This window comes from Asterias rubens, chromosome 10, assembly GCF_902459465.1.
Source record: "Asterias rubens chromosome 10, eAstRub1.3, whole genome shotgun sequence".
In the NCBI taxonomy this organism is placed as follows: domain Eukaryota; kingdom Metazoa; phylum Echinodermata; class Asteroidea; order Forcipulatida; family Asteriidae; genus Asterias; species Asterias rubens.
The window spans coordinates 18,736,798-18,880,976 of record NC_047071.1 but is presented as its reverse complement, the minus strand read 5'-3'; the positions used below and the strand labels follow the sequence as shown (position 1 = coordinate 18,880,976).

Sequence of the window (144,179 nt, the reverse complement as noted above, 5' to 3'; positions counted from 1 at the left end):
TTAAAGTGAGAGCAACATTTAAAATATGTATAAAGCACAAGGTTTATACCTTTAAGTTTCCACCCTTCCAATTGTTCTCAATCAAACATGACCGTCTGTCTTAGGGGGGGGGGGGGGGGTCTGCACGGTGGTGTGGATTCACCCCTAATGACATGCAACATAATTATTCTTAGTGAGTTTAACTTCGGTAGATTCCCTTGACGGGGTCGACTGACATAAGTCACTTATCGTCGGTTGGACTTGTCTCTTAACGCATTGGTGATGTAATGACATAGATGATAGGCCATGATATCTGATTAAAGAGACGTGTAACCTGACGCCTTATTGGCCAATGAGATCGACGGCCATGAAGCCAAGATTGTTCGCTTGAAGCCAGAAGTATCAAAGAAACTGGCTTGTGGCACCTTTTGTAATTGTCAAAGAGCAATATTCCCACTTGGTGTATGCATAACATAACACGCCTGTGAAAATTTGGACCCAATTGGTCATCACAGTAGCAAGAAAAAAAAACCATCCTTGCTGCACACAATGTGTGTGCTTTCATATGCACAATAAAATGCTTTCATACACAATAAAATGCTATCAAGCGGGCACTGTGTTTTCATTCATGCATCTACTTTAATAAGCAATTTATTTCTCAACGCATGGGTCACTTCGTGACAATTTCTATAATGAGTTTTGCCCGCTTAGAGCGCTTGCACACACCGGTACAATTTGAGACATATCGAGATAGGTCACTTTGTGAAAACATTTCTCTCCCATAGGTATGTCACTTCGTAAAAAGCAAATGTTACACACAACCCTGACCGGCGCGTTGTAGAGCTTTAATCATTGTTAAAGTGATGAACAGGGCCCAATTTCATGAGCTGCTTAAGCACAACATTTTGCTTAAGCGACAAAATCCTTGCTTAGTAAAATCATAATACGGCCTATAGACGATGTGACCTCTGACGTCACACGAAAACCATAACATGATTCGCGCGCATACCGCCGGGCAAAACCTTCTTTGTGTTTTGGCAGCCAGCTAGAAAGTGTACGTAATCTTACTATGACTACGCAACTCAGTGCCCGGCGAAACATGACGTAGTGTTTTGTCAACAGAGGGCGGTTTGAATGTAAACATAGGTCACATCGTCTATACGGCCTATACTCAACTCAGTTGTTATGCTAAGTAAACCACAACTAACTACCAGTCACAAGCATAATGTAAATGGCATGAAATTTTGGCCAGTAACATGCGTAAAATAAGCGAGCTATTTTCGTGAGCAGCTCTATGAAATTGGCCCCTGATCAGTTCGCGGGAATTCAAAACGGGAAATACACCTTGTATACTTAATAGTGAAATTACGAACCAATAACGTAGTGTACTGAAACTTGTTAAAATTGTTAATGATTATAATTATTTGTAAATGCTTTGTGGCTTTGGACTGATGGGTCACTTCCTGGTTACGCGACGAATTAAACAAAGCAATGCCACGATAACTCAATAAATCGCCTAGAATATCAATCTTTAGAACAATGTACTTTCTTGACCTTTACACAATTAAGTCAATGCATCACAATGTGATAAATGAGTGTTTTGTTTAGTTTATGATCAGTGGTGGCACCTTGAAATGAAAAATCCCCATGGAGAAGTTGAGAAGAGTGCACATCCGTGTTAAATATTCCTACTCCAGTGTTGTTTTACATGCTGTTTGTTGAATAATATAACCACCATTTCAACCGAAGTTCGTTCACTTTCAATTCGTATGTGCATTTTGATGATAGAAAAACAGCATTGGGTATTGCGTTACGTTATTAGTGAAGCAACTATCGAAATCCGGCCACAGGGGGGTAAGCCTTGGTCTGGTTGAGGCATAACCGTAAAATCATAGCCAGTCCAATCACGGCTTGTGTCTCTTGGCTTGTTTTTTACCCTTCGCACAGTGTAAACAGCGATGGAGAATATTTTGTCCTCAATTCCTTGGCGACCATGGGCTGGGTTATGTTTCACGACCCAGCGGACCTGCAGTAGCAAACTAACATCGAACTACGAGGAGAGATTGGTCGATAGTCACTGGTACCTCCTGCCGTACTGTTATCGTATTTACATCGAACTTGTTGTAAGAATTAGAAACTATGACGAGAGTTGAAGGGAATTGAAGAGTTCAAGAGTTCCGTAGCACTCTTAATGAGAGCAATCTCGACCTAACAACATCCCCCATTACGGTGCACACCTGCTTCGCCAAATTAGTTTTTTTTTGTTATCAAACGTATACTTGCATGACACGCGAACTTAATATTCTGCATGATGGCTGTTACGGTGGGAAATTACCGAGGATGATATAGTGTAGCAATTTGTTTTTACCCATAATATACACTTGCAATACTCAATACCTTCCCGAGTTCTGTGGAAAAAATCACAGGTTACTCGGTTAGGATTCGAACCCACGAATCATTTCTTTCAGCATATGGGATTATCTAAAACGAGAATAGGACGATGCCAATCTGACTCATGGGTTGTGATTTGATACTACCCAATAACAATTATACCCTACACGAGAAGGATTGTTGTTAAATTACGCTCGAACGGAAACTTAGTTTAGTAGCTAAAATGAATGCAACCAACTTAACATGATATTTATGGACGTAAGCATACATTATTTGGCACTCTACACAATCTGTAAATAAATAACAATTTTGTAGTTTTTCTTTACTGCCATACATTATTATAATGCCCTTATTCATTTACTGTTTGTATTCATGAATTTCAAGTGAAAACACTATTTAACCACAAGGGAAACTGACTGTTTGGTAAACTTTGAAATGATTTTTGGGGTTGAACAAAGAATTGACAATAGTGGGATTCGATCCAACGACCTCCGGCGCTCTACCAACTGAGCTATCTAGCCCTATATTGGCGGTGTCCCTATTTTGTCAATATCTTTGTTCAGGGTGCCAGTCAGAAGCCATACAACCGTTAACTGCCGTGTAGCCAGGGATCACACCCAAATAACGATACAACCTGGGAAGCGGCAGCCAGGGGATCACCTTAAAGGGGATGCGCTTTTTGTTTCAGATATCAATATAAACCACAAGGGAAATTGACTGGGTAAATTTTGAAATGATTTTGGGGGTTGAACAAAGAATTGACTAGAGTGGGATTCGAACCAACTACCTCCGGATTAACGTGCCGGCGCTCTACCAACTGAGCTATCTAGTTTTATTTTTTTGTTAAACAAGTTCTGTATTCAAAAGAAATGAAGTTTGCATCGGGATAAAGAACATACATTTTGGTTAAACCCATAACTTTGCTCTGTTGAAACAATTATAATTGCCTGTGATTTTTTGTTCACAAAAAAGGAAAGTATTGAGTATAACACATTGTTTTTTTATGTACAACCAAAACCGATAAATTATACTACTAATAAAGACTTGTTATGTAATGTCCTGATTGTACTATATTGCAATTTTTCTGTCGCTCAACTACGACTGTAAACTGAGGTGTTTAAGGACTTTTTTTGCTTTTCTTGGTTTCTGATCTGGAAAGTCAAAACACCCGTAGGAACCTGAGGGAAAAACAATCAGTGTCGGCTAATTAACTTATTTTATTCCGGTTCGGGGAAAAGATGGAGCTGCCCAAGGCTCGATGTTTTTTTTTGTAAGCTGCCTGGTTGCCGTGACTGTGTTGTGGATTTAAAAAGCCCCCGATTATTTTAATAAGTCGATGAGTCATGCTTTAGCATTGGTGTTGAAGAGTAAACAACTTCAGTAAAAAAAAAAATACGGAAAAGTTGCCGTGTCCAGGATCTACATGTCAAGAACACGTTGTATATTGCGCAAGTTTGCCAGACAATATAAATTAGCTATTTGAATGATTGTCTTCATTCAGAATAGTACATTGTATCACGTGGATGTTTAATTAGCGTATAACTGAGTCCTGGTATTAAGTTCATACAATGAACAACAGTCATGTTTGGATGCTCCACCATGATGTATAATCAAATATGACCCCCCCCCCCCTCCAAAGAAAAGAATATAAAACAATAATAATCTCAGGGCGTCATTTTCATTCGAACTCAAAATAAGGCTCAAGACCAAGAAGGAATACGATGACGTGCAGATGCATAGGCTATATATATATATATAAATATTGTTTTTCTTCAGCCAAGCCAAAAATTGACACGTCGAATCGTTAATGTACTGACCCTCGCATGATTTGATTCATCTCAATCTCGCAGTAAAGGATGTAATATTGCATTTTCATCTAGGTCACTACGCATGCTACTGACATTGTCTAAGAGAAAATCAACAGGGCACCGTGTCCTACCGGCCTCTCGTTTGTTTACACACATCGCGAATTGATGTTGATGATCTACTAAAAATCAGCATTTCTGTGGGGATTTCCAAAGCCGATTTCCACCTCAAACTTCGATCTGACCCTTGTTTCCGCTTCGAGATACTGAAATAATAATATTCCAAACAAGAATCCAGACAATGCGAACGGCGCACTGACTAAAACCTAATATTTATCCATGACCTATAATATCCGTAGTTTGGTGTCCGCATAGTAACCGATACGTCGACAATGATCGGTTTTGTTAATGCAGTATCGATGCGTGTGTGATGGTGAGAGTGAGTCTCACGCTATCAAATTACCCTAAGTATTGTGGTAAAGGGGACAGACTTGTGTACCTTCTCGTGTAAATTTAACGCAAATCTTCTTATCTGTGTATGCATTATCTACAGTTACCCTGTAAGAAGGTATTAATAAGAAAAGTAAGTGCTCTTTGGTCAACCTCTTGCAGGTTTGTGCCGTGTTTTACTTGGATCTTAAAATAGCGTACACGCATCTTGCACTTAAAGAATTGGTTATTTAATGGGAACAGTGTATTAACTCAAGGCTGTGATAATTCATTTTCATTTGAAAGGACTTGATGGTATCGTTTTCTGTTTCTCTAAACCAGACATGTTGGAACTGTTCACACCGTGCACGAGTTATACAACAAGTAGTAAGCGAAACTAAGTTGGATTTGAAACTTTGCATAGTGGTATTGGTTCCGAAATGGAAAGGTGGTTAAAGGCAGTGGACACTATTGGTACTTACTCAAAATAATTATTGGCATAAAACCTTTTTGGTGACGAGTAATGGAGAGAGGCTGATGGTATAAAACATTGTGAGAAACGACTACCTCTGAAGTGCCATAGTTTTCGAGAAAGAAGTAATTTTCCACAAATTTGATATCGATACCTCAGATTTAGAACTTGAGGTCTCGAAATCAACCATCTTAACGCACACAACTTCGTGAGACAAGGGTTATTTTTTTTTCATTATTATCTCGCATCTTCGATGACCGATTGAGCTCAAATTTTCACAGGTTTGTTATGTTATGCATATGTTGAGATACACCAACTGTAAAGGCTAGTCTTTGACAATGCCCCTTATTTTTGACCGCGCGGGGGCGCTATAAATAGTATTTTGATCACTTCCGGGGGTACACGCGATTCGCCCTGCACAAATTAATAGGCGTTCTGTCACTTTTGTTGCGCCGTAGTTTCAATTTGCTTTAGAGGTGGATTATAACGGCTCCTTTTAAAGTCTTATTGTCTGTGATGGATTAGATGTCTGTGGTTATAATGTGTTCCAATCTTTAAAAACTGTTTTGCGTATGAATGAATATACCCCCGGAAGTGATTGAGAGCGCCCTCACGCGGTCAAAAATATGGCCCATTACCAATAGTGTCCACTGCCTTTAACGACTCAACGTTTCGATCAGTATGCTCTGATCGTCTTCAGGAGAACCACTGGCTCTTTTCAGAACCAAAACTACCCAGCAGAGATAATCACATGGTGTAACTACATACCTGAATATAATAATATAGGCTTGCACTTGAGCCCAGAATATAAAACCAATCAGTAATACATTATTCAAGTTTTGTACACATACACCGAGGTGTGTTAAACACCCCCATACTATATCCTTGAAGCAAATATTTTATGCAGTCCATTACCTGTCAAAGCTGTGAAGTTTTATGACGATGGTATCGTAAAAAAAGTGCCACAAAAATAAATAAATAAATAACCGTCCCTTTACGTCAAACATGTCCCTCTCGAAAACTAAAATAGATGTATCCATTACATCGGCATAGATGCTGGGACTCTTCGTGAAGTGTAAAGGCAGGGGGCTATTATGTCCAGCGAGTTGTGCTTTTATACATCTCTTCAATCATCTAAGCCAGTTACTTCAGACTGACTTGAGGTGTTCACGCCCTTTTGATTGCTTCTCACAACGCTGTAATTACAGCCAGAGTCTCGCAGGTGAAAAGGGTGGCCACATTAAGCCTGGAGTCTTTGATCTCTTGCCGTGTCTAGCATTGGCCAGGTGGGAGAACAAACAAAGCCGAGTGTCCTCTAAAATTATGGGAACAGGTGTTGTTTAAGTGTTTCATTTATTGTGATGAGGCTTTTCGTTCTTGATATTTTCGCTGGTTTGATTTCACTGTATATGCTAGATGCATTTATTTAACTGGATATATGCTAGAGCCATTTAACGCTCTGCCTTCTTTGGGTCAAGTCAACCTGAAGCCTGTAAAGTTTATTCAACCTGAAATAATTGCGGTATAAAGGCAAGATATCATATTTATTTTATCCAGTTAAATTAATAACAATGTTTATTCGATTACGATACAAACCTTGGATTAAGGTTGTTTATTGAATGTCAATCTTTTTTTTTTTTCTCGATGGGTTTGAATTAATGAATCAGTTCCAATAGTGTCTTGTACAACAGGTGAACTATTAGTATTAGTTTAATCTTCATGTATCTCTAATGAGTTAAACATATTGTGCAATACGCAGCATTTCTATACATAATGACACAGACCACAATTACCCATTTTCTTAGAATAGTCTTGGCCTAATGGTCTTAATCAAATAAAGTTCATCGAACTGTGCATGTTCTGGTTGGCGGGATTAACGGAGTGTGTGTTCAAACCGGGGTCTTGACTCAGTGTCTTTGAGCATGACACCTAACTACAGCTGCTTCTCATCATAATTATACATTATTAATTAGAGTATAATAAGGCCGAACAACAACGTGCTCTTGAAAATAATAAACGTTGTCACTTATGGGCTCTCGTATGCTAATGGTATTTTAAAACCATAGGATAAATATAGTGTTTCGTTTTTTCTGAAAAAAGAAACGACGAAACAAAAAAGGTGAAACTCCTTTAATCTATCCCCAGACCAGCCCGACTGACGTCTATGCACCTTTAGACAGTATGACCTTTTATATTGGAATGTCCAGAAACAAATAACTGTCTACTATGCTTGTAAACATAAACTAACTCACATTAAAACAAACTCTAAATTGATATTTTTTTTAATCAAACTGTGTCTTCAGCATCTGGTAACGTAATTAGCTTTGCACACAATATTAAAGACCTGCTTGAACGAAAATGTCAAGTCGTAAACTTTGCTGAAATTCACTTAAAATGTTTTCAAAGAATAGGGAAATCGAGTCATATGACTATAAAAAGATTTCAATTGTGTAAAAAAACAATCATTTTGAATGCCCTTATCCAGCGCTTGTCCTTTGACGCGCGCTCTCAACGGCAGAAGTGTTTTTAGTTTTTCCAAAACCTTTAGGTTGGGGCCTGATTTTGTAATCGATAATTACGAAAAATTCAGAAGTGTGCACATATCAAAATTACATTGAAATGGTGAACAAGTGCATTATAAACAAGTTACAATACCATTTCCGTTGAAAACATTCCGCTCAGGTAGCTGTTTAACTGAACGTTACACATGAGTTATCCATCTTTCCCGTCAGTCTACTGGCTGAAGACCGGTAGGGTAAACTTGTCAGCCAAACATTGGTGGGCATCGCAGCGTCATATTAGTGCACCCCAAACGTCCCAAAAGGTCCTCACATTTCCACGGACTAAGATCACTCAAATGCTCCATTTATTGACACACTTTCCAGAACACCAGACTGCGCCAAGACTTGATGATATCGCATCTCTTGAACTTGCTCCCCGATATGCCTCATGCCATTTAATGACACTACGGGGTATACTTTATATTATTCCCATCATCATTGGCAATGGGCGATATACACAACCAAAACGGATGATTTGAAGTGGATTCAGGTTATTAACGTTTAGTGATTCATACAATTATTCATTGAGTCAATGAAAGTCCAGACCTTTATTTTTATACAGTTAAAAATACCATAGTTTAGTCATAATATCCATAAGTGAATACATTATCCGTCTGCATTATTATAGTGATGCCATCTTGTCATAACATATAGGCCTACTTTAGTATTTTAGTATCAAGTACCTTTTTTTAATGAAATGACAACAGACACTCGGATCCTTGACCATTTATAAGTTGATTAAATAGGACACATCAGCCCCTGTTTAATATTCAGTGCCCGTTGGCTGGGTTGTATTTAAGTGTACGGTTTTGACTCACATCAAAAGAGATAAGTGTAAAGCATTGGAAACGATATCCGTCTGATTGCTGATGTAAATCTAACAAGTGTTATTCGGGATGGAGGGATGGCCTGCAGATCCCCGAATTATCATTTTGTAAGTGGAATGTTTATTTTGTGTTGAAGAACGTAAACCGGACACGGGCACAGTGCCATTTCTGGGTATTTGCGTCACAAGTTGAATACTAACAAAGTTGCAGGTGTAAACATGAACAGGGGTGCTTGGGGAGCTAATAAAACATGTAGCTCTTAAAGTCACCTGGAAGTGTTATTTTGTCAAAATAAAGCTTTTGTCACTAAAATATGTGTTTTGATGAGTGGAATATGAATAAACAACTAACTAAGGTTTACATAAATTAGTTTCCATGTTATTTACAAATTGGAAAAAAAGCCCGACCAGAGAGGGCGCTGTTCGTGACGTCAATCGAGGCGCGATGAATCGCATACTGTGCCAACACAGCATAGTGACGCTTGGCGCAAGCTAAAAACATGCCCTCAAAGTTGAAACAATACCTGATTTTTTTCACGTTTAGGCAAATGCTCCTTTAGGTTCGGTACGTCTTTCAGGTACCTTCTTCGACTTCCCCACTAGCTGGAAAAATTATTGGGATGGCGTCATGTTTTAGAAAAGAACTTTTCTCTTCATGTCAAAATGTGTAGTATAGTCCGGATTCTCGAAGCACGACGGCTTGAAGTGTTTGCCGCACAGCGCTGGAAAAGACGTCGGACTGGACAACTTGGCAAACTGACACCATCTTTAGTTAATTTGCTGCATCCAACAGCAATACACCTGGTTGACATTGCCGGAAAAATGCAAGAAAAAAACGTTTTTCAAACGTACCAACTCACGTCCAGGACTTGAACGTACTTGCACGTACGTGTGTTCGATGTTCGATCGAGGCAAAGTCTTCCTCGATAGACGTCACAAAAGGGGTAGGCGGAGTCACCCCACACAACTTTATTTAATTTGTTGAGCATATAAATCGTCAAAAACAATTACTCAAAAAATTATTTTATTGTTCAGGAACATATACTCTAATGTTTGAAGGAAAACAAAAATCTGATTCCAGGTGCCTTTAAGTTAGTTTTGACGTCAACAGTGGTCATGAACTTTCTTCACTGCGGAGGGAAGCCAACACTCCGTTTTGGTTCTCCAACATTAATCTTTGGCGGTCTAAACATAACTATCTCGGTTGTGGATTTGTCTATTTTGCCCGCAGTGAGGAGAAAATGGGGTTGATAGGTAAACAAAATGTTCGTAAACTCCACATTATATTTGTCTAGACGATAGAGTTTTGCTTAGTTTTTTCTCTCTCTCTTTTTCTTCTGCAATTTATTAGACTGCATGACGACAACATGACATACAATGGGGGATTTTGGAGGTGCTAGGTGGCAGCAGACCTACCGGGTAAACACGTATTGTTCTCGGTAATGTTCGCGCTGTTTATAGAACAAGGTCAACAATGAAAATGTACCTGAGTCTGCAGCCTGCCACCTATAGCGTTCAAAAAATATCAAATTGCCATGTGGGCCTATACAACAACCTATGATCGAAATTGTTAGGCCTGTAAATTTGCATTCAACGCCAATGACACAAAATGCTTGTGATTTTCCAAAAGTAACTATTTTTGTTAACGATAGTTGCAGTTAGATTCAAATTTGTCAATTTATTGGACTGCACGAAGACACAAGGAAATGCAAATTGTGGACTTCTGGGACGCTAGGTGCCACCAGACTTACCAGGTTGTTCCAATGTTGTCAGAAATGTGCACGTGCTCAGAACAATGTAAACAATGGCAACGTCCTTGACAGTCTGCTGCCACCTAGCGTTCCAAGTCTTCTAGCGTTCAAAGTCCCCTATTGCCACGAAGGCCTTTACATTAACCTATAATTTGATCCATAAGGCAAACCACGCATTCAACGCATTCAAGTTATGTCCTTTAAATTACCAGAACCAGCACAAACACTTCAGTAAATGGCTATATCGAATGTCTTAATAAGCAGAGTAGCCTGCGGGGTGTTTTACAGTTCAAGTACTATTCTAAATCTAATTTAAATGTCCTAATGACTTATGTGAGTCAATATTGAGCCGCATGTTCAAACTTGAACATTATTATAGTGACAAATGAAGTTTTCACAGCCGTCTCCAGAATGAGCTTATAACATCAGCGTCAGTTGCAGGTATTCAAGTCTAGGGTTAGGTTTTAAAGTATCGATTCTTCAGCCAAGTTCTGGAGATAATTGTGCTCGTTTCCCACACAGGTATCGACCCGACACAAATTTAAATAACCAAAAAGGTGTAATCGTGTTTCTTTAGACACGGCTGCTTCGAATAACAACAGCACCAACCGATCTGGCAGGCTACTCCCAAACGCCTTCCCCATTCAGTAGGAATGTTCGGCTTTGTGCGGTTTCACGATTTGGAACCTTTCTTGTTCACGAAGCTCTTTGGAAGGAAGCTGTTTTATATAACGTAATAATTTTCCTCCGTTTTCCCTTTCATCATTTGTAGTTGGCGGTGAATGTGATGCGCCCGGAGCCTACTTCAAGGGCGAGATGGTAAGAATCTTATTTGGTTCAGATTGTAGTTATTATCACAGGATCATCCTCAGCTAAATTTCATTTTTGATGTGGTGAGATGAAAGAACTAGGCTGGATTCATTGTGCAATTATAATGCAAATGCGATACGAATTTTGACGTCACAAATTCGCAACAGATAGTTCGCAAAGTTGAGATAAGTTTGAGTCCTGCAAAAAGTCACTGCCAGAACAGCCATGTGACCTCAAAATTCGCTATACGCATTCCCATTCGCTGTCTTTATTCGTAAACTGCAGAAAAACAGTTATGTCCGACGTAGACGAAATGCCAGAGCCGATTTTGGGTCAGTTACAACACTCTGTTGAACACATGGTTTGTCGGACATAACTGGTTGAACACTATTGTTTCGTAGGACACAGGTGGTCAGACACTGGTCCATTGTGGAGCCATATGAAAGTCAAAGTCGGTCGTTATGGTTTTTGGAAGACATAATTAATCAAACTAACTTAGAACTACGAACATTTAGCTTAGGATAACATAGTATTTATATAATAAAATACTAGGTAAAAACTAGGTACTTCTTGATTTGTATCAATGCACTTAAAGACACTAGACACTATTGGTAATTGTCAAATACCAGTCTTCTCACTTAGTGTATCTCAATATATGCATAAAATAACAAACCTGTGAAAATTTGAGCTCGATTGGTCGCCGGAGATACGAGATAACTATGAAAGAAAAAAAACCCACAATTTTTACACAAAGTTGTGTGCTTTTAGATGCTCGATTTCGAGATCTCAAGTTCTAAACTTGTGGTCTCGAAATCAAATTCGTGGAAAACTACTTCTTTCTCGAACACTATGTAACTTCAGAGGGAGCCGTTTCTCACAATGTGTTCTACCATCGACCTCTTCCCATTACTCGTTACCAAATGAGGTTTTATGCTAATAATTATTTTGAGTAATTACCAATAGTGTCCACTGCCTTTAAGTGCGAACAATGATGATTCCAAGTAGGATGCTACAACAAATGTCGTCCCTTGAGCCGAATGCTATTTTCAAAGTATTCCAAACAAAATCCTAATTGTTACTGATAATACTGTTAATATGGATTTATTTTTAAGTCTAGCTTGGGTAGCTTCCTTGGTTTTCAAGGAAAACGCTTCACACAAACGTCTGGTGTAACTGTCACCAAAGAAAATTAAATCGTCTAAAGGAGAAACAAAATACTGCGGTACGATGAAAAGAACAAAACAAAGGTCACACAAATATTCATTCCATTAGATGGAAAATGACGCACAGATGGAATAAAGTAAAGAGATGGAGCACGAGAGAGAGAAAACACACACAAAATAAAACGAACCTGTCCCCCTTGAAGGTTTTAAATGTTACAGAGAAATAAGGGATTAGAGAAAAGGTTATCAAAATTGCATCAGTGGACAGGAGCATTACTGCCACAATTGCCTCGCCCCATCAATATAGATTGCATCACAAATTCTACACCTCAAGGCTAGACGAAATTTCACTGTTCTGTGAGGAGTTGTTCAAAATTAATTTAAGGCACTCGTGGAAAAGGGTAAACACTCCATAAGTTTCTACCTTACTACTAGCATAACCTTTCTACATGCTTTTATAGTAAGTAGTCAACACATTATACTAAATAGGCGAGAGCGAATTTAAAATAAGTAGACCCATTGGAGATATTGATTCAATTTAGTTTTTAATTCTACAAGTTATACGACTCAAATTGAGCAAATGAAACTTCAATATAATCAACTTATTTTAGCAAAAATTCAAGGGTACCAAGTGATCATCATATTAATCGGCAACACCCAAAGTCCATTTGAAATATTTACACGTGGAATCGATGGCCACAGTTTAATTCTCAAACTCAAAAAATAAGTCACTGCTTAACCGACTTTCTGTATAAACATTCTAACTTGAGCATTGTAAAACTTTATGATCAAACTCAACTGCACTTACCAGTAAAAAGGGGGTGAAAACAAGGTAAAATATCATTTATTTTGGGTACTGTTTGATGGGTTCCCTTTTTTATTATTTTTTTCGCAGAAAAAGAAATCCGGTGAACGTGTCAATTTCTGCGTCAGCCTCTTCGCGAAATGTGTTCACTTCACTCGCAATATTTTCTGAGCAGAATCTTGTCTTTGAACATAGATTCGCGTATCCCACACGTAGCTAAAAACAGCAATGACTACCCGTGCATGAAATGGCTTTAATTTCACGGTAAATTGCCCTTCCAAATCGATGTTTGATCAGTACATGTGAACCCCCCCCCCCCCCCCCCCCCCTGTGACACGGGGCTCAGTGAAAATAACGGCACACCCGAGATGGTTCGACCGGCTAAATGGAACCAACTCTGAAATCGTGTCATTCTGAATAGATCGAGTGTTTGTTCGAACAGTTCTCTCACAGGCGGTGATTTAGTGCTTGGATTTCCGGCAAATCCAACCCGACCGGGTTGAAACGATGCGCTCGAAATAGAAAGAGGTTAAGGATCACGCGTAAGAACTCCCTTACTATGGTGAGATCGTGAACTTGTTTAGGAAGGTGATTACCTCCGAAATGTCAAAACAGCGACTATTACAGTATGTAGGCTGATTCATTTAGATAAACATATTTTTTTGGTCAGATTCTTTGACTCCCAACTGAATTTTGAATCGGGATTTGTTTTTTGTTACGTTGACGTGAGATTAAAGTGCAGCTAACTCGCTGTAAATATTTTCATGGATGTACCCGTAATGTCAACATGTAATCGACGATACATTTTCCTAGCTGTATTTATTGAACTCAAGTGCACGTTTTTTTAAACTCATTGTGATAAGCAGAAGAAAACCCACTTAAATTCCTTTGTCACTTTACACTTATATATCCAGTTCAAGTTTATTATTGGGTAGGTAGAAAAGTTTCAGTTTAAATTACGAAGCCCCCCCCCCCACAGCAACTATCGGAAGCAAATTCAATGCGGTTATAAAGCCATCACCTATAGTCATTTAGACTTACTCGTGAGTCTTTCTGCTCAAAACAATGCTTGCTCAAGTTGAGTGTCTCCTTAAATAGTTTGTTTTTGACATTAGCGATAAATGTCATATTCACGATTGATTTGTATAGCTTGCTATAATACTTGTTGTTGAGAGTCAACAATGGACTTATACAGATATTAGTAAGAAAACATGACCATAACAAAAAAAAACACAAATAAGCAAATTCCTCCTAGCTATACTGTGTCAGTGATGGCTTTTGTAAATAAACCTCACCCTGGATTATCGAGCTTCCAGTGTTGACTTGCCCCAAAGACTCGCCTCATTCGTGACGTTCAACCTTTCCAATTATACTTGTTTCCACTTGAAGTGTGTACCATTTGCCGCCAGCTTTAGAGACAATGTGATGTGTATTAAAGCTGACTTCATCGATCAAACTACTGCTACTTGACCGTTGAATGAAAACAACAATATTTTAAATCCAAACCGGTTGTTTTCTGTATGGGTGAAGTTTTTTTTCAAGCGCAGAGAGCACTTCCTTTTGAATCTCAATACTTCGTTTTACTGTTTGTTTAGGATATGGAAATAGTTGCTATTCAATTGTTGTAAGCCTGCCATTTACAAACATATCTTAAAACACATCCCCTCCATTTAGTTCCATTTGATTTAGTGTCCGAAGAGAATGTAACACAATCCACTAGTTTTTGCTATACAAAACTCAACAAGGGTCCTGCTTCTCAAGTTAACTCATGTAATTAGGTCCAGTGTGCGGTAGCACTAACTAGGTATACATCTCTGTCTTCCGAAGACAAAAATAACAGTGGCTTCTCATATAACGCGCATATTCGTCACTCAGTGGCGCTCATGGCGCTGTATTTCCTGCAAGATATATGTGACTACGCTTAGGAGTTATGACTCCTACTCCTTTTACCTAGCACCATATTATTGTTTACAATGTGCTGTGGCGCAATTTGGTGCCAATCTAACCAGGAACACCTGGGCAAACCCCTTCTTTTTTGATAAGTTCACTTGGTTATTTTATGTGCGTTACATAACACACGGGACCAACGGCTTTACGTCCCATCCGAATGGCAAAGAGCAGTGATTGAAACGTTGACTTGTCAACCACCTGTTATTTTTTAAATACGACAACGCAAAGTGTCAAATCCTACTTTAACCGAAGTAGACAATGTTCCTACACTCCACAAGTTCTGTGACCGACACAAGTGGAAACTGACAGCCTTTAAGACGTGTTGACATTTTGATCTAAAGCCTTGTATGTTTACATTGACAGATGAATTCGAATTGAATACTAATAAGAACGAGTACAAATATCTGCCTTTCATGAATAACACAATACGTTTTATGTTTTTTAATGAACGGATTTCGTTGTCAAAGGAACCTCTACTTTTTGAGACACTGTTTTTTTTTTATAAGTCTACATTGCTTTCCGACTTAAAAAAAAAAAAAAATCAAAATGCAAACTCAAATTCAATTCCACAGACGTTCTTAATGCCCACTGGATTGACGTCAAGGGGCAGACCGAAGTGTTATTAAATCACCAAGCCCCAATGATGAAATGATGTAACTTAATCATTACATGACTATATACCACACATGACTACATGATAAAGTGCATATTATCTGAGGTTCATTTAGGTTCAGAATTGCTAACGAAGTTTGACATTTACTTCTGGCAAGGTGTTCATACCATTGCTTGCATCATTATACAAATCAAATGTACTCATCAGTCGAAGACATTCTCAGAAACTTTCCGTGTTGAGACTGAATGTGGTCAAATGTAATTTCAGCATCCACTACAAGACATAATAGTGCTCCCAACCAACCGTTAAAGTGCGTTTGAGCCAAATGTTCGAGAAACGCAAAATTAACAACAATCCGTTTATCTATTTAAACAGCCAATAAAGGATGATCTCAAATATATAGATGTTACAGTTTTCTTACAGCTGCAGTCCATCCAGGAAACATAACAAATATAACGAGTCTCTTACCTCACGTTAAACATGGTAAAAATGGCTTTTTCTCCTGAACGCTCCATGCCAAATTTCTGAAAAACGTGGGGTCAAACCCCACCCCGCGCGACAAAGGAATCGTGACTTCAGTGGCGGCCATTTGGTGTGGAAATGCCAAAGTGTTCGAAACCAATGGGGGAAATTCGTCACTGGCGTCCAGGGTCATTATTATACATAAGCCGTTTTTGACTCTCGGCTGAAAAAGCCGCACGGCCGGGTACATTTTTGACTCGAGTTATTTATTACTAAATGCAAAATTTGAGAGTGAAATGGTTATTAACCGGTATCTACGATGTCTATTTGGCCATAAAAGGTAATAGTTGACATATTCAGATAATCCTTTATTGGCTCTTTAATTTTGGATACTGCTATCAATTTCGTCATGATTTGATGAACATACACTTAAGCAGGTTACGATAAGATAAAGGGTTCATCACGGTGATGCAAAATATTAACTGTTTAGTCACAAAAAATGGGCAGTTGTGAAAGAAATCTACAATTTGAATCAAAAGTGCTATTCAAAACATTTCTGTTTTAAGTAATTGTTAGAACACTCATCACCGATGTTAATATTTTAACAGCAGACAGAGATTACGTACGAATAATAGTCCATGGCCAATGAATGCATAAATAGCACCACAACCTATCTTTAATTCATTTCTTTTTTCTAAAAGGTTATTGTCCATTTTTTGTTTATCTTACCCGCATTCACAAAACCGATCTAATGAACGTATATAGTTTGCGGATAATTCTCGACAGAATGTGATTAGAGAATTGCCATGTGCCATTGCGCTGCCAAGTCTGGTACCCCGAGGCCGCAACGACATTCACCATTTGAGTTTCATTGAACTTCGTATCAACGTCTCTTGGGTGTACTTGTTGTCTTCGGTTTATACTAAAACGACTGTACATTATTTAGAAATTGTTGATACACCTTTAAAAACAATGTCTGCTGCAGGCGTCCCCAGCGAGTGAAATGCAGCGGGTTTGGTTTATATTCTTTATAGAATACGAGATTAGGAGTTGTTTTCGATCGAATTGCAGTTTTTTTTTCCTTTGGCTTGTAGAGATGTATACATTTCAACGCCAGTCCAATGGCGAGGTATAATTTAACGTCATATTGAGCTGATCAAGGTTTTCATGCGTCTCAGTTGAAATTTTGAAAATAAAATTGTTAACTTCATTTTTGCAGCTCTGCGTCAACACCTATGGTTTTGATAACCCTACATTAAATCAGCATTCATTCATATTTGTACTGACCGTAGTAACTTGAAATGTTTTTGGTCAAACTATTCGAGCACTAAATGTACGGCATACACTCTAAAAACGCCCGGGTCAGAATTGACCCGGATCTGGGTCCCAGGGGGCCAGACCCATTTCTGGGTCAGTTTGACCCGGAATCCGTGTCAATGTGTCCCGGGATCCGAGTCAAAATCACCGCTTTTAATAAAATTTCTGGTCACAATGACATAGATTTCGGGTCACATTGACAGGATTCCGGGTCAAAACAGACATAGAAGTTCCCCGGAGTATTTTTTATTTTTAGAGTGTAGCACGTATCTAGTTACCCAAATAATACGTACAAAATGCCGCCCTGTAATAGGCGTCGGTATAGCTGCAAGAAAACAAAACGAAACCAGTTTGTGAACATTGAACATATCATCCCACCTTTGCACATGTTGCATGAACAAAATAAAGTTCTTTAGCTTGTCGTGCCTCGCAGAAAAGGTGAACGATTTTCGTTGCGAGTGTTCGGTATAAATATAAGAATGTCCCCAATCATGCGTTCTACACAGTCTTTCACATTTTGCACGTTCAAGTAGCATAGCAATATATATACAATGTATTAACAATCTGTACAATCGATTTTTAGCTTCGACTTTGCCATCAGCTCAAGTTTAAACATAGTCGCAAAATGACCAGTATGTACTGTTTACAGAAACTATAATAAGGTTTACATTAAAGTCGATAGTTTAGTATTGCAAGGGTAGTACATGTGTATTTTGTTTGTACAATTTAACTCAATCGTCGCGACAGTCTCGGGATGTACATGTTTTCTAATTAGACATAATGATGTTCATTATCCAAGGATAGCAAAATCAACACACAAGAACGACATTGTAATGAACACTTTGATTGACCACTCTATGTCAATGCACGTGCGGGATCGTGTGTCTCCTTGTTAACCCATCTGGCAACATACAAATACGTGTATTTTTGGCGGGAAAGGGGAATCAAATCCGTTTTTTTTCTAACCCTAGACCAGTTAAGAGGAGGCTAGTACCAGCCATTCATATAGGACGGATCTTTTCACATGACGTCATTTGAGTAGGGCGCCCTCGTCTGAAGGGAAGAGTCAATGCTCGGTTGCTCCTGGCTGTGAACTTTACATATATTTGTGTTTCTATTGTTTCGTCATCGTTTTACCTCAAATATGGCTGTGTGATGACGTCATGGCATAATGTTTACAAACAATAAGCCATCAGTAGTTTTTTTTATTTACGCAAGTCGCCTGACACACAAGGCCTGATGGCCACTTCAAGGTGTGGGCTACAATTTTTTTGGTACAGAGGCCGTTGCCACCTACTCCTAGGGCTGAAACAGGGTTACCCCTTTCACAGTCCATACGAATGTAGGCTTGGGTATCATCAACAACGTGTTTAGAGTTTCTTCATACTTGACGACATACCGCAGTATGGCGTACACACAATTCACATTTTGAAATGATCTTTGTCACAAAACTATTCTGTACATGTGTTTAGTTGTGTCAAAGCGTTACCAATGACACATTGAGGTAGAACTAGTTTGGTATCCTGTTCTCTTATCCGTAATATATGAAGTAGTCAACAACTGCATCCGATTTATGACGTCATGTTACATAGATGTGAATGAAGTTTGGCATCCTGTCTTATTGTAATCAACAACGTCGCCCAGTACATGGATGTAGAGATAGTCTGGTATTCTGTCTTGTAATCCGTAATAGCCGCAGTAATCAACAACTGCACCCGATTCTATTACGTAAATGGTGGAAACAGTTTGGTGTCATGTCTTATAAACAATGTTGTAATCAACATGTGCCCAATTACATTACTTGGAAACTTGGAGGCAGAGACATGTTGATTTACTGTCTTACAATAGGTGGGATAGTCAACAACATTGCCAGATTCTATTACGTCATGGGACATGGAGCTAAACACAGTCTGGTATCCTGTTTTTTCGTTTTTCTTATTGTCGTAGAATACATTAATAACTGTACCCCATTCTAATGGGTACAATGCATCAGGTTGACCATGTTACGATTATCGCTTTGTTATATGGCTTTTTACGGATAAGTTAATTGAGTGTGGAATCAATTCAAATTGTCTGTGGCCTTTAACACTTTAAAATGGACGGTGGTGGGGTTCAAGACGGGGTTGGTGTGACGCGCCATATCATGTGATAACAATCTACATTGGGAAGGATAACAATCTAGCTTTTATCCCTGCGTGATGCTTTTGACGGCAACCATCTCTCTTTTTCCACTGGCTATATATGACAATTATGCAAACACCCTCATCGCTTGGTTTCCCTTGTGGTTGTCACTGGTCTGTAAGCCTGCATGTTGTCCCCACTCGACGAGGCAAAAACATTCTATATCTCACAAACTCGACAATCTTATTAGGATTCAAATAATTCAATTTCCTGTGCAGGGAAATGCAACCGTGTGAAGACATTTAAATACCAAAGTGGGGTTATGTTTTGTTAGGGAACTTGCCACACACAAATTGCATCAACGGCGCTATCCACAGCGGTAGCATCGGTCGGATGCTGTATACGATCCAGTGTGAAAGCGTACTCTACAACATTATCTCCGGTTTGCTTTATTTTGGTTTTATCTCAACCCGCATCCCTGAACGTCGAGTGGCTGAATTTATCTTGGCTTTCTTTACCATTCTTCTCGTAAGTTGCAACAGGGAGTGGAATTTCAGTCCTTATTATACATTGGTATACTCAAACCGAGTATGCTGGCCAAACTGAGTCACAGTGCAAGTTGTTAGCCAGTTTTATGGTCAGCTTGACCCATTGATCAGAAAGATTAAAGGCACTGGACACTATTGGTAATACTCAACACAATTTTTAACATGAAAACGTACTTGGTAAAAAAAAATAACTAAATTGAGAGCTGTTGATATAAATATGTAAGAAACGGTTCCCTCTAAGGTAACATAGATTTTTAAAAAGCTGTTATCCTCAGGCCCTCAGCCCCTTTTAGGCATCTGAAAGCAAACCTATTTGTGCAATAAATTTGTTTCTCCAGTCATTGTTCTCTTACAACTTTGATGACAATTGAGACCAATTGTTTTTTAGCATTATGTTGGGATACACCAACTGAGGATACTGATATTAAACAGTACAACATTGGCTTTATAATAAACTGTTTCAAGATCCACATACTGGACATCTACAAAGCCGGAAAGGCGACGAGAAATCCCGTCACGAAAAAAGCTGACTATTCAATTTGCGAGCATTTTAGGCATCGCATGGTTGTCAATTGTTTTAGGCGCTAAAGACGGCCAAAGTTCAATGCTGGAGATGTTACTGCCATAAGTAAGATTGAGCTTGTATAACGTGGCACTGTGCATTTCAATCACCATCATTATTTATACTGGCTATAATTGGTTTAGGATTGGGACAGGACCCGTGTCGAGAATTTCAATTTAACTAGATTGTGTCTTGAAACCGTTTGCGCACAGAGAAAGGGCCTTTCGCTATGGTGTGTGTTTGTGTGTTTCATGGAGATACCGAACTATGCAGCCATGTTAAGACATACCACTTTCAACCAGAAGAATTTGAGTTCCTTCCACTCAACAGTCGGGAACATTTTAAGTACTTATTTCGGTGGCATGGTTGGCTTGTGCGTAAAGCGTTTGCCTCTCACCAAGGTGACCCCGGTTCGGTTCCCGGCCGGGGCCATGTGGGTTGATGTGGCTGGCAGCCAAAGGCGCCCTTGAACGCCAGCTTCTCGAACACGTGTAGCCGCGTCCTTGGCAATTCAGCTCTTAGCCCCCAAAGTATTATTATTATTGTTATACAAGGGCAAATGATCGTTTTTTATCAATAATAATTGATAAGTGTTTTTGTCTATGAGTAGTGACCACCCAGTTATAATTCACAAAGCTCCCTACAGTAAAAGCTAACATAACTTGCAGTAAATACATACTATCTTAGTTGTTTGAAGTGTTTTTTTTTTGTATAATTCTTCAAAATTTGACATCTCTCGCACGGTGTCCTTTATACATTGTTCCAATATTGTATTGTTTTAACAGATGTTTATTTTGCATCGGGGATAACAAGTTACAAGTTGTTTTTACCGTTGCACTGACGTGTGTTAAACATTGTATATTTAATCAATCCCAAGTTCCATCAGTAAAGTACTGATGTCTACATTGCTGGTGTAAGCGGGTACAAATCAAACTACGTTATACTGTTGCACTTGATTTAAACTTATAACGAACATGACCTATTTGTGTAATCCACAAAAAGAACTGTAAAGATTAAGGCGAGGAAAGCTTCTCCTGTAAAATGACTGTACTTCATCAACCTTGTAGTGACGTACACAGCTATATCTCCTCCGACATTATCAAGTGATATGTGATGAAATGGTTAACATGCTATGAATTGATTAACATGCTATTTCGGTTAACACATCACTCGGCGAGTGAGGTTGCCACACATGGCCGATTGAGGCATATACATGCAGATGTTTTGCAAATACTTGAGTGCATGTGTTTCACTGAAAAAAAACTTCTCCTTTGTAATTTTTGTTTTAATCCAATGAACAAATATGTGGCATTTGATGCGATCCTGTAATCACATCACTTGCTTTCAACATGCGTATGTGTGTGTGAGGCGTGGATGTAGGCTATATGTACATAACATCAAACGCGGACCTGAGCCTTTTCTGCATGATGTACCACTGATACCTTAGATGGCTCAGCCTAGCAAAAACATATCATACACAAACTGTGTTCTGACACTACTATATCAATCTGTTTTCTGTCGAGGCACAGTCACGGTAGAGCAATGAAGAATGTTTTAATATTCGTAAATGACCCATATATCACGGTAATAACACCCTGTGAATTGATTGACAAAAGTGCAACCTGTAATCGTAAGCAAGGGTAGTCTGAATTAGGACTTGGGGCGAACTGTGGTTCCTTTGGCACGAGCGTGTAATTACTGTGACCTGAACTTCAAATGAATCTAATGATTACAACCTCAAAAGGTACCTGTGGGATTTATCAGTAATCAATCCATTATCAAAACAAATGAAGAGAGAAAACACGAGTCTTAAAGGGATGATGTTGTAAGTTATATTTTTCGAATGCACGGCCGATTACCACACTCTCGTGTGTTTGCACTATCAATGTCCTAATGAGTTATCGAGATAAAAAGGTGTTTCAATAAATCCCCCTGGGGATAAGAGTGATAACAGTTTGAGCCCTCTCTCTCAAAGTGGTAATTCGTTGTTGGAAATTAAATAAATATAAACGCAGTAGTGACAATTATATAAAATCTGTTTAACCTTGGAAACAATCAAGAAGTTTTACTTATTTCGACCCGGGACCACTGTTTTACCTGAGTGCGAAGGTCGGAAACTATACCACACAGTTGATGGATGAAACATTGCTGGTACACGGATGATACAAACCAGTTGACAGCTTCCAAGGGAAAACATAATGATGTGTACAACAAACAAATTGTACTAAATCCGTATCCTGTGAACTTAGTTGAAATCTTACAGGTGAGAGAAGGCTGACGGCGGGACGCAAAAGGGCTTATAACGACCGTCTTCGTTGGTGTGAAATAAGGGAGAAAAATGGTTGCATGGCTGTAAGTTGAAAAAAAAAATCCCCGGGGGGGGGGGGGGGCACGGACATAAAATGGGGATGGGGAAATGCCCTTGTATGAAGTTAACGATGCATGCTTCAATAATACACAGTTGTACCCAACTCATCCTTTAAACCAGTTACGGTGTGATTAAAGGAACACGTTGCCTTGGAACGGACGAGTTGGTCAAAACAAAAGCGTCTGTAACCGTTTTTTGTATAATGCATATGGTTGGAAAGATGTTTTAAAAGTAGAATACAATGATCCACACAAGTTTGCCTCGAAATTGCGTGGTTTTTCTTCTACTGTGCGAACTAACACGGTAAGCCATTTATGGGAGTCAAAATTTTGACCCCCATAAATGGCCGACGTGTTAGTCGTCGAGGTAAAAGGAAAACCATGCAATTTCGAGGCATGTTTGTGTGGATCATTGTATTCTACTTTTACAACATCTTTCTACCCATATGCATTTTATAAAAAACGGTTACAAACGCTTTTGAAAGACCAACTCGACCGATCTAAGGCAATGTTTCCCTTTAAGACGTCTAGAAGTAAACTTGCTGTCAGATACAGCCACAACTGTTACCCTAGCGTGATCGTTGGTTGCTGAATCCTGTCAGTATACAATCCGTATCATCAGTAATGCCAAGCACACTTTTGTGATTAATGATCGACCTTTATCACTAATGACTCTCTACTGCTAACAGGAGTATTCATCAATTATGTATAGAAAAGGTGTTTTGTCCCCAGTGGAGTAAGACAATCATTATTGCGTATTATTAAACAGTGCGTAGCAAATATTGAATTGCTGTCCCGGGGAAATGCATGGTCAGTAGTGGTGTTTTAAAGGGGCTGATGTCTTTCAGGCATGTAACTTTTCCTCGGATTAGCTGATTTCCTCTTTTTTTTATCCAAGTTTTATCATTCAAAACTTGAAAATACTATACAAAATCATTGACATTTTGCTTTTTCTTTTTGTTAGTAAAGTTACAGGTGCATGCCTGGTCTTTGGCCCACCTCTCTGTGAAGGGTTGGAGATAGGAAGCTGGGTGCGCTTGACAGTTGTTGACCATATTGGGAGGGGGGGGGGGCGGTATGAAGCAAGAAGGAAAAACAAATGAATGTGATTGTAAAACATACACTGCAAATCCTTGGGTGTTAATATTGACACCAGTGAAGTTGTCACATTAAAAATACCGAAGGGAAAATCAAAACTAACATCACGTGATGTTAAAATAACACAAATGTAATTGTTTCGGCAGTCATGAGTGTTATTTTGACACCCTGTGGTGTTAATTATGAGTCCCCTTCGGTATCTATAGCTGACAACACCCATTGTGTCAATTGAATTACTTCGGTTTTGAAGTGTACAATGGAATACTAGAAGCAAACTGAAAATCAAACACGACAGTTTAAAACATTTTTTTAACAACGGAAATGGAATGTTGTATCTCAACCAAGTTTAAGAATTGAAAATGGCTAACGACAGGGTGACTCACAAATTAATGAATACTTAATTTTAATGTGAGTTCAGGAGACAGGGTATATTGCCATTACTGAATGCAGTATATCATTCATCACTTTGTGTCGTATAATTATCGCAAGGCTTTCAACGTTGAACGAGTCAATCATGTGCTTACAGCGTTGCCTTTATTCTTTTTGACGGACTAACATTGATGAGAGCTCAGAAACTAATGAACCGTTACATAATTTGGCTAGTCTGTTTATCTGACTTCACAAAGGCTACACACAAAAAGATGGGATAACCACCTCAAAATAATTTTTTTATTTTGCAAGTAAAAACAAACCGAAATTATAAAAGCTGAAACGACCGGTACGAAAAGGTACGACCGAACTTTAGGAATAAACGAAAACAATAATTATAAGGAAAAACAAAACCCCAGAAGTTGTTATTTAAAGCATCTAAAAGTAACTGACGCACACATAGACACAAACGCACAACAAATTTAATACAACACATCCCCAAGAAATAAAATGAATACCAAAAATTAAATAAGACGTACACAATTAACATTATTTATTTATAACACAGCTTTGACATGCTTGACTTATGAGTCAGAAAGAATAATGCCCACCAATCTTGTAGTAGTTAATTGGTTTCAATACGTTGTGCTTGATTTATTTTCTCAAAACTATCAGCAAAGAGTCACGGCTGAAACTTGTTTCAAGGATAAGTGTAGTTTTAATCCCTCCTTTTATCCCCTTAGTTGTGCTGCCTTTAATATTCCCTCAACCTTAATGGAATAAACTAGCATCAACAACACACGTGTCGTCTAACTCGACACCATTGTGACTCAAATTAACCAAATGTGACACTAAATGATGAATTACGGCACTATCTCAGACTAAAATGTACAAACACCATCTCAGTCTATGTGTTGTGAGACACACGAACCCAAAAGAGAACATAATCATGTATTCTTTAGCTTGATAAAAGGTGAATCGTTCATTGTATCAACCAGTCAGTCAATCAGTCAGTCGGTATGTTTTTAAATCAAGCCTCCATATGCAATTCGAGGTATTCAGTTTGCGTCTTTACCCTCCAGCATGTTTTGTTTACACTAAAAAACCTGGCGTGGAAATATAGTGCTCAAGTTATTTCCCGCACGACCGTAGTGGAAACATTTTAACGGGCGTTTTCAACACCTTCGAATGTACGCTTTATTATTGGATATTGATTATCAAAAACATATCACTATGTGGCTGATGAATAAAGACCTGGTGTAGAGAGATATGTTGAAAAGCATAGCGACTACTAGCAGCTGCACAAATGCGTCAACAGACAAAACCGAGGTATGCAGTGATTGTTTGCCTTCATAGTACCAAAGTCAGTTAGCCGGCCGACTCAGCTATTGGATTGAGGGCAGCCATTAGTGGGTGCGGCAGTTGGATGTAAGCTCACTTCGTCCAGCATCAGTTTTCGTTGCAGTTAATCCTGGATATATTCCCGCAAGTTGAGATGGACCTACATTTCCCTTGGTAGTTGTTTCAAATAAGAAAAGTAAATGCTTGCAATGTTTTGTGTGTATGTGATGCTTCAACAGAGGGGGCACGCCCCCAGGATCTTTAGTACAGTAGGCTTGGATACAAGTGTGCGAGCTTAACACATTACTTGAGAGAGCGAGATATATATAGAGAGAACAAATAACACAACCCGAGGTGGTGAGGTTCACTGACAGACCATCTCCAAACAGACGAGGAACAGACGCTGTTCGGGCAAACTTTGAAGCATCTGTCTTTGAACCGCACTCTACGAATTCTCAAGTGTGTCGAACACTGTCGACGTTTTGCGTTTCGGGGGAATTTCAACTTTTGTTTGGAGGTTGTGATTTGTTGGCACTTGGAGGAGCCCATTAGGTCAGCACTCAAAAGGTATGTAAGCATAATTCTTTCTTTCTCTCTCTTCATAAACTGTGGAACCTAGAATTGGCATGACCCATGTCGCTGGATTGATCATGACACTGCTAATGATGATTATTTTCATGTTTCAATTTTACGGTCAGATACATTCTGATCGCTTTGAATGTATTATTCGTTGTGAGTGTAGAACGAACAAGTAAATCTGTACGATTTTTTTTTTAAATTTAATACACTTGGCAATGTCCAGATTTGTTTTGATAGATATCTATTATCCGTTGCACTCGACATTCTGATGGTCAGTGTTCTATATGCAGTAATAACAACAGTCGCTTTGACACGTTTGTTTAACTGCTCAAGTATTTAGTTAAGTAAACCCCTCCCCTCTGATTTTACTAAGCAAGGATTTTTTGCTTAAGCAAATTTTTGTGCTTGAGCATCTCTATGACATTGGGCCCTGATGTCTATTTGAAACATGACTTTTTCTTGAAGGTTACAATTTTTTATTGGAAACCCGAATGACTTGTCACGATGTAAGAACATTTTATCATCTGAGATAATGTAACGGCTAAATTTGGAAGCCCACTTACTATGCCAAATTTGTTAGAATGTACATGTTACAAAGTTAAAGGAACCAGAAAAACACGTTACGAAACACAAATCTTATAATGAAATCGTCTGAGACAATTCGGTATTTAGACGTTGTGTTTGTTCTTTTCCTAATCCCCCTTTTGATCCCTAAAAATACTTCCTCTTATAAAGATGCTTTAATGGGCGTCATGTGACAAATTCCAGCGTATAGTGGAATTTATTTCATGGCAGAAGAAGAAACTGTAATTAAGTTATGTCCCAGTCCAGGTTTCAAAGCTTTTAAGGGTTTTACTATAATAACCTAAGCTATATACATTCTTGTACTTCAACGTTGTCACTAACAAACGGCCGGCTCATCGAAGCGGAACCACGGCGTCTGAAACAAATTAAGTGCTTTGATGGAGGCGCGCCACCTAAGCATGTTTTCACCTGACTCAAACATTAATCCTTATACCGCCATTCCCATGGCACAGACAGATTTATCAAGCACTAATTACGATCATTATATTAATGGAGAATATAATCGTTACAAAATATTTAAAACAATGTGGCTTTGTGATGATCAGTTAAAACAAATAAAAATAAAATAAAAACCAAAAGTGCTCTCTAACCAAACAATGGATACGAAAACAGGAAACAATGTTCTTCCAGAAATGGTAAGTATAATAATGAAAATTAATTATGACAATGAACGAGCGAATTGAAGTTTATAATTTGTATGAGAATCGCGTTGTTGGAGATTCTGCTACAATTTTCCATATCGACTGGTATCTGCAGAAAAATAGTGACAAAGGTCAAGACGATCTAAAGAGGTAAGATGCAAGCTCACTTTATTCACATTATTTGTGTTATAATTTGTAGTTGTAAACATCCGATCCAATCAAAATACAAGCATAAGGAACCAGTTGCCACATGAAAAAAAGGGGAAAAAAAAAAAAAAAAAAACTTCCTAGGTTACTATAACAATATTATACAAAACGTGTATCATAAGGGGAGTTATGAAATTTCATAGGCTTTTCTTTAACGTGTGAAGTTTATTCTCTGGCCAACGGCATACCGGGTCTACCCCCAAAGCGCACCCCTTGGGGTGCAGGGCTGACTGACTGATATTTGAATACTTGACCTATGATTTAAGAATACATTATTTAACATCACCATGGAAACGAATCAACCAAAACACGGCGCCACATGTTAATACTGCAATTTCAGCCGTTGAATACAACACAATACACCCTAAATTACAGCGATGGCATTGCAAAATTAGCGAATATTCATACCACTCAATGTGTCTGCATGGATCTAGTGGATAGTCATAAACCAAACAGGTGTATTTTATCGCTCGGCTCGGGATGTGCATCTTGCGCAAAATAAAACAAATTATTCTCATCCATTCCACAGCTTTGGTAAATGAAAGCCGGTTATATTTAATCAAATTGTGTTTATTTAAGCTGATAATCCGATGATTGACAGCCTTGCGTGGCAACATTATAAGTACATGATATCTTCCATATTTAAAACACCCATCATGAACCAAGGACATGTTTTGGAGTAAAATCACCTGGTTTTCTTTACACACTGTTGAGTAGTTGTTTTTATAGCTAGCCAGGGGAAGATGTATAATGCTTAAAACAATGGCAATGGCCGAGTCAATACATGTCAAAACAGCATAAAACAAAGGGCTGGTTGACAAATCAAACCAATTTGAATCAGCTTGTTTTTGTTCTGAATCAAAGGTTTTGGATATGATTTGGTAAAAGGTTCTCAACATTTGCTGGACGTTGGTTAAATATCTGGGTGTGCGAGTTGTTTCCTAACAATTCTATTTTTTATGTACTTGTGACATATAAAACAGGGTGTCCACAATTGCAACAGGACACGAATACATCCTTCGGGCTAAAACACATTATACTGTATCTTGTCGGAACATTTTTGTTGGTGTAATTTACGGTTTGTAATCTAAAGGCCATGTGATTGGAGTATGACGAAACCGATTCAGATTCAGTTAATTGGCAACTTGACATTAAACCATATTCCCTTCTAAAAAACGATGGTTACATTTGCAAGTTAAAGGTAGTTTGCATGTAAAAATTACCAGAAACCAACTTCGAACCTCTTTATAAATGATACACATCCGTTGTCAACGATGTTTAAAATTGAGTTACTCGCCATCGTAGCATTTAAACAACATCCCCTATATCATGAGTGTTTCATTCAAAAGCTTGATATGTAAAAAGATGTTTAATTTATTTAGGAGCCTTGAAAGTTTGCATTTATACATTGTCCAAAACCAATTTCCAACCTTCCTAAATGACATACATCTGGTTTGAACATAATAACTAAATAACTGATGACAAGTACGAGTGCAGACCAAAAGCGTCTGTGCCATTCTTAAGCTACTTGCTCGAAGCCACGCCGGATAGATAGACCTATACATTATATATGCACACCTCATCAGCAAGAGGTTGCATTCGATCTAGGAGCAGATCAAAAGCGACTACTGTATGTGGCTTTTAGGCCCACCACGGGAATTGAGTGAAGGGGCCTAAGGCCACAAGTGTTCATTCTAAGATAGATTTTCACGGACTTTAGCGTGTACCAGGAATCACTTTCATTTAATACCTTTCTGTTTAGCAAGTTCGAGATCGTGGTCTGTTCTAGATAGACAAAATAATGAGAATACAATGTCATTGTTTAAGAGAATGAGAGAGAGACAGGGGATGGGAAAGGGAGGGGTTTTTAATTAGTGTTACACTTTATGACCATGTTTGTTGTGACTGCATAAGACATACTGCGATTGTCTCAACAGTAAATATAATTTCGCAAGAAGAGAAGTACATTTCAAATATAGCCTACATTTATACGCATCCCAAACACAAATATTGACAAAATAGGGAAAACCAAACCAAAGGGCTAGATAAATAGATCAGCTGGTAAAGCACTGGTACGTTCATATGTGGGTCGTTGGTTCTAATTTAGTCCTACATTAGTCAATTTTTCTCCGTTTAACCCAAAATTACAAAACAAAACTACTTTTTTTAAATGATTTTTATTTAAACTGTTTATGCTTTATTCATGAGTTATTTCACAAGTTGCCAAACTATTCAGTTTTAGAGACAACCATCGTGCTACAACCTTAGCATAACTGAGCGTACAGTTGGCCGAAATGGGAGCCTCTCTCACGTCTTAACAGATTCTCAAGATACGAGGCCTCCACATAATAATGAAATAAGACGCTATTTGTACACCTTTTAGAGTGGGAGGGCTTCCATATGTGCATAGCTGTGATGGGGAAAAACCACTTAATAAACAAAACATCATCAAAACAGGAAGATAAAACCACAAGAAAACATTGCAAACCACAAAATGCGACAGTGAATCAATTTGTGTCAGAAAGTAGTTAAGCGATTCTGCGTAATAAGGGCAGAGAGTTAACAGTATGAGGATTTACACAAAGAACAAGAAAGCAAAAATATTGACTCGATTTGTATTGATTTAAAATGGTTTATTAACAACAAAGACCATCGCAGCCAAATGCAGAGTTGCAGTCAAATTATGATAAAACTTTGTTTTTCTTTCTTAAGAAATAAAGCTTTCCCCACTGGTTTTTCCCGATGATACCCGGTATAAATGTGACAATTACTGCTTTGCGAAAATACCTTCTGAACAGCATCTACACAGCAGGGACATAATTATTTTTTCATTACTCTGACTCCTCAATAAGGACTCATGTGGCACGTCTATATTTCTTAACTACCCCGTCCAATGATTTCAATTTTGTATTAGTGGATGTGCCTGTAGATGCCAAGTTCAAGGCCAAAGTGCGTGTACTTTTATTGCCTTACTGCTGCCTTCATAACGAACATAATTATGTTCATTGCATTGCTATTTTATTTTTTAATCTCCAACTTGAGAAGCGGCGAGGGTTTTATTTGTATTTCCTCAACCGTGTCCTCCTTCACTGACGAATGCAATTAAAACACATCGCAAGTTAGACATTCATTTCGAGAGGAATACTTAATAATTGTCAACTGTAGGACTGTTTAAAAATATTCCCCTGGGTTGTGACGTCATGTTTTGTAAATGGTGCACGGAATGCTGTTAGCGGACCGATTTCGTGGTACGGTGAATAGTGCCTGAAAGTGGTACATGCATGACTACAAATTGGTGTAATGATATGGAGACAAACTGACTGCAGTCTTGAAAAGAAGACTATCAACCCTCCCCGTTTTCAAATCATACTATTGCAAGACGGTTTGTCCAGACCAAGTCTAGAACAATACAGTTTTAAGGTTTATTGTACAAAGCTTGTTGCTGTAATTGCATTTTTCTCGCCCTGGATGTGAAGACGTACGTCCTTTCTCTCAGTATTTTAATTATATTTTAAAACACAATTTATAAATACTAATTATCCCAAGTCTTATAACGCCCACATTCTCTTTGTTCATTATACCCAGTCTGAGATCCCTTGCGCTTTATCAAGCAAGCGTCGTCTTTGGCCTCGGCATTTCAGTCTGTTTATAGCAATTTTGTCATTCTCTTTGTTGTTAATGTCAAACAAGGTAAATCGAGTTTAACTAATTGTAGCACAGACTACACTAATCTTCCCATCTCGTGTCCTTGCCCGTCTGTTTTAATGTTTACGTAGACCATGCAGAACCATTTTCATACATCTTAATTGGCTTTTGTTTGCGATTTCCACTCGAGCCCATGTTTTCATCTTCTTCTTTTTCGTCGGTGATGGATAGAGATGGAAATCTGATGTTTTTCAAGGGGTTTGTGTCTGTACTTATCTTACAACTATATACATGCAGTTTACTCACTAACTTCGTTTGTCGTTCACACTCGATTACATACAATCTCATACGTCTCTTGTTATTAACGAGAGGTTACACAAGTTATAGAGAAAACCATTTCATCTTCTTCGGTTTATTCTAACGATGCTTCAGCTCGATCATCAATAACGTAGATACCATTTCACCTCATGATTGTTTAGCAAGCTTGTCTCCTAGTCCTGCTTTGATTATTTTCCCTCCTCGTGACATCATTATCTTTCGGAGCCAGGAGCAATCAGTTGAATTTGAAGATGTCAAATCATGACTGGTTTCAATTTAAGCACGAAGGGCTGAGTTTCAGCTCCTAACGCGTGTGACACTGAGAGAAAGTGAAGGATTAGCAATATAGGGCCTTTTTTAATGTAGTGTCCTAAACCTTATAGGCGCGTCATCACGATTAATATATCGTTGACCATCATTATGTTTTTTTTTTGTCTTCTTTGTTTGACCGCCAAAGCTATCGGGGTAGCCGTATCATCGGTCACGTACGATTGGAAGGTCATCTCAATTTAAAATTGTAAATTTAGAGGACCCTTAATGGGGAGAAAATGAAGAAGTGAGCTGCAGGTCTATTTGTGGTTTTTATAGTAGTTTGCAATGATGTCCAACGAATGTATTGACCCAATGGTTTTGCATGTGTCTACCTTTTAGTGTCACTATTGTTTACTCTATAGTGGAAAATGTGACTTATAATATCAGCCTTGTTTCACACAGTACTATTCCGTTTTATCCACACCCAAATTGAATGGTAACAAATAAAAATTAATGGGTAAACAAGATTACACAAGATTTATGTAAAAACAAATGTTGCATAAAGAGTGCGCTGAAACATGTATTTTCCCAGGAAATGGCTTCTCGTGTCTTAATTTGTGAACTCTATCAACTTAAAACCATTTCGTAATATCATTCTGGCGTCCAAGAAATTGGCATTTAGTTATTATGTTTCGGAAGATGAAGTTCGAGGCCAGTTCATTAAGTGAGAAATGGATTAATCGGTAGAAAGGGTTTCAAATTTCATCCTTCATCATTGTCTCTCTCGATTGGATGAACTTGAGAATTAGCTCTGACTTGAGTTATTACTCAAGAGTGGATGTCATATTTCAAGAACTATCATTTTTTGGGGTCTGTTCTATTAAACCAAAACTCTGCATCGAACATTTGGTTGCAGTTCATTTTGATTGGATGCCTTTTGATTGGTTGCCCAACATTGTCAGGGGAATTTAAAGGGTCTTTAAACATTCATAAATTGCTTCTCATTTTGAATTAAAACATAAGACCGATAATATAAAAGCCAAAAGTGTACATCCTTTAAACCATTTATCGTTTACGCTTGATTTGTCGCTTCAGGTGGCATACAGAGACCTTTTGGAAAATAAGTTGTGAAAATCATGAAAAAAAAACGCTAAAAGTGAAAAACAAACCTGAGGCAAAATAAGTATAACTTAAGTTATCAAACGAAGGTTGTCAACGCAGAGATCTGTACAGCAACTAATATTCCTTCAATCAGGAACACACTTTGGCGCGTACTTTGATGAAATTGCTCCCAGGGAACTGTCTGCCGATAAGCACACGTTTCACGCCAAACATACTGATATTAGGCGCCTTCGTAGGCTTGAATCTGACAGGCGCATTAAAGAAACGTAACGCGCTTTGTGAAGTTCAGAGTCTGGCAAATTATCAAAATTTAATGCGTATCTGGATTGGTGTGAAAGTTATACATTAATATACCCGGGCGAATTTCCTACTTCAGTTATTCCGGAAATAATTTAGTCAACTAGGAATAACAGTACATTCAATATGTATAAAACCTCCAAAGTGTAATCCTTTGGGCTTTCTAAATAATTTATTTGAGTTACGTTGACAAATGATGTCATATATTTACAAATAACTACGTGTTGTGTCCCCATTTCGATTTGAGGTTAGCATGTGGAGTTCGTTGTTTAGAAAACAACTGCTTGCGTTTTTTTTTTTTTTTACTATTGGTCTATGCTTGCTTGCAACGTCTTTAATCTTAGGATGAATCTTGTACCTTCTTCTGTGTGGGTTAATCATGAGGAAATTTCCAAGGGGAATTACTTGGAGTTACCCCTGTAATGGAAGATAAGTTTTGAGCTAGATGAGCCGTGGCGACGTGAATCGTGCTCCTGGTAACAAAACGCGCTCTGAATGGTTGTTGACGTACCTATAGACTGACAACTTCTTCTCTTGGGAGCTCCCACTGTTCACGCGTTCACCAGAATTCAAGCGTTTTTCAAAATGATTTGCGCAAAACTTACACAGGAAACTTATACTTTGCAGAATGTTGACCCCGATAACATCTTACGCAGACAGCCATCGTCATTTACACATTCAAGACTAGACTGCACCTTATTATTATAACTGCCTTTTGGTAACCCAACTCTCTGTATTTGAAGAACTATTAAATGCCCAATGAGGTAAGAAGTGTGAATCCGATATGAAAATAATTACTTAACACAAAAACAGGAACAAGCCTCCATGAGTGATTGTCTAGGGGGTTAAGGTGATGTGTTTGTCCTCTGACGGCCAATGCGACTATCAAATAAGAGGAACTAGAGGGCACTGGAACGGTTCAAGTGTCACTTCAGTCAAGTCTTCCTAGCCGACATGCCTCTTGGATGCGAGCCGCTGACGACACAAGTATACCCCTATCGTATTAGTACATCTTCTCTGATATACCGTACCCCCTGCGTGTTAAGAATGTGCCGTCTCCCTCAGTCTCTGATGACGCTCGGCCTGGTTTGGCGACTGTATTGGCAACTCGCTGAACATTAAAGGCACTGGACACTATTGGTCATTTCTCAAAACAAGTGTTGGCATAACAACTTACTTGCTAACGAGCAATGGAGAGTATAAACATTAACAGGTGTTTGAAGCGTTGCATGGTGTGGAGAATAAGAGTAAATATAAATGTACAACCACGAGTAAAATCTCTTTTGAAGGAGCCACCACTCCTTCAAATGAAATGTTACTCGTGGTTGTACCCGCAAGTTTACTAATCACATTTACTCTTAGTATAAACGTTGTGAGAAACGGCTCCCTCTGAAGAAAGAGGTGATTACTTCATCTGATTATTGTACATCTGAAAGCACACAAAGTGTTGCAACGGGGGTGTTTATTCTCTTCCAAACTCGTTTTTCACAGTTAGCTTATTTTACGTTGAGATACACCAAGTAAGGAAATTGGTCTTTGGAATTTACCGCATGTGTCCGGTGCCTTTAATGGAATTCTCCCAGGGAGGCAGAGAACTTCAAGTATGAAAACAAAAAAGAGGTCTGCGTTGAGTCGGGGGTACCGCAACCTCGTCCCCAGGGTGTGTCGAGCGGTTACAAGGTTGACCGCTCTCTCACCCTGGTGTTGGATCATTTGCATATCCAACATTGTTGTATACGTATGCACATTGAAATAGTCTGGCTACTTTTCGGAATCCACATTTTCGTCATAATCTCGTAGTACGGCACCAGATTTAATAGCTTGTTTGTACATTGTTGGTTGCCGGCGGCTGGCTGTACCTTATGGATATGTAACATCATTTCTAATATTGTAAAGTCGTTGTCCAATCAGGGTCCAAGTAAGGAGTTTCCATCCCAGGGTTTCGTATTGTAAACATGTTTGAAAATAAATTGGGGACGAGGTTGGGGTTACCGAGGTGGTGATCAGTGGATAGAGTGGTTAAAAAACAAACAAATTAGGGCGTCGTTCAAACCACTATTGATCCGGCAGTATGGAGATAACTCAAACATGAACGATAATGCAACCGGTACCGGGTTTTGTACTGTGAATACTGCATGGAGAGAGATCCTTAATGGGTTTTTATCTCTACTTTGCGTTTCCTAACATTGAATAAATTCGGGCCTTTTCTGGGGCAAGTGTTTCAAGCAGAGTGCTAATGGTTATACGCGGTATCATAATGGTTTTTATTAGCATATCGCCTTCATTATCACTGCGACACTATCGTCAAAATAGTACATTGCGATGGTGATGCTCTTATATACTTTCAGTTACTTTGCAGCTCTGAACTGTAACTTACCTTTTTTTATTTTGAACATCAGCTTTTTAACTACTAACCCTTTTCCCCCTGAGAAAATACAATAAGCTGTTGAAAATTGCTTACTAACCAAAACGACATATGGCAAAATGCAAGACACAGTTAGTGACCCTTAGGTTTCGACCCTAGACTTTGAGAAAGACTTGTCTATTCTTATCATACATTTCTGTGACATCAAAGTTGAAATTTTCCAAAAAACTATCCTGGCTCAGAAAGACTCCACTCATCTGGTTCTCAGTTGTAATTCCGAATCAATTGTTTTATTTTAAAGTACAATAAATGAATTCACTTTGAGCCCCAATAAGAAAATGTATACGAACGTGTACATAATAGAGTGATCTAAACACGTAAAGTAAACAAACACCCCTACACACCACAAACAAACTATTCGACACCGAATTCGAATACCTTTACATATCTAAATACAGACTATATAAAAGTAAGTGATGACTAGCTGTCGTTTTCATTCCAGCCATATGTCGGATTTCACCGACACGTGTCTGCAATTGATCTAACTCGACCATAAGGCCAATACACCCATCCTGTCATCATGAGAAGATATCAACTGTTCGGCACCAACCTATATTTGGCCGAGGTCGAGGTGGGGTGGGGGTGGGGGTGGGGGTGGTCTAAACTTGCATCCTTGTACGGGCAAATATGTCAATCTAGTCCCTGAACTTGTCTTCAAAGATTGTCTGACGCTACTTTATTACCATTTCACAAGATCCTCCTCATATTGACATTTCGTTTGATGCGCGAAGGTTTTTGACGTCCCTATCATTATACTCGTGTCGTTATGAATCGATATGACATTAGTTGAACGTGTAATTGTTGACACCTTTAGTCACACGTGTTGTTTCGCGTACGGGTTGGGCACAGGTTGACAGCTCATTTGCATAAAGGTGTCAGTGAACGTTCAGTGTCTGTTTATGATGCATGTAATAGTTCAACTTAGCAGGGGCCTTAAAGGTAGAGTTGATTATTTTGCCTATTTATTAAGGTAATGCCGATACAGGCATATTTTAAACAAAGTATACAATACAAGTCGCATGCGAATATTTCAGCTGGAACTACTTGTTGAAAGACCAGCAACAAGCAACATTAAAGGCACTGCATGCATGGCAATTACTCAAAATAATTTTTTTGCATATAAAATCACTCCCTCTGAAGTAACGTTGTTTCGGGAAAAAAATTATTTTCCTCGAATTTGATATCAAGACCTCATAATTTTATTTTGAGGTCCCGAAATCAAGCATTTGAAAGCACACCACTTGACAGGACACAACTTGACGTGTGACAAGAGTGAAGGTTTTTTTCTTCCATTATTATATCGCAACTTCGACGACCGATTGAGCTCAAATTTTCATAGGTTTGTTATTTTATGCGTATGTTGAGATACACTAAGCGAGAAGACCGGTTTTTGACAATAAATATTACCAATAGTGTCCAGTTTCTTAAAGGTTTACACAATCCATCCATGTTAACTTAGCGAGGTGACTGGGTACCAAGAACTGCATCTCTGAATGTACACAGATCCCTTGAATCGAGAACCAAAACGAATCATGCATGAACCGAGAAGTTCGGAGCGGGGATGGGTGAAACTCTACAAACCATGTATATTACTCTGATGTGTATCCTTTCTTGAATAGTTTATACTGTCAACAGCTGCAGTGCTTCATATTAAGTGAGTTTTTTTGGTCATCAAATTGGTTGAATATTTTCTAATCTATGAACCTACCTTTCAAGAGGATTCTTATGAAAACCTTGCTTCATTCAGTCTTCCCCTCTACGAACTGTTGGGAGCGCATCTTTGTGCATCCGACTAAGCTCGGAACACTTCAACCAACTGAAGAAAAACAGTCTTTCTCGAAAGCCATCAGTAATATTAAGGAAAAGGGATAATCTTACTTTATGGATAGGAACACACAATCACTAAATTTTGAATAACCAAAACCTGAAAGGTACACAAACTATTCATAAAATCTGTCTATAATCATTTGGATGTGAATTATTTCAATAGGACATTGTCCTATCATAAAAGTTGCCCATGTTTGCAAATTTCATATAGCTTACCAACAAGGCTACCCAGTTATTTTTAAGTAGTCATTTATCTGTAAATTCGAAAAGAAATGGGGGGGGGGGTTGATGAACGTGAGTTTGTGTAGCCATATATACAAATCATACACTGCAATAGTTAACGACAATGTAACAATAATTCGACCTAGCACTTTTACCTTTTCACTTCACTGTACTTCCAGTCGCTCAAAATTGTCTGTTCTGCTGATGTTTATATTCTAGTAGGATCAATGACTTGTGCAACATTGTGTGAACAGTGAATAGAGAATAGTGATTAGTTCCAGCGGGTGACAGCTGGTTTTTCTTTGAACTGTTTGGTAAATTATGGCTCCACCTTGATGAAATGTTCAACGAACTGATAAGTGTCGCAATATACAATGTTTTATCTTGACGTGATGAAACAGTTGTGATAAAAACGATCGATCGAAGAATTGTCTTCTCACGTGGTAACATTTCGAGCAAAATTTATGATATATTTTTCAGAAACACAACATATGCGAGCTGTCCTCTCGTTTTTACTTTGTAGCAGAGTCTTTCTCAAAGGCATAATTATTTATTTAAAGTACAGACATACCTCAAGTACCCAAGCATTATCGTATTGTGACTTCAATTAGTGAACTTGAGTTGTAATTACATAAATCGTTTACTTCCTGAACAACCACAATATAATCAATTGGTCATTCGTACACAAACTTCACAAATTAATTTTCTCGTTATTGTCTAATCGATAAGATCATAAATGCAGTAGACTGGGGTAGAATGCATTAACCTGGCAAACAAAGTAAAAAGCTCAATACTACAATGCTGCAACGGATTATTCATTTCAAAGAAGTGTATTTCTCTCAGTGCTTGATGACCTTGACATTCAAACAAGTATTGTTTGACAGGTAATGACTCTGAACTTTGATAAGAAGTACCGCTGCAGCTTTGTATTGTTTAAAGCCACTGGACACTTTCGGTAAACAGTATTGTCCAAAGGCCCACACTTCGTGTATCACAACTTATGTATATAATAACAAACCTGTGAAAATTTAGGCTCAATCGATCATCGGAGTCGGGAGAAAATAACCGAAAAAAAAAAAACCACCCTTGTTTCCGCACGTTTCGCCGTGTCATGACATGTGTTTACATAAAACCGTAATTCTCGTTGTCGAGAATTGATAATAATAAAAATAAAAATAATAATAATAATAATAATACTAATAATTTGTTTTTAATATAGCGTCTTACATAACAAATCTCAAAACGCTGTACAGTGTTTTACAAACATTAGGCAAAAAAGAGTATAGCAAAATACAGCAAAATTACCTTGGACACTTTCGGAAACAGTGTTGTCCATAATATATAAAACAACAAGGAAAAACCCACCCTTGTTTCTGCAAGTCTTGCCGTGTCATGACATGTGTTAAAAATAAATCCGTAATTCTCGACAACGAGAATTGATAATTGTTTTAATATTTTCTCGAAAAGTAAAGCATTCCAGGAATAATATTTCAAGAGAAGTCTTTCACCATTACCTTCTGTAAAGTTATTTGTAAAACTGTGAACTTTTTTTTCTCTGTGCCGAAAGTGTATTATGGCTTTAAATGTTAACATAATCCGCTTATGCGTATGAAGAGAATTATTTTATTACATTTACAGAAACAAAAGTCACAGAATTACGCTAACAGATGGGAGGCCATATATGACGACACCAGTAATCCACTTAAGTTATTATGAGTTAGTGATGACAATTTGAGGTATCGAATGTTGACATGGATATGCCTTATGTGGAACATCATCTACTGTGTATAAGAGCACGAATTCCAACCACTAATTCATTGCTATGTGTTTGTAAACCCTTTCATTTCTAATACCTTTCATTTTTACGCGGAAAACTAAAAGAAAAATGCAAAATAAAATGTCATGTCGGATTATACATGCATTATGCAAGCTACTCACAAGCAATTGTGTGTCTTCTTTGAAATCATCTCTTCAAAGTAAAGCCGACAAACCTTGCTAAAGTTTCACCCTCCGGATCCCACACGTCACAGACGATAAACATGTAGTTATGTTTATAATCCCTTCTTCTTCTTCTTAAATCTCAAGTTATCTTTTTACAAGCCCGGGTCTATTGTCCAGAGTACGGGAGAAGGGTTTTCAAGGAAGGAATCTTGAATGGATTTTGGCGCCCTTTGAGTGATGCTCTGACCATACCCTAACATCCCTAGAGATGAACTCGACACCTTATCGCCCGGTTCCAGACAGATTGACAATACCATAATTTTATTTGAACACCGTGAACGCTTGAAGCGATTTCTACTTCAGAATTTATTCACATGAATCGAGTCGTACTCGAAGTTAGGACCGCATTTATTATTATTTAAAGGTGCAGCTTATTTTTGTTTTTAGAAATCTGACATGAACTGAATGAATGTCATGCGTTCAATTGCTAATTACCTGGCATCATATAATTCAGTCGTTGGAATAGTGATCTATATAAATTAAATCTGCAAAATTGAGAAATACATATGGAAAAACAACACAATTGTGATACAATTCAAACTAAATTAATAATAAAACAATCATCCGCGCAATGAGCAGTTATATGGTAAAACTTGTCACTCAAAATTTGACAAATTTAAAGATACAATTGGAGTTCAAGTTGCGAATTCTCGACTCACAAATAGTTGTGCCCAACCTGTTGGTTGAATACACCATTTATTGTTTAAAAACGCAAATTAGCACTCTTTCAACAACATATAAGTTGGTAAGTTTCAGTGCTGTCAACTACACCGACTTTCTAAGCACATAAACAATAACAGTTGCATATAATGAGCACAATTTAGCTAATAATATGGACAAGTTGCAAGTAGAACTTGCATAATAGTTTTTCTCTGACTGATTCTTTAATTCATGTTTGGTTAGCAAATATTCTGTATACAGCATATAGCAATTAGTCCAACAAGCAACCGCCACAAGTTATTATCTAAGTTCAAGTACATCGCATTGAAAGTGTACCGTATGCCCAACACATACGTTTTTCCTTAGTTACTCAATCCTCAAAATTAATGTAAATTCAAACCCTTTCGTTGTGGTTCAGTAAAGGTTCAATGTAATTGTTGACAATGACAAATCTGCCGCCTCATTCTTTAGATTTCGTGGATGATTCCATAGCAAAGCATCAGGCGACGTATTCAATTATCCTAAGCCTGTGCGATTTCTTAGAAATTTAAAATGAACATAATTAAAGTTGCCTGTGCTTATTATTTATAAATGTGCCATTAGACGGTCAGTAATTATCACTCGAGAATTGTTGAGAGTGAGGTGATGTTAATTGACATTATCGACATTTGGGTACAACTGTAATTTTGCTCGTTTCTTCTTGTTTATTTCTTGTTTATTTTTTGTTTTACCTTAAAGGCACTGGACACTATTGGCAAAAACTCAACATAAATTTTAGCATAAAAACGTACTTGGTAACGAGCAATTGAGAACTGTTGATAGTATAACACATTGCGAGAAATGGCTCTCTCTGAAGTAACATAGTTTTAAGAAAGGGGTAATTTCTCTCTCATAATAATAAACCACTTTAGCTGAAGCCTTTTACTATGCATCTGGAAGCACAAGTTGAGCAACATAACGTTTTTGTCTTTCCTCTTTCAAATTAGTCGACCAAATGAGCCCACATTTTCACAGGTTTGTTACTTTAGGCATACATGTGTGTTGGGCTACACCAAGTGAGACTACTGGTCTCATTGGAAATTACCAAACGTGTCCAGGGCCTTGAATTTGTAGCGACATCAGGCAGCCTGTGCATACACGAGTCACGGGGTGGATTTGTAAATTGTATCTTGTCATGACGTCAACAAGTGAACTCAAAATTGGAAGCATACATTTGCGCGACGAGAAAAAGGCATGGTTTAATGTTGTATTCTTGTAATGTTCTCCCGACTTCTTCTTGTGTAAAATGTGGCAATATAATTATTGCAAGACACATGTGTGCGACAACCTTTCTGCAATGTGTTTTTTGTTACATAAACACTATCTGTTTATGCGCCCCAAACATACATCCTGAAAAACAGTACTTTGTTTCCCCTTGAGTGACGCCATTCCATTATGATTTCCCCGATAATTTCCCTTTGCCTGATCGCAGATTTTCATCAGCCATTCCCTTTGTCCTTTTATCGAATTCGTTCTAGATTCGTCACGAAATTGTTATTTTAATCATAATAACTCATGTCGGGGTGTTTCGCTGCGGGCAATGTTCAGGAGTGAGGAATATTTTCGTGGACTCGTCAACTGTATAAAACCACATGCTCAATCGCTTGATCGATTTGTTCCAATGACCTGTTATGCTGTGGTGGTCTGCCTTGAAAGTAACCTTGACTCTGACAATGGTATATTAAAGGGAATGTAGAAGGTTTTAGGAACCCTTGGAAATATCACTTAAAGGTGGTCGCGTTTTTGAGATATCGCCGAAGATCTGGAGCGATTATGTCCACGCTGGAAGAATACTTAACTTCCACACCAAATGAGAACATTTTTAAAGGATTTCAGCAACAATAAATCGCTACGGTTTTCGTTGAAGTAAATTTATATCGCTAATAAATGTAAGAAAAGGGAACGCCCCTCCATACCCCAACCCCCCCCCCCAAAAAAAAAAAAAAAAAAAAAAAAAAAAAAAATTGCTTCTACACATATTATTCAGAACCAATAGTCCGTACGTTCCCTCAGGCAGCTTCAGGACCCTTTCGATTTGTTTTTCCCTTTTTTTCTTCTTCTATTCCACACAAAATTTAATTTCTCGTTAAAACAACAACAGAGAAACGATTAACACAAACCTGATAAAGCAAGCCAGATTCACACTTCTGAAAACGGCAACATGTGCAGTTATAACACACATATGTTTCCTTTATCGAAAAATTATACTTTTGTAAAAAAACTCTCAACATAGACACACCTGTTGAAGTGTATATAATTTTATTTTATGAAGGTCTGCGAAATAATATTATTTGACATAAACTGCGCCAATAAAGTATCTAAACACTTACAAATGGTCAGATATATCGGAACCTGAAACAGTATGCCAACAAATAATTATTCATTTCGAGTCACCGTTAATTTCTGCACATTTTGACACATCTTGTGTTGCGCTACGATGTTGTTTGGTGGATTTACGGGCACTTGAGTGGCTTAAGGTCGAATTTCAAAAGTTGCAAAAGCCCCTATTCAAGTTAAATCGTTGTATTGTGACGAGTAAGATCTGAGTTTTTTTTGCTCGCCTTTTATAAAATAATGATTTTTTTTGGTCGCGTTTTGGATAAATCGGTTGCGATGAACATACTCACCAATAATTGTCAGGAACCAAGCAAAGGGGTCAAAGATGGGAGGCATACAACAATGGTAAGACAGGGAAAGGTGTTTCAAGATAACCGGAAAGATGGCTCAAACGAACAAACAGAAAAGAGGACGGATCGTTGGTTTGATAGAAGCCGGTACGTCGATGTGAGCTGCAGCTCATCAGGTAAAAACGTCACCAGCGACGGTCAGTAAATGGTGGAATCGCTACCAAGCTCAGGGAAATGTGGACGACCTGCCAAGGAGTGGCCGTCTGGGGGTGACTTCTGCAGCAGAAGAAGAAAGTGAACAAGTCCATAAAGCCTGACACCACTCTCGAGGGGTTTGCGACGCATCCTGATCAGGAAATGGCAGGGGATTGACCAGGGACAGATCAGAGGTCTCATTGAGAGTATGAGAAGACGACCCCTTGCCGTTCAGGACAATGATGGAGGACAGGATAACAGCAGTTTTAGAGTTAAAGATACGGCAATTAATTTCATGGTCATGTAAACGAAACGAGTTTGTGTCTTTTGTCTTGATTTTGTCTGAGTGTGATGCTTATGTGAGTTCCCTTTTGGAATTGGGGTGAATAGGGGCTTTTGCAACTTTTGAAATTCGACCTTAAGCCACTCAAGTGTCCATAAATCCACCAAACAACATCGTAGCGCAACACAAGATGTGTCAAAACGTGCAGAAATTAACGGTGAATAGAAACGAACAATTAAATTTTTGTATACTATTTCAGGTTCCGATAAATCTGACCATGTGTAAGTGTTTAGATACTTTATTGGCGCAGTTTAGTTAATATGCGAAGAACAGACATCCCAGAGTGCCATTCACACAAAAAACAACCATTCCAGATGTTGAAAATTTTCGAATGTAAATTGAAGCTTTCTGTAAATTAATTTGATTCCCCTCTCTGTTCCGCTCTGTCTACCCGACAATAACTGTAGACAAACAAATAAATGCATTAACACATTGACATATGTTTTGTAGTGCTGTTCAATTAACACATCGCTGAAAACGATATGCTGAAAAGCGACACACACAGCAAAAAACAATAACAAATAAATAAACAAACAAAAAACATGTTTTCCGCATATAAACACAACCAAGACGAATAAACAATCTAAACGAAATAGACAGCTAATTTAACTTGACATTTAGCAGGTATCATTTGCTTGATACCACAATATGTATCTTTTTAACATTCGTTGGGATAGCATATAGGTCAGGTTAACTGCACTCTAACAACAGTAAAGTAAGTTATTGGCTATAGTGGTTTCAATACATTTGACTAATTGAAATTGGTTAAGGAGTCATCCTGGCCTTAATAGGGTATCAAAAGCCTACAACAGAAAATTAAATTGTAAAGAAAGTTTTTTTTAATAAAATTTGTTAGTTTGGACGTACTTGAAACGTAGTTTACTGTACCTTTACTTAATTGAATAGGCCCAGATAGGTAACTAAGATTTAATGGGATACGCGTGACACAATTAAAAAAGGCACTTTGCAACCAAGAATGCACCACTGATTATGTGCAGGGTACAACTGATAGGACAGCGATGTGTAGAATTAGGCCTAGTGTTAGTTTCGTAAAACGGTTGCAGCTGGCTATTTTTGTTTTTAATAACATCAACCTTTTTTAATTGTATTGTGTCGTATTCAGTAATTTACATTCATATTATCAATATTTATGTTATTGTCATTCCGTCTGTTTGAAGTTTCGAACCCATTATATATTGATGATACTTTGCTTGTAAGCGCTTATATAATAGCATAAATTCCTTTACAACTTCAGTTTTCATTAAATAAATGAATGTTACATACATCATAACTAATCATGAACTTTACTTTCTTGTTCAAGGCCATTAGGTGTCTGTAGCTGTTGATCAACCTTTGTCTTCATTTCGAGAACGAGAGAAAACGTGTTCTCATTGCTTTTCAACGGTATGAAAACACCAGTAGAATAATGTGAAGCTCACATGAAAGGACACTGTACTGTGTCATCATGATGTCAACTGCAGATCACCAACTCGGCCTATTACACCAGATCCAGATCAGTAACTTATCAACGAGCATCATGGAAGACTTTGAAGTCGAAAATTATTACGACTCAAACAATACGAGCGACTATGTGTTCGACATCTCAGTCAGTATATTCAACGCCACCAGCAGAATTCTGGTACCTACGACATTCTTCCTGCTTGCCTTGATGGGACTTGTCGGTAACTGTTCGGTGATGTTTATTATCTGTCGACACACCGATATGCAGACGGTTACGAACTATTTCATCGCTAATCTGGCAATCACAGATGTAGCAACAGTGTTGTTCTGCATACTGCCTACAGCCTTACAGAATTCAGGTATTATACCTATGAGCACTGGTGTATGCAAAGGAGTCAACTACATTCAGTTTGTAAGTAAAACAGGTTTAGATAATTCCCACACTATTACACAAGATAAACATGATCTAAAAGTAATATCGAACGAAAATACGACCCTTTTCAAAATAATTACTCGGATAAAACAAACAAGGCAGAACTTGATGTTATAGGTCAGTTTGTGATTGTCGGACGCTGTAGAGTGTGTGATTTGGGGCATGGGTTTGGACAAGGTTTATTCAGATCGTTGTCTTACTTTTTGAAGACAGAAGTCACAATCGGCAAACAGCATTTTAACCAGAGCTTTTAGATTGTGCGCCCCTTTTCCTTGTGAGTGCTATGTATCTTGGTCAGCAAAGTCGGTCACAATCCGCAGAATCAACTTTACTTCAGGTAAAAGGAAGTCACACCTCTTCGCAGTGCTGTATTTACCGGGTAAAAGAAACACTGGAGCTGCCATAGGCTATATGCAGTAAAAAGCCACTTGAATCTCAATGGGTCTGAAACGTGGCACTGTCTGAAAAGAGAAAAAACGGTCAAGTTCAATCGTCAAGATTGATTTTGTTTATCTATATGGCCTGTTTACCGAACGAAATGATTTGATTTGAATATGCTTCCTTTAGGGAAGGAGTTGCGAATTCCTTCTTGGTGTTCTTTGGACGTGTCATCGACCGACTTTAATGGTATGGGTACACCCTGAAACAAACTCAATACCGAACGAGTGGACGGTAAACACCATGCTGGCTGTTTGCTGTTTGGAAAGTCGCTCCTCAGAAATAGCATGACTAGATAAAAAAAGGACAGACAAAGAAACTAACAAACACTTTGGAAACGCTGACAAGTAAAACAATGCTAAGGCTAATAAAGTGAACTGGACAAACGTGTTTATAAATACACATGTTGTTTTAGATTTGCTGTGCACTTTGTATTTAAAGGGTGAGGGTACTTCTTGGTCGACACCAAACAAAATGGCAACAATTTAAACTTACACGGTTTAAAGACAATAATGTTAGAACGATTCCCTAAAAGTATTTCTTGCTGAGGTGCTGTAGTTTTTGAGAAATGGGTAATGTCGCAAAAATTAGTGTCGTCTCGGGAGACGACATACTGGTATTTACACGACTCCCCTGAAAACATCGTTCCTGATTTTCACATGTGTTTCTCATAAGCTTGGCAACTATTGAAGCTGAAACTTTCACATGGTAACTAGGTTACATACATCTTCATTAACAGTGAGTAGAGATCCGGGTCATGGCCAAATATTGACCTACAAAAGTTACCAAAAAACAATTTAACCCACCATATGACCACGGCCACATATGCAGCCAATAGCTATGGGTGTGCTATTACTTAATTGTATTCATTAATCTATGTCCTGATTCGTGACGCACGGACCTTTAAAAATAAATAAGTTTCGATTCAGCGGCCAGTTGAAACGCACTCGTCAGCGGGTTTAATATTGGTTTGGAAGGAATACTTTTTGTTGATGTTGTCTCCCGCCCTTGAACAGATAATACAAAACACAGACAAACAAATTTTACTATTTTCTTCCAAAACACCGCCATCTGTCTGAAAGTCAACCGAGTCTAAGTAATCGGCCGGCATGAGTAGCACCTACATAATTATATATATATTTCCAAACCACAATAATAAGTTATTGATGCCTATTTTGATAATTATATGCGATACAATTGTTTTATTTTGGACAAAACGCCGCTTTGCCTCATAATTTCAATATTATTCCGTTCCTTTAAATAGACCACGTTCACATTGCAGCCCTTTCATCTGTCGAAGAGCTGCGTGGTGGAACCGAGGCATTTAAATACAGAACAAAACCTTCAAAGGAACACGAAATGATGGCCCATTTTTGTATTGATTACCAATACGATAATCCCAGGTACGGGCGCACAGGGAATTTAATCCAGAAAATAACAACTATTATTAAGGTCTACAGGGCCTAGTTCTGTTTTCCAAAATAAACATCAAACACACTCCAGGGAATGCTCATAGTTGAAAGAAAAAAGAAAAATAATATCTTGAGGAACACTTTATTTTTAATACTGGCCAAAATGTACGTATTCGCAACACAATCCAAACCACAAAGCTACACATAAGAGCTACAGTGCACAAACTGGGGTGTTCAAATTTACACCATGGTCGTTTTTATATTAAAGTGGACACTATTGGTAACTACTCAAAAATAATTGTTATTTTGCAACCTTACTTGGTAACGAGTAATTGGTAGAGGTTGACAGTATAAAACATTGTGAGAAACGGCTCTCTTTGAAGTGACGTAGTTTTCGAGAAAGAAGTAATTTTACGCGAATTTGATTTCGAAACCTCAGATTTAGACAATGAGGTCTCGAAATCAAGCTTTTGAAAGCACACAACTTCATGTGACAAGGTGTTTTTCTTTCATTATTTTCTCGCAACTTCGACGAACAATTGAGCTCAAATTTTCACAGGTTTGTCATTTTATGCATATGTTGAGATGCACCAAGTGAGAAGACTGGTCTTTGACAAATACTAATAGTGTCCAGTGTCTTTAACACCAACAAGAAGAAGCAACATTTATTATACACATAGAGCGTAAACAAACACAAATTTCTGCCAACACAATAATATGTTGGTGTTATTTTAACACCCTATGGTGTTAATTTTGATTCTCTCTTGGATATCTTTAGTAATGGCGTAGATTTTAACACCCAAGTTTGTGCGTTGTAACTGTTCGCAAACCAACCGAAAGGACCTATGGTACCATCCCCAAGAAAATAGTAAAAATTCCCAACGTTTCGACCCTAAGCAGCGTCTTTCCCAAAGGCTAAATGACAACACTACAAACATGTAGTTTCAATTTAATAATAGTAAATAGTTAATAAGCAGGACTGTTCTTTTACAGAACGGAGAAGTCTCCCGAACACCCGACAAAATCTACTCCGCGGTAGTATAATTAAGCAAGACAGTTCTCTAAGAACAGACTTGGCAAGTAGATACACACATGGTGTTACCGCAAATCATATTGATACCTCATCATGCAATGCCTCAAATCCAATTCTACAAACATAAACATGTATACTGGTGTAACAAAAGCAGTCAAATAGAATTATATGATAGCGATAAAAGCACACAGAGAAAGCAGGTGATGGACGAAGAGAAAGGTAACACAAGGGGAAGGTCTGAGGTGGGGAACACATAAGTCAAAATTATTGGTAGGAAAAGAGATGAATGATTTTAAAGGGTCATTATTTAGTCTTATGATTTTGCCTTGTTTCAGGTCACTGTGCAGGCTACGTGTTGTACCCTTACTGCAATGTCGATTGACAGGTACTTTCTGATTGTTCACGCTGTACGTTCTAGAAGGAGCCGTACTACAAACAAGGTCCTGATTATAAACGTCACGATCTGGGCAGGTAAAGCTAATGGCAAACATGTTAATAACTAAGAGAGGTTTGCGGTAACAAGTTGTAAATATCTCTTTTTAAGTAGTGTTGGTTCTGAAATTGTTGAATGAAATCCTTCATGGTTCGTAAAAGAGCCAGCAGGTTAGGACCAAAACTCCCCAACAAAAGATATTCGCATGGTGTTAACGTAAACCTCTTTTGGTTTTACTTCCACCGTGCACAGTTTAAAATCCTACTCAATAAGTTAATGCACAAACATTCAAGTTAGACGTCACAAATTTGCAACGTTTGAACTGTTTCAACTTTTGCGAAACATTCGCTTAAGGGCAGCCATGTGACGTCAAAATTCGCTTTGCATTAGCACTTGCAGGAGGTATGAACCGGGCCTAACACACAGCTCTGCTCCGCGAACGAGTGTAGCGCCCCCTTTCGTGATATTGTGTGGTACATTTATTTTGCAGTTCTCGATAGTTGCATTGAAATATAACCATACATTACGATGTTGATCGGGAGCATAGCCCCCCCCCCCCCCGTCCCTCTTGATTTTTTTCAGAAATTATCCAAAGTAATTACTCGTTGAAATTGTGGAAAATTAAGACAGTTTTGCGTGTTTAACTGCATATCATTCTGCACAATACAAACGATACCATACTGGGCTTAATGAACGATGAAATCGTGAACCACTGCTGATTTGAACATTATAACTGGTAGACCTTTTTTATGACGTTGGTCACTTGCCTTTCACGCGTGCCGCGGGTACAAATATTATGTGCGTTTTCCCTTGTTGCATCAATCGGTTTACTTTTAAAATGCCGGCTGTATGACGTCTATTCACCAGGGCACAATTTTATGAAGTTGTTTAACAGAAAATACTGCTTGACAAATTGGTCTGCTAAGCACAACATGAGCGGGGCACCAGTCGCAACAGTGTAAACTTTATGGAATGTTGGCTGGGAACCTGTTTTTGCCAAACAAGGTTTTCCATTGCTTAGTAGCTTGTTGAGGCTTTTTAATATAGCCTTTCGCATAGAGCTGCTAAGCTCCCAAATTTGCTTAACATGACATTTTTGTCTTGATAAAAAAAGGATTACCAACCAAATTATCACGTGTTTTTCAGGATAAAGCATACAACAGCTGAATACCATTAACAAGCAATCTGCAACAAATATAAATTTGGTTTGTAGTTCTGTTTTAATCAAGGAAGAAATGTCATGCTAAGCAACATTTTTGTGCTTAGCAGCTCTATGAAATTGGGCCCAGATGACTGTATATAATAATAACTACATGAATGTTTGTTTACTCTTATAAACAGTTTCATTCATGATGCACTCTCCAGTGGCAGTCGTATCCAAAGTAACCAGCTACAACTACTGCGAAACAGTTTTTGGGACTGTTCGTGGGGAGAGAGTGTTTCAAACTTTCGCAACGCTCTCGATGTACGTGGTGCCACTGATTATAAACCTGGTGTGTTACATCAGTATACTGCTACAAGTGTGGACGAGAACAGCACGAGGGACGGAGAGTGCGCAGGCCCAGGAAAGAGCCGTTCGACGCAAACGGAAAATCACGCGCATGGTGTTTGTCGTGGTGTTACTGTTTGCTGTTTGTTGGGCTCCTAAGCACTTCTTTAGAATGTGGATTGCTTTTGACTATGTGGAGTTTCATATGACGAGTAATAGACACTATGTACTAATGGGCTCGTTGCAGTTTGTCGCCCTCTGTCTTGCTTATGGCAATAGCTGTGTCAATCCATTTGTCTACGCATTCACCACAACTAGTTTCAAGAAGTACTTCAAGAAGGTTTTCAAACCGTGCTGTAGATTTGAAGATAGGCAGGCCAGAACGAGTGTGAATCAGTCGAGGGTTTCAAAAGTTATAACTGGCGAAGAGTCACTGGTTTGACCATTATAGATGGCGGTTCGCATGACAGAAAAGTCATAAAACTACCAACTGGATTACAGTTTGAAATACAAGAAATTAAAGCCTGCACTTTCTTGCACATTTCCACAAGTAAATGACTTTCACATGCAATCGTCTGTGGGCACGGCAGTATGGGTCTTTTGGACGGTTATTGTGGTGTTTTATAGGAAGACATGAAAATAGACATTACAGTAGGATTAATTCAACCTAGATAACAATCACGTTATACTTAGATAATACGATAATTTTACAGAAAAACATTACATTTTTACCGACCAAACCATCTGACTCCAACCCTCTCCCTTATTTCTCGTTTCACTCAAAACCGTTGGATCACCTTCAATACACTATTCCCAAAACAAGTTGAATGACTTAACTGTTTTGCCAGTGTTGAGAAACTACCCCTTTTAAACCCGGAAGGTGGAGGCGTTGTATACACAAATCAAATTCTGACGTGGTTTCCACAACTTAGGTTTATATTTTATATTTTCCTTGTTTTGTTACAACATACGTCTCTGCAGACTACTCTCCAAACATATGATTGCTCTGAAAGTGCGTATATGATACGCATTCAGTCGTTCTTGACTGTAAATCCTTTGGTAATTGCAATGCACAGATCAAATAATACGGTTTCATTAAAACCACCCCGATTTAGATGGGGTTTTTTTTCCCCGCATAGTGGCTACGCTTACACCAGTTAAAGCCCATGCAAAACCCCGGAGGAAGAGGGAATACAACAAATATAAAAAAAAAAGAAAAAAAATAAAAAATAAAATAACAAGTCCTATGTCAACGTTACAAGTAGCCCATGCTTGAATGCAATCTATGGCCATTCTAAGATTTGTGAGTTATTTTTTTTGCTAGGGCCCCATGGCTTCAATAGGGGACTGTAAAGCCAACACCGGTAGGCCTATTGGAAAGATCAGAGTTTAAGAACGATGAAATGGCTTTGAGTGGAAGGGTAAACCCTCTGGGATTTGTTTTCTAGGGCCGTTCCAATCTTCTGATGATCCCAAACGTGAAATATCAAATGAAACACTTGCTTTCGGACAAAAACAACACCGGATGCTCTGGGAATCCAGAGCGAATAGATGGATATATCGTGCCTGAGACCTTTGCAGAACTCAAGCCCGAAGGACAGCCTCAGTAAATACATTCTGTGAATCTATACATCGAGTATCCTCGGTATCTATTACATATTGTAGATTATCGATAGTCGATACTAAAATCGATCCCGAACCTTCACACCGTCGAATCGGATCAGAGTCATGAGTAACAACTGCTGGCTTTGCGTCCAAGAAAAAGGCAACTGCCTATAAAACGAAAACATATTAAATAAATAAGAACTGTAAATCAATAAAAATAAATGTTGTCAAATTGTCAAGGTAAATTATACGAAGCCAGCAAATACGATTTATAAACCAATATAAGTTCCCGAACATTTAATGCCAGTTATCATATACTTTGCAAATCTGCATTTTGACTGCATTGAATTAATTAACGAGCATCTTAATTGGAAGCAAAAAGTTAATGATTCGTTACTTATACTGGATCTACCACAACCTGACCCTCCCGGGTCAAACCTGATCCGGATTCAGGTCATATCAGAGGGCTTGGTCAAAATTACTTAGAGGCTCGCTGAGAATGCTGCGCTTTTCTCTAACTCGTTGTCACAAAATACCAGCTGTAACACAGTTGGGACTGATCACAAATAGTTACGATTCTAAAGTTTAGACTGGACAAAGTTATTTGTCTTCCCTATTCACAGGAGTCATACTTCCACAGTCTAGAATAGAAAGTCTTACCATGGATTTTGTTTTCTCTATATGTCAATAGAACATTTCACCCTGAAGGTATTCATCTAACTCAAATAAGCTAAAGTTTAACGGATTTTGGTTTATTGGTTGAAGAGTTAATATTCTGTGTCAAAAAGAAATAAGTATAACAGGCAGGTCTGGAGAGTGGCTTTGCAACTAACACATCTAGAGGTTGTCTCTTTCTGTATTGCCGGAGGCGAAACCGTCATTCAAACTTGGGACAAGAAGGAAATAACAGTGTCGTGTTCTTTTGATGTTTTATTTATATGATTTTGGTTTCTTTCCATCGAAGAACAAAAAAACACCCTTATATAAAAAAAGAAAAAAAAAAAAAAAAAAAGTTTTTTTTTCTTTTTACACATGATTTCAGGGGTTTACATTTTGTTTTTACCTTCCAATTTTTTGCTGGCTGTTTTTTCCCCTCTCTTTCTGTTATTCCCCCCTGGAAAATGATTCCTGATTTAGATAATATGTTAACAGGGCCGATAATGTTTTGTCGTTTTGTCGTTTGTTTGTGTTTGATTGAAGCAACACTAATGTGTGTCACGCTTTGAAGTGTTGAGCAACACGTGATAATGCGTTAGGTCGAATGATGCATAAAGGAATTGTAATTATCATTACACGTTTCAAGTGAATAAGTAAATTGTGTTGAACAAAAGTTAAGTTATACACAACAGCTTAATTTATAAAACATGATTCTGTCCAATGTTTTATTTAACGATTGAACATTGTCGTATAGTTATTTATTATAACTTACTAATGTATTGTTATTTGTAACTTGTTATTTCTGAACATTTTAAAGACGGGTTTGAAGTTTAGGTATACGTCGATTCGTGGACAATGACAGACAGACAATTGTTATAACGATATAAAATAAGAGGGAAAACAACAAGGAAAGTAAAACAAGAACAACAACAGACTGACATAACGACATGTTACAAACAGAAGTACTTCAAGTCAAACTGACAGACGGACAGACATAAGTGTGAGCGCTGGACTGCTTAAATTTACTACTACACTTGGCGGGTAAGATAAATGCATACATTAGTCTACTTCAAAATTCCAACTCTCCTCTCAGTGTCTTGCAATGCCTCTGCAGAAAGAAAGTTCGGTTTTAACTGCACTTTGAGCGACATGTATGTAGATGTTACTTGAAAGGCAGTGGACGCTATTGGTAATTACTCAAAATAATTATTAACATTTAACCTTACCTGGTAACGAGTATACAATTTTTGAGACAACATGTATTTTCTCAATCCAATATTAAAAGCCCTCTTTTAGGCATCTGAAAGCCCGAACATCCTGTGCAATAAGGGTGTTTTCCTTAAAAATTTCGTTTAAGTTAACTTCCATGACCAATCGAGCCAAAATATTCACAGATATTTTTAGATTGTGTGCATGTGTTGAAATGCACCTAGTGAGAATCCTGGTGTTTGGCAATTACCAAACGTGTTCAGTGTTTTCAACCAAGTAAACACGGTTTTGGGGTAGAGTGGTGCACAGACAATGTACCGTTGGTATCGATTAAGATGTGTCTGGATACCATACTAAAACACGACAACACATTCTAAAAATTCGCGAGGGGATTCTTTTCTCAGCTCATCGTTGAGACATTATTTGCAGCTACGATCGTCATACCCGATTGGGGTATAATTAAACCAATTACACAGAATACTATTTTGAGAGAGAAATAAGGCCCTGAAGAACAACCGATCGTAGGAGAAAGCTTTATTTTTGACATACTCAATAATCGTACATTGACCTTTTAAAGAACAGGTTAATCACGAAATTACCCACGAGACCACACACTGTTCCCACACATTCGTTTTTGAATCAATACTCAACTCCCAACATATTGTGTTGAATGCTACTTGTGAGGTATATGACTGAATTTCTTATTTGGCTACATTTGCTGTTTTTTTTCCTTGCTGGTTTTGACTATATTATGTTTCACATATTTCGAAAAAAAAAAAAAAAAAACTCTGCCCCACCCCCAATGTTTCATACAAACTTTCATTTAAACGTCATTAAGGAGTTTACACAAACAAAACGCCAGTACTCTTGCCATTTTCCCCTGTGATTTCCTATAATAATACCAGTTTGTTCATCATATCTTGTTACAATGACGATCATGTTTTCATCCTATACATAATGAAATATTTGTCGATGGCGTAGCATGCCACAACAAATACTCCATTCGGAGGTTGTACCCATTTCAACTTCCTGTAAACTGTAAAGAGGTTAAAGTATTTATTAAAGTGGTCAACTTTGTAAGAACAGTAACCATACAAATATCGATGATCGTATCCGAATTGGGGTCGACAGCCACGGCTACGGCTAGATTTCCACGTCATCATGCATTGAAGTACATTAATTCCTTAGTAACACCCTTAGCAACAGCCGTAGCCGCAGTCGTAGCCGCCAAAACGGATACGTCACAAGACTTTGTAAATGATAAGTACTACGTAATAGTGATGTACATGTGAGTTACTGCTCGTTGTCAACGTGGACGTTGTATTTCGCACTAAATGTTTTGTTTCCCAAAAAGCAGCTGCTGGAATCAAGATCAAACTTGAACAGTTATGTTTGTTTCGTTCGGACTTTTTTTAGGCCACCGTCTGTTTTCTCCTGGAGTCCAAATATTTACGCTCAATTTTACCCCGTTACTTTGACAATAAACCAATGCTGTCGCTCATTAATTATTGAGTTACTCTTGTTTTTATAGACGTTCTTTTTAGTTGGAATTCAAATCACGTCACGTTCCGGCAATTAACGTCATTTTCGCACCCGAGGTTCCTGCCAAAACACAAGACAAACAGTACGTTAAGGTTTCGGTAAAGTAAATTTGATTATTGGTGATGCTCAGTGCACTTTAAAGTGTCTCATTTTCTAGAGTGCAGATTATCACTTTGTCCCTTTCTTCATTTTGTTCTTTGTGGGGAAAAGTCACATTGATGTACGTTGTATTGGCAGCGTCTTTAATTAAATGTCACTGCAGTTAAAACAAAAGTTTAAAGGGTATTGCTGCATGAAGTTATTTACATGTCAATATCAAATGATATATTTGTATGAGTGTATGTACAGGTGGTGTTCATTCGATATCGTTCTGTCAAGAATAGTATTCGGAGAATGCTGTATGGAAAGACAATGATACACACAGGCAAAAGTAGTGAGCTTTTGAATGTGTATACAAATCAGATACATGGCTTCATCAACGGTTCATTGCAACTAGATACGGGGTATCAATTCGGATACCTGTATGGCTGAAGTCGTGAAAGGTTAATGTACGATTTGAAAAGGTGGCATTAACCTAAAGGTACTCGTTTGACATTATAACGTGCGTACTGTTTTAATGCTCTTAACATTTATATGTAGAATAGACGACTTTATATAACACCCAAGCAGATCCTTGCCATTTGATTGGAGGATTGTCCGTCACGTGATAGCAAATAAAAGTACCATTGCACGCTGAGTCACTCACCGTGCTTTTTCGTTCCATCCGCAAAGTACCATTGCACGCTGGCAGCGTGCAATGGTACTTTTCGGATGGAACGAAAAAGCTGAGTAAAAACATCACTGCGTGCGCGTGTATTTGGTAACGCAGCCGGTGTTACTGCAAGAAGGCATAGTAAAATTACTAGCATTCAGCTTCTACAGTTGAAATTGTTTGTTTTGAAAGTTGTATCTTTCAATCAAAATGACAAAGATCTACTTGGATGTTATATAAAACAAATAGTGAATGTTTTTCATTCGTGCAATGGTGCGAATATGTTCATTCGTTGAAAGCTGGAATGTTCCATTCAACTCGGCTCCGCCTCGTTGAATAGAACATTCCATCTTTCAACTCATGAACATATTCGCACCATTGCACTCATAAACATTCATTATGTGTATAATATACATTAAGTATAATTAATGCTGCAAACATTGTTTTTGTGTGAACAACTTTATTGAATAACCGACTGCTATACCGATTGAAATCTAGTAGACATACATTTAAGCATCATGTACGATTTTAAAGTGATAGGCCTTATAACTGTTGTACATTGTATATATTATTGTACGACACCTTTATGTCAATATTACTGTACATTGTCAATGCACACCTACCTTGAGTTGTAGTGTGCTAATATTAAACCACTTCGTCTCTTGTATAACCACTGAGCTTCGTTTGTGTCATTTGTTTTTATTCTCGTGTCTGACCAATAACGAAAGCAAGCGCTAATATTATCAAGTAATTACAAGCATGTTTTTGACCCCCCCCTTTTTTTTTTAACAATGAGCCCCATTATGAAGCAGCTAGAAATGGTCTACAATGTGCTTCAGCACATTAGGCAGCCACTGCCTGAAACGCAAAGAGGAATACCCCTCCTCAATAAGTGTACACAACACACGGGACCTATAGCTTTACGTCCCATCCGAAGGGCGAAGCAATAATGATAGAGTGTCCAGCTTAGGGGTACAAGTGTCACGTCTGGGACTCGAACTTCATTTATGCATAGCAGAAACATCAGAGCTTGAGTCCGGTGCGCCTGACTGCTAGTTCACGGTACGCGAGGGACCTCCACTAACTCCCATAAAAAAGGCACTCAAAAGCCAACCCGGCAACATCAATTCTCTCTCATATATAACATTGATTTAACGATGCTTATGAGGTGCACAGATCAGGAAATTGTGATTCAGTCACTAAACGACAATAGTTAAGTAATAGTGGAATCAGATGTAACGTTGGGATTCGAACCTACAACCTTGTAAATGCGAGTAGTGAAGTATAATTAACCACTGTAGACAACGGTGACCAGAATACAGTATACGCCTTCCGACGTTAGTCATTAAAACCCAATCCACCCTACCAAATAAATACATTCTTATATGTAAATAAAGAGATGCACGAACATTTAAACAATCAAGTATACACAGTGACTGTATGCAGTATACGTCTACTAGGAATACCATTTTGAAAAGGCGCCCGGAAATTTGACCCCTATACTGCAATTATGAATGTACCTCATAGAATATACGTTTCTTTTGTTGACGGTCTAATGTAAAAGTCACCGTAAAATGAAAGTGTCTTCATTTAAATACTAGACTTGAAAGTAGGTTGATGCTTCGCAGTAATGACGCGTTTAATATTTAATATTAAAAGTATACTAAATTATTAAATAAACAACAATATTTCCAGAGTCCAATTTTACATATCTTTGTTGGATAGCTTTTCTTGTACACATAATTAAAATCGGTCGAGTTGGTCTTTGAAAAGTGTTTGTAACCGTTTTTTATAAAATGCATATGGTTTAAAGGTAGATTATAATGAAATTGCGTGGTTTTCCTTTTACTTTGCAAACAAAAACGGTCGGACATTTATGGGAGTAAAACAAATTACTTCCATAAATGGCCGACAGTGTTAGTCGACGTGGTAAACGGAAAACCACACAATTTCGAGTGATACTTGTGTGGATCATTATATTCTACTTTAAAAATATATTTCTAATCATATGCATTTTATAACAAACAGTTGCAAATGCTTTTCAAAGACCAACTCGACCGATCCAAGGCACCGTGTTCCTATAACAAAAAAAAGTAATAAAATACAACACATTTTAACAAAACTGCTCACAACGAACAAATATCTTCGCAGATGGATTACACACGCATCAGAGAGGGGCAATTTTCCGCCCAAGTTTGCACTTTTAAATAATGCACAGCCCCGTTTATGGCAGTTGGTGTTTGTCTAGTGGTTTGAAGACCTAGCAAGGCAATCGTCTGTGATTTATGCATTGCACGAAGTCATCGAAGCGGACATTGATTCTAAACACAATTTTCTATGAAAGAAAATAAATCTAAAGTACATTCCGAGGTCCGTCAGCAAGAGAAGAACATAATAAAAGAACGGGATGAAAAGAACACTCTGGAGAAGAAAAAAAATACACAAATAAATAAATAAATAAATAAATAAATAAATAAATAACAAGAAGAAAATCCTGACGGTATAGGTGGCTATGATTCAATTAAGACACCGTGGTCCAGAATCAGGGCGGTCAGCAGGGAGGGAAAGGCAATGTGTGGGGAAATCCGCTTTGGATTCGTGCCTTTCTAAGTTGATTTGGTCACGTATATTTATCTTATCTGTGGCTTTTGTGTAAATACTTGTTTACACACAGTCTTATTATGTTTAATCAAAACCAAAGTATTGTGTTCAACCCAGAGACAGGGCCAGTGTGCTTATTTGTGGTTAATGGAAACCAGTGACAAAGGAAAATTTAGAGAAAACATGTTTCTGGAAATGCTTAAGACTGGGGTGCTCCAAAAGGAAATTTGTGTACAAAGTCTATGGGAATTGGAACTTGTTAAGTGCAGGTGAAAATGAAAGAAAGTTTCCAATGATACATGTTTAATAATACGTGGGTCCACATTGAATTCATAAGCTTACCAGAGAAAGATGACAGTCAATGACAAAGCAAATTGCAGAATTGAACTTACAAAACAACCCCAATCATTAAAGGCACTTGGCACCCATTTAATTGGTAAGGAGCATTGGAGAGCTTTTGATAGTTTACACAATTGTGAGAAACACCATCTGAAGTAACGTAGTTTTGAGTAAGGGGCAATTTCTCACTCAAATTAAAATACTTCAGGTCTGAAGCATTTTGTTTGCATCCGAAAGGACACTAATTATAGTTGTGCAACATGGGTGTTATTCTTTCATTATTCACTTGCAACTGCGATGACCAATTGAGTCCAAATTTTCCCAGATTTGTTACTTTATGCACATTTTGGGATACACCAAGTAAGAATACTGGTTCTTGACATTAATACTAATTGTGTCCAGTGCCTTTAACTTCTATAAACTTTTGCCTCAAACTCTATCTTTTCGTAAGTGACCAAGACTCATGTACGCATGGGAACACATTTACCATTGTGTCGATCAATATTAAATTTTGTACGTCAAGCCTCAAGCAATATACAACATGCACACATATACCACTGATAATACAACAAGAATATTAAATGCATTAAATATAAACACGTTGCTGTCGCAGAAAAAGAAAACAACTAATTTACCATTGTGTCGATCAATATTAAATTTTGTACGTCAAGCCTCAAGCAATATACAACATGCACACATATACCACTGATAAAACAACAAGAATGTTAAATGCATTAAATATAAACACGTTGCTGTCGCAGAAGAAGAAAACAACTAATTTAAAGAAAGGGGAAAAATACACATACAAACTATAACGGCGAGAAGATGAACTTGTTCTGTCAATCACGTCTCTTTTGCCAATAAATGTGTCACTCGTGCGAAAATCGTTTTCATGCAAACATGCTTTTGGCTACTTCCGGCTTCAAAATTGGCATTGCCCCTTAAATAAAATGCCACTTGACACTTATTGGTATTTGTAAAATACCAGTTGTCTTACTTGTGGTTTCTCAACGTAAACATCAAATAACAAACCTGCAACTATTTAGGATTGAGACATCTGCTAGTTCCAATTACCAATCGCATTATACAATCCCCTCAAAATTGTAAAATATGTGCACCAAGCACTATACGGCATATAGAAAGTTGATCACAATCTGTATTTTTAAATTTACTTCACTATTCAACAGAACTGAAGACTTTTGAAATGACTCTAAGTCAAATTTTGAATATTATTTGGTTGTATGAATACACAGTGAAGTATTTATTTGTTTTTTTTTCAATCGAAAAAGACCGCAGGTTTACTGGCTCGGTAACAGAATCACTGGCCTGCGGCAAGACAAAAAAAAAAAAAAAAAAAAAAAAAAAATGGTCCCTGGTATCCCAAATGTTGAACTGGTTTCCCTCAAGGTAAGATTCATATTCCCCTATAGGTTCCCAGAAACTTGCACAAGTACTGGGATATATTAAGTTATCCCTCGCGTGTCCGGAATGGCTCTTGTGGGGTTTGGAATTTAACAACAGAGCGCACAGCTGGTAACGCCTTTTGATTCAGAAGTTGATGCTAACAGTTTCTTAATATGAATGTCAAACGCCACGAGAGTTTTCAACAGAATCCAGTGCACGTGGAAAGTCTGACAAACAGTATGAAATCTGAATCTCGTGAAAACAAAAATGAAGAAACAAAACCACAATCGAAAGAAGATGGGAACAATTGCACCAATTCTTCATATAAGTCAATGGCCGACAATGATCTTTGCTCTATAATCCGCACCTCTGCATTCTGACATCCCTTGTGTGGGGTTAGGGTAATGATTAAGGTTAGGGTTAGGATTGGGGTTAGTAATATTAAAACAAAACACATTATACATATGGGTATAACGATCTTAACAGTTCCAGAAGCAAGATAATTTATACTTTTTGTGTTAAGGTTTTGTAGTCACATATGCATTTTTAACAAAAAATCGCATTGTTATGAGTTCATAATCAATGACGTTGGGGACAACAATGTTTAACAAACGGTTGACATAACAACACGGTTTTATCGTAATGAGTGTTTGGAGCGTTAAAGGGAAGATAGATGGTACAAACTTTTGGTTAGACGTACATCAGCGTCCTATAGGAACGGTCCCAGTTCTGATGCGGGGTAAAATAAATTGAGGTAAAGGGTTAAATTGAAGTTTATAACTAAGTTGATATCTAATAGTTATTTTACTTGTTTTCCCCGTCAATATTGAGGGTTAATTTTTATTTGACTTTTGACAAAAGTATGACAAAGTAAGACACATGATGGTTCAACGTGCCAGACTCTATCAAAAATATAGCCAGGTTCAACATCATTGGTTCTAAATGGACCATTTGTCCTCATTCCCTTTTCCTTAAAAACGAGCTCAAAATCGTCGATTCACGCGAAAAACTTGTGGTCTACACATTGTAAAAGAGCCCTTGCGCGAGGTTTTCAAGAAATTGACTTCGTACACCTTGTATAAGAAGACACTATTTTGTACACCTTTTATTCAGAGCCTGTTTTATTTTCTTCATTCTAATCGAATACAAACCATGTTATTCTCGAGATATTGGTTGCTTGATTATGTTAATAAGTGTCTGCATGCCTTTTGCTTTTGACATGTTCTCAACATCGTCCGTTTTTCTGACATCCTCTTCAAAACTAAAACCCCACTTTGTCACGCTTGACATGTAAATGCCTGTTTTGATTACTGCATTAGCGTTGGAATTGAGCATGCCCCGTTTCGCCTGTCTATTGACTGTTAAGCAATGCCTGGTGGCAATCGTCAGAGACTGCCATTTGAAGCCCTTTAGTTTACAACAATAATAACATAATTGCTGTTTGAGTTTCCATTGTTCACTTGGTGTAGATTTTGGTAATATTAGGACGCTAAAGCCTGGTTCATACTTCCAGCAAAAGGCGAATGCGATACGAATTTTGACGTCACTAATTCGCAACGAATATTTGTGCATCAGTTGACTTGTGGGAAAACATAAATTCTGACGCAACATTCGACTCGTATTCACATTCGCAGGACATGAACCGTGATTAGTGGGTAACTAAATGTACCATATGGGGCATTATATGAAAAGCTTGATTGGATTTGTCCATGGTGGTTTGTTTTGTTCTTTGTACACAAACAGTTATTTTATTAAATAATCATTTTAACACATTGAGTGAAAACAACAACAACGACAAAAACAACAAAAACAACAACAGCAACAAAGACGACAACAACGACAACATCAACGTCACCACGACAACCACCACCACCAGGAACTCCAACAACATCAACATCATTAAAAAGCAATTATCATACAAATATTTACATGACGACACTGATAACACTAACATACTATTTTACAACATGTGAGATAATAATTTAAAAACACACAAGAAATACAGATCATTTATTCAGTTATCTTTGAAATGACACCATCATCTGACAAAGGGCCACCGATCAATCAGAATGATATATTTTCCTGTTACGGAACCCAAACCTCTTTCCCCTTCCACGAAACCAATGATCACAAGTAATCTTATAAATTTTGAAATATTAGCCAGTTCAAATACCTACACTAAACACACGGAGAGTGCAAACCAAAAAGTGCAGATTGTCTTCCCCAAAGACAGTGTCCGTTGAAAAGTAGTAAACCTATCTCACAAACACAAATATGGTGTAAAAAGGATTTCAATTCTCCACCATCAGAAAGGAAAAGTACCTTGTATGTACCAATGGGTATACCGGGCCCCGGTTTGGCACAGGACGATCTGGATTCATCTCGATATTTCTATACTTTGTATTCCGGCTTCAATTGTATTGAGAAATCGTCATGCATCCAAGTGACTTCCTTCTTTTGTATGTATCGTATCAGCCGTTCACATTTATGTTGACTGGTGGGAGGGTAATGTTGACTTGAGAATATGATATGTGTAATCGTTACTTCCCCCCCTTCAAAGTGCAAGTGGCTTCATCACGTCAGTGACTATGAGCTAATCCTTTCAGTCGATTTGTTTTTGTCCACTTTTTTATGGCAGCCTAACCAGGATTGATTCAGGGCGAATGTGTCTCAGAAGATTTTCCATAAAAAAAAAAAAAATGGAATAATGAAATAATAACCAGCTCTTGGCTGTCTTTGACTAAAACTATTGTGCCTTATTGGACAGGCCTCGCCTGAGCTCCCTTTTACTTAACTTGGGTTATATTGTAGGTACGGGCTACATTGAGTGCTCCTGGTTGTGGGTATTAGATGTAGGTCTGGACTACATATAATAATGTACATGTTCACTGTGGATATACTTGAGAATAGGCTACATTTAGGTACATATTTTGATGTGTCTAGGTAGGTGCGGGCTGCATTTATGATGTGAGAGTACGTGATCGAAGAACTGACACACACGTTGACCTATAAATAATAAGAAGTAACAACCAAGTTGAAGACTTTGTATAACACCACCTTACAATATTTTTAGTTTTTTGTAATGGTAGTTTTGCTATGTTTTGAGCTTGATAATACATATAAATTAATTGAATGTTTAACGCCCTACACGACTAATAAAAGAGAATCAGACACGAAAATACCACGTACGTCCTTGGCAACATAATCATTAAATTTTTGTCACTGCGAGCACTTTTCTGATTTCAACGCTACATAAGCTCCACGTTTTTTTAATTACATTTTTGTTTTCCTTTAAAACTATTTAGGCCTTGACAAATGATTATATACACATGGCATATGTGTGACATACTGACAACTACAACAAACTATTAAAAATATAACGGGAATTTTTTTTTCCGGTACGATCTATTTTATTTGGTCGTGGTATGCCTACTTTTTGTACGACACAAAACACAAAAGTACACATTAATTAGCAATAAACTTACACGGTTTAAATAAAGCTCACCTTAAGATGTAACTGATGTGCTGTAGTTTTTGAGAAATGCGTAACTGCAATTTCACAATTATTTGGCATGTACGGCGGATTTACGTGACTCTCCTAAAAACATTGCTCTGTGGTTGTATTTTGTTTTCCCCTCCAAAACTTGATGACTGAATGAGGCTGAAACTTCTACAGGTAATATAGATTACAGTTATCTTCATTCACAGTATGTAAGGAATCATGTCATAGCCAAAAACTTAATCCACTAAGGGTATAAAAAACGTCAATATATTTTGGGCTACATTTTAACTGAGTGCCCCGAGTGTGTGTTAACGTGTATCTTAATCAGATGAAACGTTTGATGTCAAGTTACCATTTTGAGTAATGTAATAATATGTTATAAAGTGGCCGATCATCCAAGCGTCTGTAAAACGAAACAAACGTCTGTCGATGGGTTAGGGTACAAAAGCCAAGGCTTAACAGATCCTAAATGTTGACATTCTGAATGGTTAATAATGTTGGCTACTGTTTAAAACTGTCAATGTTAAGAATTACAATGGTGTACTTTGTATCGTGTGAGGGCATTATCGAAATACCCTTTTTTGTATTGAATAAAAAAATAAAAAATAAATGAATCATGTCAATAAAAACTTGTCAATGCCTACACTTTTCTGAAGTTTTCAAACTACACTAGCTTTACCCGCGGTACAAATGTTGTTTTGCGTGTATTGGCTAGGCTATGCAAACTTGACACTACGTGGAATTTGAGCTGGTTGTGGATATCCGCAAGGCTCAACCTGTTTACGCCAACAGCGTTGTTGATGTTTATAGAAATCCCTTACAAAAACAAAAACACGCAGTTCGTTCTGTTCAGAAAATACAAAATGTGGTTCACTGGAAGCAAATTACTACCATACTGTTCAGAAAACAGACTTTGGTTCTTCGAAGAGAAACTCGGTGAATATTGGTTAGGGGAGATTACAGTGTTGACCCCATTGAACTTGATGTATAGAGTAAATATAACGAACAGTTATCTTAAGGGAGCAGTGGTGTCCATAGTCCAACGAGTACAAAAGCAGGACAGAATCTCAGCACAGAAAACTAAAAAGCAATCAAAGTTCACCAGAGCAGCCAGCAAAGTGATTGTGGCCTGAACACTTCTCGTGGTATCAATACAAGTATATAGGCCTTCGTTCTAGTATTTAAATTTGAAATTTATCGGTTTAGTGTCATTCTATTCTCAACAGTATCTCTTCAAGTTGTCGTTGTCACCGCGGAGTTTTGTTGCCTTTAGAAGGCTCGCCGATGCCGTAACGGAGAGACTACAGTCGATGATGAGCCATTGACAGGTCTGGGAACGTTTTGTCAGCTGTTTGCGAGAGAACAAAACTCGATCCCAGGTGAGGTGAGTTTAGTGTTAATTAACATTGGCTCATGCCAGCTTCAATAAGGCTCTCCGTTTGTCTGTCTTTACATTGGTAATAAGTTATCATGACTCTGCTCTATCGCACAAAGACAATTCAATTGGAGTTCTGTGAATTGGTTGCTTATAGTTTTGCCGGTAATTGAAACACCAACGTAGCCGTTTGTTATTTATTCTCTTCAACTGCTTCGACGATTGTATTATGAAGCTTGTATAAACAAACGACTGACAAAACGTATCCGTCTTATTAAATCGCCCGTGGGTTTTCGGAAATGAATTATACACACATTTCATTTATTTACAACGTTCCCGTAAGGATTCCGCAATGTATCTGAATATTCCGACGCTCGAGAAAAATATGAACTTTTATTAAAAATAACAGGTGCGGTTTATACTTTTGATTGTAACCATAATAAGCGTAACAGTTTTCTTGATATTACATTAGTCGTTAAAGCAACAGTGTTTGTCGATATATTGGAAAATGTACACGTTTGCATTTTGTTTGTAAATGCAGCTACAATTGCGCCGGTGGGAGAACTATAAAAAAGCAGTAATAATGACACAGGTTTAACCAAATCGGAATATTTGTTCAAGTCGTCTAAGTTTTCTGGAAATGTTTTTCGTTTCTTCTTCCTGGATTCGAAGTACAATTGAGCTTATTGCTACAATGACAATTTCAATTAAATCATATTTTAGACAAACTAAACTTAAATGTTCGCTGCCAGGCTTTTTTTTCTTCTTTTCATCCGTACACTATAATTACCGATGGTAGGGACGATTACAGACATCCCGTTGCTCAAATGAAACCTTTTGGTTTATTACCAGCCGTCGATTTCACAAAGAGTTAGGACTCGTCTTATCTCAAATTAGGACGAGTAACTCGTCTTAACTTAGAATTAATCTTAAGGTCTGCATGCTAAAGTGCAGGGTTGGGACTCGTCCTAAGTACCAAGATTAATCCTAAGTTAGGAAGAGTTTAGTGAAATCGACGGCTGGATCTTATTTCACAGCACCGTTCTCTTTGGAATCTAAGCCCTTGCGGCCTACAAAAACTGACATCGAAAGCACGTGGTTCTGTTGCAAAGCTGTATCCGAATTGGTGGCTACAGCTAAGGCTACATCTGCTGCTAAGGGTGTTGCTAAGGACGTCCTTAACTTCAACTCATGATGACACGGACATCTAGCCGTAGCCGTAGCCGTTGCCGTAGCCGTATAACCGCCATTTTGGACACGGCCTCAGCATGCGCATGGTGCCCCTCCTATTATGGCTCTCCTCTTTTCATCATAGCTTGAAAAACACAATGTTTATATAGTATGCTTTGTGATTTCTCGATGATTGAATAAATAATGGTTAGTTTGGGTCAGTTAAGTTCTGAAGGACTATATTGATTGTAAAGTTCAAAACATGACCTCTCAGACAATTTCGATTTTTCGATATTTTTTTTTCAAAGTAACAATTCCCATGCAGTAATTCAGGCAAAGCTGTTTCATTTGCAAGCTTCTACCATTGTCATCTTTAAAGTATGTAAATTAGAATGCTCATTATTTGTACTTTAATTTGTTTAATCTAGAGTGTATGGGCAGAAACCCTACAAACACCTATAGTGTAAAAAAGAAAGCGGCAGCAATTAATATTGGTTGGAATTATCTCAAACATTAAGAAATTGATTTCAGACGAGATTAAACACAGTTACATAGAAGGACTCGCGTAAATCCCTCTTACGTCATTTGTGGGAGCTCCGTTGTGCATGGCCACTGTGTTGCTTCAGGTGGTATAATTAACAAAGCCATATCCCTCAAATGACGTCAAAGTATTGTCATGTTGACGTACGCCGTCAACGGCAGAAGTGTTTCCAGTTTTCCAAAAACTTTGAGGTTGGGGCCTTAAGTTTTGATAAAAAGAAAAACAAATAAATACATAATACAAAGTTAATTTCCTGACGTCTCGACACCCAATAGTCTTCCTATAGGGTCGAAACGGCATTTCTACCATATGCCCTTTTGTTCGGTAATCAGTTTGCAACAGCTAATAGTATATTTGCTCAAATTAAAATTACCTGATCACACACACAAAGTAAGTACTAAGGCCCAAGTACCTGTTTTTATGACCATTTCGATTGGAGCAACCAGCATTTCATTTTATTTTAATTTGTTTATTTAGGAACAATTATATTGAAAACATAACAAGATAATCCAATGCATTTTGTCCATGAACTTGAAGCACTCTTTAAAACCACACATCCTTTCGTAAAGAATAACACACTGAATGAATTCCACGCTATTTGTTTCAAAATCAGCTGGTTAGGTCTTAGTACCAAGGGGTTTAACGCACTCTGAGAGCCCCTCGTGTGTTGGGAACGTCAATAAGCTTGCCGTCCACCGCTGTGCCTCAAACAAACCGTAGGGGGAAAGAGCTTTAATCGTATACTTTACCGGCAACGGGAATGTCACAGCAATTCACGAGAAGGTTCTCTGAATAGCTTCAGCTGCACAGTATTTTGTTTTTATTTGCGGAGAGCTATAGATGTATCCAACACTGAGACCGATAACTATATCATCATTTTGTATTATAACTTGACATTTTCTTAGCGTCTCCTTCGAACGCGGTACCTAAGTTTGTTCCACTTGATAGAAATACAATTTGTCTAAGTACATATAATCTATTTATCAATCCGACAATGACTCTTGAAGATAATCCGACTCTTCTATAAGCCTTTTATGTTTATCACATAAGAAGATATTCATTATTAAATCATGATCTTATTTTTTCTAGAATAATATATTATATTATAAAAATATTTATCTGTAGGCTTAAATCTTCTTCCACGATTCCCAACCTGTGCATGTATTTCCATTTATACACTTTCTACTGCAATTTTGCTGTTGATTTTAACGCTAAACGTCCTTTACTATTGAAATAATTATATAAACGTGAATGAGCAGCAAATGAAACCTACTGCAATCAAGGAGAGGCCAGTAGATTTTGTTCAAGTCTTATTAACAGCAATATTATATTTCAAATGCCACATTTTTCAGAATTCATGCAGTATGTAAAGTTATGAACCAACCACAGTCTAGGTAGTCCACTGACAGAGGGTTAAACCTCCCCTGGATGTTCAAGGCAGTGGACAATATTGGTAATTACTCAAAATAATTATTAGCATAAAAAACCTGAGCTGGTAACGAACACTTGGGAGCTGTTGATAGAATAAAACATTGTGAGAAACGGCTCCCTCTGAAGTAACGTAGTTTTCGTGAAAGAAACAATTTTCCACGAATTTGATTTCGAGACCTCAGATTTAGATTTTAAGGTCCCGAAATCGAGCATCTGAAGGCACACAATTTCGTGTGACAGGGTGTTTTTCTGCTATTACTATCTCGCAACTTTGACGACCATTTGAGTTCAATTTTCCACTAGTTTGTTATTTTGTGCAAATTGTTGAGGTACACCAAGTGAGAAGACTGGTCTTTGACAGTTACCAAATGTGTACTGTGTCTTCAACAGTTATTACCGTTGGTTTTGTTTGTATTGTTTTGTTCAAGTTTCTGTGCAAATTGAAATAAACCAAACAAACAAGCAAGCAAACAAACATACACATAAATAAACGAACAAACAAACAAACAAACAAACACCCATGGGCACTATGTTTATGGGCGGGGTAAGTTTTACGTAAGAATCCACATCATCTCTCTATACTAAGGTGATGACAAAGTTACTAACGATGGACATTATGTGTCTTCATTAGAGGTCGAGAGAAGCATTGACGTGCATCACTAACAGTGAATCTTCCTGTTGTACAAACGCAGCGTTGATTATTTCCGTCTTTTCTAGAAAATAATTAAAGGGAAGATGTACGGTAATCACTCTTAATATTAGTGGCAACAAACTTGATTGGTTGGACGCTTACATCAGCTTTCGACAGTAAAGCTTTTTGAGAAACCCACTTCGAAGTAATGAGGTGGTTGTAAAAAGATGTCAGCTGTTATGCAAGACAAATTTGAATTGAGAAGCGTTACTGTTATTAACGTATATCATATAAGTTATTGTTGTTAGACATAACAGGACAGATTGATTGCATACGTCTATGATTTATACAGGAACAAATAATCACAAAACTCTAAAATCCAGGGGTTTATTTTCCTTTGATAAAGCTCAAACCTAAAACATCTACCTGTGTTTGAATACAATGGGAAATAACGGAAATATCATACAGTACTTCTTTGTACAAATTTTAATGGTGTATAAACACAATACATTTTGTTTCAATTAGTATTCACATTTGTTAATCCCTCCCTGCATATATCAATGGCAATGAACTGAATAATTAATTCATTAATCCACTTGTAACTACCAGATCAGAAACTGCATTTTTTCGAAAGGCTAATGTATTCAACACAAGTGTAACAATCTGTTGAAGAAAAAGAAAACATTTGAGTCTATACACTCAAGCCCTTTGCATACCCCCCCCCTCTTTTTTAAGTAACGTTAACTTAGTACGAAGGAAAATTGAATAAAACTCAATTTCACTTCAGTAACCAGTGAAGTGCGTTCTGCTCAAATACAAATCTAAAGCGATAAAATTCATACTTACTTCATCATGACAACAAAACACTTTAAAAACGAAGATGTAAAGCAAGCCTCTTTATTTTTTTTCATTATTACTAATTTTTTTTTATCATTATTTGTTTATATTGTTAATTATATATACTTTTCCTGCTACTTATTTATGTATGTTCCTTTTTTTCCCTTTTGTTTTCAATGTATATTTTTATGTTTTTTGTTTCCGTTTTTTTTCCTTCTATGGGTTCTAATTTATTTCCTTGTTCAGTACTCCCCCCCCCCCGCGAGTCAAATTTGGAGCAGACTTAAAACACAATATCTTTGTTCAATAATCACTAATCGCACACTTTATGACTGAATGAACACCTGACTGAAACGGCTCCCTCTGTAGTTTTCGAGAAAAGAAGTAATTTTCCAGGGATTTGATTTCGAGACCTCATAATTATTAAGAATTTGAGGTCTCGAAATCAAGCATCTGAAAGCACACAACCTCATGTGACAAGGGTGTTCTTTCTTCCATTATTATCTCACAACTTCGACGACCTATTTAGCTCAAATTTTCTAAGGTTTGTTATTTTATGCATATGTTGAGATACAGCAAGTGAGAAGAGTACCAGCCAGTAGTGTCTAGTGCCATTAAGCACTCAATAGGGCCCTGGCTGTTTTGCTGACTGTATTACTGGTTACCGGTGGATACATTTTTCCAACGAACCATCGTTTCGTTGAGAATACGTGACGTTTTAAGAGTGCTCTTCTTTGCAGGGTTCACAGGGGAATATACGGATAATTTCTTCCTAACACACCTTTTCATCGAAGTTGGAGTTTGATAACATATAATGTGCAATGCAACATACTGCCAGGTCACACAAGCGAGCGAAACGCCAAAAAGCTCTGATGACAAAAGGCCGCCTTTCCACCCCATAAATAAATATTTCGATGCTGTAATTTGAGAGGACGTCCATGTCAATTCAATCGAATTTTTATATTTATCTCTTTCTGTTCAAGTAAGACTTGAGAGCATTTATTTATCCCTAAAAATAGCTCGTGAATTTGCGTATGGGCTAACGGAAGGGCTCTCGTGGGTTTTTACTAAATTGGAACAATGAACCCCACAGGGTGTTTCTTTGTTCAAACTTAATTCCAGAAATACTTTGGAAATGGGAATAATACAATGACAATAGCAGGGCTCAACAAACCGGATCGTAATGTGTGTGTGGGTGTTTTCTCGCTAAATACGTATTGACCTGGGAACAAAATAGTTCCACATAAGGTAGGGACTTTAAACACTGTGTGGACTAAACACACGTCCACATAGTGTCTGTACAGTGGTGAAGAAAATGACGAGTTTCCTTATGTCTATAAAACAAAGGATTGTCCACAAAGGGATCACAACACAGGGTTGTGTGTGTGTGTGTGGGGGGGGGGTGGATATGGAGGCAAAATGAATCATTAAACTGTTCCACACGACTGAATGACTTTAATTGAGTTTGGACTCATTTCGCATTTCACTGCCTTTTATGGAATTCGATGTATTGTTCATGAACAATCGACTATAAATATTAATGTATATTAATGTGACAAGGCGTAAGAGCAACGTACTCTGACACTTTCCATTTCACATACAATCAGCAACTTTGCGTTTTGGTTCAATCTCGATGTAATTTCCCCTATAATGTTTACTTAATCATGCAAATAAATTCACAAATAATTCCTCATTAAACAATAATTAAACGAGTTAGTCTGCCCAGGGAAATCGGAAACGAGATGGGATCGGGGCCGTACTGTAGTGGAATACAAGACGTGTCGCATGCCGTCACGATTCGGTTCAATTTGCAATAATGAGAATTTGGCAAGTGGTCTTTGGGGGCTTCATGTTCTTGCATTGGTAACCGGAAGTATTTGCCGCCATTCTGAATGTCAACGGAGGGCACCACGGCCCGAATCCATGCTAAGCCAGTGCTTGACTATCAAGGGTATGAATGGTTATTTTTTTTTTTTATTTTTTTTTTTTTTATAATAACAAAGATATTCATATATATGTATGTACATAACAAAACTATAAAAAAGGTATAGGTATTAACAAAAATATCAATACTTTGCAAAATATAGCTCATGACCCGACCAACGTTCCAAACACCCACCAATGAAATGACTCACAACCTTTTGTATTTGCCTTCTCCCTTAACCCATATATATCCTCCTGTTTAGTCTGCCCCTTTCACCAATTAATTACTTAATCTTCCTCTTCCCACCTTTCGTCTTGCCCTTTATGTTTCCTACCTGTTGTGGTCAAACCAGCCTCTTCCCTTCACGCCGTTTGTCTTCCCGCTCGTTGTTTACCTCTTGCTTTGTTGTGGTTTGCTGTCTGACTCTCTACCCCGGCCCACTCTCTCTCTCTCTGTTCACGTATTTCCAGTTGATGTGTCGCGTTGTGCTGTCATAAAGCCTATTCGAGAAAGACTCTGGTGTGGTCGAAATGTCAGACCACTACATATGTTTGCATTTATAGCTATATACATGCAAATTGAACATCTCTTACATCGTTGCGGTACCCGCTGCCAAAACATAGGATTCGAACTGACTCTAGCTGCCGAGCAACCTCTGTAGTCTAGTTGGTAAGACACTGTTCTATCATTTCAATGGGAGTGGGTTCGAATCCCACCCGAGTAACATGCCTGCGATTTTTTTTTTCACAGAACTTGGGTAAGTACTGAGTATACAGTGCTAACACACATCAGTGTATGGGTAAAAAACAAATTAATATATACATGCAATTTTTTTTTTCGGTAAGCGGCAGTTTGCAACAGCTGGTTCAATGTTCTCAACATAATAATAAAACAAACAAAAAACAGAGGGGGAGTAAGCTGTATTATACTGACTAGTGAGAGGCAGTGAAATGAGAATTATGTGAGTGATATTTGAATTGAAGTCGCCTACTCAAGAATTATCCATACAATGTTGCAACTCTCAAATGATTAGTATTTGAATGTATTTATTCTGCTAGCATAACACCGTGGTCATTTGCTTTCAATCATTATTAAACATTGACCATACGTGAATGCAAGAAAGCAGCGAAGCGAAAGTTTGAATGGTGAGTGGGGGAGGTGAATCGTATTTATTCAACTTTATTTATTTCCAGTTTGTTTTTCTCTTTTTTTTTCAAAATGTTATTTTTAGCTGATTAGAAGGCGATTAAATAATGTATACTTCAGTTCATAACCGCTATCCTGCACAAACACATTCCACACGAAACCGTTAAATTGGCACACAGGCTTCCTTAAAAGTTACAATGATTATTTAGAGGCTCTGGCTTTGCTTAGTACTTACTCAAAATATTTGCTAGCATGAAAACTTACATGGTAACGAGTAATGGAGAGCTGTTGATAGTATAAAACATTCTGAGGATACGGCTCCCTCTGAAGTTACGTAGTTTTTGAGAAAGAAGAAATTTCTCACTCAAAAAATATCGAAATACTTTATTACAAAGTAATTGAACAAGGGCGTTTTTTCTTTAATTGTTCTCTTGCAAATTCGATGACCAATTGAGCCCACATTTGCACAGATTTGCTAATTTATGCGTGAGAGTACTGGTCTTTAACACTGTACCAAACGTTAAAGTACCTTTTAATAGTTATGATGTTTATTTCATGCTAGAGCGGCGAATATGCATCATACAGAATAAATCAAACTGACAAGAGAGCGTACAACTACCCTTCAATGCATTAACCTGAGACACCAACCCGACATATCTTGCAAACAACTTGAAACGTTTTCATCATCTCATGTCGGTAGTGCTCACCAGGCACTTGACTGAGTTCATGAAAGCTAACCTGACGTCTTCTTTTAAGACTAATCATCACTTCAGATAGCGTGACGTGTCCAAAAGAAAAAAATACTGAGGATAAACAAAAGAGTAATATATAAATATACAGATCGAGCTGCCTTATACGGATGCATTATTCCGATAATCGCTTCGGATTCCACAAGACCCTTTGTCTTTACCCCACGACAGGATGTGTTTTGAAGAACACCGCGTCATTCTCCTCACTATAATGAAGTCGTCAGGCAAACGTTATCGATACCTCGCCCTCCTGCAATTTATCTCAAAAACACCTCACGGTGAGAAAAACGCCACGATTCACAGCCACGGAAAGCAGTTCCGACCGGCGATCTTATAAAAGTTTGCAATCTCAACTTGGTAATTGAGACGTCGGTTATCGAAGAAACGCTTCTTAGTTGAGTAATTGAAACAGAATGAGTTCAATTCGACTAAGTGAGTGAAAGCTCCCTCTCTCTCTCTCTCTCTCTCTCTCTTGGCCGAAACCGCAGCACAGAAACTAGTCTTACCCGTCAAGACTCGATGTCGGAATCCTCAGGGCTTTTGTCTTATGGTACAGCCATGGGATATTTTAATTTAATTATCTATAGGATAATCATTTCAATCAATCTAGAATCACTCAATGGTAACGATGAGGTCGGTGCATCTGAGACAGTCGCTTGCCTTGTTTGAAGAAACATTTTACCTCACATCCAGGTATCGGTTTTTGTTTGTTCAAATCTAAATATTGTGTTTTACTTGATTGGGTGAATCCGGTAGTTGAATCCACTCCAAGTATTTGTCGGCTAATCTTAAAAATGTGTATTGTATAAATCTAATCATGCTAGCGAGTGGTGATACGCTGGGAAGAAAAGTCATCTAAAAGAAACTGCAAACGTAAAAAAAAAAGAAAAAAATAGCATCTCTGTGAGCAATGGGATAAGCCCGTTTCTGACAAAATATGTGTAGTGGAAGTAGAAGAGTTAACCTTTGGAAAAGGAATACGTTCCAGAATTGATGCTTAGTCTTAAATATTGCCCTTACCCGTGCTATACACAATTGAATTAAATCCCACATGTACTGCCTGTTCTAAACGATGGTAGACGAACAAGCAAACATTGGGCGATTGGGAAGTTTCTGTTAATGTAATTTAAGGTTTCTGATACTTACGTGGAGTCGTTCCTAACCAGACGCATATAGTTTAATAAAACCGGTGTTTTTTATACTTCTTTTTAATATCTTACAACGACATAGTACAGTGTGTCCCTTACCAAGGTGTTAAACATCAAGAGATCCATGTACAATGCGGTCACAAAGCTTCCGATTGCAGTCATTGCCAACATATGGCCTAATATTTGATTGATTTCAATTTCCTCCTAAGACGGCAAAATGATGTCGTTCGGGTTTCACTATAATGTCTTTTTATTTAAATCTCGATCACAAATTCCCAATATCGCATATATCCTTCGGCAGATTACCGTCTAGCGTTGATGGGGCGTCGTTATGCTTTCGTGGTGCCTAATCGTTTGCAATGAGCTATGTTGAGCAGTTTTCTATATTCTCCATATTGTTATGACATTCATGCGTAGATAGTTATTCTGAACATTGTTGGACTGAGTGACACTACAGGCAGTTCATCCTCTCAACCATCATACAATCTCATCACCAATTGGGAATTCAACAGTACGGACCAACGCACACAGCGTGATTCTCACATTGTCTGACGTTATTATAGTATTACTGTCAGTGACATTTATTATTTTTCTACAGCTCCTACATAATAAAATTAAATATCAGAAAGTGCTTTTCAAGCCCAATAGGCAGAGGTTTTGCTAGGAATGACATTCTCTAAAATATAGGCTCGTAATAAACTCAGATACAACTTTTAATGTTCAGCAAAGGGACATTGTCTATGGTTCGCTCACACGGACCAGTAATTTGTTTCCCTCAAATTGTTGATATGATTTTACTCCCTCGAAATATTATTTCGTTCCCCTGCAATGCCATTTTGTTTCATCCGTTCCCTCGACACAATACTGCAGAAACTGGGGTGTTTTAATTGCAAAAGAAATTTACACTGTTACCGAAAAGCAAATGTGTTTTAAAATTATGTCGATGTAATAAATCTTACAAACAGTACATAATGTGAACACCCTATGGTGGTAATGTATTCATATTTTGTTTTCACGGATCGAACAACTGTTTCACTGGAAACTAAAAAATAACATAATTTGCCCCATTTTCAAACTCCGTGTAGTTAAAAGCTTACCCCCAGAACGAGAAGAACACTGAAACAAGAGAGAAACAATAAATAAAGGGTCTCTGTCATCTAAAGTGTTTTTAGTTGTTTTAGTACACGACGTTTAGTAAACTCAATACTTCCCCCTCCGAGGAAAATGCCCCAATTTGTGCTCTCTACCACTTCACACGACAGTGCTCAATTGCACAGTGCATTACTATTCAACCCCAATCATAACACAGTTCAATTGTGCGCACTATTTTTGGCATCACACTGTTTCAGCTTACACGGTAGTTTCAACGACTGTGTTTGATTTTTTTTTTTTTTTTTTTTTGATTTGTTTCGGTGTCTAGCTAGTTTTAGAACCATTATTATCAACAATGTAGATTGACCCGTTTCCTAAGTTTATTAATATGTTAGTTTGTGTGTTGGTGGTGACTGTAACCTTACCAACAATGTTGTGTTGTTGTTGATAACAATTATTTAAGTTGTAATTAGTTATAAAAGAACCATTTTCATTCCTGTTTTCCCCCAAGTAATTTGTCGTTGCGTATGCTTACTCTGACATCAATAACACTATAGTGAAGTAAATGTTTGACACCGTGCTTTGGGTATAACAATACGGACTTGTAGCCAACATTTCGAAAAAACGCACAACAACGTGGTTTTGCCTGTAGTTTAACGAACTTCGAGGCAAAAACTATTTTTTCCCGTAGTGAAGACGAAATAAACATCAACAACAAAAGTGTTGTTAATTTACCTCATGAATTGATTAATGGTTACTGGAATAAAGCCGACTAAATACAATTATTTTCAGTAGCAAAGCAGAAATAAACATCAACAACAGAAGTGTTGTTAATTTACCTCATGAATTGATTAATGGTTACTGGAATGAAGCCGACTAAATACAATTATTTTCAGTAGCAAAGCAGAAATAAACATCAACAACAGAAGTGTTGTTAATTTACCGCATAAAATTGATTACTGGTTGATGGAGTCAAGCCGACTACGATTCCCCACAGACAAACAATTATGAGAAGATAGGCAAGTGTCAGAAGACTACAAGGGTGTCCAGCCAATATCCGGATAAGGACACCATTTTGTTTCTTTCTTTCTTGTCCTCGTCGGCTGATCAATTGATTGATGGAAGGTGGCGGTTCTTATAAGGCTTCATTAGGTAGCTTCACCTGCATCTAGGAAGTCAATCAAGCAAACAGCTCCCAAGTGTAATAAGTTCCTCGGACAACAACATCCAATATGTAATTAAGAGACACTGAGTGTAGCTTTCAAATTTCTGGATGGAGGAAAGAGTTGTTATCTGCTTTTTTTGTTTACTATACTGGTTGGAAGAGTAGTCACTTGAACTTTTATTGTTGTGCTGTTCTCTGCGTTTTCTGTACAAAAAAAAACCCAAAGAATGATACGCTGATAGACTGACATAGATTGACCCAACCACACAACCAATATACAAACATTACTAACAATAAACTTAAACAGTAAATACCTGCTTTTTGACTTATATCAATGTGATGTGTGGGAAAGAGTTATTTCGATCTCTTCACCAGCCACCCTCGCCAACGAATCTCGATAAATTATCTCAATGTTGTTTGTGTTTTGCTGTCAGCGATTGTTTCAAATTTAATTTCTTCCTAAACAAATCCAGAATGACAGAAGTTTTACATGCAGAACATTTTCTAGAGCCCCTCCCCATGCACTCCTATAACTCGCCCACACCGCAAGACCGCTTATCGGTTTGATATTATACTAAGTGTAAAATACTGACTCCCACAATATTAAGACCTGTACTGCGAAATACACTTTGAAAGTACAAATTCATTCTTTCTGTAAACAAGTTGGCAACATATTATTTGGGATTAATTGTTGCTGCTCTGAACCAATACAACACAAGGGCAAACGTGCAATCCCGTTTACACACAAGCACACAAGTTGACAAACCAATATTGCGGACTTCCCTTTTTCGGCCCAGTGTTTGGCCTTTAATTTAGTCCCAACAAGCTCCGTTTATTTTGCACACACAAACTCAAATGGACGGACGATATAAATACCCGTCACCATACATTTACACACGTTGACTATAGACAAAATGGCTGTGTGGTACGTGTTTTTTTAATCATGTTTAAAGGCACTGTTAGCATACAAAGTTGGAGAGCTGTCGATAGTATACAACATCGTGAGAAACGACTCCCTCTGAATTAACATAGTTTTCGATAAATAATTACATTTCCACTAAATTATTCGAATATTATTTCGAGACCTCCAAATTAGACTGTGAGGTCCCGAAATCAAGCATCCGAAAGCACACAACTTTGTTGTACAAGAGTATTTTTTCCTTCCATTATTATTTCGCTACTTCGACGACCATATGAGTGTTGATAAACACCAAGTGAGAAGACTGGTCTTTGACCCTTACCAAAGGTGTGCAGAGTCTTTAATATACACCAGTATAAACTATTTGTATGTATATCTTTTGTTCAAAATAATGCATATGTACAACGACTACTATAGACAATTTGCTGTAAGCCTATGGGGTTCAACCTGTTTTATTATAAACCGGAACAAGCTATTCGAGTCACATTTTTGAACGAATTTTGATGGTACAATGCTTTGTTCGGTCACAAGTAACTGATCAGTTTAAATTCTTAGGACTAAACCAGTGTTGCTTTCCAAAAAGAAATTGCACTATAATATAATAAGTAAAAAGCTTCTCGGCTACCTTTATCAACATAGCCATGCTCCACGGTACATACAATTCACATGCATAATTGACGATACATTAATATTAACAAGCGAACATAAGCACAAGCCCCAGGCCAATTCCTCGTGATTATACCGTCATTAAAAAACACATTAGACGGCGCTTTGAACTCATATCGGCTAGTGAAACCAATACGTGTTATGGCCTGGTATCTCCACCTATTTATATATATACACCCTGCACGGGTTTTGTCAAAACTTCCAACTTGATCTTTCTGTTCGATCACTGTTCAAAATACCTAGAGGTAATTAGCTTTATTTATGCCTGTCTTTATTTCGTATATATCTTCTACTCTTTACAAATGTATGGCCAGGATTGGGCACGTTTTACAGTATTCCCTTATATACATCAGTAGCCTCTTAAAGTTTCACTAAAAGAGAGTGACACCGATTGACTTTCACGGTCAACAGAGCAAAAATTAATGACATCGCTCGGAAAAGAGAGTGATTTTTTTTTTACTCTTTTACATTAAGAGAGAGTACAATACGATGGTATGCAAATAACACAAATTATGAACAGCTCAATTCGTGTATAAAACAAAAAGAGTAGTAAATTGTTTAAAAAAAAAAAAAAAAAAGTGTGAGATGTGCTCTATGAGTAAATTAACCCCAGTCTAAATATTTGCCTTAAAGGGGTTGGATAGGTTTGGTAATTGAAACCCACTGTCTCATTGGAAATACCATACGACTTTAACATGTGAACTATCAATTCCAAACGTGGTAGCATTGAAATATTCCCGAAATTCCGGAGTCTGTTATGTCCACGCTTGAAGAAAAGTCTGCAATTGGGATTGACAATCTGAGAATTGTTACTATCAGAAACGCTTTTCAGATTATTTGTGAGGGATAAAACATTGTATACTTTATACCATCGTATGCCACTAACTTTAACAGCGATTACTAAATGTTACATTCCCTTTTAAAATTCAATTCTTGCCGAGAAAAGTAATGGTGATCGCCAAACCTACAACACGTTTTGCACCCTTTTAGACAAGACGAATACAGACAAAAGCTGTTCGGTCACCAAATGCCCCCCACACCAAGCCCCACCCCCATTCGTCCAAGGCGAACTACGGCATTTACATTAAGGAAAATGCATGTTTGTTGTATTGTTCCCGTTTCGTTTTGTTTCCCCCTTAGGTGATATTGATTAAACAGCCTCTCTGAGGTTAATGAAGATCAGTCCGCTAATTAACAATCGATTCACGGTTCGTCCAACCCAAGTCCACAGTTGCAAGATAGGTGCTTGTGTTCGTGTCCATTATAATATATATTTTTGTTTAACCCGTAATGTAGCAGTATAAAAACAAAGTATTTAAAATATCAATTAATAATCGCGGCATCAATGGATCTAAGGTGTTTGAGCATGTCGAATACAAGATTTGAGGATAGTTAACACTTGTTGTTAAAGTTGTGTCTTTATAACGAAACAGTTTACCCTTGCATGATGCGACTGCGTACAAAAGTCATAATTATTTAAAGGTGTTCAGAATTGGTAGATCTGACAAAGTGTTTTGAGGAAGTGTTCACGTTTTGTGTAGGCGAACATTACAAACATGAAGTAACGAAGCTTTGGCAATTTGTCTTAACACATTTACTTCATTGTTGGTTGCAAACTTTGAAATCAGCTGTTGCCATTTTTATTTAAAATGTTTGATTTCCTCTTTTTTTCCGAATAATATGACCTCATTCCAGAGGGAACAGTTTAACAGAAAACTTGTTATAAAGTTAATGTGATCAGTAAGATTTAAAAATCAATTATTATATATATATTTTTTTAATACAAAATACCGTATAAAAACTGTTATACTGTTCTATTGTGCAGGCCTACCCCCTTTATATATTAAGCAATTTATTACAGTTTGTTTATTATATAGTAATTGTATTATTTCATGTGGCTGGTGCCAACATGGCTTTCCCCTTGCGTTTTTGTGATACATACCGGATGGTTTAGTTATACCGCATTGCAACCAAATTAACACAGACCTTGACATGTCTTTCATTGTCAGAAACTACATCTAGTGCATACTTTTGTGTCTTTTATCAGGCCCATTGTTCATTATTGTGAGAAATCTTGACAACAACCTTTGCTTTATTTGGCTTTTGTATATTAACATTATTTTCCACAGATGAACGTTTGTGCGCATGCTTTGTGTCCTAGTTTGTCTTTCACTAGTTAATTAATGTTATTTTTGCATTGGGGATCAACAATATCGCTGTTTTGTGTTACTTTATCTTTTGTTATTTTCTTTTTGTGAACGTTTATAACTGATAAAGCATAATGGTAACAAAGACGATTTCAATTAACAGTTGCATGGACGAGCTGTCTCTCGTCATTTATATCAGTATACATTAATGGCATGACAGTAAACTTGTTCTGAAGGGTAATACAAAGGAAACTAAAACTGGTTTCATAAGCCACAAATTATCTGGCTACGTGTCTTAAAAGTACAATGCATGCAACACTATAACCGTATTTACGGTGTGCTTTTTCTCTACCATATAATCCACAAAATATTATATCTATTGTTACGGTTGGCTCGTAAAAAATTAATTGAATGGGTTTCAAAATTATTAGAGAGCACTTCACAAATTACCAATTAGTCAATACATCGTTATTATATTTATTTAATTAAGGTTGGCTGACGTCAATGTTATCTTCATGTACAAAATGTCTAACCCTTTTTTGTCTATCATCATAAATGAGTCCCCAAGGTCTTAAAATTAACATTTGTTGCATTGTTCCGATGTTCTAAGCATAGTAAATAATGACCCTTTGTGATTGCCGTTTGCAGTAGTTGTTGCTTTCTCATCGTCATACACGTATAGCACCTGGCTTATTATTGGCCCGGCCATAATGTAAGATGGATTTGTTTAATAAAATAAAATTGTGATGGCCTTACCGTTGTGGAGGTCTGAAATACTATGAGAATGACCAGTACCAGACGTATCTTCAAGATATCTTGATTGACAGTGTATTTGATTATTCTTACAGAGGTCATCAACCCAGTATGGTAATTTGGCGAGTTTGCAAGTTGTCTATCATTATTATTAGCTGTTCCGACCTACCGTCGGAACAGGTATTGTTTTCGTCGAGATTTTTATTATTTTTATTATTATTATTATTATTATTATTATTATTAGCTGTTCCGACCTACCGTCGGAACAGGTATTGTTTTCGTCGAGATTTTTATTATTTTTATTATTATTATTATTATTATTATTATTATTATTATTATTATTATTCTTTGTTTCCGCCAAAACCGCATAGCATTTGTACACGCTCTTTATTTAAGTCTATTCTCTCAGACCATAAGTTCAGAAGAGTGAAATCATATACCAAATTGAAGCTTAGAACATAAGCTTTACTCTAAATGTAAACAAAATTAAAAAATCTTAATTAATTAGCTACGTAATCTTCATTTTAACATAACTGGATGCAGTCGCTTCCATGTTATTGTTAAATATTCTCTTTGGTAAATGCCATACAGTATGTAACTATCATGAGTTGTGACTTCTTGAGAGGAAGTCTACTCATTCTGTTTTCCCACCATCGTTCAGAACCCATAACAATCTAACCGAGTTCCGGGCCCATATACTTTGCACGCGACAAAGTACGAAGGTTTAAGAATTTCGTTCAAACGAACGTGCGTAATTGAATAGGGGTTTTTGACGACGACGACACACCATCGTGTCCACAGATTTACACTAAACTTAAACAGTTTGAAGATAATGATAGTTGAAAGCTTCCCCTAAAACATTACTTGCTGTGGTGTTGTAGTTTTTGACAAATTAGTAAAAAAACTGTCAACGTATGACTGGGACCGAGTTGGTTTGGGACCGAGTTGACCGGGTTCGTTTTTGAGAAACGAGTGAAAAAACTGTCAACGTATGACTGGGACCGAGTTGATTTGGGACCGAGTTGACCAGGTTCGTTTCAGGCGACGAGCGTGGACGACGAAAATAGAACGCCTGGGATTTGGACTCATTTACGGGTGAAGTCACCTTGTTTGCGCCGGGGACCATTTGCCTAAACTAATTCAAGTATTTCGCTTTCTTTTCGGAAATTATACCATGCCATACAAAAACTCTTTGGCAGGAATACAAAAGCAGCGATTTTATTATGCTTGCGGATGAGTGGGTCATTTGTATAGAGCTGCTTATAATAAATAGGCAAAACATTTTGCTTTATAAAAATGCAGAAGTTGAGCAGAATACCTGGATTCACGACTTGTACAAAATGAGGAATGGTATTTGCTGTGTTTAGCTGCTTTTTGTGTTTTAAAAGCTATTATGTAGTTTGGTCTGGTCCTGTGCCAATGACTTTTTAAAGGAAGAAACGCAGCGCTTACGTAATCAGGGAATTGTGCTTACGCTAAGCGTAATTAACAGCCTAGCAGGGAATGTGTTCTTGAGCGTCACAATTCGCAACAAAAAAAATTACTACAGTTGACTAATTGTGCTCAATTCCTGTGAAACTGTCACTACAAAAACAGTGACTTAAAAATTTGATTTGCAATCACAGGACAACCGTGCTTTATATTTAGTTGTGCAAAAGTAGGCTGGGGCGACTAGTGTGCTTAAGTGTTAAAGTCGCCACTACAAATTATTAGAGAGGTTTCGCAAGCGTGCGGATACAGATACGGATACGGATATGATAACCGAAACCGTTCACATCAGCCATATGTTGAACTTTGTTTCACTTGAGTCGCTCGCATTCATCATGAGTGTTTTTCTGACATACGTATGACCGATTAGAGACCCCGCGTTTTATACACTACATTTTCTCATCTTTTTGCTTGCAATTGACTAAACAAATTCTATCTATATCAAGCACGATGTGAAAGCTATTCCGTGGAAAATATTTTTGATCGAGGACAAAAATACAACTAAAAATCTGCAAAACAGTATCCATTTATCTACGACGTGTATAAGCTCCCGTATCCTGTACGAACGTATATGCAAAATACGATAGTCGCGGATACGCGTCACTTGAACACACAAAGTGTCGACGTATCGGTATCTGTATGTTTATCTGTACACTTGCGAAACCTCTCTATTATTTGAGTCGCGACTACTGTTTTTCTCTACTCCATTATAATCATGCCCACACGTTGACTACAAAATTAGTCCCGACTACCTGTTTGGTGAAACAGTTGTGTTGCTTACTACTAATCGCAACATAATTAATGTTGCGCTTGCAGCACATTGTGGCACAAATCTTGAGAATCCGTAATTTATCTCGACAAGTGTCGTAGTTGGGTTTGAGGTGCGACTAGTCGAGTAGTAAATTTCACTAGTCACCTAGGCCTATCATGATGGGAACTTGCATACTGAACAATCCTGTGCGAATGGGCCCAATATGTTCTGCTCTGGAAGCAAATATTCAGTGCTAAGCAGAAGCAGTGTTCTCTGCGCTTACGTCAAGCGAAATAGACTACTAAGCAGGGATTTATTTTGTTTGTGTGCTTCCAAGCTCGCACTTTGTATTCCGTGCTTGCACAGTAAGCAGAAAATGGTGATCGTAAGCGCAGAGTTTGGTGGCCGTTAAGAGTTAAGCGAAATGTTAAATCAAACATCAAACCACTGACCAAATACAAGGATTTTATCCTTAATGTAGTTTTTTTGTGACATGACATTGGACTCTTAAATTACTGCATTAAACTCAAGAAACCAACAAATCAAACAATCCTGAGTCAAATATTAGTTTTATTTACATTTATTAAACTTTTTAAATGAACTTTTTGAGATAAACATTTGACTAGTAATAACATCTCCTCTAGTATACAGACCACTCATATTACATACCGCCCTCTAGTGACAGTAAAAAATATTTAATGGAAGACAACAATAGCAAATTTGTAAACGCTTTTTGTTTCAGCCTATTCTCCTAAACCATAACTTGAAAAGAGTTATATCATATATAAAATTAAAGACTAGGACCTAAGCTTAATTCCTCATGTAATTTTGTTTTTAAATTCTTGATTAATTAACAACGTGACCCTCATTTGCATATTTAATTGGGAAATCTTGAAATCTTTGTAACACCATATCTCAAGAAGTACACGGCCGTTTAACAGACTGTTTGTAGTTATTGACTCCTTGGGGATTGGAGATAATATTAATTTTGAAAAACCGTGACCTCGAGTTGACCTCTACTTCCGGGTCAACCGGAAGTGGGACCATATCTCAAGTACTGTACAACCGATTTTCAAACTTTTTTCAGTTTTAGACCCCTAAGGCGTTAAAAATATACTTTGAAAAACCGTGACCTCAAGTTGACCTCTAATTCGAGGTCAACCGGAAGTGGGACCATATCTCAAGAAGTACAGGGCCAATTTCTAACCTGTTTTTAAACTGAACATTTGACTAGAAAAAAGGAGATGTTGATAGTAAGACCACTCATCTTACATACCGCCCTCTATTGACCAGTAACAATATTTAATGGAAGAAAACCAAAGCATAGTTTGTAAACGTTTTTTGTTTAAGCCTTATCTCCCAAACCATAATACGAAAGAGTGCGTTTATTATACCAAACTGAAGCTCAGAACATAAGCTTAACTTCAAATGTATTTTTGTTTATTCTTACTTAGTTACCCACGTGACCCTCATTTGCATATTTAATTGCAAAATCTTTGTAGCACAATATCTCAAGAAGTACAGGGCCGATTCTTACCCTGTTTGTAGTTAAAGACTACTTGGGGATTGGCGATTAATTTGGAAAAACCGTGACCTCAAGTTGACCTCTACTTCCGGGTCAACCGGAAGTGGGACCATATCTCAAGTACTATACAACCGATTTTCATTTTTTTTCAGTTTTAGACCCCTTACGCGTTAAAATAAACTTTGAAACACCATGACCCCAGGTTGACCCCTACTTCCTGGTCAAGGTTTACCCTTACTTTCTGGTCAACCGGAGGTGGGACCATATCTCAAGTACTAAACAACAGATTTTCAAACTTTTTGAGTTATAAACTCCTTGGGCATTCAAGATTAGTTTGAAACAACTTTGACCCTATGTTGACCTTTACTTCCGGGTCATTGCAGATTAGTCTTTGGTAGCTGTGAGACCATGTTGACCTTTACTTATGGGTCAACCGGTGTGACCTTATATCAAGAGCTACAAAACTTTTTTGAAACTTTTTTTTTCAGTTATAGATTCCTTGGGCAATGAAGCACATAATCCAAGCAAAACAACACGGAACAGCTTCGTGTTTGTTCACAAACACTTAGTGTCTGGTTATTATTATTATTATCAGTATTATTTATTAGAACAATACAAGTTGCAACAATCAAGTTACAAAAGCACAATACAGAATATCAACGCAATACAAAAACTTAAAATCGTAAAAAAAAAAAAAAACAATACCGGCTCCAGTGTTAATGAATGTTAAATTTGCAAACTATCTGGTGTTATGTGTGTAAGCACTGTTTGCCCATTTCAGTCAGATTACTCGAATTGTATTAGTGTCATAGCTCCAGTTTAGTGAGTACCCGCACGCGCATGCAACCCTCCCAAGTGTAAACCGAAACTTTGGGACCTATACGATTACCATGCATATTTTATTTGAACTGTAACTTTCTTGTTTGTCAACTTTTCGTTTGTTTAATTAAGGATAATCTTACCCTGTTTGAATGTGTACATCTACCATACGTACTACCTATTGTTTTCAATGTGCTTGTTGGCGTAAAGCGGTCTCTTGCGCCACCCTACTCAGACACATACCAACAAAATACTCAAACACAAGAACAGAAAACATTGACAACAAATTAGAAATACAAACAAACCACATTTTTAATGGAAGTGCCCAATCATTTTTCTGTAACAATCTTACAGTCCTGCCCGCTACATGTCCACCTTCACGAGCTAAATAGTGACACAAACAATATGAAGACGAACAGAGTATAGGCTAGTTTGAAACGTCGATACCACACCGGCTCTTCCCAGAGCCAGCACTCACACAAAATAGATTTACACACGGGTTGTACTATTAATTGTGATATTATTCCTATGAACAATGGTTTGTTCTAACCACCTAAAAGACAATGACCGAAACTCGACCCTCAAAGTCCAGGAAGAACGATAATAGTAACACTTCTGAACGAAGATTTATAACCCCTTTAAAGATAAATACCCCAACCCTAAGGTAGAGATCTATTTGGGCATTACGCATAATTGGAGACTTTATCTTGACCCTGAAGCCTGAATTTGTAGCTTGGACAAATCCCTCTGTCACTCAGTTAAACAGAACTTGAATTAAGGGGGTGATTTATGGAGGGGCTGAAACAACAAAATTGACTTGCTTGCGAGTTTCGATTTTCACTTTCCTTCGAATTCACTTTCAAGCTGACCTAATTATAATACAAAAGGAACGGTAAAGGAAAAGTGCACTTTCTGTAATCGAATGGAACTTCGGGATCTATTGCTTCTTTTAAAAACCCGATATTTGTTTCTGTAAAAATAAATCAATTTTTTTTTTACAGAAATGCAATATCATGTTATTTTTCTTATAGTGTTTTATGATGCACTTTTACAAAACACATATCAATTTATGAGACGTGTTAGTCTGGCAATATAACCAGAGATGAAGTCGGAATATTCCATATTTTCATCACAAACAAATAGAGTATTATTTCCAGGCTAACTTCCAGGTTTTCTGGCCTTCCTTAGATGCCTTCGAAATGAAAAATAGAACACAAAATATAAATATGTGTATATATAACGTACTGTTGCAAACTGTTTATCAACAAAATATGCATACTGTGTAACCCGACGTTTCGACCTAAGTAAGGCCTCTCTCGAATGCTACAATTGTTATTTTATTTCATACTATATCAATAATAATACAACAATCAATACAATGACTCGTGAAACTTGTTGTGTAACTGCTCATAACACGAAGTCTTGTCTATAAGTGATGTTTCATCTACTAAAGTGTTGAACCCATTTTATTGATGAATATCTACCCGTTCGAGTCCTACATAAAAAAGGCTTTCTCGTCTGCAATTTTAATTATGAAAGATTGATTTTGCCGGTACCACTTTCCCTCTGGCAAAGAACTAAAACAAAATACCAGAAAAAAAAGAAAAACAAACATGTTTGAAACGTTTGAGGATAATTGCCTCCGGGCGTAATATTAATCTGGTTGTTTTGACGTGCAGACATATGTTGCTTTCAATACAAACCTACAGCGTGATACCAGGTACTCGTTCCTTTGCAAGTATTTTATTATTCTTGTACCACTCACTGCAAAATAAAATAGAAACTGACATTTTCTAAAACTCAAATGTTCAAACTCACAGTATACTTTGCATGCTGCCATTTATTTGTCCACGTTTAACAAATGCCGCTGCTTGATAAAGCTTATCATTTACCGTCAACCTTCATTCCCGTGCTTCGTTACCGTGCCATTCAAATCGCAAGTTAATGACATTTTCACTTTGCCTGTAGCCACTCATGACGTAGTTAGGATACAGGGGGCGGGCTTTACCGGTCGAAGTAAAATCATTCGAGTCAGAAGCTTGAGCCTCACTCATCACAGCGGATAGATACCTGACGGATGCTGTGAGGAAGAGTTCTCCAGTCTTGAAGAAACGTAACTAAAGAACACCACCTTTGCTAGAGTGAGGGGTCACTGTTTTACGAACCATCCCATGGCACCAATGTTGCTGTGTGGGGCGACGGTTCGCTCCCGTTACAATTACTGACTTTTTGTGCTTCAGATCAAATAAAAATACCTGCTTTGTTTATCACCTCTTTCAGCTTCGATAAAGAACCAACCATGACGGACTCGCAAGCATTTGTTACGGATATCGCTACGACAATGGTGGAGGTGTATGGACCAACCAACTTGACTAGCTTGTTTGACAGCACAAGCTCTTACATCAGTGGGCCGTGTACCGAGGGTAACTCCAGCCTCGGGGATGGGGTAACTCCGTCTGGTATGACCCCTGGGTTGCAGTTCCCTGATTCCTTTTTAAACCCAATCCGGATTGTCATGCCCATCATTATGGCCATCATTTCCATCATCGGGCTAGTGGGTAACGGCACTGTCCTCTGTATCATCTTCAAATATCGAGAGATGCAGAACATTACCAACTATTTTATCGCTAATCTGGCACTGACGGATGTTGCCATGCTGGGCATCTGCGCTATTCCCACTGCGGCTGGTCTAGCAGGAATGAAAATGGAGGAAGGACTGTGCAAGGGTGTTAACTACATGCAGTTTGTGAGTATATGCAATTTAAGTTGTAATTTAAATGTGATATACGCGTCTCTAAATGTTGTGGAGTTATTAGGGGCCTGTTTAGCTCCGCAAAACTGTCACTTTCGTCCCAACACTGTAAAGGCTTGCAGTTGGATGAGTTTTCTGCTACAAGGGATTGAGGGTGGGGGAGGGGGGTGTACCACATTGAGTCGCAAGCGCAACGGTCTACTTTTTTTAAAGAGAGCTTCGCGGTTTAGCACCGTTTACAACATTTAATTTTGAGTAGTGGATGTTCTTAAAGGCAGTGTACACTATTGGTAATCACTAACAATAATTCTTAGCATAAAACCTTTCTTGGTGACGAGTAATGGGGAGAGGTTGGTAGTATATAATATTGTGAGAAACGGCTCCCTCTGAAGGGACGTAGTATTCGAGGAAGAAGCAATTTTCTTCGAATTTGATTTCTAGACCTCAGATTTAGAATTTGAGGTCTCGAAATCAAGCATCAGAAAGCACACAACTTTGTGTGACAAGGTTTTTTCTTGTTTCATTATTATCTCGCAACTTTGATGACCGATTGAGCTCAAATTTCACAGGTTTGTTAGTTCATGCATATGATGAGATACAGCAAGTGAGAAGATTAGTCTTTGCACTTAGCAATTGTGTCTACTGTCTTAAAAAAAACAACCCTTGGTTGACAAATTTCTCACACTTTTTTTGTCTTCACATTCTCCCCCGAAAAGCGCGCCAGACAGAACAAAACAATTCCTGCTTATCGATCTCACCTAGGTCTGTTTTGCTTCACTTTTTAGGGACCTGCCTAGGACTGTATATGCTGCACGAACAATTTTTCAATCACAACAAATTAAAGCTTAATAAATTGGGTTGGAGAACAACAAGTTCCGACCTTCACGAAGTCGTACGTATATCTTTCTTTCCTGACTATCCGTCAGATGCAAGTTGCCAAAATTTCATCAGAATTTGTATCATCCGTAATCAATTCACACACGACAGACAGATAAGTTATTTGGTTTTATTTTGTGAAGGAACCAACCATAAAACAATAAAGACAAGTCTTTGATTGGGGGATCGATTGCACAACGATATAAGACTGGTTTCAACTGAGGACTAGTCCTCTGCCGTCGATTTCACAAAGAGTTAGGACTCGTCTTATTTCGAGTTAGGACGAGTAACTCTTCCTAACTTAGCTCTAATCTTTAGGTCTGCATGCTACAGTGCAGGGTTGGGACTCATCCTAAGTCCTAAGATTAGTCTTAAGTTAGGAAGAGTTTTGTGAAATCGACGGCTGGAGACATTTATATTACAAACGCAAGGCTATAGTCCTAAGGACGAGTAACTCGACCTGTCCCGAGAGAGTTTAGTCGGAACTCTTTGTAAAATTCATCCTTGGAACGATGTATGGGGAGGGGTGGGTAGGGGGCTATATATTCTCAATTAGGTTCTACGGGGAACAAATGGGGGGGGGGGGGTAAACCTCAACGACGTTTAAAACACGACGTTTGTAACTATTAGTTCTCTGTTGGCGGGACAGACGTATCCCCATGTTCGGGCACTGGCCGGTTGACCAGTCTTTTTCTTAGTCTTTTTCTTCCACTCTGTGCTTTTTAATATGTGTTCTGCGCCTTTGATATTTTGTATGTAAGGGGCGCAATATAGTTGTTTAATATTACTATTATTATTTAACATATCACAGCAGAGAAAAATAGAGTAACAAGGGCAGATCCCGGCAAAATCCACAATTAGGGTGCCGATGCTACCCTGCAAATAAAAGATGTTTAAAACATATCAGAACAAATTAAATGAGGTGAGAGAGTCACGAGCAAACAAACATAATTATACAGTTTGTTTTAGGAAACAATCGAAAAGAAAAATAAGCAATAATAAAAACACCAATTCAACTACAAAATCTTGTCTGTGTTTTATGTCGCAAAGTAAGAGCGCCTTAACCCAAACATATTGAACGATCACATAGCAGAATCCTGCACGAATCGCAAAATGACATTTGGACCCTTTTTAATAATTTTTTGCTTTAACGAGTCAATTCGTTTACTACACATGTTTTGACACTTGGCTGAAACAAGTGCCTTCCGAGTTGGCTCAAAATGTACTTACTGTGCCCCATTGACCTGGTATGGAACACATTAAAGATGCTATGTCTGATTTCTGGCCGATTTGACCCCAAAATTTTAATTTAAGATTCAATAGGTATTTTGATGGGGGTCGAGAAAGTTACAAGCTTTCATTTGAGCCATTGCTCGAAAAAGTCCGCCAATTATTAGTAGCAGTAAAAGAAAGTGCTCAAAATTAGTTTTTGTCGGGATCCCGACATTATATCACGTGACCAATTCTTATGTGTTTTATAAGAAACGTTTCAAATTTGTTTCATGGTTCCTGACCATTAAAAGTAAAAGTTAACCTTTTTTTCGTTAGAGCGGGTGAAACTCTTTAAAATACCATTCACACACAAAAAAAATATTTGTTTTAATGTTTGGGGACAAAAATCTTACATAGCATCTTTAATTGTCGTTAATGAGTTGCCCCAGTTTCTTCACAGAGTGCAAGTGTTCAATAATATGAATACAAAAACGAACTAAAACAAGAGTAGATTCATCAATTATAAGTAATCCTACAAGCTGATTGGGGGTAGAAATGCAAAGAGTGTACCACTTACATGTCAACCTGACGTCCAAGGATACATACGGGGTAATTTGTCAATTAGATTGCAAACTGAACAAAAATCGATCGAGCTCCCCTTATACATTCGAGGGAGGAGGCGAAGAAAAAAAAAACCTGATTCGCTTCTGGCGAACTTACATTGAGAAGGTTTTTTAATCACGGGGCCTGTCATTCCCTAAAGTTTGACTCGTGGTAAAGTGTTATTCTCATACTAGGTCTTGTAACACATGGTTGTCGATACAACATGATTCCTCGTGTGGCTGTATGACGTGCTTCCTCGTATCGTCTGAAGATAGTTTGTTTTTGTCAATACGTGCATAAATGTTGACTAAACATACATCAAACCTTTAATTGTGTAGTACACTTTGTGTTTGAAGTATTCGTTGTGTTTGTCCGTCGTCATATTCTAATGTAAAACAAGAATAAGTAAAAAGAGAACACAAAGAGATAAAGCAAGAGAGAGATGAAGTGAATTGTGTTTATTTGAAATGTATAGCACTGAACAAAATGTATGCGACATTGTTACGGTTGGATGTTCAAGTATTGTCTTTAAAAGCAAGTTACCGCAATGTGAAGGTGCCTGTGTCAACAAAACATAATGTAGATACAATCAATATCGATCAAATAAACACTCAATCAAAAGCAGAACATAACGAGTATACAATCGTTGTCGGCAACTTGCTATTTTGTTTAGATTAAAAACACACAAAACCAAACTCGCCCTTTCTGTTATGCGCCATCCTTGACAACTGACACCATATCATATTATCGTTTGGTGGATAATGTATCAGGTTAGAATAACTCATTTTCTTTGATGATGACTCTAAGAATGAATGAGGACTTTACCCTCGAACAGCTTTTCCTTCTCCTTTTCTTATACTTTGTAAGCAATTGAGCGCTCCTGCGTGAGAAATCCAATGTTAACAACTGCTGTTTTTTTCTTGAAGTTGTTATTTTCTTCATTGAATTAAGTGTATTCAAAACCCATCTCGATGTTCCTTTTGTCCTTAACCCAACAAATCAATGCTACCTATTGTTAGTTACGTACTATGATCCATGTCGGCATATTCAAGAGACTAATGTAAATCAGCGTATGTTTTTGACCAGTTCGCTCAAAAGGGGTGGCCCTAAGCTTGAAACGAGTACATTGGAGCGAATGGAAAACGCGGACTGCCAACAACGAGGCGTAAAGTGTTGTTGATCTTTGACCCATGGTTTTCTCGCGCACAGCTTGATGGAAATTTGATTGTCTTCTCTTTAAACATGAACAATGTTTCCCTCTTGTCCACATTGAATTCTCAGAACATAGTAGCCCGTCATGCTTGATGTGTTAATTACATGCGATGGTTCTCCAAAAAAGCATTCTTTTAAAGAAACGTCGACACTTATAGTCTTAAAGGGTGTATGTTTTTTTGTATAGGACAAAAAACACAATGTCCACAGATTTACACTAAACTTACACAGTTTGAAGATAATGATAGTAAAAGGCTTGCTTGAAAATATTACTTGCTGAGGTGCTGTAGTTTGTATGATACAAACATTATTTTAAGCATTTACAAACGTATAAAAACTACATCACCTCAGTAAGTAATATTTGAAGGGAAGCTTTCCACTATCATTATCTCGGCTAACCCTGGAAGTTTAATGTCAATCTATGGATATTTTGAAAACAGTACCCACATCCTTTAAACACACAATACACTAACGGTAATTACTCAAACTAGTTATTAACATAAACACTTACTTGGTAACGAGCAATAAAGAGCTATTGGTAATAAACAACACTGTGATAATTCTCTTTTTAACAAGAGGTAATACTTCTAACTAAAACTTTGGAATCCGATAAATGCTTCAGGTCTGGTCCCTTTCTCGTACATCTGAAACCACTCTGCAATGAAGGTGTTTTTCTTTCAATAATATTTTCTTACAAATTCGATGATCAATTGAGCAAAACATTTTCACAGCTTTGTTATCGTATGCATCAAACAATTGTATTGATAGGCCTACATCAGTGTGCGAAAAAAAAAAATAAAAATAAAACTACAATTACCAAACGTGCCCAATGCCTCTATCAGCCGTTTGCTTCTAACACCGCCTTAGCACAGATTGCCCAGCAAATGAAAATGTAGAGTGTCTAGCGCAGCACTCAATTAAGCTTTACACATCTACTCAGATATTATTATTATATGATTATTTTCTGTCATCTGAAGGGTCTATGCGAAAGAGTTGATACGTGTGTGTGTGTGTGTGTCTGTTCATGGAGATATAACTCTTCGAGGCGAAATACTTTATTATAGCCATTTAATTGAAGATAGTGCACCATGAGGTTTTAAGTGCAGTGTATTTGGAAATAAGAGGTTTCACGAAGAAGTAATATCTAGGTCGACACAGATAGGCTAAGTGTATATTATGCATGTCGTATACAACCTGTATCAAATGACTAAAGAGCAGTAACATACAACTTGCTTAGTTGATGTCTCCAACACTCCATTTATTTCCTATATGCTAACTATTTTGCGATTTTCGAGCAACCTATTTAACTCTAAACACATACAATTAAACTCTAAAGACGAACAGAGTACACTGTTCTAAACGTCGAAACCACATCGGCTTTTTTCAAAGTCAACACTCCCGTATCATAAATTGAATATTATGGTTGTATTGGCTATACCCGAAAGGATTTGTAGTAAATCCTTAATTTCAACAACATACCAATCTTCAAATACCACTTATCATGTTTGCTAACCGAGTTGAGTTCTGGGGATTGATACGTTTATTGAGAGGATTTTCAGTTCTCACTTGCCTTCAATTAAAACCCAGAAAACATCCCCATTGTTCAGTTTGTGTGCCAATAGTGCCAATACATTGTTATTCGGATTCACAAGGCTGTTCGGATTGACATGTCGAAACTAAAGTATTTTGCCATTTGTCTATTCGAGAGTGCGGGGTTGTTCCATTTTAAATAGCATGACCATTATTAGAGACATATGCGATATAACAATGCAGAGTTACTGTCAACTAAAACTTTGAACAGTGAAGCTACTTTGGCTGAGTTGACCTGTCCTAGGCTTTACGCTACGCTCCTTATCCCTTCACAAATTGGCCTGAAACCTTCCATTATGGGCAAGATCTAGCATGATGATGTCTCCACACCGGAGGAAATTTGATACAGTTACAAAAGCCCAGATGAAATGCATCCATTTTTGCGAACCTGCAAATTGTCCCCCGATAAATCGCATCGCGAAGGTAGGATTTATTGTGGGTTAATACCCCCCTTCTCGAAGCACCTCTCACTTCTCTTCTTTATCGAGCTGCCCTCTAAAATGGGAATCCTCCGACCAGAATTGCAAGATTAAGCACGGAATGGAACTTAAAGGAGAACCTTTCATCATAACAGGCCCTACTCCACATTTCGCAAGCCACATTTGTTGAGAGATATGTTTATGTTTTCGGACAAATTTCACTTTTATCTCATTCCACAACTTTGATATGAAATTAACATAATACAAGCTTATTTCCTTTTGACGTTTGTTCAACATCCCCGCATTACGGTTTTTTTTCCCCTCCACGGTTAACAGTAAAGCCCGATCATGTTGCATATTTGGGACCTATTTCCAAATTAAATCACATATTTCTTAAGAAAAATAGAAACGCATTAAAAGCAAAAATCTACTGCATCGTAGAACACACTTTTATTGAATTATTGATTGAGTGGCACACGGGGTGACTTGGAGTATATAAGGTATGTGCAATTTTAACTAAGTTAAATCATGGAACATCTAACTTCTCCGTTTTGGTCGCCTGTGAAATTAAATCTCGGTGTTCACAACTTCCAGCTGACATGACATACGAAAGAGTTATCCAAGGCCACGTACTTCGTCTGCCAACAACATTCCATGTGCATGTAAAGGGAAGCACTCTACAGAGTGATTTACAAAATGAAACAAAAAGACACAGACATAAAGGTGACATTGTTGACAAAGAAAGCAGCAACGGATAGCATTACCCTAAACAACGTTAACGCCAACGCCAACGCCAACGCATATACCAACGCCGATGCCAACTCTATCGCAAACGCAACGGCAACGGCGACTATTGGCATCAATAATGACAACGGCAACGCCAATGGCGACGACAAATGCAACGCCGACGCCATTGCATTGACGATGGTAAAGGCAACGGTAAGTTCGAATACAACTGCAACGTCAACGTCAACGCCCAGGAGTGGTGACGACAACGGCGACGGAAGCACCGGCTATGACATCCGTAAAGATAACGGCATCGGCAACTGCAACGACATCGACACTGACAACACCTCAGCCAATGCCATCGCAATGGTTAACACAACGGTAACGGCAACTGCAACCCCACTACTTCGAATATGACTGCATCGGCAACGCCAACGCCAACGCCAACGCCAACGCCAATCCAACAATGACGACATCTGCAACGGCCATGACATCAGCAACGATAAGGACGACGCTGACAACGGTTACTGCAACAACGACGCTAAAAAGGCAAAAATGCTAAAACGGCAGCGATAACGGCATCCGCGAGTGCAAACGCATTGGCAAAAGCATCGCCATTGCCAGCACTAACAGCGACGAAAACTGCACCGGCAAAAACAGAGAAAGCGCAAAATTAAAACAGAAAGTAAAACACGGCAAAACGGGGGAATGAATAGAAGAACAAACAACAACAGTTAAAAATTTGCCGCAACGATAAATAAACTAAACCACAGTATACGTATGAATTTATTTTGGGGTAGGTTCCCTATCCTGTTCAATTTTTTTTTGACATTATGTGTGTGGCGTAAGCTGTTCTCGCTACATACGAAATAAGAATAAAGACTGCACCAAAATTCAAGAATTGATAAATTACATTCCCTTCCAATTATGTTCAATTCTTTTTGAGAAAAACATGACGCTTCGTGATATTTGACATTTTAGACACACATTGCAAAAAAAACATGCCGTGCGGCAAGGATCGGAATTTATGTTATATGCGGCAAAATTGAAAACAGGAATATGTACAGGCCCTCAGGCTTTCACGTAGTGCGTGACTTTTATATTGTCAACAATCAACTTTAACAAGAAGCCTTTCCTTTGGATAGTGTCATAGTTAATCTCCAGTTACGCTATAGTCGTAAGTCTGCTCCATAATCTTGTTGCAAACGCAAATGTCACATAAGCACTGTAGCGCATAGTATATCATTGGTAAAGTGGCGTATGTTATATCATTTTGTGAAATTACATAATGGCAAATAAAGTGACACGTCGGTTATACTTTATATCTTAATCACAGAAACTATTATGTAATATGTCGCAGAGCTTCCTGACAATTAAACTGGTATTTAGTAAATCAATATTAAAAAAAAAAAAAAAAACGTGTGATTTTTGTCAGTTAGGTCAGTTCTTGATATGAGCGACGAAATGCAAACTCGAATATGACGTAATGTTCACCGGCCTTACGGTTTAACAATCGTGTCTTTGTGTTTGATAAAATGGTTGTGTGTATGCTTTGTCACTGACGGAGAGTATTAAGGATGCAAACAAAGCAAACATGTTCAATGAAGACATAAATGGGGGCAGGAAACCTTTAATTCAACAACGTGTCAGAATACCCAGTACGGGTTTCATGTTACGTGAGAGGAAATGTTCAAACAACTGAAGCATGACACCAGTTATAACCCCTGCCTGTTAAAGGGGAAGGGGGTGTCAAACCCACCCACCAGGGTCGCCTCCCATGCCACTTGATTGAAAGCCGAAGCAGGGAAACTGCGACATCCAGTTCACAACCCAGATATAAACTTCGTGTGATAATGCGTTGAGAAACTGCACTTAGACAGAGCCGTGCATTTGTACATCAATGCCTCCGATTTAACCCATTCAAGGTTTATTGTATTACACTCTAACAGACGCTCAAATCACAACAGCATTTTAGTTCACACCAGCGGACACTTTTCTTTAAAACCTCTCCTCCCCTAAAAAGTAATGAAATGTTATCCCCGCACCGATGCTTCTCCTGTCGTCGTCGCAGGGAAAGAAACACTAAAAAACGGTTTTACCTTGGGAGAGAGTGAGAGCGAAAACCTAGCGACACCCGCGTGAGCCGCTGTTGTTTTAATTGATCAGGCGGTAGCTCAGAAGCCAAATGTAATATTACGGAAAAGCCCTACGCAAAATAACCGACGGCGAGCAATCTATTTCGTGTAGGGGTGTAAAACGAAGACCCGTGTTATACCGTCTCGTGTGCTTTGATATAAAAGAAAGCCCCTTTCATCGCTACGTGAACATATGATATTCTGACAACGGACCGTAGAAGAAGATTATATATGCTCTCGTGTTATAAATTTCTGCTTCGTACACCGCGGATGTTTTTTCAAAGGTTACATCGCCAGAAGGGTCCCCGGTTCTTAAGCCCACGGTTGGCACTCTGGAGTGTGCAAGTATTTGTGTTGAATAAAATTAAAGCCCGCATCGCTGTGCACAGTCATGTGAGGGAGTTACAAAGGCTGTGTACAACAATACAGACCGGTTATAAAGTTATTGGGTTGCTAGTTATTAATAGCAGCCATGCCCGTGATGAATGCCATCATCTAACAAAAGGAATAACTCCATTTTGTACCCAATTTCAATCAAAACCACCAGATATTAAATTTAAAGAGAAGAATCGAAAGAAGAAAAATCCATTAGCTTTATTGAAAGATATTCAGAGCTGCATTAAAAGGTCTGAAATAAACGTATGGCGGTTGCTACATCCCACACAGCCGCATGCATTCATTTCAATTGATGAGATGGATAAAGAGACGCACACGTTAATGAAGTGAGCGACTATTTTTGGTTTTTCAGCCGCAGTTTTGTCCCAGTTCTCAAATTTGTACTCTACTGCTGCTGATTTGGTAATGACTGCTACATTAAGATGGCTGGTTGATGTGAGTGACCCCGACTTATTGATCAGGCCCTTTATAATGATCTCAACCTGATTAGATTGAGGTTATCTTGACTATAATGGCTCGTTTACTAGTCACGCACAACCATGCTTTGCATCTTAAGAGGGGACAGAGCGGTTATTGTAAAAAAATAAAAATGAGTAACATTTGTAATAGGTTTCTCTTTTGAAAATGTCAGAGGGAGGTAACAGATGAAAAATGAAAAAGCTGTATTATAGATGTATGTATATTAGGTTTGCGGCTTACCATGTGTGTATCTACTTGCTGGGTAGATCATGTTCTTTTGAGACCTTGTCTTGCTTTATATTTTACTACCGCGAAGTAAATTTCCGGAAATCAAATGCCGAAATAGGGCTTGCAGGCCTGAAGTCTTTTTTCAGACTCAAATATTTTAGTGGGAAATTACCCCTCTCTCAAAAGCTGCGTTTACTCCTGTGGGAGTCGTTCCTAACACTGCACACTGTCAACGGCTCCCCTGTTCTCGTTACCGAGTACGTTACTATGCTAATACAAATTTTGGGATAAAACATTACCAAAAGTGTCCACAGCCCTTCATGTCTACTCATACAAGTGTATAGTTAATAGTTCAGCGTTAACTTAACATCATTCAGCCTCTCGAGCTATTTTATTTCACAGCTGCTAATGTTTTCCCTACTGCGAGGCTAACACTAATTTGCTCCCCTTTTCAATTACAGAGGGCTCCAAATATAACAAATTTTTGGTTTTTCAGCCGCAGTTTTGTCCCAACCGGTGAACATTTAGTTCCAAACGGTGGTAGCGTTTTCGAGATCATATTGCTGACAATCTGGAGTGGTAATGCCCACGCAGGAAAACACGTCTGTAATTGGAATGCACCATACTATGGGCAACTTTTTTACGATGTAGCTTCTCTATTTTGGTGGATAAACAGTGATAACCCTTGTTCCGTAACCGCATAACTTCAAAGTGAAACGTTTAAAAACAATGCATTATGATACTATGCAAAGCTGCCGTACCTCACACAAAGCAAGTTTTTAATATTAAAATACATACGCAGCAGTTGAAGGTTTACTATTTTGTTTTTGTCTAACTCCCATACTCTTATTATTTAGTCGCGTACTAATCTGTTATTGGTAATTTGACGTGCACTCGCCTTTTCGCACCTCGGCAACATCGAATTAAGTAGGCCGGCCCATGCGTTCCGCTGTAGAGTTAGCTTTTTGTTATGGTGTTTTCTTTAGTTTGCTCGCCTTTCACTTCAATTTCCATCGGGCCGACGGGCCCCTATTTTGTATAGGACAGGGGACAGAAAGGAAAAGTATGCCTCCTTTTGTGTAATGCTGTCGTTTACTGTGAAGTTGTTTTTGATTTCCCGGGGCGGGTTCAGACTACCTAAATGGGGCACGTTAATGAAAGTATAGTTCTGAGCAGTAAAGAGTATAATTCAACCGGCTTGTTGGACGAAAATTCCCCCTAGCTCGTAGCGAGAGAGAGGGAGAGAGGGCGAGTTAAACAAAGATGATGGAGATTACCAGACCTAAGAGCTAGACGATATCAATTTGAGATAAAGACGAGAGGCTTCCTCCATGCAAAAATCTAATCAGAATATATCAAAAATTGCCCCATACATCTACGACTCTTGCTGGAAGTGGGCTCTACATCTCTCATGGAGATGGTTGAGGGAATTTTGGTCTAATCAAGACGGGGCCAGTTGGGATGAAGTCCTGTTTAATAAACAATTTAATTCTGCTTTTTATTCTGGGTCTTATTCGCGGACCAGGTTATAGCGGTTTTCACCTTGCTAACACTGTTTTCTGTTATCTGCTCTTGATCCACTCCCTTAGATTAAAATAGCTCTACGTCTACTCGGCGAGTGGTTCAAAGGCAAAGCTGAGTGCGTTTTAAATTTTGAAATGAAAAGTGGTTGAAGAATGTTTTTATAATAAACCAAAGACAGAATGACCCACTGCCACGTTTATCTATTCGAACTTCTAAACCCAGTTTCATAGCACTGCCTAATGGTAGGCAACTTCTCGTGCTTACTGTAGCTGACAAATTTACTAAGGAGGTAGCGTATTTCACAGGTTAGCAGGAACACTACACGGTCATGTTTTGCGTTCACCGCATTGCGCACTGTGACGTTATTTATTTATGGAAAGTAAACACACAATTTTGCCATTTTTGTCCTTCCCCTTTGTTCCTGTGTACGTCTTCGTTGAGTTGAATTAAACACCTTCTCAAGGGCTTTATAATTGTTTCATAAAGTACATAAACCCCAGCGACGACTTCTTAGATGCTGTGTCACTGTACCTCGGAGTCTCTTTAAAGATACCCACCGCGCTCCTGCATACACACTATTATCCACTAGTGGCGAACCACATCGATAATTTGTTTGCTCAAAACGAATAAACGAACATGAAATGGATTCATTTGATTGGTAATGGTAGCTCGTACGGTCGGTGTTCCTTGTCTTGAATCGATCCGAAACAAACCAGAAATTGATATGCGGTACACCGCCACTTCGAACACTATCCTTGCAAAATACATATTTGGTTATTATGGAACCTTGATATCCCCACATCTTGTCCTTTCGGGAAGACTGGCGCTTAAGAGTCAAATTTTGCATTATTGCCGCCACTCAAGAACGCTACGTGACCAACAACTTCTTTACCTTAACGCTGAGTTTAACGTCATGCCCTTTACTGGCAGCACCTCGTTGAAGGCACGTGCGCATCTCATCAAGTACGGTTCCGTCCCGGAGGGGATCAGGAACATTCCTCGATGTTACTACTCGCTTTTTCCGGAACTTTTTTTTCTTCTTGATCTAATTGGGCATTGCATAGAGTGATTTTTTTCAAAATTTGGATGGACACGACTTCGCATGGTTGTCAAGTATTTTTCTGGATTTTACCTGTGACTTCTTCAGGAAATTCGTGTCAAAATAGTAGCAAAGGGAAGCGTTAATTTGTTGATTCGTTTTGCTGATTTAACTTTATGTATGCCCACAGGCTCACTCATCGTGGCATTCGAAGAAGCGCGGTCAAATATAAACTCTCAACTATCGTTTCATTTTGTTTAGCACCAGTTTTGGGATGTTGTAGTGTTCACACGTCGATAAACGTGAACTAACACGGCATAAAAAAATGTGGAGTCAAGTTGTCGACTCTACAAAATGGCCGACCGTGTTAGTTCGCATCATAAAAACCACTGATTTTCGCGGCATAACTGTGTGGATCGTTATATTTTACTTCACTTTTTGACCTCCATCGAAGACCATTTCGCCCGATGCAAGGCAACAGTGTCCCTTTAAACGAGCGACTGAAGTGACTTCGCTAGGCAGACTTATTGTGGTCGATTGGAACTCAAGCGAATCATTGGCCATTGTCAAAACAAACATTTTGCTACAACAATACAATTTTATTGATTGTTGTAGTCCCAAGGGACCAAAGAGTATCACAATAACGGGGAATATGCATTTTAACGGGTAGTAAATCGTGCTTGACTTTGAGTTAAAATGAGCATAACATTTCGGCAAATATGCACGCGCATTATTTTGGAGTAAATGAAGAAATGTGAAGTCGACGCACGCCCGGGTCTTGAAGTTTGATTGGAACACTTATTGGTTAGGCACGGATGCGACTCTCTTTAATATGATAAGTAATTGCAAATAAAGAAAACTTGAAACTTTTTCCACTTTGAAAGTGAAAGAAAATAAAGGGAAAGGATTGTTGTTGCAGATCAAAATATAATTTACACAAAGCCGACACTGTTCGTCTTTTTGTATTATGTTGCCGTCCTACTTGCGTTTGATTTGACTTTGACATTTTATAGTTTCAAGGGATGCATAGTAATTCAAAGCCTGTTCATCTCCAATTTCAGCTGCGGTTGTCACTCTGAAAATAATATGTCATGGTTCATTGTTTTGAAATAGTATCATGTCCTTGTCATTGTATACTCGTTGATGGTGTGTTTTTGGGTGTGTCTTTTTACACGTTACTTCAAATGGCGGATAACAACGAAGGGAGGACATCTTAAAGCCTCCATTTTCACGTTTTGGTCAGTTTGACCGCAATCTGCACTGCAAAAACTGGGGTCGTGTTAAATTGATTATACTGGTATATGGGACAACACCGACACGGTGTTAATTTCACCAACGATGGAGTAATGTGGATAAACAACACCAGGTTGATGTTGTCACATGTATATATCATGGAGAAACAATTAATCAATTAAAACCCATGTTTTTGTAGTGTGTGTCAGGCTACAGGTTCAGGCTACCCTGGGACACATAACACAGACCATGGACTTTGTAGTTCTAACCAATAACACAACGTGTTAAATATAATAACGAAATAATAACGAAAACTTATATGGCGCCAAAGTCCACCTAAAAAACGCTCAAGGCGCTGTATCAAGTTTTTGTTTGGCTGGCAGTGGCTTAATTTAGCGCGTTTACAAGAGTGCTAACAAGACACATGCAACAATTAAAGCCACAACTTCACGTTATGTTAACATATTGTTTCGGTCAGCATCAATAGTTTGGTCCCTGGGGGATCTTAAAACCAAACCGTGATGAATGTCAAGTCAATGTCCGTCTTTTGATTATTGCTTTTTCGTTTTGTAACAGGTAGCGGTCCAGGCAACATGCTGTACCCTGACAGCGATGTCAATAGACAGGTATCTCCTTATCGTTCACGCTGTCAAATCAAGAAAAACTAGAACGACGACTAGGGCCATCATAGTCAACGTGGCAGTCTGGATTGGTAGGTCATTTCTTTATCTAGGGCAAAGGGATTTATGTGCGCAAATTATAGACTCAACGTAAACTGTGATTGAAATTTACATTGAGTGGCACTAATTTATCGAGTTACTTGAAGAAAATGCAGTTCTTTAAGAACATATGGTCCTTTACCTTTTCTTGTTTGGCAATATTGATTCTTGATTTTACTTTGACTATCCACTCAGCATGTTTTGTTCGGGCAATGAAGTACTTCTCTTGATCTAGCATATTTAGAAGATGACAAGCACAATTTGAAATTTGAGAACACCGATTTACATTTCATTAGGGAAATAATGAGTTTGATGGTAGTGAAAGGTTTGCCATGATACTGAAGTGTGTGATTTGCAATGATTACCAATGGAGGAAATGTTCATTTGCTTTCAAATTGGTTTCAGTTTGCAACGAAATTAGGATAGCAATTAAAGGGGGAAAGAATGGCTTATCATCTTGTTTTATCTTTTGTAATCATTTAAAGCTGTACTTACCGTTGTATTTTGTTTCCAGCACGCAAAGAAGTTTTGATAACAATTTAGGGGCCACATTTGTACTTTCCCTTGCATTCTGTTTCTTCAAGGATCCCCCTTTCAGCCATAGAGTTACGCCTATTACACATTATAAGATGATCTGTATATCTAAGACTAAGAAACATTGCTTGCTTTGTCAGCAGAACGTTGTTTGAAATACCATGAATTAACCACATCAAAGCTTTTAAATTGTATCGTTAAACTCTTTTAATTTAAAATTAACATTGTTTAAATGGGGCAGGGCGGAGGCATTTATTTCTTTAACATTGTCTTTCCGTTACTGTTGTCTTTCAAATAAATGTACATAACTTTGTGCATCCTACAAGTAGCGTGTCTCTGCTTAGTGGTTCAAATCACCGGTTCCAACTCCGGCGTTTCTGATCAGCAGAGTGCGGGTGCGTTTGGCGAATGATGCACTCCATGCTAAGACACGTAAGCCAAGATGCTTCGTCCTTCGGATGGAACGTATAACCGTTGGTCCCGTGTGCCGTGTATCACAAGTAAAATAACCCAGTGCGCTTGTTGAAAAGAGAAGCGGTTCGCCCCGATGTTCCTGGTTTGATCGACAGCATATAGCGTAAGGTCAGATCACAATTCCCATTATAATTCATACGTAGTCCCACCCTTGCAAGAAAACACCTTTAAAGCGCCCGGGCGTCTCTGAATGATGGATATGCGCGCTATAAACTACTAAATGTATTATTGTTACATGCCATTCACAAGTACCCGGAGAGTAATTTGACGAATTGAGGAGGACAACGAAAAGGTCGAGGAAAGAAAAAAGAACGGAAACATTATCCACTTACTCAAAAGTGTGTGTTTATTTTGGAAGGCGCATCAAATCGGATTTGCGGAAGATGTGATTGATAAAGAATAACGCGTCCTTAGTTCTTGTAAAAGATTGCAACATTTTATATTTAAGGTTAGGCTGACACAAATAAAGCATTCCGACCTTTATTTTGTGCCTTAATAATCCCCGGTCAAAGTGAAAGAGAAACTAAGTCAATAACAATCAACGTTCTCCATTGTATGTATATAAATCATGGTCAAACTGAACTCTGCATCAGCAAAATCGATGGAGCGTTCGGAGGACGATCGAATTCTAGAGATAACAGTATTTGTTCCCCCCCCCCCCCCCCCCCCCTCGGGTGAACCCCGCGACAAACCTTTTTCCGTTCTTGGTTTGCAAGTAGTTGTATACTAATATACGTACGCTACAGATTGTGTAAGTACGGGTTTACCCATTCAATGTGTTGCATCCCAGTGGATACTTGTTTTGTTATTTCCTTGGACGCTGTAGTTAAGAACCTCCCATTGCATTTATGAAACATGTTGAGCATCCCTGTCTTTAAAATTCCCTTAGTGAAACCCTTTGTTTTTAATCTTATGTTTTGTTCCGGGTCTCTTCAAGGTAGTAAATATGACATCATTTGGATTTGACCGATGACAGTATTAGTGACAAACAAGATTCCCACTTGCAACTTATGAAGTGAATTTGTGAGACGCTTGTTCGGTTTCGGCTTCAGGCCTTCCTCCTCGCCTCATTCACCATGAATAAAACCGGTTCATACTTCATGTGGATGCGAATGCGATACCAATGGTGACGTCACCAATTCGCAACAATTGAAATGTGCTGAATTCCTGGGACACTTTCGCAGCAAAAACGGGGTTGTGACGTCAACATTCGTATCACATTCGCTAGAAGTATGGACCGGGCTTAACGTTTAATGTGCTGCGTTCTGGTCGTTAAGAGAGGTTGATTTGCTGCACAGAATGCAACATGATATCAACATATGGATATGCACGCTTTTTAAGTATGTGTCGTTTATGTTTTCAATAATAATGCTTATGTCTGCCTATGTTCATAGCAGTCTTGTAGTTATCGGTACTTATGTCGTTACAATGTTCATCACATTGTCCTGTAAACATGCATGCCTCATTTCGCGTGCTTCATTTCGGCAACATTCCGTTACACACCCGCATTTGACAAAAAAAAGAAAAAAAAAAGAAAAAAAAAAAAAAAGAGCCATGGCACCAGTATGATGAAATGACACCGAAATTCATTCATGAATCGACAAAAACTAAAGCAACTTGTTGTTGCTAATTCAAAACGGTCTTAATATTCCCAATATTAACACAGTGCGACAACAATGATTGTAGAAACGTAATGTGCAGTATCTTGACCAGGTTAAGACGATTCAAGCTACGGATTGGAGCATCACCATCTTTGTTTTTGACAAGACCATCTTAATTATATAATTGACCAATTTATTACCGTAGGATGGGTTAAATCCCTGCATTTGTTATTAAATCAACGTTCATGGGAGACCATGGTAATACGTTTTGGTTCGCAAATGGTTTACTTGATTTACATCATTGAGAAGGAATTATAGGTCCACTGGGTGCGTTTGGTGAATGCTGCACCCCATGCTAAAACATCTGCAGTAATATTCTCCAAGTAACTAACCAGTGGTTGGGCCTGACCTGTTGGTTCCGTTTTGTTTCCATTCTAGCCCGAAGCGTATAAAGCCAAAGCAGAAGAAACTAGAAAGTCCCACAGATGCAGGAGGCTGGTTACAACATTGATTTCCCATGCCACCCTAGCCTGGCATGGTCGCCAGATTATTTCATCAACCAATACTGTGTGCGTGTTCAGAATATAAAATTCAATATCTGGGAAATGGGGGGAAAGGCGAAAACTGCGCGTGTATTATCAACAAGTCAAAGTAGGCGAAACAAACACAAAGTAAAGGTCAAATTAGTCACTGCACATTGTCCAAAATGTGACATTTTATTTGTATTCAGCTTTGGGGCCCTGTGGGGTGATATACCCTGTCTTTGCATACAACTTCACTCACAACGATATTGTGTAGTGCCACTGACTGGAAAGAGCGGCAGAAATCAAGTTGAACGTCTTTGCGCCGGCCATTCCGATGCTTGAAAATAATGGTCGATATGGTAATGGTTAGCAAGGAAACATTGTTGGAAGTACTCTTCCCTTTGTGCTATAACATGGAAGAGCTCCCACATGAGACGGTTATTATAAATGTTACATGAGTTGCCTTTTAAAACACTGCAGTGAATATTGACAATCAATGTTTAGATGTTTAATTGTAATAAAGGTACTGGGCACATTTTGTGTTTATCATAGACCAGTATTCTTACCCGATGTACCCAGGCATAGATTTTGCATAAAATAATAACTAACACAATTTTGAGAGATAAATGACCGAAAAATACTCTTGTTGAACAAATGTGTGAGCTTTCAGATGCACAATTAAGGCTTCAGGGCTGAAGTCTTTTAATTGTGTGTGAGTAAAAAATACCCTCACTCTCAAAACCTAAGTTACTTCAGAGAGAGCCGTTTATCGCAGTGTATTATACTAACAATAACTTTCCATTGCTTGTTACGAAGTATTTTTGTTTTTGCTAACAGTTAGTTTGAGTTTATCAACAATAGTGTCCATTGCATTTAAACCAGCTGAGCGTTGAACCAGGGGCTGGTCATGCAACAATCCGTTGTCCACCACTTCAGAAGAAGCAGTTTAACTTTAAAGGGACTCACAAACATGATTCACTGTTGCTGAGTACAATGCTTACAACAATACAGCATACCACGATTATCAAAAATACTTGATGTATATTTGACGGCCACACTTACGAGGTTCATCGGCTATCGGCTTTTATCTACGGCAGCGACTTAACCCTGAATATGTTGTCAACGCTATAATACGATTTCCAAACTATACTTTCGATGACGAATTGTTGTGTCATCAAGTACGTCACCTTGAATGTTATTGACTTTCCCGTCACGATTCAGGTGGAGATTTGCCTCAAAACAGGCATTTCCCTCCAGAGCGATCCAAAGCGTGACGCTGAAAACATCCCCCACCCCGTATTTTGATCTGTTACAAAATATCAGGGCGGAGGTGTTTTTCGGAAAAAAAAGTGCAGATGATTTCAAAGGACTGGTTCACGTAGAAACTATCAGTTTCACACACTTCCGAAGAGTAGCTTCTTTAGCGGATTGTTGGCCAGGCGTATACGGGACTTATTTCTATTGTAACGGCATAAAAGTGGCTTCGATCGTAAAGCCAGAGTGCGCTAGATGGCACGTGAATAAGCAAGTACTCAGTGATCCCGGTGATATTGTATTTCAATTTTATTGAAAAGCAGTATTTCCAGTACACAACAGATTGAATTATTCGCGGAATAGACGATGGAAATAATATTATAATGAGTGGGTGACATTAGATTATCTATCACACGGCGTCATGATTTAATGTTGCTGTTATGTTTTCCTCTTCAGATATTTAATGTGCGCTTTTAAACAATTAACGTGAGGACAGATATGGAAAGTGGTTTATCATCTGTAATTAAGAGGAACATTTTAATTTCAATCCCGGGAAATATCACTACACGAATTGTTAAGGTTGATTATTACATTTCGAGTAGGCAGCGTAAAAAAGGCGCCAGAGAATGATATAAAAAAAGTGCAATGACTGACATTCTAGTTATTACAAAGATTTTATTTAATTAATTAAACAATTATTAAGATTTTTTACAGATATTACCCCGTCTATTTTTATATACAAAAACGATATATTAATAATATATATATATATATATACAAAGAACATAACATAATAATAAACATAGCAACACAAATGTAAAATAAAAAATAAAATAAAACATTTCAATTGAGCGTATGCGTGGAGCACAATTAACAGTTCACGACAACTTAATAGTAAAAACATACAACATAAAAATAAGACTGAAAGTAAATAATATATAAAATCAGACAACAGCAATAACATAATTAACAATAACATAATTTAAATAAAAAATGAAAGACGATGTATTGGTAGCACAATTTAATACCTTAGTCTATATACTAATATAAAAACATAACAAAAAAATGAAAAAATAAAATACAATGAGGCAAAATACAGTATTGGCAGCGTAACAACGCAATACAAGTCGTGAGTTGATTATTCTGGCGAGTATATCACAAAACTTAATACTGCCTCCCGTGATGAACCAAGAGCCTTTTTCGAAGCAACACATAAAGGTCAACTCTCTAGTATTGATAAAGTTAATTATCTTCATTGTGAACGTATCGTTGTTCATGAATACTAATATCTACTGCGAATTCCAAAGGCTCTCATAATTACCGAAGTGCATTCCTACCCATGAAAAAAATAAATAATAATTGGGTGACTATGATGAGACAAATAATCTCTACACAAATCAAACAAATGTTTACATAATAGGGAAAACACAAACATAAGGCTAGTTTTTTTTTGTTATTGTGAACGTATCGTTGTTCATGAATACTAATATCTACTGCGAATTCCAAAGGCTCTCATAATTACCGAAGTGCATTCCTACCCATGAAAAAAATAAATAATAATTGGGTGACTATGATGAGACAAATAATCTCTACACAAATCAAACAAACATTTACATAATAGGGAAAACACAAACATAAGGCTAGATTTCGCAATTAATGGTAGAGCACCGGCACGTTAATCCGGAGGTCGTTGATTCGAGCCCACTTTACTATTGCTCGTCTTTATTTAACCTCAAATCGTTAAATAATAACAACTGAAGTACTTAACAAAAAAATACGTAGCAACCGCATCAACTTAAACAAACAAACCACAAAAACTTCACATCCACAAACACCGTCAACCGTTGACGTGGTATGTTTCGTCTTTGCACCACAGTTGCCATTCTACCAGAAATCGCATATAGGTGCATCAAATACACAAAAGTGCAATCGTCCAGCACCGTTTGTATTATGTGATTACCTGCGTGGCAACATCCCTGCATAGGTGTGGGCGGATCCTCTGGGACCTCAATATGTTGATCAAATAACTGACTCTTTCGTTTGCTCGTCTGCTGGTTCATCAAACTAAAAGAAGATTAAAACTGACATTGGTGGGTGGGTGTTTTGACCATTGTTTCTGCAGGGTTGCACACGCACTTGAAGTGTGTGTAAAAGTGTGACATTTAGATGCAACACCAAAATCATGCGTTATTCGGATTTTGCCACCACGGTCCTATACTAGAGTAACGTATAGGCGGTCGAAAATGATACCCACTCCTGTCGTAATGTTTGACCAAGTCACTAATCTATTGATGATATAGATGGATTATTTATGGAGAGCAATCGATATCAAGTCATATGGGAACACGTAAATGAAATAAAGTCGCGTTAACCACGCACTTACTGTGGTGCGGTAGGAATTCATAAACTACTTAACGAATGTCATTCAATATCACTGGCTTGGCAATCTTGTGTTGACGCATTGCCAAAGAGCTGCCTACTTGAAGCCTACGCATATTTCAAAGGACAATAAAGAGTATTTTGATTATAAACCGTTTACCTGTAATGGCGTAATCTTGTAGAACATTGAGTAATAGAAGTGGGCTCAACACTCTATGAAGAGGCATGCACATAATATAAAAACCACACATTGCATTGTGTGTTTGTATTGCAATTACATCGTTCAAAGCTACTCAGAATCAATCGGGCAAATTATCTTGTCTATTTTAACAGCACCGGAAATTATATCGAATCCAAAAGAAGTTACCGTTTTAATATTTGCACTGAAACCTTACAGCAGGTTACTTCTATGCATACAATTAGCTTGCAGATCCAGTTGACGTATAATATTGATTGTGAAATCATTACACCATTGGTAAAGCGAACCGTCTCAAGAACTTCTACATGCCGGCTTGCCTGTCCAAGAGCGTCACGCGACGGAGTTCGGTTGCTGTCGCTAATGCATCCGGTGTTCCTTAATGTCCAAACTGTCACCTTAAAGGCACTGGACACTATTGGTAACTACTCAAGATAATTTTTAGCATACAAACTTACTTGGTAACGAGTAGTGAAGAGCTGTTGATAGTATACAAAATTTAAAGAAACGGCTCCCTCTGAAGTAACGTGGTTTTCGAGAAAGAGGTAATTTTCAACGAATTTGATTTCTAGACCCCATAGTTATGTTTTGAGGTTCCGAAATCATGCATCTGAAAGCACACAACTTCGTGTGACAAGGGTGTTTTTTCTTTCGTTATTTTCTCGCTACCTAGACGTCCAATCGAGCTCAAATTTTAACAGGTTTGTTATTCTTTGCATATTTTGAGATACACGAAGTGAGAAGACTGGTCTTTGACAATTATCAATAGTGTCCGGTGTCTTTAGGTACATGCTAAAACACTGTTTGCTTGACTTATGAGAGTATGGCGACCTGCTTGTAATAACATTCGAAATATCATAGTTGAAACAACGTCTGGAAATGTCAGTATGAGTTGCAGGCACTTGAATGGGCTCTTGTCGAACATATATTCTAACCAAATCGGCTGTTCTCACATGCCCATGGTTGTACCCTCAAGTTTACTTTTTATTTAAAGTTTTTCCTATTTTTCAGAACATGCTTTTTTTTACGGATTAATGTTAACGTTAATGTTTTGCATTCTTAAATCACCAATTAAAGGAATGCACTTATATTTATTAACACATAGTTGAAATAGTAATTGCATAATCGGTTTAGTTTGGGTACTTGGGTAGTGGTATCTGTTCACGCCTTCCACCATAAGACCTCACAGCCCTTCAATTGAATATAACAAGGCGTCCCTCAAAAAAAAAAAAAATTCTAAACAAAAACCAATGATTTAAAGACAACACCTATGCCTTTTTTTATGAATGGATGTGGTGAGATGTCCTATTTCGGCCTCGTTTTACCTAGTCATCCCGTTGTATGACGGCAAAACAGTTTACCTAGTCCGTACTTGCCCTTTTTTCATCTGTTTTTGTTCATCTTTTATTTAGTAGGCTGTTTTCCCATGGAAGAGTTGTCCAGTTCGAATCACACCGGGACGCTATTGTGTAGACTGGCTTACCAGTCCCTCTGACTGCATGGGTTTTCCTGGAATATTTTTCTAGGTTTTTTCTCCCACATTTCTTTATTCTCTAAATTGGGTTATTTGATATTGCAGTGATTGATTGTGTTTCCTTCTTTTTTTCCGAGAGTCCATGGCTGCACGACCAGAATAAATGAATTTAAATGAAATGAAGTCAACTGATGAAGTGAAATTAATTTCATATTAGTGTCCCATAGTTTCGACTCAATTCCGTGCAGTGTTGACGTCACAGTATTCTACGATTCTATTTTCAAACTGTCTGCAAATCACAATGTGGCGGAGCTGCCCCCCCCCCCTCCCCCACCGACAAAACAAGAACGGAAATCTCCCTCCATAAAATATTATAAATAACAATATCTGTATCAATATTTAAAACGAAAAGTACATACAATAATTATACAACATATACATTTAAACCCATATTAGTACAAAATATCAGTATTTTATTTTATTGTATATGCATTGCTTATACATTTTGTATATGTTGTTGTTGTAAACATTTGTTGTTGTAAACATGTTCACAAAATTCAGGACTCGACGCGTAACGTTTTTCAAGATTGCACCAAATCACATTTATCTCCAATACTTTGCCTTTTCTGAAGTGGCGTATCTAGATTAGCATATTTTGTGCATAGGAACTGTTTGTGTTAACTATGACAACAACCGTATACGGGCAACAATCCAGACAACAACATCTCAAAGTTGTAATAAACACACAGTGAATTGCACTGACCCATTTTGCTGGATACGACGTTTTCATTTTAAACCACATTCACGCAGTCTCCAAGATAACAACACCTATAGCAAATATACTGAGATGCATGTTCGTTCAAATCCGTTTGTTTAAGAAGTCTTGCTCAAATAATGTAATTGAATTGACCTACAAACAGCACTCAAGTAATTGATTTTCCAGCCAGCGCTAACTATATTAGTCTCGCTTAAAATAATCACGAATGTAAATATGGAAAACCTGCTAGTTCTCTTATAGTCCGCGCAACCCCCCTGTGTCAAGTCTAGAATACGGGATCCCTCGATCGTTTCCCCGGCGGTAAACCACCCTCCAAGACCCAATATATCACCCAGGGTATAAACGGGTAGACTCCGGAAAGTAAAGCTGCTGATTTGGTTTAGCAAGAGGACCGGATGAGAATGTTTTATTTATTCATAAAAGGGGGTAACTTTTTTTCTCTGCGATTTACTGCTCCAAACTTGATTTGGAGGAAAGGGTGGTATTCCAGATAAAATTCAATTTCACGTGAATCTAATTGCTAATGTTAGACTGGTCCGTGGGGGACGTAGAGTAGTACCATGTTAATCACTCTGAAGTCGTTGGCCGATTATCTCCCTTTTTCCCCAATGCATAGCTGAACAAGTTACCGATTGGTAATTTAAATTTTAATAAGAAGTAAAACCTTCACATACCATATTCGTAATCCACGATTCTGTTGGTTCCCCTAGACCTGAAGCAGCACACACAAGCAACGTTTTCTGAATAAGCTATTCCCCCGAAGACGAGCGGAGTATACAGTTCGAAACATTGAGACCAGAGCGGCTCTTTCCAGAGCCAACTCTCCCTGAAAAACAATTCTTGCAAGTTTACTACGTTTTATAGTTTATTGTGTTTCTCTTCACCATGCAATACCAAACATCATTACCGTTTATTACTTGTCGATTCCGAACAGTAATACGTTCTGTAGAACTTAGTGGTAAATCCAGTCTCATTTTGTCAGACATTTACCATTTCATAACATTGTTCATACACACTTCATATTTCGACGCCCGAGACTCAACTTTTTGCATATTCAAACGTGCGTGTCATGGCAAATAAACCGTAACGACTCTGTCTGAAAATTTTACCAATTACGCAACCCTACAACATCATGACATAGCACATTATAGTGGATGTTTATTACACACAAAGACACTCACACCCGGCTGCAAATTGCACGTACTATGTGGGTATTCACTTGTTCTATATTTGTATGGCCAATTATATTCTTTAAAAAAAGAAGTGAAAACATTGTGTTTCAAAACGATGATCTCCACATATCGTGCCTAATACTTTGCTATATAGTGCTTTATGCATTGACATGTGATACAATACATACTCCGTGCAGTTAATTGTTTCAAATTGTTTTGAATTGAATCCTGTATTATTTCTAATCAAAACAACTTCGATATTGTTCTATCGTATTTAAGTTGTGCTCATCATTCCTTTTTTTTGTCATGGGGTAGCAGCTCGAACCTGCAACGTCAAACCATCAACGAAATACAATACAATATGCGTTATCTTTATGGATTTATCAGTTTTCAGGTGGCGGTTTTACAGTTTTATATCAAGTATTTCGTCGAGAACTGTTTTGGTTCAAAATGTATGCAGCGTGGCCTTTCAAGACAAGCAAACTAGAGCTAATCGCCTGGAGCACTCAATTAGTAAGATGTCACTCAAGGGTGTAATATATTATCTTTCTTGTTTATGACCAGGCTCCCGGATTCACTGACCTTTTTAGATATCTCGCATTTCAGGTTTGAAGTATCTCTGAACAAGGTTTAATAAGTTCCTCGTTTTGAGGATTTGTCCGTATTTCGTAGAAAGAGAGATAAGCTCAAAGTTGTGTGACAAGCTTTTTCGCCATGATGCACAAGCTCCCAAGTCAAGCCAGTTGTTTTCGTTTCGGATGAACCTGTTTTTCCCGTGGTTGGGTTTTGTAGTTAATGACGACTTTCGGGTAAATAAGTGTGTTGATGACAAACTCTTCTATGCCAATTGCGTCAATAAACCTCCGTAGCAACCGCTCTTTCAAGAAAAAATGAAATGGGGAAAATAGAGAAAGAGAGGCGGGAGTTAGAATATCATTTTACCGACTAGCGCAAGGTCTGACAAAATGCACTGTTTGGAATTTCATTGGACTGTTCTGTCTCAGTAAAAGTCTAGATGTTGATGCTGCTCGTCGAGCTACGTTGGACTTATCTTTTCAATTCACACACCTCCCCGTATGTTCGGAATCTAAGGGTGGGCAAGACTCTTATAGGTCACCGCAAGGGTCGTCTTGAAAATTTGATAACTCAATAAAAGCATATGGTATGCTTTATGGATATCAGGCAGCACAGTAGGGTTGGGAATCCAGATTTACATACAAGGCAGACTATTTGCATTCAGGGAGTCGGATCCACTTCGGCTTTTCTGTTGTTGAATACCATACTACAGGGCAATCCCATTCTTCATCCGGGGCTGGTATATCTGAAGTGTTATAATATGCATACAGAGCTTATCCAGTTACGGATCTTATGGCGGGTTTTCAGGCGAAAAGGAGTGTCATATTGTTGATCACGAATGCATACGCATAAGCTCGTCTAAAGCGGATAACGTTCCCAACGTATCGATTGAGCGGTACGGATGGTTACTTTGTGCACTGTTATATTTACCACCGATTTTCCATCTAATGTCTTGGTTCCAGGGTATGACCTCGGTTCAAGTTTCGATGCTTTGTTTGAACTCATAAATATTGTTAACGATCTTGAGTTACCATTCCGTATTCAAATGCATGTTGTTGCGAGCGGCTATAAACGACTCGAACAAACAACTAAGAGCATTAGCGTTTAACACGCGGCCATTTGAAGTCCCCGGTATGTAGCTATAATTATAAGCACGCCATGTTGCAACGCCCGTATAGGTTTCATGGTAGTTCGGAACAGTTATTTCTCACAAAAGTGACCGGGAATTATCTGTAGGGTTAAAGGTCCTGGACAGATTTGATGTGAATAATTAGTAAAATAATCACACGGAAATAGTTTTGTTCTCCTGAGACGACATTTATTTTCAAGTTTTTCAATTTACGCTTCATTTTTAACAATTAAGCAAATGAAATAGCCCTTTTTATGTATGCTCAATGTACGGTAGAGTTAAGGGCGTATATCACCAATTCAAAGTCACTGCCTTTTACTAAGTTCACCGCTCTGACCAGCATATACACACATGTATTGTTAAAAGTGGCTACTTGTATTATGGCGCTCAAATTCTTTACTCATCAGTGACGCTCATGGCCCTCGTACATTATTACCTCAGGTCACTAGGCCAATTCATTTATCAATTTCCTAAACCAACTCGGCTCTCTTGGGAGTACACAGCTCTCTCTGTGCTGTCAACTTTATAACGCACTAAGCTATTTCAATCACTAGAACCATCTCTGCCCTCACTGGGTCACATTTATTTCACCATTGGGTGAATATAGACTTGTATAGTTAAGTGTCTTGCTCAAGGACACACAAACCATTACCGTGTTTCGAATCCTTGGTGACTTACAACCACCAGAACTTGATTTTGATTGTAACAATCATTGTCATGTTTATGCTGCTGACAATACAATTTGTGTTTTCTGATTGTAGCTGCTTTTTCGTTAATGCTCAATAACAATACAGTTAATTTGTAAGGACTAATTGAAACGATGGTGCAGATTATAATTCAGAATATTTTTGAGCAAATATGTTATTCATTATGCATCATAATGCAATTCACTCAAACAGCTGTACCAGTTACAATATGCGCATACTGAGGTGATTACGAGTCTTTTAACATATCATAAGTTTGTCTTCCCTTGTTAAATGTATTGGTTTGAAGACTATTATATCTTGGTAGAAATATGAACAAATCAGCAAAACATAAACAAAATACATTTTAAGTTTGAAAAGCTATATTTAGCTTAATCATTACACATTTCATTCATAATGGTAAACACAGTGCAAAATTGTTCGTTCTCGCAAATCCATAGGAAGTATTTTAATGCTAAATAAATTTGTAATCGGGCCGCTGTCATAATATTAGCATTGAGCTTCCAACGGTACGCGTGTGTAAAATACGTTATGCAAAAATAACAAAATTCAAAATTGGCTTTGTTGACCCACATTTCCAATCCAACGTCAAATAACGTTTGCACAACGGCAACGTAGTATAATTATATGAATATCATGATCAAGGATGCACATAACATTATCAAGCTTTACTCCCGGGGACCAGTGTATGCACTGCAGCAATAAATGTTAATCTTAAACAGTGGTTTGCAAATAAATCACAATTTGTACAGAGTAATGGTTGTTTATTCTAAATAATCTGCTTGAACTCGTTTATCAAGGACCACGTCAATGTAGTGAAGTTATTAAGACTGCTATTTGATTTGTACTGAATGGTAAATTTGTTTTGTTTCCCATCATGTCTTGGAGAAACGGGAGGGGCTTCACCCTCCCATGCATCAGTTCATAATGCTGCAGGATTATGTCTGCAAAGTTACGCAAAGTTTACTCTATACAAACAAAGTAGAATGATGAAGTATACTCCAAGGTAAATTAACGGACGCAAGCAGCCCACTGAGGGACGGTGAATACCTGCTACGTTAGACAGCAAATAGCATTTGTCTCAGATAAAATAACCCTGTGAATACCCTCGACGAGTACATACGAGGCTCGGCCAGCATCTCCCGTTTCTTGTCAGTTAGAGGAGAAAGTAGAGAAAAGATAAAACATCATTTCCTGGGGCAATTTCGGGGTGATTTGCTACGGAGACCTGGCGTCTCCCTAGAGAGCTAGCCTTACCAGGGCAGAAGTTCCGTCAAAGACATCAGTATCCGTGCGCAATGAGGTTAGAGATCGACACTTTACCGGCCTTGGAACTGTCATTAGCGGAGAGTGGGTCGAATGAGTTACTTTTCAGCACAGATTGCAGTTAACCTTGTTTTGTTCATTCCAACATTGCATTGAATCGCGGCGGCACCTTGCGTTTTTGTTCAGGTCATTTTGGTTTATTAACCAACCCCAAATCATTTAACACACACACCCACACACGCCCACACACATTTGTTTCACCAATATTCGATATTCAGTTAATGTTTTAAAAATGGCAACACAAATTCAAACTCACAAGAAGTGTTGGCGGATTTGATACACTGTAACTGTTTTTTGGGCACCACTAGTAGGCTAGGCCCAGCTCTGTGTTACATCCACATTTCATCTTGTTCAAACAAAACTATACCGGAAAAGCATTTTCCCCTGACATGCGCTATTTTTTTCAAGCACATCTTGAAACCAGTGACAAGAAAGAGAAGGAGACCCCAAACAATTGACCCATTTACAACTTCCATGTAACCAACACCTCTCGGCCTGTCTTACATCAACACGGTCAAAATAACAATAAATCGGTTACTCATATTACGCAGGAGATATTGAAGTCCCAGTGATTGATATGCCATCGCCGTCAAACACAAAAATAATTGGCAACCTAAATCCGAGCATTTATATCCTCGGCTTTAACAAAATACCAGACTGGTGTATGAAATGCCGTTTTGATGTCCGGGAACGTCATTGCTCTCATCAACAGTCACGTTGAAGGACAGTCGCCCCTCGCGGTATACCCGTCGAGCTCTCTGCTTCCTATATGGGCAGGTCATTCACAAGCTCTCCAGGTTCTCCTCGTTTGTCTCGACCATGTCTTGGGGGCACGGACACGCAGGAAATAAAGTCCGCCCCGGGCCCGAAGAAAGACAGGAGAAAGTGAACTGTGCCTTGTATTTATAACATGTCTGCGCCCTGTACGCTGCAGACCAGAGTTTGACTTGCTTCCGCAGCTTGCAGCAAGTTTTAAGTGACCTTTACCTGTTGGAGAGGGAAGTAGTTGTCTCTCGTTTTTTTTTTCTTTTTTTTTTTTTTTTAGTTGGTCAACTTGCGGGATTTACTTACCCCAGCAGGTGTATTTTTAGCGGCATTTTATAACTAAACAGATTTACATTTGACGGCAATTGCGATGACGTTAATTGACCGTAAACTCTGACGTCTCGAGAACATAATGCGTTCCCCTGTTTGTATATTGACATAAATTGTCAAACAAGATCCATTATTAACCAATCAGAGGGTCAATAGAGGGCGATAGATTGCATTTCCAAAATGCATGTCCTAACTCAAAAAAATGTTTGTGCACTATGCATTAGGACAATACAAAAATGCACATATCAAATTGATCATACAAGTTTTAGATAATCACTGATGAATAGAGACGATGTTCGTTATAATAGCAGAACTACATAGAGAACAATGGTACTGGAATGACAACAGTTTCAGATGTCACCCTGGAGCGAACGTTAAATGTGACCAGCGTGATTCGTATTTCGTGAAAAAAAAATAAGTGTGTACTAGTTGTTTGTACAAATACAGTTTGAACAGTTATGAGGACAATTTTATAACACCAATTTAGAGATTGCTGCACGTCAACACGAGTAAAGGTCTCTTTCTCTAAAGGCGCCTTTTTATTGACAGCAACACACTCAAATCATCATCTGAAGTCTTATTGCAAGTTCTCCAATGTGACTGTAGGATATTCTTTATATTATGCTATCCAGCTTCACAAAGATGCATTCCCAGCTTACCTGGGCATTAAATGTCAGTATTACCGGGAGAGATTTCCCAATGCCCTACATTATCTAGTAGATCTTAGTCGTGATACATGACGTTTCCCACACGGTGGATTTCCAACCTGTTTTAAAGGGATGAGTATAAAACACTATACTATCTTAACCTTAACATTAAAAAGTAATTTGTGTAGGTGGGAATTTACTTTAATAAACAACAACAAGTCAGTTATCCAAAGCGTTTAAAATATGATATTTGTTATTGTTATTACTATTGTTTAAGCACTTTTAAATAACTATTACAAGTTGTAAAACGAAAACTAACGACAGATTCCAGAAATTGAAAGGGGACTCCTGATTATGCTTTTGTGGCTGAATGTTCAGTCCACAAGAGTTAAGGTCGTATTATTTGCACTTTATATTCATTATCAATTATTTCTGCTTCGTAAAACCTAACCTTTATCACGTTTAATCAATCTTATTTTTATTTGTTTATTTATTATCTTGCAAATTGCCGGCTTGCTTTTTATTCTGCCCGTTTTGAAATCGTTTCATTGCACGCATGTTTGTTGCACCATGGAGGACGGGAGAGATTGAACCAACCGTTGCCATGTGCATTCCAACAAAACAGTTTATTTGTCCTTTAATCAGGAATAAATAACCCAATTTCTGAGGCTAACACATACTTCCAAAAAAAAACTGCCATTAAAGTATCCATAACAAATTTACATGTTTGAACCATTTATTTCTTTTCCCCAGGCCTGTTCTTTATATTTGGAACATCGAACTGCGTTTACATGGTGTTTTTATCGGACTCGTGCCCGTCTTAACGTGATAACATGTAACTAACTGTAAAGAGGCACATGAGGATGAACTTAATAAACTTGATTTGAGATCGAGTCGGCCAATGAAACACGTTGGCTACATGTCGTTCTACAAGCTAAGATTGGCGTAATTTGACTAGCATATTATAGCTCCCTCATCTCGATCATCAATAAAATACCGACGATAATCCGATGATTCTTGTCTGAAGTACTTGCATTTAGATTAATTAAAAGTAAACACAGCTTTAAAAAAGTACTATAATAAGATAATGATATACAATCCGTACCACGTGTGTAAGTCGTGTTATTTGCTCGTGTTATGAGTTACTGACGTAACAATTCTCAGGTTCGAGTTTTGGGGGACACAAACTAAAATATGCTTTGTGAGTTTTGGGGACACAAACTAATAATTATGCTTTTACAGTAGCCGTATACTTCGGCGTAATATATGATTCTCGAAATACTTTACACTTTCGGAAGCTTTGTATTGCTTTTACCAAACGTACATTCACTTTAAACAATATTCATCACCTTTGGCGCATTCATCGGTACAATTTTCTCCGGTGGAAATTTGCCTATTATAACAGCAGGCAATTTGCATTTTTCAATTTTATTTCTCCAGAAACCAAATTAATATCTACCTGTGAGTTTTACCTTATTGTATCCGCAAGACGAAACGCGGTAAATGGCCTCCACTTGTGACCATAGGCAGCTTATTTCCGCGTTAGACAGACTGGATTAAACTGTCATTCTATTTTTGGATACTTTCAACCCTTCAGTACTTCAAGCAATATAGGAATATCGTCGGAATTAGTTTTGGGACAACAACAACTGCTTGTCAAGCCAACATTTATATATACATATTGTGGATTTCTCCCCTTTTTCTCTTTTCGCGAGAGGTGACACTTTGTAACTTCAATTCACAGAGGAAATAATGTGATTTAGTCCAGTATCAAAGTGGATTTGAAGTTAAGCTCTCTCAACTTGTTCTCCGCTAAGGGCGGTCACTGACAAGAGATCCCGGTACATATCCCCCGGCAATTGCTTTCACGGTTCGGAGCGACGCAGGCTGATATTGCGGTCCTGTTTTGTTTTCGTGTTTGTTTATAAAATCAAATCCATTCGTTTTCTTTAACTTTTCAGCTCATGCTTGCCTTCCTGCCTGTATATAAACTAACTATCCAACCCAATGAACAGTAAATCACAAAGACCTTGAATCTCAATTCCTCGCTTTTGATGTCACTTTACAATGATTGAGCAGAGTGAAGCAGATTTGACTTATTGTCCAATGACATTTTGACGCTGAATTTGTGCAAAATGGAAAGCTAAATTCAATTTCCTTCCAGAGGAGAGGTTTCTTCTTTTTGACAAAAATTGCCTTCGGGTTAAAAACGAGACTGGACTTTTCGAACATCGTACTCTGCTCACTGTTTTCATTCTCAGGACATAATATCACAGTACTGTACCGAATCCCAGTTCTTGTCGTAAATGAGGACAAACTTTACCTCGATTGTCGTGAACACATGAATTATTTATTTATCGAAACCGTAAAAGGTAATTTTGCCTGAGTTTCAAGGACAACCTTGAGGGTGTTATTTAAATAAAATCGATTTAAGTTGAGAGTTTTCCCCAGGCTTGCATTAACCCTCTGTGACAGGTTTCCTGTTATTAAATATTTTGTTTACAATAACCCATCCTTGTACTCAAGTTAACAAGATTCAATTGATACGAAATAGGTCTTTATGGATATGCGTAACGTTTTTACTTGTATATGAATTATGATCCGTTTATCATTGTGATGTTTTCGCTTCGATTAGTAGGTCAGAGCTGGCCCCAGGAGGCTGACATACAGCTCAGCAACTCATCTACGCAAGGGTACTTGTTGCCATGGCATTTTGCTAATGACAATCAACCATGTAGACGACAATTGCTCTAAGCCTGACGTACCCTCATATTATCACCAGGGTGCTTCGTCAGTCCAGGGATGTAGCTCTAATACGGACGTGCTTAATTTCGTGTAAATGACGTTGAGATGCTTGATAACTAAACTCAGGCGTTAAAGAACGGTTCCCCCGTACGGATAAGTACAATTTTTCACGTTGAACTTTGAGGGAATACACTGAGGCACCAGCCTATCCCTAATGAGGCGAACGTCCTTACCTTTGTTCAGGTGTAGAGGGTTTCCTCTTCAGGTTTTGATCACCTATTTCGTAAATAAGCACGAATCATTCCAGATACACGGGTACCGCACGATCTAACCCTAGGCGAAGCACTACGAGTTCACACGTATCAGTAATCTAGAAGCGTTTCTTTTGGGGAAACAGATGGCTGGAAATGATTCTTGTACATTTAGCATCACCCAGAGGTTTGATTAAATTGGTAATGCCAACCCTAAAAACAAGGAAATGAAAAGGGGATTACAGGAATTAAGTCGGCTATACAAGCTTATGTTGTTCTTTACTCGGACCCAGAACAAATCACGTTAGTCTGTGATTGCAAGCTGCTTGCGACTTGATGAGTTAACTTTGGCTTACAGTCGCCAATTTTCAGTGACCTCTTTTTTTGTTAAGCTGGTCGACTATTATCATTCAACATTTATATAGCGCACCTTCACAAAATGACCAGAGCGCTTTACAAACAATTAATTATAATATAAAACACAAGACAAAATAAGATAAAAACATTATAACAATATTATACAAACAGATGGCTAGAAATTATTTGTCATACGTTTAACATCACTTAGAGGTTTGATTGAATTTCGCCGATTCCTGTTGTGTCTAATTTAATGATTTTAGTCATCCTGTTATTGCCGCTTGCGCTGTCGGATGTGGCTGAAAACAGGGGGAACAAACAAACAATCAAACATATACCCAACCCCCCCCCAAAAAAAAAAAACAGCAACCAAAACAACAAACAACAACAATACAATTCGCTATCATTGGTACAATCCACAATTTATAGGTTATACCTGGTTTCGTATATGACTTTAATGGCGGTCATTATATGTGCATTACCTCCCATAAGTGCGGTGAACGCTGGCGAAGAACCACATCCAACTCAAATACGTATACAATTACAGACTCATAATAATGACAGCACATACATCATCATTTATGATCAAAGAGTACTTCATCAGGCTAACGATCAAATTATCCTAATTCCCAATAGAATAGCCATAACTTGTTATAATGGTTGTGAGGGGACACTGCCCTGACACGTTTTCACATTGATATAATGTAATGCCGACTGAACAACGAAAGCATAGCAATGCAAATGCTTTCAATAGTTAATTTTGTTTAATATTTAGTACTTACCTAATCATTCATAATCAAATAACTGCTGCAAATTATTTCCATTAACCTTTCTTCTTATCTTCCATTTTCGGTGTTCAGATAACATCCACAAGCTAACTAACTTTCCAAGAAATAGGTGAAATAAACGCATAAACGCAATAAGTGCATTTAAAAAGATGATCAATTTGAGATTGAAAACCATGCCTGTCCATTGGGCTGTATGTGTTTGAAGAAGATTTAGACTGACCGTATTTATGTGCCCCCCCCCCCGACATGTATGTTTCTTTTGTCTACTCTTTGTTATTAATTTATTTTAACCCACTCATAGTCTTCATTGGTTTACATGCAGTCTCACTTATTGGAAATGTAATTCTTTCTGGAAATGATTCCCGAGTTTTTAAAAAGATGCTATGTCTTCCAATCATGTTATTCTTAATAATGTCGTGGTTTTCACCAAGCACTCGAACTCTCTTGGACTTTTCGAAGAGAAAATGACCGAATGGTCCGAACAGGTGATCTCGCACTCCAACCTTCTCGAGTGGAAATCCAAGCACGCGCTTATAAAGCAGTTAACATCATTGCAAATTTTCGCGCTAGAGTAGCCAATAAACGCAGAGAGCTGATTGCGTTAACCCGAAGAGTATTTAATTGTATGAAGTAAAATAACTGCAAAGAAAAACAGTGCAACCATTCGTAAAATCCTGCCCGCGCGACCAGACAAGCCTATAGACGAGTTTAACTTAGTGGATTATTTCGGTGCATATTATTTGTCTGGGGATGAAGGGAAATTGGCTTGGACATTTTGGCCAGCTAGCTTAGGGACGGTTGATTAACAAACCGAATCAATGTTGTTAGTGAAAAACGGCACTGCATAGATCAATCCGTTAAGGTTTAATTTTAAGACAGTTTGGTTGGCACAAGAGAATAAGTAATTTTTTTCATACGGGATTGGCACTGTGTGGTTTAGTTAAGCATGCCTTTTGCATGAAGTTAAATTCTACAATTGTGACATTTCTTTCTCAACGAAAAGCCTGGGTTGATGCGCAGTGGCATTCACATGTTTTCTCTATATTTAGGATAATGTGTAATACTATTGGGCAGGTTTATCTAACATAAGTCTATTTTCGAGTTTACCGAAGTTGGTGTAGGATCCGTTTTGCAAAAAAGTCGGGCTAATACGTGAAACCGGTGTGGCGGTTTCAACTTTCCGCTGTGTTCAGTTTTCCGAATGACCAAATACGATAGCATTACGTCATGCGAAGCCTGCGCACAGCAAGCGAAAGTAGTCCATTTTTAGTGCCGAATTGAGTCATCCGTTACCCTCCGGTAGCTGTCATGGCGGCGTCCACGAGTCGAGTACAACTAGCGGCAAACGCGGTGATCGTATGAGTTGTTTTTTATGCAAGCAGAGTGTGACCTGCCTAAAGTTGTACCCATGAATACATTATGTGACTACACAGAAAAGAATCGTAATATAAACAATGTGGGGTCACTGCTGAGAGAACAACAGTACTCGCCAGGGTACTCGCGGCGGTATCTGACAGGTCACCCGGAAAACTGAACACGCCGGAAAGCTAAAACCGTTCGAACAACGTGCTGATATGTCCGACTACTTCACCCGGAAAACTGAACACGGCGGAAGACTGAAACCGCCACACCGGGCCAGACGGGGTCATAAAACTATTGAAAGTTTTGTATCCCCGTTGGCTGTAACATGGTTAGGTGATGCGGTTAACTATTAACGGCTATTTCAAGATATTTGCGTCATCGTGCACTAAACGTGCGTCACGACATCGATCGCTCGTATTTCGCCGAAAAGAGTTTCCGAATTTTTGCAAGAAAGTTGTGGTTTGACTACAGCGGCTAAAACACATTGTTCTTTAATGATTTAATATTTTGGACCGAGGTCTGTTATAAAACATTCATGGACTGAATTTTGGTCATTAGAGCACCCCCACACCTCGGCCTTGGAGTGACCAGAAGAGGGACATATTCCGCTGAGCATTCAGCCTCGGGAAATGGGTTAATCTTCTGGTCACTCAAAGTCCCTCGGGGAAATAGACGTGCCCCATAACGTTCATTTCAGTTTTGTATACAAACCTTATTGCTCGATTGTTCAGTCTATAACAAGCATTACGTACAACCAGCTGTATCAGGTCGTGTTGAATGTTTTGGTGCGTACACACATACAAGGGACGGTATTGCTGTATATTTGCAGTTGTTTTTAGTGTGTAAATGAACTTGTGTGCCCCTTACTAACTTCAATCATTAGCAGTACAATTAAATCGGGAGAACTTGGTCTCAATCAGTCTAAGTGGACAAGTTTCTGACAAACAAATACAACTTAATTCACGCGCAGACTAAATCAGCCCCAAAATTATGTCAACAGGGTAATATTGGAGATCAAAGAGATATACAAATACGAAATTGAAATAGGCGAGCAGCATCAATCAAATAACAACCAATGCAGCCCAACAATTCCACGGTGAACACAACATTGTTCAGGGGCGGGGTCGTTAACGTAACATTGAGTGACAGGCTAACTGTATTGTTACGTCCTTGCAGGGGGAAACAAAATAGACAATGATGTCAGCATGAGATACGCCTGTTTCCTTCAAAAAACGGAGGACAAAACTAAAGCCTTCCATTCTTGACTTGCAAATCGTGAGCTCAAAATTAAAAGTTCATTAGTGCAGTTTGTGTGGGTTTTTAAATGATTGCGTTTTTCAGGTATTGCCAACAATTCTCAGTCAATGTGACCGCAGGAACTACAATTACAATTAGATTAAACTTTTAAGGCATATCTTTTGACATGATCACGATACTTCGAAATGCTTTTCCACAGTTTCTGTTGCTGTTTTTTCCATTTGAATATATTGTTATGCTTCTAACCAATGACTTTGTATCGCCAGTTTTTTTCGAGTGAATACCAAATTATATAACTTCCCTTTAATGACAATGATCATAACGAATATGAAAATTCAATTTATAACCTCGTAGCACTAAGCCGGCGACATTGGGAAAAGCCACGAATATGATATCACTAAAAGGGGTTGTGCGTCGGTTCAAACAGGGGAACACTTGTTTACAAAACGTGTCTTTCTTAACTTAAAGCCACGTTTAATTGATAAGTTAAGAATTACAAATACGACGAGGGATGGGCGGCAGTATACAGCGTTCGATTTAGTAATTTGTAATGAGTATCGTGGATATATTCACACGGGATACAACTGTGTTATGGGAATACTTATTTGACATTGTTTTGGCAGGTATATATTCCTTGCCACTTTTGGGGTTTATTATGGTTTGGTGGCCAATGTTGTTCATCTATTGCGGTATCTCCAAGTTGTGTTTTGTTTTGAATCTTGGTTGTATTGTTTATATTTCTTTCTTGTTTTCGTTTTTTGTTTGATGTCTTTGTTATTTAAAAAAGGAAGACAACATAAAATTAATACCACTATGTTAACATGAAGTGGGGTGTCGTGGAAGACGAAGCGGTTAGAGCACCAAACTCAAGCTCTGATGAATCTAGACAGCAGAGTGGATCGAATCTGGTCGTGACACTGTGTCATTAAGCAATACACTGCACCTTTAGTCGGATGGGACGTAGATATGCAGGTTCCGTGTATTGTTACAAAAACTACCAACGCACGTAAACGACCCAAATAAGCTCTCATTGCAAAGATAAATGGGGTTAGCCCTGGTGTGTCTGGAAGTGCGTTAATCTTCACTCGATAAGGCTGCACTAGAAGAGACTAAGTACATTACTGGTCGTCTGATCGTTTGCCCAGCCAGACTTACACGCCTGAGTTAAAAGCCACACCACATGCAATGATACCACTACCACACAATACTTCAAATTTCCCGCCTTCAATTTGTATTCCTCATTCACACGTCACAGCTCAAGGCACTCTCTGCATTTGCAGAATAGAACAAACTACCACAGGATATTCGCGACACACCAACTTCAGTATATGGTATGGGTATTATGATCGGGGCCCCACTTTATTTTAAAACCATTACTGCTCAGTCACGTGTACTTCCCGATATGTGGAGATTGTACAGCAATTCACCAGAACCAGAACCAGGCCACATTGATATCCCCGACGACGGACAGAGTATGCTATCTAAACAAAAACAATCCGAAACGATGAGTCGATCCTGTCCCGTTTGAACCACATTAAACTAAAACTAGAGATTATTCCATTTGGTGGTACCGCAACATCCTCATTTAGCAATGACTTCGTGTGCGGTTGAGGTGATTGATAACAACGACGAACACCTCCTTCTTGGTAATGTAATTAACTTTCGATTTTTCTCACGTAGTTGAAGGCTATAATATGCTCTTCAGTCGATCCTTGATGAGGAGTTTTCGAGACACCAACTGCACCTGAGATCGTTTAGTTTACTCAATCCTTGTTATGAATACTAACGATCTGGCTTCTATAGGAGATGACAGTATATGGATTAAGGGTTATTGCCTCCCACTAGGTTGTTGGCCTCCTTTAATACTGAAGTCAGATATAATGTATGTTGCGTTTGGAGAGAGTTTAAGGATTAATATATTGATAAAACAAAGGAGGTTTTAGTGACACTTACAGACTAACTTATTACACACAGCAAACTGCATATTAACCTTTCGTTGCAGCAACTATTTCATCAAATGCATTCACCGTACTTAAAAAACAAAAACAGAACAATACAATAAAAACAAAGCTTTAGTACCTGCCCAACTTTATGGTCTAAAAATTCACCCTTCAAAACAGCCGATCCTTTGTTCCCAATACTTTACTCTGGTTGGTTTTTGGACAGCCAACTGTTTGTAAGTTAGTAACTTTTGTCGGCTACACATTTCCCTTGTATTACTGAATGCATGTTCCCTGAATCACTGGCTCCTCTTTTTTCTATGAATGGATAGGTTTATGTCTTTACTTGTTTTGCACCAGAACGGATTCAAAATGCCGTTTGGGTCGGAAGCTATGGCCGTCTCCCCTACTGGTTGTAAATATCATGACATAAAAATAATAAAAAAAATAAAAAATGACAAATATTAATTAATATTTTGTTAAACATAACTGCCGCCAATGAAAGACACGTCGACCGAAACCGACTATCGACAGATTTCAGTGTACATCTGAAGTATCGTCATAAAAATATATGCGGACGGATGAATGAAGTTCGGTTGTAACTTGATGGAACAATAAAGATAATTGTTCAATCTAAACACATCAACAAAAGTAAGTCGCACCCCCCCCCTCTCAACAGTTCGTCATAACATCGTAAGGTAAAATATTTTAACAACACAACTAATTATGTTTCCTAAGTGTTGTTGAAAAATGAAAGATGTCCATGAATTCATGGCTGAATGAGCTCAACTTTTGTTGATGTGGTTAAATCAATGATGAACCTTGGATGTTTTCAAATCCACTTGGTGGCGTGTTTTGTCTTCTACTGTATGTATTTCTTTTTTTTCAAAGATCTTGTTTGATTTGTGTCCTCTGAAGGGAATATGATCCATAAGGAAGTATTAAGTGCGCGATCATCTTCAATGCCAGGGTCCAATTTCAGGGAGCTTCTTAAACAAAACAAGTAGCTAAGCAAAAACAAACAAATAATGCCTACCAGAACAGGGTTGCCAGCCAAAGTATCAAGTGAAATGTATTTTTTCCTGGTTTTCTGCTTATTTCTGCTAAGCAGAATGTTTTGAGCATTATCTCTTGCTTAAGCAGCTCTATGAAATTGCGCCCAGGTCCTTGACCGAAAGGGCAAATGCTTATACGCACAATATAGAGTCACCAACGATTAAATCACATGGTTATTTTGAAAATGACCGCTGCAGTGTTGGGTAGAGTTGTGGAATTTACTCTATCTGGCCGGACGTCACCCTCTCCAAACCTTGAAGACGGGCCCTGGTTGTAAAAAAGGACAAACAGTTTCACAGTGATCGATTTCGGCGAGTGGTTACGGGTCTGTCTTGTATATGAAGGGGTTTATTTCAGTTTTGACGCGAACATATAAAAAGAAAATGGTTGTCATGCTTTTGTTGTTTTATATATTGTTAAACTTCTTTAAATAACTGATTAATAAATTGATTGATTGATTGATTTATTTATTTATTTATTTATTTTATTTACCCAGGGTGAGCCAAATCAGTAAAAAACTGGTTTCCATTTGGGCCCTGCGAACAAACTAACATGTTAAAAGTAAACATAAAGTCACATGATCAAATTACGATATAAAAATTACGTAAATATTTAAGAATGTTATGGAAAATTAAAAGCAATATAAACGTTACTATTGTTTAATTCTCTGTTAAATAACGTTACGTTGGTAGTCCAAATGTTTGTACAATGTAGGGGTTATTTTTGCTATTTATAATATTTGTCCCACACGATATAAATGTTGATATATTTGGCATTAGACTACATATTGACAGCTAGTTTAACTATTGAATGAACGTTGCAGTGTGAAGTTTGGCATTATATAACGTACGAATTCGGCGCATAGCTCTGAAACTATTTTGTTTTTACAAAGATAATTCGATTAGTTGCTTTGTTGACATTTTGTTTATTTTTCAGCATAATGTCGACACAATGATGTTCCTTTGTATTTATAAAAAAAAACGAAAAAAAAACCAAACACCTGATTATTCGGAAACTATTCAAAAAAATCGTTTGACTGAATGTTGTATAAGACACTGGACACTTTTGGTAATTGTCAAAGACCAGTTTTCTCACTTAGTGTGTCTCAACATGTGCTTAAAATAACAAACCTGTGAACATTTGAGCTCAATTTGTCATCGAAGTTGCGAGATACTTGGTTTCGGGACCTCAAATTCTAATTATGAGGTTTCAATTTCAAAATCTGGAAAATTACTTCTTTCTCGAAAACTAAGTAACTTCAGAGGGAGCCGTTTCTCACAATGTTTTATACTATCAACCTCTCCCCATTGCTCGTTACCAAGTAGGTTTTATGATAATAATTATTTTGAGTAATTACCAATAGTGTCCACTGCCTTTGCGACATGCACTTTTAAACAATAATACTGCTAAATTCATGCGTTTAAAAACTGTCCACCGCGCTCAAAAGTGAATACATTTATATGTGTGAATTAAGCAGTTTAATTTTGTTTGTTTGTTTGCAGCGTCTTTCATCGTGCACAGTCCAGTAGCGATATTCTACCAGCTAACCGATCAGGGGTGCGAACTTAATATCGGTAAGGACGGCAATGGAGCTAAGTACTACTACCTAGGTGCTTTCTTATCCATGTACGTCATTCCACTGATGATCATACTCATGTGCTATGCCAAGATCCTCATCATCGTCTGGAGGAAGACATCCGCTGGTACGGAGAGCGCCCAAGCCCATGAGCGGTCCATTCGTCAGAAGCGCAAGATCACCCGTATGGTTTTTATCGTAGTCCTCCTCTTTGCTGTCTGCTGGGCACCAATTCACTGTATTCTTCTGTGGGAGCAGTTTAAAACCGAGGATATAACGAATCTTAGCACGGCGATGGCATTTGCATGTCTTCGCTTGTTTGCCTTGTGTCTGGCTTACGCCAACAGTCTCACGAACCCATTTATTTATGCCTTCACAACAGCAAGCTTTAAGAAACATTTCAAGAAGGTTCTTTCCTGCTCAACACCCACTGAGAGCAAGGAACAGAAAACTATGGGACCAACGAGCACCTACAAGAAAATTGGAAAGTACGTCAATGAATACTCTTCAGTCAACACATGTGATACAAAAGTTTGAAAAGGGTTCATAGGGTCTACAATGTTGTGTTTTGATACCTCTCCCCGACGAGCCCATATTAGTGTTGTTGTTGTTGCTAGGAAATATATGCACATTCTTAAATTGTCAAAATACTTGTCATTGTCTGATCTGTCAAGCAACTGGCGCCCATCAGTCCCATATGTGTACCGGGCGTTAACCCTGAGTACGCATCCGAGAGTTTCACTTTCCTTCCTGTCTTTTTAAAGATACACTGTCCATTTGAGGTGCTCTACGACGCCATAAATTGATTGGGCCAATTTGGCTGAATCTATACAGCACTTACATTAGCATGAACTGCACATGTCCGAGCGTTATGATAGAGAGTTAATGGGTTACTTTGTTGGACTGTTTACAGATTCCTGGCTACGGCCCCGTCCAGTTTTAGATCGAGACAAACTCCGCATGACCTGTAAACTCCGGGAATATACCGTCTGCGCCACAACGTGTACGGTCAGTTTTTTTGAATTTGCCACACCTACTAACCGGTTGAAAGGGCGCCGTTTCGAACATGTGCACCATTGATGTAGCAGTGTCAGCTGCATTGACTACCTCAACTGAACACTGTGACGTAGAAGTGTATATCAGTGTACATAACCGATGCTTTCGGTTGATTGTTAATATATCTGACTTTAATGTCCGATTCCGTTTGTTTTCTCTCCCAGTGAAGTGAGCATCCACTTACACTTGAAGTGTAAACATCGCAATGGCTGACCTTATTGTCCGGGTTTTCGGGAACAATTCCTTTTTGGCACCGTACTCACTTTCTAACTGGGGACCTTTACCCAACCGAGGACTCTATTGTCACTTGTTGTTTTTAGTCCCCGGTTGGAATGTTTCTACACCTAACCAAACTTGTGTTTGTCTGCACTTGTACTATACTATGGAGTGATTCTCCGATTTATTTTCTTGTTCAGCTAATCCATTTTGTTTTGCACTTTGTATATTCAAACGTAAAGTGTCTCTTACACAACCAGTTTTGTCAAAAGTTAACTCTTCGTAGAATTATAGTAACTTCACATTATCAAACGGTATTATATGCATAATGACGTACGCTTCGATATGGTATAGTTTATGCTCCCTTTATAACGGCAAACAATTGTTTTGTTTCCGGTTGTAAGCATTTGGATTTTCGAAACCGTTGGAAACCTTGTATTTTATTAGACCTTTTAAGTGATGCGGCCACCTTATTGGGTATGTTGCTGTACATATAAAATGCTTTCGAGAGCTTTTTGAAGCCGAAATCTTACAATGTATTGCTTACAGATGAAACGGAAATTTGACATTTTAATCGACAAATCAGCTTAACGTTTTAAACAAACATGTAAAGTTTAACTTTATTTGTTGTGTTTTTCCCCATTGTCGTAACCACATTGTGTCTACGCTACTGCCGCAAATATTTATAATCGTCAGTGTTGACAATTTGTATAGAACTTGTATAAACAAAAGTCTATGCGTGTCTATAATAGTCGCTGATGCAACGTGGACAATATTGTTTTCTTAAATTAAAATACAAATACAAACATTAATGAGTATAGTCAACGGTGACAAACGACGTATTATATCAAGTAATACAATTCAAGTTACGTCAGCGTTCAGACTGGGCCCCATACATGTAAATACACCGACATTTCTCTATACTTTGATTGATAAATTGGGGTTTGCAGGATACCGTTGCGTAACATTGCGTATCCGATATGTGTAGTCATGGTATCTTGTTATATTATTCCTTTTTCTAAAGAATTCCAATGTGGAGTTCAGGTTGAACCAATAATTCCTTTGTGGGGCACATTGTTCTATTGAGTAAAAATTCCACTTAAGGGCGCCCCGTGATCTCACGTTGGAAAACGCTATAGCTATGTGTAGCAATCACTCTTCCGACATTTCTTTAATTATTCTTTACACTGAGGAAAATCTAACTGCGATACTTTAACAATACTTTGTGGACGTGTGAAGGCCCACATAGTACTTTAACAATACTGTGTGGACGTGTGAAGGCCCACATAGTACTTTAACAATACTGTGTGGACGTGTGAAGGCCCACATAGTATTTTAACAATACTGTGTGGACGTGTGAAGGCCCACATAGTACTTTAACAATACTGTGTGGACGTGTGAAGGCCCACATAGTACTTTAACAATACTGTGTGGACGTGTGAAGGCCCACATAGTACTTAAACAATACTGTGTGGACGTGTGAAGGCCCACATAGTACTTTAACAATACTGTGTGGACGTGTGAAGGCCCACATAGTACTTTAACAATACTGTGTGGACGTGTGAAGGCCCACATAGTACTTTAACAATACTGTGTGGACGTGTGAAGGCCCACATAGTACTTTAACAATATTTTGTGGACGTGTGAAGGCCCACATAGTACTTTAACAATACTATGAGGACGTATGAAGGCCCACATAGTACTTTAACAATACTGTGTGGACGTGTGAAGGCCCACATAGTATTTTTAAGGTCTTACATTATGCAGACCTCGTTTTTTTTACCAGGCCAACACTTCGTATATAGCGTTAACACACTGTTTCGTATTTTCACAATGTGTAATACATACGCCAGGGTGAACAAAGTCCCTTGCAAAGTGGTCTAAACCATCACTCATGCCCTGAAGACAAAAATGAAACAAGTTCTAAGCCAAAAAGCCATATCTTTAAGCAATCTTGAAGACTGATCAAATTCAGATAAGCCCATGGCTGAGAGACTTGCTGTTTAACCCAGTGTAATTTCCTTAAGGGTGGTCATTGTGTTTTTGGTTTTTAGTTAAATATTCGGAGTCATATTGGTGTGGAGGTATATTCTTTGCCTTCCACCTCTAGGACCTTGGTTCGAATCACGCCGGAGGCACCATGTGGATTGCGTTTTAAGTCCTCACGATTGTCGGGTTTTCCATGGATAATTTCCTAGGTTTTTTTTTTCACACATCTAAAACTGAACATTCTTTGTCTTCACTTCATTTGTTATTTGTGTAGTGCAATGTTTCAGTTCGCTTTTCTGAAAAGCCTTTGCGTCACAGCCACTGGATTATTAATTAAATGTTGAAATTTTGCCACAGTTTTCTTTATTTTCTCCCGACAAGAATCACGCATCGATTTAACCATAATTTCACACATGTTACTTATTGCATTTATTTGGTGGAAATCACAAACATAAACACTGTATCCGACTATTTTATCAGCTCTACCAAGCCAATACAATACATTTAAATTCGGTTAATCTGTACCATTGTTAACGGTACCTGTCTCATTATTATTTTGCCGAGTACAACATGGATGGATGTGTTTCATTTATACTGTATCAGTGATGCTTTTGATATAGTAACAATGCTCAAGGCCAAATTACAACGACATTGGATTGTGTCTAATGACATAATCAACCCATTTTATAATATTTATAACAGTGATCAAGGACTTTTAATACACGGAACAGAATAATGAGTTGAGTTAATAGAAAACTACCAGAAGTAGAGATATAGCGAAGCGTAGGCCTACTACATTTAATTTTAGGCGAGAGCTACCACAACAAAATTCTGGTTCACAACATAGTGTGTTAAGTAACAATATTGCATCTTGAGATATACGGGTTAATGAAAGAAAGTGACTCGGCTGCCTTGAAGCAGATCTGGGTCGATATTTTAGTTATGTATTACATGAACCTAGTGTCGAGTAGATAGAATGTGTTTAAACTATTATTAGATATAGGGTTGGAACTGCGACTGCTTGTACACACAATCCTACAGACGTCATGTCACGAAACCACTCCTGTTCGTTCAAGACCCCCGTTCTCCTTATCATATGACACACAAAGAGGTAACATTAAAATGATCAATACAATTTCATCTACACAACCTCCTTCTCAGGGCGAGGAACCCTCTAGTTCCCCTGGATCGGAAACACAGATTAAACGTGGAGGACTGTCTAGAGGCCAGACTACACTCAGCACCCGTAATTAGAGGTGCATAGCTTCGGGGCAAACTGCATTTTTGTCCAGTACAACTTCGACCTAAATTCTTTCACGGCAAAATGGGATATAAGTTTATCTGATTGGGTTTATAGCAGACTTTTTTTTAAACAATACTTATAGATTAAAGAGCATGTGTATGGCAAATTTCTTAAAAATATATTTCAATTGTTGTTGAACATCTTAAAGACATGGGTGGATGCACGCTATATAAACCTGTTGACTCGACTTCTTTTATAGACTGTACCAGGGCTGTGTTTTGTTTGCTTACATTCTTTCCTGACGGACGACAAAACGACGAAACAGCAATGGCAAAATGGGTCCAAAATTTTAACCAATTTAATGAATATTGAATACTGGTGATTATTGGAAATTATTTACAAAATGTCATAAATATAATGCGAATAACAACTTGGTTTGATTTGAAAATGGTGAAATGACAGACAGATATCCTGATGACGGACGTTATATATATATATATTTATTTAACCCTAAAACTTGACGTCAACGCACTGACTGACACTTCTTTATGTTGTTCAGTCCTTGTTCGTTTCTCCATTATTGTCTTAAATGAATTTTTGTGTTTACCATTTAATTTTTATTTTGTTCGTTGGGGGTGGGGGGTTGGGGCTGCGGGGGACTCGAACATTTCTGTTGATAATTTACTCTCTTTTTTTTAGCACCTGTCTCAACCACTCTCCCGGTGCCAATGTCAATATAGTTCCGGATATAAGGTTGTTTTGCCCTACGCTGACAAAACCTTTTCGAAATTGAAAAGTTCCGATTCACATAATTATTAAAGTGGAAACCCTTAGCCTACCTGATAAAACGTTCGCCGTATGCAATAAGTGAAGTGCGATTATTGGAAAAACGTATGTAAACGGGAAGGGGATTTCAATCGGCGCTATAGAGAAAGGTCAGCACTGCGCTGTAAGGGACCCATGACTGCACACTGTGGAGTGCTTTCTGTCATCGTGACCGTGCAAAACATTTTCCTGTGACAAAGGCTCAAATTGTTCCTTTTTTTAACTTCAAGTTGAAGCTTTTACCTCACAGTTTCTGTTTCTTTGGTTGTTAACATTATCTAGAGAGGGGTCTTTTATTCACCTCTTTCGTTCCAAGTGTAAATAAATATAAAACTTAATAATACACATACTCATGTTAATAATACACGAATAAAACAAAATTATAATAAATAAATAAACACATATAAAATAACACATAAGTATACGGGTTATCAAACAACAATCCTGATAATCATAGTTATAAATTAACATTATTAAAAATGTACAGCACTTCATACGTAACAGTTGTATGGACTACCATCGTTCAAACCATTCTGTCTGCTTGAACAAAAGCAGAACAGCCCTTTTTTATTATTAGGTTAATATGGCGAGAAGCTTGGAGCAACTGCTTTTAAGTAAGTTAGCCGACCATATGTAACGTTTTCACTGCCCACTCCATCAGCCTCTTTGATATCTTGAAATAAATTAAGGTTATTTTGTGTTTTGTTTTTCTTCTTCGAACTGCACTCACATATTCACCTGGAACTTTTACGGGTTTTCTAAACGTGTTTAGTATTGATTTATATCATTGATGCCGGTGGTGGCCGGTAGGCATATGACGCCATTGTGCTTTTACATATAGGGGTTGTGTGTATTTGCATCTTATGAGCCTGGGTACACGAATATAGGCGCTCAAATTCACAGAGGCTTTCAACTTCTTCAGGTTTCCCTTTTGTTATCAGCACATTTACTGGGTACATTCATTCTGTATTTTATGAACAGCTGCCCATTTGCTTCGAGGACCCAATTTTCGTTGAGTTTCCATTGGTTTGAAACTTTTTCTTAAACATACCTAACAAATAGTTAAAAGGGAGGTTTCTTCGTAAAATTGTTTTTGCAAGATAGAATATACGTTTGGTAATAACTCTTATAATTATTGGCAAAAACAACTTGCTTGGCTAGAAGTACAACAGCTTTCGATAGTATTATATACTTTGATAATCATTTCACTTTAGTGCTGATATAGAAACATCAGCTTTAATCTGAGAACTGTTTCTGCCAGATTAGTTCTAAGATTGTGCACTCCAACATTATTACGGAGTATTCTTCCTGCATAAAATAAACGCTCAGAGTTTCGGGGTGATATTTCAAGAACGCTGCCACTTTTTGAAATGAAGCTTTAAAACAGTGTAATGGTTCAAAAACCCTAGGTATGCTTAGCATTTAAGTAAAATTCATTGGAGTATTGTTTAACAGCTTGACATAAATTTGCGAAAACATTCGAGTCCGTTCATCTCTGTCGCTCCACCTTATTCGAAGATGGGGGGGGGGGTAGCTTGTTCACATTTTTCTCGAGGTGGTACCTGGTTTTGCTATATTATCCTGCAGTTGGTTTAAAAAAAAAAATGAATCGGCAGTAGCGACAAACATATAAACCGGTACTCATCATGTCTGAATTCATTAACAAAAAACGTTTACCCTACACGCTACACGGCAGGAACGATAGAACTGTGTTCAATGGAGGTTGTAAATACTAGTGTAAATATTTGTTTTCTCCAAATGTTGAACTAACGACTAACGTTAACATTACGAATTGTAGGCCTAGGTAATAGTTTGTTTTTCATGGTTTCATTGCATGCTAATAAATGTAAAAATATTAATGTATTTTAACCTTGATTAAAATTGGTGCTAATATTGAGTGTTAATTAAAATGCTGACTATCTTGGTATACAATATAACTATAACTATAACATACTATACAATATATGCTCACTGGAAACATTTACTATCTAACTTTAGCCCTAAAATTAAGTGCTTTCAAAACCTTGCTGTTTTCAATCGATACTATACCAGTAATTTTTAAGCGTACACTATGTTGTTCCCTTTGAAGACAATTTTGGATTATTAACATCGGTCAGTGAGCAATTACACCACAAAAGTAAAAGCCATTGTCTGTAATGTTTATGCAGTTTTTCGAGACCAGGGGAAGAGATATATTACCATCCCAAATCAAACAACTAAAAATAAAATGCTCTTCTACAAACACAATTTGGAGATTTGCTGAAAAGAACGAAATACTATACGTGACCTTCCTTTTTGTTGTTTTGTCTTTGTGCAGAGAATAAGCATTATAAATAGTTAGCATGCAATTAAGTGAGTGATGGTAAGTTTCCGAAACAGTGCGTTCTAAAGAAATTGCTCCATTTGAAGCTCGCCTTCTATAATACTGCAATGTATTTATTATAATTAAGCAAAATAATGAATGCTTAATAAGGAGTTGCTGGTTGTATGTTTCGGATGTAGGAATACAATTTTGAACAATTTCCAATCATCTATAACAATCGTGAAACCACGAATCTGTAATCAACAGATATGTTTGCAAGCATGTCTAGTTTACATTTAAAAAAAAGAGGAATGTTTTGACCGATTTTCAACATTCCACACTCCCTTCTGAGAACTTACAACATTGGTACTGCTACCAATAGTCTGTTTAAGACAAGTCTTATTAATCATTCTGTACCCTGCATGATAATGTTTTCAACAGTCTGTTTGCAAACATGTCTAGTTTACTCCTAAAAAAAAAAAATAAATAAATAAATAAAAGAACGACACATTAACAAAAATACTTGTTCCCTAAGGAGATCCAACCAAATGTATAATATAACATATTCACCAACAGTATCACCCCGCCCTCTCTAAGAACTTCCACAGGGGTCGTAATGTATATCTTTGGTCCGTGTCTAATAGAGCCACACCTTGCGCTAATCAATCATGTCTACAACAGATGGCGCCTAGATGGCTTGACGAGTTGGAATTTGTATATAAATCCAAAGACAAGAATGACGTTTCAGGCCATTTTCATGAATTATAATAACCCGAACCCAAACAAATTAACAAAACAAAGGCAGGCTTATAAAGGTACTTTTTTTTTAAACAGTACCATGGTTTTGTTTCTGACAGTGTCACGTATGGAACGCCATAGAGGCATTCAATCATCGGTGATGGTCTTTTCGACCGGTGATCAAATTTGTCATCGGTGATGGCCTTTTGTGATCGGTGATCAACTTAAGCAATCGGTGGTGTACTATTTACCACTGATTGCAAAGGACCATCACCGATCGTGAATATTCATCACCGATTGTTAAAGTTGATCACCAATCACGTAAGACCATCACCGATCGTGATGCACCAGTCAGTCAGTAGGTTGTCCGTCGTATTCGACGATGACGTCTTTGTGCATTCAGTGTGTTCACATGTGGCTATATAGTCCAATTCGAGAGCGGCACAGCTGCCGTCGATTTCACAAAACTCTTCCTAACTTAATGTCACCTGGAAGTGGTATTTTTTTTTCAAAATAAAGCTTTTGTCACTAATATATGTGTTTTGATGAGTGTAATGTAAATAAACAGTTAACTAAGGTTTTAAACAATCAGTTCTTATGTTACTTACAAATTTAAGAGTAGACCGCGACCCGAGAGGGCGCTGTTCGTGACGTCAATCGAGGCAGACTTTGCCTGTAATGCGTAGAGTAAACACAATTGCAAAGTACATGTACGGACCAAGTCGTGAGTTTGTACGTTTACAAAAAAGTATCTTTTTTTTTTTTTCCGGCAATGCCGACCAGGTGTATTGCTGCTGAATGCAGAAAAACACTTTTTGAAATGTACCAACTCACGACTTGGACGTACATCTACTTTGCACGTGTGTTTACTATACGCATTGCAGGCAAAGTCTGCCTCGATTGACGTCACAAAAGGGGTAGGCGGAGTCAGCCCACCAAACAACTTTATATATTTTTTTTCACATATAAATCGTGACAAACAATTACTAAAAAAAAAATTATTGTTCGTAAGCATATGCTCTTATGTTTGAAAGAAAAACAATTATATTTCCAGGTGACTTTAATATTAATATTACGACTGAGGACGAGTCCCAACCCTGCACTGTAGCATGCAGATCTTAAGATTAATCCTAAGTTAGGATGAGTTACTCGTCCTAACTCTTTGTGAAATCGAGCCCTGGCACAGCTGCAGCTGCATCCTTTCTCCTCTCTCGGGCGGTGATCAGGCCAGCTCTTCTCCGCCCCTCGAAGCTGACAAGGGCCTGGCGTGTGAGGGTGCGCCAATTTGTGCGATCTTGAGCACACCGTTCCAACTCATTGGGCCCACCGCTTGCTAATTCGATCACCGATCACGTAACACCGTCACCGATGACAAGTTTGATCACCGGTTGCAAATTACCACCACCGATTATTCTGTGCCTCTTTGGCGTTCCATAGTCACGGCATGTACCACTCTGTCGAGCCCTCGGATTGTGAAATTAATGCAAAGATCGTATATACTGAATTTGGATAAAAACAAATTAATGTATTCGTATGTATATCAAGTCTATTCTTATCTTGCTATTCTTATTAATTGACCATTGTTAGTTGCATAACTTGCTCTCTAATCCTACCCTTTCATGTCTCCCTGCATTGTTGTCGAACAATACATTTACCACTTTTACGGTCCAGTAACCCTTCCTTTCATTCTAAACATCCTTTGTCCTCGCCACTTCACTCCTATTGGTTCATAGCCACCAATATTATTGTTTCTGAAATATAAATTTTGATTGGCTGTTATTTTCCCGCTTCTTTCTGGTTCCTTTCCTTAATCCCTTTCCCCCTCTCTTTTTCTATAAATGGATATGTATTTGTTTGTACTTGTTTTATGCCTCTGAAGAAGGTCCGGATTGGATCGAAAGCTAAGGCCATCTACCCTATTAATTATATATCAAGTCTATTTAATATATACAAAAAAAACATGGTTTCATTTAATTTGAGGTAGATGATTTCAGAGAAAGGGGTTATTAAGTATTCGATCTGGGAAATGTTTCACGCAGAATCGTTACTCAGATTGTGTTTCTACATGACAAAACAAACGCTCAAAACCACGATATCCTTTTGAAATGTAAACGTACAATGTTTGTGTTGTTCTATATCAAGGTTTAATTTTAAGACGTTGACTTAAACAGCTTTAAGAAACTTGGTCCCAATACATGTACAATTACAACTCATTCTCCACTAACGTTATTATATCGCTTATACTGGTCGTTAGAGCAGTTGACGTTTTGCCATTTTTTTTAGTCGAGCTTGATGTGTATACAATACTAAGTAATTTATGTAAATACTGTAAGAATGTTTAAATAATTATAAAAGCTTTGCGTAGTGTAACAAGCAAAAACATTGTGACGTATGTACGACCGACCTTAAGGAACGGACGCATAATAAAAGAGGTTTCCGAATTATGTAGTACTCTATTAAGAGAAATAAGAACTTATAATTACACATATCTGTACATAAATAAAGCCCCTATTGTACAAAGCAAGTGATTTAATGTGTTTATTGTGAAGCATATGAATTGACACAATAAATGTTTAGAGTTTGCAAGAAGCAATGTGTTACTTTGATTCTTTTTTGTGTGGTATGCATTTTGTTTAATGATAAAACGCACCTAACTTGCTGGACTTAAAGTCACACAACAAATGAGGTGCATAAATGCAAAAGCATTTGTTCACAAAGCAGTACAAAACAAGTCCCCGAAAACTGGTAGTCAGCAATGAAATACTTTGTCGGGGTATTTGTTTGCAGGTGAACCTTGGTTACAAACAAAAGACAAACACAACCACCACCACCCCCCCCCCCCCCCGCCGTAAAAAAAAAAAAACAAAAAAAAAAAAAAAAAAACAGGACAACAATAACATTAAATCAACACAGATGATGATGAAGTCATATTCGTTGACAATGAAGACAATGACAACGACAACGACAACGATTTCAACGACAACAAAAATAATCACGGCAAGTACCACGACGGTGATGATGGCCAGAACAACACCAGAAATGACATCAACAATAACAATAAGTGTGACAATGACAGCGAACACAACAACTACAACACAAAACAACAAACACAAGTAAGACACCGATGTCACAACAACATAAATAGGGACATTTATTTAATTTATAATTATCTTATTTAATAGAATAAGTGTGTTATTGTTACATCCGAATAATGTCTTCGTAAAATGACTTATTGGGTTGAATGGTTATACGTTGGTCATTAACGACACTTATATACCGGCATTTCGTTTGCAGCCGCATCGTCAGTTTCTATCAAGGTAAAATAATACTAAGTGTTTTTCATGGTACTGTCTAGTTTTATAAATCAATGTCATCTAAAAAAAGAACCACCATCCTGTGTCTTTGCTGTTAGTTTAGCTTGTCAATGCACGATCTTCGCTCGCTTGTAAGGGCAAGGATCATTTCAAATGAGCGTTTCCATAATGCGTATCTGTTCCCGTTGCCTATTGTGCGACTGCTTAACTGGATAGCATACACAAACACAACAAAAACGAAGGGGAAATTAATAGATCTGAGATTTATCTGGTGAAGGACTTGTTGAGCCATTAGTAATGCTTATATCCCATTAATTTACTTGTCTCGATTATTAACCATGTTTTGCTATAAAACAGGGTCAGACTAATTAAAAAACATTCAGTATATAATTTCTGATAGAGGTAGGGACAAAGTATTGTGGATTTAACGAATAACTTGTTTTACTGTCTGAGTCAGGAAGTTTTGCTATATTGTGATTATTTTGTTATCGCTTTTAATGGAATAATTTGAGCCCATAGTTTATTGGCTGCAAACATACAAATGAAGACGGTCGTCGTATATGGTGGCCATTTTCAATTTCCACAGTCCAGTTAACACCACCCTGTAACATCTTCCCGAGCAAAACTATAAGAAAAGCGGTTGTTGCTGTTTAGTTACGATAGAAATAGTGATGCAATGGTTTACAAATTAACAAGGAATACACAGCTGTTATGAAGATTGGCTTATCATTTCCCAAGAAAAAATGTACCCCCCAAACCTTGTTCAGATTTGAACATTTTGGCAATAATGTTATATCAGCTGTCGTCGGTCGTATAGTGCTTAGTAAAAAGACGGCTATCAAAATGAAGTCTCTTAACATAATTGCAAATTCGCTCATCAGAGGGATTGTCGGCAATTCCCAGAGAATTATCAGAGCACAGTGACCTTTTCAAAGAGGTACTGAGAGCAGCGGTCACTGTACGACAATCATTATGAATAAGTAGAACCAACTGCCGTTCGTAATTAAATTTAAACCGTCCTTAAAGTGATCTCGACCGTTTCTCGTTTCTTCTTCATATCCCTTGTTCTTAAACACCTGGGTAAATATGATAGTGGACTTAGTCTGTTATGTGATTAGACCCAAGGGGGACCTGTCTCTAACTGGGGATTAAAATGTGTCCATTCATCAGTCGAGCCGAATGGATGTAGCATTCTGGAGGATTGCAGTAATTGGACCTACAGCCTCCCCGTTCCTGATCTGTCCAGAAGGCGGTAGGTGATGATAATAAAGATGATCGGCGATATTGAGACGCTAAGCCCCTTTACTGGTTTATTAATTTGGTTAGGATTTCAGCGTGCTCTCAACACGGAACGCTTAACCCAGTTGGCATCATGTAGATATTGTTCTGCAAAATGGAACCATTTGCGTTGGGGTGGAAAACACTTTTTGTAGTGGTATTAAGTGCCTGGAATACGATCAGTTTAAGGCACTGTTCAAACTATAAATCATACTTCAAGAGTTCTCTCCCTGTGTTGTTTAACCAAGCGAAAACGCTTTACATCAATATAGCTTTAGTTAGCAATCTGTGAGCCAGGTACTCCTCTAAAGGTTTGGAGGGTACCTGAAGAGGTTTGAAGGTACAGGGAGATGGTTTGTATTTACTTTAAAGCAGCTGCAAGTCAATCTTAAGCGCAAGTCGTGACATTGTCAAAAAACCAGCGCCTTGGTCATTATAGTGGTGTTGGGGAAATCCGATAAAATGGCGACTACGTGATTAAGGGCGAGACTTTTAATCTACGAAAATCCAACTTGATGCCAAATTAAATATAAGGTACTTTGAACTTGTCGTGTTCTTATTTGGCTCTGGGAATAAGTTAGACTTACAT

The 144,179-nt window shown here is 38.0% G+C and overlaps 2 protein-coding genes across 3 annotated transcripts; both read left to right on the top strand.

Moving 5' to 3' along the window:
* The first annotated feature begins 43,935 nt into the window (after window positions 1-43,935).
* Window positions 43,936-54,382, top strand: LOC117295721 (kiSS-1 receptor-like). Its single transcript, XM_033778438.1, has 3 exons — window positions 43,936-45,598; window positions 48,838-48,973; window positions 50,277-54,382. The coding sequence occupies exons 1-3, from the start codon at window positions 45,191-45,193 to the stop codon at window positions 50,864-50,866; spliced, it is 1,134 nt and encodes a 377-aa protein (XP_033634329.1). The 5' UTR covers window positions 43,936-45,190; the 3' UTR covers window positions 50,867-54,382.
* A 10,876-nt stretch (window positions 54,383-65,258) lies between these two features.
* On the top strand, window positions 65,259-131,697 carry LOC117295759 (G-protein coupled receptor 54-like). Of its 2 annotated transcripts, none has more exons than XM_033778496.1 (5): window positions 65,259-65,413; window positions 88,592-89,057; window positions 103,292-103,427; window positions 130,556-131,117; window positions 131,543-131,697. In XM_033778496.1, exons 2-5 carry the CDS (start codon window positions 88,611-88,613, stop codon window positions 131,598-131,600), a joined length of 1,203 nt encoding a protein of 400 aa, XP_033634387.1. In that variant the 5' UTR covers window positions 65,259-65,413; window positions 88,592-88,610; the 3' UTR covers window positions 131,601-131,697. The 2 variants fall into 2 exon arrangements, with proteins under 2 accessions (XP_033634387.1, XP_033634386.1); XM_033778495.1 differs by having other exon boundaries at window positions 65,259-65,418.
* The last annotated feature ends 12,482 nt before the right edge of the window (window positions 131,698-144,179 follow it).

What these genes read in the sequence shown, in the direction of transcription:
- LOC117295721 (XM_033778438.1), top strand. Translation starts at nt 45,191, where the DNA reads ATGATGTCAACTGCAGATCACCAACTCGGCCTATTACACCAGATCCAG. An exon ending in GAGTCAACTACATTCAGTTT is followed by an intron (nt 45,599 to 48,837) that starts GTAAGTAAAACA and finishes GCCTTGTTTCAG; the next exon opens with GTCACTGTGCAGGCTACGTG. An exon ending in AAACGTCACGATCTGGGCAG is followed by an intron (nt 48,974 to 50,276) that starts GTAAAGCTAATG and finishes TCTTATAAACAG; the next exon opens with TTTCATTCATGATGCACTCT.
- LOC117295759 (XM_033778496.1), top strand. Translation starts at nt 88,611, where the DNA reads ATGACGGACTCGCAAGCATTTGTTACGGATATCGCTACGACAATGGTG. An exon ending in CAACGTGGCAGTCTGGATTG is followed by an intron (nt 103,428 to 130,555) that starts GTAGGTCATTTC and finishes GTTTGTTTGCAG; the next exon opens with CGTCTTTCATCGTGCACAGT. An exon ending in ACCTACAAGAAAATTGGAAA is followed by an intron (nt 131,118 to 131,542) that starts GTACGTCAATGA and finishes GACTGTTTACAG; the next exon opens with ATTCCTGGCTACGGCCCCGT.